A 116,642-nucleotide genomic window follows, 5' to 3' on the forward strand; every position below is an offset into this window, starting at 1 on the left:
CTGATTTCCTTCAGAATGGAGAGGTTAGATGAAGGGCGGTATATAAATTTAATAATGATGATGATGATGATGATCCTGGGAAGCTTTAATGCTGTTCCCCGGGGCTTTTCATCAAGCTGGATGGTGAACAAAACCAAAATTATAAAGGGGAGGGAGAGAAAAAAATATTTGGCAGGTGGTGAAGCCAACACCCTCAAAGTTCCCGGTGTTCCCAACCAAGCAGCCGAGCTGATTCTCTGTAGCAGCAACGAAGCATCTCATTCCGGCTCCCCGAGGTGTCGTCGAGATGAGCTTTTGCGGGGTAAAGCCCGGCACATTTTCGGCATATCCCGCGGGGACCCCCCCGCCATGACCACAGCAGTCTGCTTTCTTAAAACAACAGCAAGGTCACCCCCCGCCTCGAAACAGCCGCTCCCCCCAACAAAGCACCTGCTCCCGAGCCAGAGCCAAGACCGAGCAAAGCAGCAGCCCGCCGCCTCAGGGGCGCCACTGGGGGGGGGTCTTCCGCCGCGCGCCCCGCCCGCTCTGCCTCAGGTTCCCTTCCTGGCTCCCGGCAGCTCCAGCTCGGCGCGCGCGGGGCGGGGCCGCCCCTCTCTCTCCCCTCCCGCTCCCATTCATTTGCTCAGCCCCGAGAGGAGCCAGACGCTGCCGCCGCCGCCGCCTCTCTGGTGTCCCGCACGGACGGCGGCGCTGCAGGTGAGTTGCCGCGCTCCGCCGCCCCCGAGGGGGAGACACCAAGCCGGGCTGCGGGAGCGGAGGAAAAAGAAGGAGCCGCCGGCGCCGCCCCGTCCCGTTCCTGGGCGCGTGGCTGCCCCGCTCCGGGCGCCCCTGCGCGGCAATGGGGCTGAGCCGAAAAGCCCATGAAGCGCCCTGGCCGCCTCGCGGGGAGCAGGAGCCCGCCGGTCCTCCGCCGCCCCCTCCGCCCCCTCGGCGCCCGCTCCCGGTTCCCGGGCTGCTGCCTGAGGCGCTCGCCGTCCAACCTGTCTTGTTCATTTCCTTGCAGGCGGGGGGGGGGCAGGAAGACCCCGCCGTCTCCGCCGTTTGTGTCGGGACTTTCCGCGGGCGCCCTGCCCCTCCGGTCTTCTTGGCCGAACATCCACCTGTTGCGGCGGAGCCCGGGCGCCCCGGGAGGCTGGCCGGGCCGGTAATGGGGCTGGCCGGAGACACCGCTTCCATCCTGCGGACAAAAGGGCTGCCGCCCCCGGCCGAGGCCCCCCCCCCGCGAAACCGGGAGCCGCTCTCTGGGGCTGGAGGTCTTCGCAGGCCCTTCATCTCCCCTCCATTGGCGCCTCAGCCCCCAGCCCTGCTTGCGCGGCTCCTGCGTCTGTGGGCGCGCTCACGCGGATGGGGCTGCCGCTCCCGGGTTGCAAACGGTGCCCGTAAGGCCGCATGAGAGACGCCCGTGGGACCCACTTGCTGCATTCTTCCCCGCCATGTGATTAAGCCTCGCACTACTTTGCGGAGCTGGTTTGGAGCGCTGACTAGATCACTGGTGCAAATGGAAGGGCATGGAAAACAGTTTCCTAGTTCACACTGGCTGCCAGGACTTAGTTGATGTAATAACTTATGACACCACAGTGACATCACAGTCGTGTCCATAGCAGCCACAGGTGGGGTGAAACAGGATTGGGAGTAATCCAGCAATCCTAACTCTGGCTGGGGAGCCCCTGCATCTGAAGCCCTGCTGCTCCTGCGGGTGAGGGGGGCAGGTGTGGGGTGGTTTGTTTTTGCTGCCCTCGCTGTAGGTTTGTGCAGCTGAGAGAGCAGAGGACCAGGGCCTTTGGGGACCCGCAGGACTTTGAATCCAAAGTCAAGACTTTGAATCGGGCGCAGCAGTGGCCAAGCCCTCCTGGCAGGAGGGGGCTGGTGGAGGGTCAGCTGTCTTGTCTTCATCACCTCGGGCAGCACAGATCTGGAGGTGAGGATTGCACTATAAGCCTAAGTTTTGAACCATATTAGTTTAGTTTGATGTATAGACCTGTGTTTTAACCTATAGGAGAGCTTGTTGTTTAGGGCTGTATTCTGCTGTTCGCTTCTAGCATGATTTAGGACATTGCTTCCCCAGGTGGGCTGTACTGCTCCCTGTGGGGCAGTGGGATTACTTAGGGGGCGCTGAGAAGCAGGGGGCACTGAAGGTGATCAGAACTATTAGACTTTGGAAAGTTGACAAAACTGGATCCGACTTTGAAAATTTAGTCTCAGTGGCTAAAATTGATCAGTTTTGCTGAATTAAGTAAACAAAATAGTTTTATTTGGGTTTTGAGTGAAGGTGAAATTAATGGTTACTATTTTGAATTTTATTGTGTTAATGTCTTCCTTAATGGGTCATGCAAACTGCTATTTTGAATAATGCTTTTTATAAGGTAGGGTAGTGGACCCTGGGGATGAGTTTATGGAACCAAAGTGGCAGTGATCTGTAAAAGATTTTAGGAGATATGAGATGGGGAAAGCTTTTTATCATATATTTTATTTCAGATGTACTGAAGCATTCTAGACATGGAATGGAAATCTGATACAGACCATGCTGGAATAGACTATATTATGGGATGTCCCTTAGCGTAGGGACAACAGTGGCCAAGGCCTTCTGGCAGGTATTCATGCGGAGGCTGGGTAGCATTTTGTAGTCTAAAAGAAAGCAGAACAATACATTTGGCACCAGTTTGGCTGCAGGAGTTGTCAGAAGAAGGCATACAAGGTGCCACCCAACCGTCTTAGGGACTCCACTCCGAATTTGTGTAAGCTTTACTCCTTAGCCCTGTCTTCTCCTGAAGATGTCCCACAAGGCACGTATATATTGCCCCATATACCCATATTTCAGCATAGTTGACACAAACTAGTATATTTATTTAGCTGGAGTATTGTGTATGCACATGTGCCCCCCCCCCCTTCTTGATGAGACAAAACTTGTTGCTCAGTGAGCCATAGGTCTTTGTCTAGCAAACTTTCCATCCAGTCCTGGCTTTCACCCCTCAGCTCTCCAGGGAAAGGGCATTTGTCTTCCCAGAGATGCAAGATCTTGCTGGAAATGGGCGCCACTTCTCCACTGGCTGCAGGGCGAGGGAGGCACCTGCAGGGGCTCTGCATCTTGTGCCGCCCGAGGCAGCTGCTTCACCCCACCTCATGGACAGGCTGGCTGGGCCTATGATCCCAGGAGAAACTCATGCAGTTCTGAGAAGCTTTCCTAGTTAACTATTAGAGAATCAGGGAGAACATGTGGTTGGCATCAAATAAACCTTTCTTTATGTGTTGGTAGAGGTTGTCTTGTTGAAAGGAGAATGTTTACAGAAAGAATTTCCAGGCATAGCACTGACTTGTGAAGAATCTGAGAATGCTGAACAAATGCAACTATAGAGCATTGAGCTTCCTGTCTTGTTTGGGATAAAATCTGGGAAATATATATTCTTAACTGAATTTATTAAAAGGGGAAGGGGAGGGGAAGGTCGAAGGAAGTGCTGTCTTATTGTTTTCGGTCTTTTTGTTTGTGCGTAGATTATGAAGTACAACTACTGCCCTGAATTCCAGAAATAGCATCACGTATTTACTACAGATTGTTAAAATACGAAAACCTTAAATCGCTCATTTAACTTTTAGTCACTTTATAGCAAACCTTAAATCACTTGAAACAACTGAGTGCTGTGTTTCTGCCTAAACGTTCTCTGAGATAAAAGATGGCTATAGTGAGAGTTAAAGTGAGATGTTTAAAAGTGTGTCTTGGGGGAAGGTTTGCTGAAAATGGCTCATATTGCTTTTTTTGTATAATTGTTGGTTAAGAGAGTTAACCATTACTATTTTTCAGTGAAAAGTTTGAACTCATTCCTGTGTTAGCAATCCCAAAATTTGTACCCCAAAATGTAAATGGATAGTGAAAAATACATAATAAGGTGAGCAGAAATAAGGTGGAGTGTAAATATTCACATGTATTGTGAAAAGGTATGCAAATCGATACTTAATTGTTCTACAGCTATTTGTATCACATCTGTCCTGTACTTGTTGCAAAGTGTGTTCTAGGTCTTATAAGCCAACATGGCACCCCCCAGATGTTGCTAGGCTGCAACTCCTGCGTCTCTGATATTGGCTATGTCGGCTGGGGGGTGATGGGAGTTGTGCCCTCCAGGTGCTGTTGGTGGGGGCTGCCCCTCTGTGAGAATGTCTCATATTCTAGTTCCAAGCTTCAAGGGAGTAGTGTCTGCCATTTTGTAGCACAAATGTCATCATGCACTCATAAGTCAGTCACCCCCTTGAACTGGCAGACTTGGGAATACTGAGGTCTGCAGAAGTACAAAGAAAGTGCTTTTTTGGGGCGGGGTGGGGAGAGGTTGGGAAGCAGGAGGTGGGAGCTTGAGTGCCGCAAAGTGAATGGGGCATAGTTCCTTTTGAGAATTTTTTTTTGTAGTAAGCTAATAACGACAGCAACAACAAATGTGAATGTTTGTTCCTTAAGCAGGGTTACTTTTAGATTCCTAGGAGAAGAAGTGTAAGAGCTCAGGAGACATATTTTGAAATGTGTGTTTCCACTTTCTCACTGACTCTGCCTCACTACAGTTCCCCCTTGTGACCTTAGATGTGCACAACCTGAGACCTGAACATCTACTTGTGTTCTCCCTGTGTGGGGTTTATATACTGGTGGCTATGCGCTGTGAGTGGATTTTGAGTTGCATCATACTCTATGTTCTGTTGTTCCAGTGTGGGTGGAATAGTAGGGGATGATGAGGCAGATCTTTTTTTATTTGTTTTCCTCTCACATTATGCTCAATAGGAGGGAAATTGCTTCCACCATCCCAGACCTGATGGGTGTGTCCATGGAATGAAGAAGTTTAGGATTTGGCATAGCCATGCCACACCCCAAACTCATTTCCTCCTCCTGCTGCTGTAATTTTACCAGTGGTGGAGTTTTCTGCTGGTGTTTCAGGTGAGTTTCACTGGTCTTGGTGTCGTTCTGGTGGCATAATGCCATTTCTGCTTGTGGAGTGGGGCTGAATACATGGCAGCTGAAATGTCAAAGGAGTTTGCAAAAGAGTGTGTTAAGTTTTGAACTGTGTGGTTTCTATATGCAAAGCTGCACTTCAGTCTGGGAGATTTCTGCAATGCAAGCTTAGCTACACTGTTCATGGGAGATCATGGGAAATCTGGAGCAGGAGAAGTTTTTATTACAAATTCAAGAAAATACACCCACTCTCAGTTTCAGATTGCCCATTATGTTGGGGAAACATTTCATACTTAGTGCAAGTAATGTTTCTTTTTGTATCATGCAAAAACTGTGAAATGACCTTGATACCCATTCCACATTCTGACATTTCAGGTCAGTTCATGAAAATACCCCCCTAAATACCAATGTTCTTATCTGTATGAATAAAACTTACTTTTTGTCTTCAGAAAAACCTTCATAATTTTGATTACTTTTACCCACACATTTCACAGCTTGGCATGGCAGCATTAATCCTATAACACTGCCTTTTCCATCACATTAATAAAGAACAATATTTGCGTATTTACACACTTGTGAGTTTAGATTCCGGTCTGAACTGATAAGGCTGAACATGTTGCATTAGCACCAAAGGGGTCTTTTTTGATTCAGCAGCTGTGGATATATTTGTCCAGGTGTGACAGAATTCTTTAGGAGTTGGACGTACTCAGCGAAGCAATTAAAAGGTGGGCGGGCGGGTGTGAAATCAAGGATAAAGAGCTCTCATACCTAATTGAGATGATCAACCAAATACTGGTGTGTTCTTTCCTTTCACCCTTAATGGAAGGTCAGCTTCAAAGATGTGGGCACTGAGAAAATGTTAAGAGTGTGGAATCTACTAATTTAAAACTTTTCAGCAGTCGGGAAATGGTAATCAAATACAACAAAGCATTGTCACTGTGAAGTCCATAATAGTTTCTGTGACGGGGGTGGGGTATCATAAGCTATAATGGCAGGAATGAATCTTGCTTTGCTTTCCAATTATATCTGTTCCTAATTCTCAGGTTGGCACATCCCTGGAGGACATGCCGCCACCCTGATTCAGATAGAATTGGAAACCACACTTTGTGGAGGTATCCCGACAGGGGCAGTGTATCCTGTTTCACCACTTGAGGGGAAGCAGAAAATGCTGCCTTGCCCTGCCGTCCCCCCACCTGCTCCTACTGCAGCCTACTCTGCCCCTGCTGTGCACCACTGGCAGAGAAGCACCACCACCACTGGAGCCCATCTGGGGTGAGATCTTACCTCAGATAGACACGATCCTGCCCAAAATTGGCTCCAATGCTCTACTGATGGTGGAGGTGTTGGGGCAGGTGGGACACCCACAGGTATGCAGCCTCACCTTGCTTAATGTATCCAGAACACTGTTCCATTTGTGCTGGATTACTTGTGGTTTTTGCATTCTGAGGATGTGGACAAGCTGCTTGCAGGATTAGAGCTGACCACCTGTTGGCTTGACCCTTGCCCGCCTGGGCTTCTTAGAACTAGCTGAAGGGGATTGACTGGGTCGGTCATTGCCTAGGGGGAGATACCACCTGCCTTAAAGGAGGTAAAGGTGTGCCCCTTCCTTAAGAGGACTTCCCTGGCCCCAGAATAATATTCTCCAGTGACAAATATCCTGTGGCAATATGCTTGAAAGAGTTCAGGAAGCCCAACTTCAGGCATGTTCGAAACAAGCTGACTATCTGCACCCATTTCAGTCTGGTTGCAGGCCCCACCATGAGGCTGAAACTGCCTTGGTTGATGACATTTGTTGGGAAGGAGGTGAGGAGTGTGTGACCCTGTTCATTACCCTTGTCCTCTCTGCTGCTTTTGTTATTGTCAGTGGTATTTTTCTAGAGTGGCTCTGGGAAGTGGGAGTTGTAAAATAGATGCCTCTTCTGCACACACAGCCTTTAGGAATAAGGAATTACAGAAGGTGTTGGGGGCAGTCAGGCTCTCAGAGCCACTAAGGAAAGATTCACTGTTCTGTTAAGCCCTGAGGTTTAAGAATGCCCTGCAGGAGCTTCTGGAGAAAATTAATTTTCCTACCATGAATTTCTGTTCTGAATCTCCTACCAGGGTGTTCCACCCACCTCTTCTTCTTAAGCCACCAGGACATAAGTTGCTGCTAATAATCAAATTTATTCTGCCAGCACCACACGTCAGGGAAACAGATAGGAATGCCTGCAGTTAATTATCTTCTTTTGCCTCATTACTTAATGTTTCTTAATTAATTGTTAATGTCATGGGTAGGCAAACTAAGGCCCGGGGGCCGGATCTGGCCCGATTGCCTTCTAAATCTGGCCTGCAGATGGTCCGGGAATCAGTGTGTTTTTACATGAGTAGAATGTGTGCTTTTATTTAAAATGCATCTCTGGGTTATTTGTGGGGCATAGGAATTTGAGCTTGTGCATTAAGCAGCCATTTCTTCTTTTGAGTGTTCCCAAAATCAGATTCCTGCTCATGAATGTGAATTCACTGGTTTGTACCTAGTGTCAGTATAGTAACTTGTATTAAAATGCGCTTGATCATTACTTGCATTCAAGACTGCTTGCCAGCGGAGGCCAGGTAACTCCTGGCGAGAAAGAGTCAAGGGTTAAAATGTCCCTGCCTTCCAGAGGTGTGTAGTCTCATTGCCAAGGCCCTTAAGGCACACTGGACCCAAGCTGAGGCGTTTCTCCGATAACAAAATCCGATTTTGTTTGTTCGTATTCCCAAGGAGGGAGCATTTCATCTGAAGAATGTCCTGACATCATCACAGCAAGGGTTGGGTCACCTGTTGTGGCAAAGGAATTGGAAGTCAGAATACAGTTATGTCTTAAATGAAAACCAGCTACAGCTTGGGTCATCTTACATAGCAGTTTTGGTTCCCTTAAAACAGTGCTGCTTTCGAGGTACGTGAAATAAACGTGGAGATCGCCTATCCCAGAGGTAGGCAACCTAAGGCCCGGGGGCCCAATCACCTTCTCAATCCGGCCCACGGACGGTCCAGGAATCAGCGTGTTTTTACATGAGTAGAATGTGTCCTTTTATTTAAAATGCATCTCTAGGTTATTTGTGGGGTATCGGAATCTGTTCATTCCATCCCCCAATATAGTCCGGCCCACCACATGGTCTGAGGGATGGTGGACCGGTTCATGGCTGGAAAAGGTTGCTGACCTCTGCCCTAAACCATGTGAGGCAGGGTACCTGACGGGCTGCTTGCTCCTGACCAGTTAATTTAATATCTTCCTTTTGTGCTCTCACATTTGGAGATAGCACCTTCTTTTGGGAACCCCCCCCCCCATATTTGTTCAGCTGGTGCCAACTGTTTTGTTCCCTGGAACATTAATTGGCTGTTGTTGTGATTGACTAGTTAAACCCTGATGCTGTTTTAATCTGCTGCTTTTGTTGCACCTCTCAGTATTTGACTATTGTGTAGCATATTGCTTTTAAGTAATGTTTTGTAAGCCACCTTAAAGAACTGTGGCTGAAAGACGGAGTCACATAAATAACATAAACTGCAAAATACACCCCACTCCTAAATCTCAGCCCTTGTGTTTGTTGTTTGAAACACCACAGCTTTGAAGCAGCAGAAGAGATGGAAAATAAGTTTCTTCTGAAAATGTGATCAGATGACAGAAAAAGTGAGCTTTGAGTAGAATTGTTCTAAATTTTTTGTTCTGAGCTGCTTAAACTGTCCTATCCAGAATATTGTCATAGTAGCTGCAAGAGTTAAAGGCATACACCTTCATTCTTCTAATATTATGACCCATTTTAGCCTCGTAGCCACTGTTCCCTACAGAACAAAGAAGAATTGTTTAGGGCCTTTGTTAGAAATACTCAGCCCTTGCTGGAGTTGTCAAAGTTTTCTTTTGGTAATGAATGACCCTGAATTGCTTGCTGTAATTAAATCTGTATGTAGCCTAGTGGGGAAAACTGGCTGAAATGCTCATTTGTTGCAGCCACAGTCTTTTCACATAGATGTTATGTTGGTAGAAAGAGGCACCTAAAACCCCTTTTTGCCGGGGGTGGGGGGGAGGTTTTTTTTGACTGATAAACACTTTCTGCTGACTTTGCACAAATGTTTAAAGTACCCAAAATGGATGTTGTGGGAGGCCAGACCAGTCCAGTACCCAAGAGGGTGGGGGGCAGATAAAGGACGTTGGAGGGCGAATTTCAGGCAGTGATGCATCTTACTCCCAACTGCATAGGATTTGCAGCTTTACAGGATCTTTTTAATTTTTCCTTACGTTGATGCCAGCCAACATAAGAAAGTTAAAGTTAAAAGCGTTTCGCATCTATTAACAACACCATCATCACCATCAATGTACAGGGTTGTTTTATGACATCATAATAAACAAGGTCTCTTCTCCCAAGAAGCTAGGTGTGACGCTGGCAGACTGATATGTTGGTCTGCCAGCCAAATGTCAGGTCTGCTGCCAAATTTCTATAAAGCAGAAATGGAAAAGAGGAGTTATGTTAAAGGGGTAGGAGGAAAGTTCTAAAACTCCTCTTGCCTGTTCCACTTGCAGCAGGGGTTCTTCTCATCTCGAAGCCTTATTGAGGGAAAAACAATTTAAACAAATTTGGAGAGGGAAGCAGAAGTAGATAGTGGGTTCAGTGTATCTAGTCTAATGCACAATAAAGGCTGGAAGGCCATCTGTCATTGATCCTTTAGTTGAGATTCCTGCATTGCAGGGGGTTGGAGTAGATGACCCCCCAGGGTCCCTTCCAATTCTGCACTTATATGATTCAGGAAAATCACAACTTGCCTCTTCAAGAGTAACTTAACAGCCAGCCTGATTCTGACATGCATATTTATTTAATTTATTTATTTTGCTGTTGTTTTTCCTGTGAAGCGTCTCGAGGCAATTTCACAATACAGTGGTACCTCGGGTTAAGTACTTAATTCGTTCCAGAGGTCTGTTCTGAACCTGAAACTGTTCTTAACCTGAAGCACCACTTTAGCTAATGGGGCCTTTTGCTGCTGCGCCGCCGGAGCCCGATTTCTGTTCTCATCCTGAAGCAAAGTTCTTAACCTGAAGCACTATTTCTGGGTTAACGGAGTCTGTAACCTGAAGCGTCTGTAACCTGAAGCGTATGTTACCCGAGGTACCACTGTATAGTAAAAACATGTATAAAATAACAGCTATATAAAAGCAGTTAAAGAAAATATATGAAAACAATTTCAGATCCAGTACTGATACTGACTTGCAAATCTCCCTGGCTAGTCTGGCCATGAAGGAGAGTTCTGGACAACAATGGGTGGCTGCGAGTCCATAGTCCAGGGCAGCCTCCGATGAAGCACTTCTTTGTGTCCTGTGAAAAACAAAGTTGTTTTAAAGCAGTCACAAATAGTAGTAGAGATCCTGCTGCAACATGCTCTTTTCTTTTTTTAAAGGGAACATTTATTGATAGATACTATGTAAATGTAAATGTGACAAGGCGATTAAAAACAATGCGCAAATTGCTGGAAAAAACTGCATTTCTCTGGATCGCATCAAAGTTAAACACACCGATTATCTCAGCGCAAATGTTATTTGGCATTCACTTCTGATTACAAGAGCCTTCTGAAGAAATGACAAGACAATTACAGGGCTTGAGTTATTTTTCAGCGTCAGCAGAAAAGCAAAGGTGTTATAACATGAAGCCTGCCCTTTGGGCACAGCTAGCACAGAAGTAGGTGTGTCTTGTAAACTCTGTTTTAGCAGTGTATTTTAAAGGAAATCACAATCTGACATTAAGGCAAAATAGCATACGTTTCAAAACCTCATTTTCTTTGCTAGAGGTACTGGCTCTGATCCATCTCTAATTATAGACGATCCCTATAGCTCAATAACCATATAACCCTATTAACTTGGAAATAAGCTCTGTGGCATTCAATGAAACTCCATCCAGTGGAGGTGTGCATAGGATTATAGCTTTAGTTTGCCCTCCTCAGCAGAGACACACATTACTAGTCACATCAAAGGAGCACGCAGCCAGCTCGTAGCCTTGATTAGCATGTTCATGCAAATACAGCTCCCATTAGCCACATGAGGAATTATTGCTGGATCATGGTGATTGTATTTTTAAACAGAGAGAGCTAGTATTTTTAGGATGCCAGCCTCAAATTATTCCTGGCATTATTTGGTACTATAACCAAATCACTGTTATTACTTGTTTGCATATGGTCGCACTGTTGGCACTCTGTGATCAACTGTCACTATGGTACTTCTCCCTGGAGACCAGGGATGGAGAACCTGTCTTCCTCCAGATGTTGCCAGACTCCCCTCCCCTCAGCCCCAGCCAGCATGGCCAGCAGTCAGAGAAGATGGGAGTTGGAGTGCAGTGACACCTGGAGGGCCACAGGTTCTCCATCTCTGTTCTCCACTGTGGGGCAAATGGTATAATATGCTTGTTTAGCTGCATGTAATGTTAACTCAGTGACTGCTTCTTCACTCTAAAGAGGCAATTTGTATGGTAAAGCTGGAAGGAAGGAAGAGCACTTAGAACTACAGATCTAAATATAAATAAAGATCTAAAAGTGTTTGAGATACATGCTCTTTTGAGGTGGAGGAGAAATGGTGGGAAAGTTACAAATTGCCACCTCCCAAAGTTGCTTTAGAACTGAGAAGTGACTAATCTGTTAATGTTCAACACAAACCAGAGTTTTGCTTGCACCTTCTTCTTTCCAAAGACATGTGCTACCCATGTGAGGTAGGATATATTGTCTTTGGCAGAAGATTTTAGAATGGCAGGTCTGCAGCTTTATTACGATAGGCAGTGAGCGTTAGCCTCCTTTTTAGAGTCACTTTCACTTTGGCAAAACAGCCATGTGTTTTTATTCCGTCTGAATACACAATACAGTGGTACCTTGGTTCTCAAATGCCTTGGTACTCAAACAACTTGGAATCCAAACACTGCAAACCTGGAAGTAAGTGTTCCAGTTTGCAAACTTTTTTTGGAAGCCGAATGTGCTCCGTTTTTAGTGTTACACTGAGGTTTGTCTGTTCTTGCTATTTATTTTGCATTTTTGTTTTGCGGCTTTTTTTGTGACTCTGTGGAACCCAGTTTAGCTACTGATTGATTGATCGATGGTGTGACTGCAGGACATTGTTTATTGCTTTCATTTTATGGATCAATGGTTTCGTTAGCTAGTAAAATTCATGTTAAATTGCTGTTTTAGGGGTTGCTTTGAAAAGTCCAGAATGGATTAATCCATTTTGCATTACTTTCTATGGGAAAGTGCACCTTGGTTTTGGAACGCTTTGGTTTTGGAACGGACTTCTGGAACAGATTAAGTTTGAGAACCAAGGTACCACTGTAGCCCAGATGGACTCAGGCTTGAGGAGACTGGGGTTTTGATTAAACCTGGTGAAGTGTAAAACAGCACAGGTGGCTTTTTCCTGGCAGGGTGTTGCAGAGGGATTAATCTATGAAAGTGTTTGCTATGGTTACCAGGTGAGAATAAGTGTTTTGCTTAGAGGAAACACCAAGCCTTCATTACAGAGAACTTTTGACACAACAAGCTATCTTGTGCTAGCCATTTTCCCACCACCCAGCCCTCCCTGCCGGCTTGTAAGAGAAGTCTGGGACCCACAGTTCGTAAATCAAGGCCAAAAGAGCAAGATGCACGGCATCCTTTGAGAAAAAAACTATGAGTTGTTTTGAATCTCTGTGTTGGAAAGTGCCTTCACAGTCAGGGTTTCCAGTGTGTTTATCCAAGGCATACACCCAGAAAAGCACCTGTGCTGTAAGTCACACATTATATGACATGTGAATCAAGGCACGTTCCTTCGGTGCTGATGCCACTCGCTGCTTCCCATTTGCTGTTCCCACGGCTGTGCTGCCTCCCGTGGGTCTCCAGCTTGCATTTCGGAAGGAGGAAACTGACTGGGGTATAGGTGGGTAGCTGAGGCAAACGTAAGTGCACCGGGGGAAAGGTAGTGGGCAGAGAACCGTGGAGCAGGGAGGGCTCTAAATTCAGTGCTTGGCACCCAGGCGGACTGTCTTTCTCCCAAGCAAACAGAAAGGGAAGGGATAGTATCAGAAAAACCAGTATTGCTGACAAAAGAGAAAGATCAGCATTGTTGACATGTGAATCCCATACACTGCCACCGTGGCGTAATTCACCGCATAATCATCACACACGCCTTTTTTGGAAAGAAAAATCGTCATTAAAAATGTGACAATTATGCGGTGAATTATGGTACATCCTACAACATTGGCCATTGGCCAAATAGGCAGGCAAGCTGTGATCCGCTTCCTAGGCCTAGGTGAAGCTGAAAAGGGTTCACCCAGGCCCAGGGAAAACCCCTTGCCTCCAGCACAACTGCTGGATCCAGGAGAGGCATTGTCACCATCCCATAACAGTGCCCAATCTGGCTGTAAGCATCATTACACAACAGATGAAACATGTACAAATGGTTTTTCAATTTTTGTTCTCTTCTTTCTTTATGCTTCCACCACCATTTTTATTCAGTCCCCCCCAATTGCACCTGAGGTTACTACGCCCCCCTGGATGACCCCCCCAGGAATGGGAAACACTGATCTAGTGTAAGCTGTGTGCAAGCTCAGGATTTCTTCACTTAGAATTATTTATCCCCTTATGTAATGATTATGCGCATTTCAGGACAAAGTTAGTTAATTTGTAAATGCTCATAGCGTGAAGTACTTAGGAGTTAGCCATGACGTCAACAAGTCTATAGTCCTATCTTTATACATAAAAATGGAAGGCTGTCTTCTTCTAGCCCCCATTTCAGGATTAGTAGCGCCCCGTCACAGTACTGCATTTGTATGAACCTGGGCTGGGAAGGGCACCAGAAGTGAAGAGAAGTTGCAGAATAGTAGTGGGCATGGTATAGGAGTGAGAAGGGAAGGGGCACTTATAGGGAAGAAAGCTGCCTTGAGTTCCATCAGCGGAAAAGGCAAGGTATAAAGAAATATATAACAACAATAAGTGGTGGCATGAGAATGAGGTTGAAGATGAAAGCAGGGGCCTGAAAGGGTCTGAAGAATTGGAGGGGGTTGTTGGCATCCGTCTGTCTCGAGAGACAATGGAGTCTGCCTCCAGGGGTGAAGTCAAACTGCTGTATTAGCAGCAGTGAAGTGACTTCCCAGGATGCAAGCCTGGGCAGTGTGTATGGAGGTCTTGAGTTGCCCAGATGACAAGACACCCCCCCCCGCTTGGCCTCACTGCTGTGGCCCAAAGGAAAGCAGAGCAATACAGTGGTACCTCGGGATCTGAACGGGATCCGTTCTGGAGCACCGTTCACATCCTGAATAGAACGTAAGACGCGACGGCGCGTCTTCACATGCGCTGGTTGCGTTTTGCCACTTCTGTGCATGTGCGTGATGTCATTTTGAGCGTCTGCGCATGTGCGAGCGCCGGAACCCAGAAGTAATGCACTCCATTACTTGCAGTTGCCGCAGAGCGCAACCCGAAAGCGCTCAACCTGAAGCACATTCAACCCGAGATATGACTGTACAGTACATTTGGCACCAGCTTGGCTGCAGGAGTTGCTGCAAGGCACCATCAAACCATCTTAGAGACTCTACATTTTTGTAGTGTTTACTCCTTAGCCTTTTCTTTCCCCAGAGATGTCCTGCAAGGCAATGGAAATTTAGGATCTGAGTTTTCCTTTTCCTAGATTGGCTACTTCCCCAGGTTGATGAGCCCCATCTGCCCGTTGGAAGGGGCGTGGCTTCATAATCGGGCAGAAGGTGAAAATGGTACACATTAGTTGAAATGTGTGGGAAGAGATTACCCTGGGTATTTTCTGTGTGTAGGAGGCTGCACAAAAAAATGGGGGAGGAGGCACAGACTTGGGGGTTGAAGGTGAAAACAAGGGTGCAAAGTGGGGCTGCAGATAGTGGCAGAGCTTCCTGCCCTGGCACCCGGGGGGGGGGGCGAAGAGCAGGCGGGGGCATGGCTGGTGCGTGTCCCAGGTGCGTGGTGCACTGCCTGCAGGGGCGTGGTTCCCAGCGTGGGTGGGGGCAGCTGCGATGGCACCCCACCAGGATCATGCTGCTGGGGGCAGTGCACTCCCCCCGCACCCCTCTTCCTCCGCTAGTGGCGGCAGAACAGAGAATTGGCTCTAGAAATGGGGTATGAAGGTGGAACGCGAACTTAGTACAGTGGTACCTCAGGTTACATACGCTTCAGGTTACATTCGCTTCAGGTTACAGACTCCGCTAACCCAGAAATAGTACCTTGGGTTAAGAACTTTGCTTCAGGATGAGAACAGAAAGTGTGCTCTGGCGGCGTGGCGGCAGCAGGAGGCCCCATTAGCTAAAGTGGTGCTTCAGGTTAAAAACAGTTTCAGGTTAAGAATGGACCTCTGGAACAAATTAAGTACGTAACCAGAGGTACCACTGTAGTTCCTTGGGGTAGGAATGAGAAACTAGGGGTTAATATGAGGTGAATGGCAGGGGGGTTGGAAGGTGGAGAGCGCAGGGGTGCAGCCGTGTGCGTGTGCGCGTGTGTGCGCGCACACCTACTTTCTAGTCTACCCCAATGCAGAAAACCACACTAAATCAACACCATAACAAAAATTTTCAAAATTCAGAAATTTCAAAGCCCACCAATACATTTGAATTTAAACAATTGTAAAGCGATTTCCAGTCACAGCAGTAAACAATAAAACATGTGCATGACCACAAGGTGGTTGCTTTAGGTGGTGCTGAAAAAATGTGCTTAGCTGGTTAGAGCAGCCGTAACATGTGAGAGTTGTTTGCAGGTGGGATGCATTCCTGGTGGAAGCTGGCACTGGGGTAAGGAGGCTTGAAGCATGGAGCAAACGGCTTGCAGAAACCTTCCCTGCAGCTTCTGCATGGCAGCCTTAACATAAGATATGTTCCTTACTATAGCGGAGCAAAGACTGCTTCTGCAGAGGAGAGGCCAACCGAGGAGTGGAGCATGTCCATGCTTGCTGGGCCAGGGTGTCATGGAAAGAACAGTGGTATCGGATGTCCCAGGGAAGGAAAGATTTGGAAGCGACTACAGGAAATGTTTTAGTTTGTCAAATGTTCTTGTTGGCTGCAGCTGGGAAGAAAATTAAGAAATAATCTCTGCCCATTTCCTAAAGGCATTAACATAAGAATGCAAGCTATCTCCAAAATATATTCCCATCTTATTTTATTTTTAAATAGTACACTAGAATACCTTTGTAGGATAACTCTGTGGGCACAGTTTCTCATGCCTAGATTTAAATACCATGCATCTATTAAATTCTGCAAGATTATTCTGAAATTTTTTACATTATGAGAGTGTGCTGAAAGCTTTAAAAGTTTGAAAATTCTGATCTCACACAATGCCCGTTTCTGATTATTAACTATAAAAACCAAACATATATAATTTTTTTTGGGGGGGGACTGTAAAGAGCTGAATGAAAAAGGGGAAAGAAATAACATAGTTGTTGGAGAAAGTTAGTTCCATGTGGATTTACTAGAATTTTTTAGTAAAATTATCCTGTACTAAATTATGTACTGTCATGGATGCTTTGGCTGAGTTTCCTGCATTGCAGGGGGTTGGACTAGATGACCTTTGGGTTTCCTACCAACTCTACAGTTCTATGATATTATGAAATTCTTGGAGATTTGATTTGACATTTTATTTGACTGACACTTAGGAAACAAAACTATGTATGTAAGTATAGATTCTTTTTCCCAATAAACAGAATCAATTACATTAATACAAACTTTATGAAAAAATGATTATATTATATTTCTACCAAATCACTGGTTGTGGGTAACTTATCTGTAGATGTTTTCTAATTGTATGTCTCTTAATGTTAGCATAAGATACTTCCCTGTATTAGGGGGCCTTAGGTATTTTGTGTGTCCATGAAAGACAGAATCCAAGACAGTCCAAGCTTTTTCAGAGGCCTCAGTTGCGTTTCCAGCTATTTCATGTTGGTGGACACAGATGACCACAGGAAGCCTTAAGAGATTAGAATTATTTCTTCTTCAGTACAGGCTACCAGAGACATTCAGGAGAGAAGCTGGCAATATAAAACGTGACAAACAATGCTTTGAACTGGTACCAGGATCTTGGGACAGGTAACTAGAGGGCAGGTGCGGTTCTAGATAGCAATATGTCTTTTATTCCTCCAGATGTTCAGGACAAAGCTTGAGCAGGAAGCTTATTGAGGCGCAGAGCCAATAATGGAGGTATATAGCTGCAGCTATTCTTTGGACCAGACGGTTAACTGAGCCCTGCTTTTAGGCTGTAACTTCCTTCCTCTGATCTGCTAGCTTGGCAGGTTTAGGAACTGACTCACAGGACACCTGTGTCTTAATGCTTCCTAGCCATGAAGTGCAGTATGAAGAGACATGGCCTGCCAAAAGAATAGACTTTAGGATTGAGGCAAATAATTGACAGAGGACCCTGCAGAAATAAAACCTTTCTAACTAATGGATCTGGCATGTTGTGCAATAATTTTTTAAGATGAGAAATTTCTATAAGGATATTTATAATGCTTAGATATTCCTTCAAGCTGGTAGTACTAGCCGTGGTTTATCTGAGGGTTTTCCTTATAGCATCCATTTGAAATCATCAATCTTTATTACGGTCCAGAGACCCAACAAATCATTACAAAACAATACACAATTCATACAGCCTACCTCCAAGTTAAACAAGCATTTTGTTTAGAATATAGGGCTCATTTGATCTTGCAACCACCGATAAAAACTTTGCCACTGCTAATGTTCTAACATTTGTCCAGTCTTCCATTTGAAATAGTCCCATGATATAAAAACAACATCCATGCAGTTAAGTTTCAGAAAAAAAAGAAGTTTTGCATTGCAGTTGTAAAGGTACAGGTTTGTGTGTGTTTCCTTACTGCCTTTCTTACTTCTGAAACAAAAACATACCTTAGATCAAGAGGTAAAGCTGCATGGTGATTTTTTTAAAAAAATTGCAACTAAAAGGAAACAGTTTCTCCAATTCTCTGTGACTTACACTTCAGTTTTTAAAATCAACACGCAAATGACAAGACAGAGGTCCATTTCAGATGGTGCAGCAAACCATAGTTTCTGGTCCATGAATAAGCCAGCACAATCTCTTCCATTATGCAAAGCGGGGAGGCCTGAGGTTCCTGCCAGCTTGTTTGTGTAATAATTGAGAAATGTTTTAGATGAAAGTTTAATGCTTTAAATTGCATACGTGTCCATTACATGTTGAGAATGCCATTAATTTATTTTTAGGGATACGTGAAGATTGTTCTTTTTTTATTTTTCCTGCTTTTCCATCCGATGCTTTCATATTCCCCATTTTTAAACACTTGGCTATGGCACACAAAAAATTGTGTGTCCAGCAGTTAATATAATCAAGCAGGCAGAAAACACCCCTATGGACCTGACTGGCAAACCACTGTGGTGTTAGTATACTTAATCAAAGTCTCTTATCTGTCATCCAGTTGCTGCTATAGAATAATGAATTAAGTGATTTTACACACAGTCTATTGCATGGGTATGCAGACTAAGGCCCGGGGGCCAGATCTGGCCCAATCACCCAGTGGCGTAGTGTGGGTTGTCAGCTCCCGGGGCAAGGCAAGTAATTTGCGCCCCCTAACCCGTGGATTTGCACCCCCTAACCCGTGGATTTGTGCCCCCTAACCCTAACCCCCAGATGTTGCACCCGGTGCGGCCGGCCCCCCCTGCACCCCCCACGCTACGCCACTGCAATCACCTTCTAAATCCGGCCCGCGGAATCAGCGTGTTTTTACATGAGTAGAATGTGTGCTTTTATTTAAAATGCATCTCTGGGTTATTTGTGGGGCATAGGAATTCGTTCATTTCCCCCCAAAAAATATAGTCTGGCCCCCCACAAGGTCTGACAGACAGTAGACCGGCCCCAGCTGAGAAAGTTTGTGGACTATTGTCACATTATCTCAGGTGTATAATTTAATTTTTTTCAAGTTATCTTGAGCTTTAGGATATGCTTCTAGGTTGGGTTGAGGAAGCACTGTAGTTCTGGTTCTTCCTGGGGAATCATCCCAAGAGAGTGGTGCTGGGGAACTGTTGCTCTGTTGGACTGTGGGGTACCTCAGGGACCAGTTTTGTTCTCCATGCTCTTTTAATGCCTCCATGAAACTGCTAGGAAGAAGTCACCCAGAGGTTTGGGCTGTGGTGTCATCAATATGGCATAGGCGTTCTGCTCTTTCCATCTTCTGATCCAAGGGGGCTGTAGAAGTCCCTAAATCCATACAAGATGGGAGTACTATTGGGTGCAGCGTGGGGGGCAATCACCCGCTTCAGAAGGAGATTTGCAACTAGCCTTAGATAGGGTTGCACTCTCCATGGAAAACCCAAGTGTGTAGTTGGAGTGTTTTCCTGGACTTTGCACTTACTTGGGAAGCTCAGGTGGTGGCAGTGACCAGGAGTGCAACTCACCAGCTTCAGCTCTGTCTGGAGAGGTCAACATTGATTCCAGTAATCCATGTTCATGTCATGTCCTGGCTTGACTACTGCAAAGAGCTCTCTGTAGGGCTGCCTTTAAGGACTGTTTGGAAACACCTACTGGTTTAGAATGCACCCACCCCCTTAATGGGGGCTGGGCGGTTTAATCATGTGACATCATTACTGCAAAAAAAAAAAAAAGGTAAAGGACCCCTGACAGTTAAGTCCAGTCGCAGACGACTCTGGGGTTGCGGTGCTCATCTCACTTTACAGGCCAAGGGAGCCGGCGTTTGTCCACAGTTTTTCCGGGTCATGTGGCCAGCATCACTAAGCTGCTTCTGGTGCAGTGGAACACCAAAACCAGAGCAGCGCACGGAAACGCCGTTTACCTTCCCGCCGGAGTGGTACCTATTTATCTACTTGCACTTTTGGGCATGCTTTCGAACTGCTAGGTTGGCAGGAGCTGGGCCTGAGCAACAGGAGCTCACCCCGTCGAGGGGATTCAAACTGCTGACCTTCTGATTGGCAAGCCCAAGAGGCTCAGTGGTTTAGACGACAGTGCCATCCGCGTCCCCCATCATTATTGTACCAGGAGGTTTTCTTATTGTTGGAACTGAATTTTTATATCCTATTGCATGAGCTAGGGATGTGGATGGTGCTGTGGGTTAAACCACAGAGCCCTGCGCTTGCCGATCGGAAGGTTGGTGGTTTGAATCCCCATGACGGGGTGAGCTCCCGTTGCTCAGTCCCTGCTCCTGCCAACCTAGCAATTCAAAAGCACGTCAAAGTGCAAGTAGATAAATAGGTACTGCTCCGGTGGGAAAGTAAATGGCATTTCCGTGTGCTGCTCTAGTTCGCCAGAAGCGGCTTAGTCCTGCTGGCCACATGACCCGGAAGCTGTATGCCGGCTCCCTTGGCCAATAAAGCGAGATGAGCACCGCAACCCAGAGTCGGCCCCGACTGGACCGAATGGTCAGAGGTCCCTTTACCTTTACCTTTATTACATGAGCTGACTTGAGTAAGTTTTACTTGTAAGATGACCTATAATTTTTTTTAATAATAAATAAGTGTGCAACAGGGCGTTCATTTTCAGTCCTGCAGCTATTCTACATTGAGGAATGGATTTCAACGTTTTAAGGCACTCCATTTGCATTAACCCGGACATTGTCACTATTCATGATTGTTGTGGTAAATAAGCAAGCTCTTCTGTAAAGATCAGTTGTCAACAGAGGAGTGATTACTCGGTTATCTTTATGTTCAGTTTTCTGTATTTCTGGCCACTGAGCTTTTCCCTGCCCCTTTTCACTCATATGTGTCTCTACAATAGTTTTAAGCCCCGGCATTATACTTTTTTGGGTAAATATTTTGAGATCTGCTTAGTCTATCTGCTCTGGGTTTCTGCAATCCCATTAAAATAATTAGTAAAAAGAAGAACCAAAAGAATAAGTGGTTGCAAATTAAAATCTTTTTGTGTGTCTCTTTTCAGTTTTCCTAAGTTGTTCAGTGGAAATTCATAATGGGATAAAAGATCAAAGGATGCTAATCAAGCCCTTTATCGCACCGCCAAATGGCCTTTAATGTGGGAACAATCCAGTGTGTCTCTTGGGGCAAGGATAGCTTGCATTTCTATATAGATGAACACATTGTTTGTGGATTTGGTTCCAGCTTTCTGTTCTCTTGGGTGCTGCTGGGAAGCAAATCCCCCCCCATCCCAGTGCACTGAGAATTTTTTAAACACTGGTATACTTCGTTCCGATGTTCTCTTGTACATGGCATCCCTTGTCAAAAGAGTGAGGAAACCACAATAAATAATAGTTAAAACAGATAACAAATGGTTTTTCTTGTTTTTAAAAAAGTGAACACTGGCAGCAAGAGTATTACAATGAAGATGCAGGTGGCTGCTTTTCAAAAAGTCGGTGTCTGGACCCAGCCCTCAGGCTATGTTATAGCAAAGTTAATGAGGAGTTGTTGGAGCCTCCCCAACTGTAACTAAAAGTAAACACGAGGCAGGTGAGCTTATTGTACTTGCTTTTGCTTTGTGCCTGAGGGGAGAGTGATCAAAGGGAAATGAAAGGGCTCAGAACCGTGCAGGTTAGTGCATTGCTTTAAGGCCCCATCTGGTGGAATTGCAGGCTAGCAAAGCCCTGTAAAATGAGTAGCTGTACTGTTGGAGCCTAATATTCATGGCCCCTTGTGCCTCTTAACCTGAGAGGAGTGGGGGGGTGAGGCCACTGAGAACTCTCTCATGCTGCCTCTGCCTCAGACAGTGTTCAGCAGCCTTTGGCCCACAGGCCTAATTGGACCACCCCATTTGTCCTGCCAGGCCACTTTGGCGAAGTTCTGCTAACATGCGCTACTCCTGACATCATACCTGCTTGTAAAGAGCTGTGTGCAGTGCTGCAACAAAGTGCTGCACAATCTGCAGGGTTTAATTTCAAAACGCACAAGTGAAAACAGGTCACTGCATGCCATTGTAACTTACGACAATTTGACGGGTGCACAGACAGGTGAGCCTCTCTGGGGGGAGCATTCCATAAACCGGGAACCGCTGCAGAAAAGGCCTGTTCTCATGTTGCCTTCAGGTTAAGAACTTTGCTTCAGGATGAGAACAGAAATCGTGCTCCGGCGGCGTGGCGGCAGCAGGAGGCCCCATTAGCTAAAGTGGTGCTTCAGATTAAGAATAGTTTCAGGTTAAGAACGGACCTCCGGAACGAATTAAGTACTTAACCTGAGGTACCACTGTACTTGTGGGATCGTCTTACACCATCTACTACTTTGATCTGCACAACTGCCACTGTTACTAGTGCAACATAATACTTGCTCTGCATGTGTAAGAAATAAATCTTTTACTGTGGCGGCATCTACGCCTTGGAACTCATTGCCTGTTGAAATCAAGGAGGCACCTTCGCTGTACTCTTTCCAAGTTCCTGCTTAAAACAGTTTTGTTTCGGGCAGTCTTCAATCTTTTTCTAATGTCCCATTGTTTTAATCACCTACTGACTATTTTAAAATACCTGTTTTTAGTTGTTTTTAATTTTAATGTTTTATAAACTGCTTAGTGGTTTTATTACAATCAAGCGGTATATGAATTTTGTTAACTAAATAAATTGTTGTGCTGGTATTCTAAGCACAATTTACAGTGGTTGAAATGTTTTCTAGAATCCACTTTTCCCCCATCACAGTTTCTGAGCAAGCATGCAAGGTTAAAAAAAAAAGAGGATAGTGGTTTTGCGTCCCACATGGATAGAACTCTTCGGATTCAGAAGTTTTTCTTAGTCGTTGCCTTCTCTTTTAATAAAATGTCTACTGTTTATAGCCTTTTCAAATTAATAATTAGATATGGTGAATGCTTTTCATTTCTGTAGGAGAATAGTTAAAACTTGTGAACAATTTGAGCTGAGTCCATTATAAGTTATTATTGCTTACTTTTTAGATTAACGTTTCCAGTTTTTGCTTTTGAAACGCCAGAGAAAAGTTGCAGTAGGGGTCCATATCACAACAATAGCACATAATGCAAAACATGTGTTTCCATTCAGTGTCCAGATTTTGTCCTTTGTAAACAAAATGGCCAGGAGACGAAGCTGTCTATACCTAGGGCATGTTCTAAGCCCATGCTAAGTGACCTGTGAACTGAAGGTTAGCTTTGTGCCTGCCACCGTTAATGACAGAGGGAGACATATTCACGGTCTAAATTCTTGGTGCGGGATTACTGGGACATCAAGCTTTTGATGTTACGCTTAGAGCAAGAATTTTATATTTCATTGTCTGTGAATGTTAGATGGTGACAAACTGGTTTATACTCAGAATTGTTCTACCAGGAACAAAAATACATTAGAATTCTTCCCCACTTTCATCCATGTAAACATGAAGGCTGCAATGTTTTGTACAAAATTTGGAAGTTAAGTAGAAACTTCTTGGATTTTAATTCCTAGCAGTAACAAGGTAAAATAGTGATTGGTTTGCAGAAGTATGTTTTGAAACCACACAGTGTGCTTTAGTTTTTATTCATTGCCACCCAAATTAATTGATGGTTTCTCTGTCAAAGACATATTTCTGCAGCTTGAGAAGTGTCTCAACATATTTCCTCACAATTGAGAGCTCCAAAACATAAGTGTGGTTTAAAAGCATTAAGACTTCAGGAAATGTCACTATTACTTGTTTGTTCATTTGTGCATTCTTCTACCACTCCCTTAATTCCTGACCACTGGTCATACTGGTGGGGATGATGGAAGTTGTAGCCGAAAACATATAAAAGGCACTAGCTCTGGAGAACAGAAAATTAATTTGGTCCAGTGTGACAGCTCTTCAGGTATTTGAGGATGGGCAATCTTCTCCAGATTACTTTTATTGTTGTTAGCTGCTCTGAGCCCGGCTTTGGCTGGGGCGGGCGGGATATAAATTTATTATTATTATTATTATTATTATTATTATTATTATTATTATTATTAAACATACCCTGTTCCTTCAACATTCCTCTGTATTTGAGCATCTGATTTTTCCTACCTAAATGCAGAACTTGTACATTTATCACCATTGAAATTATTTTTGTTAGTTTGGGGCCAGTTCTCCATCTTATCAAAATAATTGTAGGTCTTGTTTCTGCCTGGTAAGAAAGAAATGCCCCATTTAGTTGGTATCATCTGCAAATCTGATGACCATCCTTTCCACTCCTTCTAAGCTATATACAAATGAACAAGCCCAGGCCCAGCAGGGAACCCTGTGGCTCTCCACTTGTCACTTGACAAGGAGGTGCTGATGAACGCTTTTTACGTAAGTATTATCCATCTACCAGCTAAAAATCCACCAACAGTAACATCATCTAGCCCACATTTTACCAGTTTCCCACCCAAAATATCATGAGGTAGCTATTATTTTGTTTTGTATGGAGTAGCATTCATTTTTGTGAGTCTGACTTGCAGTATAGATGGTTCAGCTGAAACTGCATCAGATTTATTACCCCCCTGAGGGCTAGGCGTCTCTTAGAAAGTCACCGTCAACGAAAAAGGTGGAATATAAATATAATAACCAGTGCTGTTTAGCTAGAAAAAGAGGTGCCAGAACTCACCCTGAACTCACCCTCCCTTGTTCTCTTATAATGGCAATGGCGGCCACCTGAAAGGTGTCAGACCCAGTTCTGCTGAGTTCTGGCTGGAAAAAAAGCCCTGGTGGTAGCAGTAGTAGTAGTAGTAATAATAATAAAATAATAATAATAATAATAATAATAATAATAATAATAATAATAATAATAGAAGAAGAAGAAGAAGAAAGTTTGTCAGATCTGTACTGAGCTGTAAAAGGTCTAATGGTTCTTATGTACTAGAGATAGTTCTGAGGTTCTGATCACTGTTCCTCATAAAATAGTTTGTGCCATTTTACTATTTGAGAAGATTTGAGGAATGCTCTTAAAATGTTGCCTATGTTCTTCAGTTTCAGTTCTTCAGGTTATTGCGCTTCCTTCCCCAGAGTGGGAAACATTTTGGGAACTTTGTGTATCAGGCGTTGAGCGCTAATGAAGAAAGGTGGGATATAAATGTAACAAAACCTGTCAGATAATAATGAATAAATAACCTGATACTCTTGAATAAGGCGTATTAAGTTGCAAAATCCATTGTGAGATTTAAGATACGTTGGGTTTTTTTTACTGTCCTTAATTGTGCCAAGGTATGCGTTTCTAAAATATATAAATTCTATTTGTAGCAGGTGAGGAAGAGCCTTTGGAAATGTCATAATGAGGGATGAGGACAGTTCAGCTTCAGGATCCTGATTGCTAAATTGGGTGGGCACTCTTATTTCACCCGTGAAAGGTTGGCAGGAGGCAGGCGACCACGTTTTGCAGTCTTGATTACTTTGCCAGTGACCACAGGCAAAGACACGATCTGTTCTAATGGTGTGTAGTGGAGTTACATGATAACATCTACTGTTGCCAGTTTTGTGATAACATTTAACTTTTTGTGACATAAAGAAATGGTTGCAAAGGGGTATGGAGGAAGAAAAGAAATAAGGACCCTCCCCAAATTTCTACTTTTTGTTTAGTTTATTTATTTATTTACTTGATTTGGGTGGAGGGTATCTTCCTCCTCCCCCTCTGGCTACGGTTTGCCTAATGCCACCTCATGCAGAGGCAACATTTGGATTGGGGATTTCGGATTTGAGATCCAATTTCTTAGTAATTGTGCTCTTTCAGATTTCATCAGGACTTGTTGAACTGACTTGGACGCAAGTGGAGATGCACTTCTGTGATCATAAATTTTGTGTTTTTGGCTGTAACTGGACTGAGCTATTACAGTGGTACCTAGCATTAAGAACTTAATTCGTTCTGGAGGTCCGTTCTTAGCCTGAAACTGTTCTTAACCTGAAGCACCACTTTAGTTAATGGGGCCTCCCGCTGCCGCTGCGCCGCCGGAGCAAGATTTCTGTTCTCATTCTGAAGCAAAGTTCTTAACCTGAAGCACTATTTCTGGGTTAGCGGAGTCTGTACCCTGAAGTGTATGTAACTCGAAGTACCACTGTATTTATAGTTTTACCCTGAAATAATCTTCATGGTGGGAAAAACTGAAAGTGCTACCCACTACATATTTAGAAGGAAAATAAGTTCCATTTGTATTTTGAGATGGAACTCTTATTAACAGTATAATCTGACTTCCTTATAGTCCCTTCTCTGGATGATTTTTATTTATTTTGTTTATTTCTTACAAGATTCTTGAAGTGACTTAGCAACAATGAAATACATGCTAATACAGTGCCCACAAAAACAACCCTTTTCAATGTGTTTGTGGGAGGGGGTGGGGAGAGGTCTGTTGTTGTTGTTTTATATATTGTATTTTTTATGTTGTTAACTGCCCTGAGATCTATGGCTGAAGGGCAATACAGTATACAAAATAAAGAAATAAAACTAGCAAGCAAGCAGAACTTTGAATGTGCTTTTTTTTTTTTAATCTTGATGATTTGGGCAAGTCAGTGTACATGGCAAATCAAATTGTTACGTTGTATGTTGTGCTAGACCACTAAATATCGTGGGAATCTCCTCTCCCCATAGGGGGGGGGGAGTTTTGCAACTTTCAGCTTCTAGCTGGGTTTGGATCCGATGTTTTGCCTGTAAAGTGAGAAGTGGAGGTGATCCCCCAGCTCCGAGCTGCTTTGTTCTCGCCTCGGACGTCCCTCTCGCTCCCCCCTCGGATCGAGGAAGTTACATCAGTCTGCATACTAAAGCAATGGGAGAGCAGTCCAGGCTGCTTGGAAGTGAACTCTCCAGTCTGTTCTCACGGTCTCGATGTGTGCAACTGGCAGCGCAGGAAGCTCCCTGAGAACATTTAGGGAGTATGTAAAATTCACATGCAAAAGAGGGTGGCAGGAATCTGGCAGACACGTCAAGTGAAATTATTAGAAGGGCATGGGCTTGAGTTACAGTCTTCATTGTCTTGACACAGTTGATTTTATGGACTACTTTTTTGTATTGAAATCCAAAGAGAGGGGGTGTCATTATGAATCACCAGGCTGCAGCTCCAAAGACAAGAAGTGATAATTATCTGAGCATAAAGGTATGTCAAATGCAATGGAAAAAACCCCAAACTCACAAGATTACAGAAATCCGTTTTTGTATTTTTTTAAAAAAATGATCCGTATCCAAGAATAGTTTTATTAGTAATTATTTGTAAATTAAATTAAAATGTTTCATGGGGGCATTTTTAGCAACATTTACAGTTTGTATGTTGTGTTCAAATAAAACAAATCTACTTTGCTAAATAAAGAGGGCTCATATTTTGGTAATAAGTTAGTGCCCTCTCTAAATTAGAGAAAACCTGTTGAAATTTCAGAAACTTTTTCTGGTTTCTTGCCTGCAAACATGATGGTTGCTGAATAGGATTCTTCCTTTTGTTTTTGGGCAAAATAATCTGCTTATTTCTTTTTGTGTAAGGCATGGAATTTGTTCTTTTGAAAATGCAGGCAGCAGCTTTAATGTTAGAATGTTGCTTGCAATAGGAATCAGTTCACTGAGACAATCCTACAAGGAGGTGGACAGCAAAATCACAGAAATTGCCTTTGTAATCTTCTACAAGTTGTTAAGAAGATCTTGGTCTTGTATTTTATTCCACTTTTTCGAAATATTTGAAATGAGAGATTTTTCTTTGGGTGCCTTTTGTTCTTTGTTCTTGTATTGATTGCTTTCAAGTTACAGCTGATGACAACATTTTGAACACTTTTAGATTAAGATATCTGTGATATTAATGCATCAGATATTTTAAAACAGGACAAGATGTGAAATAGAGAAGATTTTGTTTTAGGAAGCACACATGTATTTTTAAATAACTATGTGCTAGGATTCCGACTTTAAAAGATTTAGCACTGCAACACAAACTGCAGTGCCTGCTGTCTGATGCAGCGAATTGTGTGTTCTGTGTTTTTGTGGCTGAACTGCCCCTCTGTGGACGTTGTCATGTTGGGCATAGAATTCAGCCTACTGGGAGCCCAGGCTTTCATGGCTATTGCCCAAGGCTGCTTAGATTAATTCTGAAAGTGGGGGTGGGGAGGGAATGCATTGATGTAGGTAGGAAAACAGTTGTGTGTGTGTGTGTGTGTGTGTGTTTTTTTTGCAGTTTCTGTAGGTCTTGATCTGGTAATCTGACTCCTCCAGTAGCCATATCTGTTTGTCACCATCCTTCCTCTTGTTGGCCATGGTGGATCATTTAAGAAATTGATATGAAGTCATAAGTAACAGCACCTCTGGGCATTCACAGAGTGGCTTTTCCTACTCTCTGCACATCACAGCAGTGATTTGTCATCTGCTCTGGCTTCCATTCCTTTTCTGGATTCCGATTCAGTGTTGTTATTAACCTTTAACACTCTAGGGCTTGCCCAAGACCTCAATATTTCCACTGGAGGTGCTTCTCTGGGTTCCCCCCTCCCTGCACGATGAAATGAGACTGTGAGGGAGAAGACCTTCATGATGGGGGTGCCTTGGCTATAATTTTATTTATTTATTTATTTATTTATTTATGCATACCCCGCCCATCTGGGGGGTTTCCCCAGCCACTCTGGGCAGCTTCCAACAAAACACTAAAATTCAGTAACCTATTAAACATTAAAAGTATCCCTAAAGAGGGCTTCCTTAGATGTCTTCTAAAAGTTTGGTAGTTATTTTTCTCTTTTGACATCTGGTGGGAGGGTGTTCCACAGGGCAGGTGCCACTACCGAGAAGGCCCTCTGCCTGGTTCCCTGTAACTTGGCTTCTCGCAGCGAGGGAACCGCCAGAAGGCCCTCGGCACTGGACCTGAGTGTCTGGGCAGAACGTGGAATGCTTGCCTCAGAAAGGATCTCCTGGTGCTGACAGTGGAATAAAGAGGCAATTCTTCTTTATTTTACCTTTAGTAAAATCCCCTAAAGCAATGCCTCTTATTCTCGCTGGCATTTTAATAATTAAGGTTTAGTCCTTTGAGCTGTCTTTGATGGGGAGCATGCCTGGACTGTTTTGTGGGCCTGTCTCTATTTTAGATGTGCCAGACCGTGTGCCGTGCTCCTACTGCAGCCTTTTTTTAACTGGTGCCCTGTGCCCACAGCATTTCTACAAAGTTCTGAGTGTGCCCATTAGCTGAGAGAGGTTGGCTGATGGCTACAGCAATCACTTCACACTAATCTGCACTGCCATGTCTTGCCACATTGCAGATTGCAGATCAGAAATAGAAGCAAAAGTGCATGGCATACAGCTGATGTGTAGCATCCCCTCCGGGTTTGGCTGCCAGTCTGCAACTTTGCAGTGCTGACAATTCCTACTTAAAGCGTGGCTTGCTAGATATTGTTCCTCATCCCAAGTACAGGAACTCATCTTACACTGCATTCACTTATACAGTCACAGGGTACATCTAATAAAAGAGGCATTGTCTGTCTGTAAGGCTCACTCACATTTCTTTGAAGGTAATAATTCCCTTGCAAGTGACTGAATAAAGAAATTGGAGTTCACAGTTGGGGTATTGGTCAGCTCCACGCCTGCATAACTTCAACCATGCTGCAACCTAAGGCAAACTTGTGTTCTCCTTTGAACAGTGCTGGAAGTGCATTTAGTATTATCAATATAGAGTCAGCAAATTCTTGTGCTCTCAGAGTTCTTTGCTGCTGTAAACCATTTCAATGAAACAGTATTTTGAGACCTCCTTTAAAAGCATGCCTTCAACCAAATCATTATTTGCTCACCTTCCAGAGATCAATAATACCCCTACAGGGGCTCATTGTCTATACAAAAACAGCTGGCTGTTTAGCCTTTATTTTGTTTTTGAAGTATTTTCCTTTAAAGTGAAATTCATCAGTCAAAAGAAGTTGCAAGTAAGGTGTGCTGGGACTAAAATGACTTAAAATCCCTTAAAGCCTTCAGGGCTGGGAGTAAATCTGTTTCTATTGTAGGTCATGCTTTGGGGGCAATACAAGACAAGAATGTTCATTTCTGTATTTATGTGATAACCTACCAGTAGTCCTCTTATTAACAGGTGTTGAGCTATAAAGCTGGTGCCAATGGTACCTTTACTTTTACATAGGTGAGCATCCTACATCCGTCTCCTTTGAAGGTCAAAGTTGCCTTTGCAAACAATGCTGGCTGTACCTTTAGTATCCAACACTAGCTGTTGGGGAAGAGGTTAAAAAGAGGAAAATTAACCACAAGCCCCCAAATTTGGGATCCTCTCCAAACCTGTGCCCAACTGTTGCAGTTGTTTTGCAGTGAAAACCCCATGTTTTGCAGCACCGCAGTTAATGGGGCCGTTAAAAAGTCGTGCTGTGAAATTTTAAATAGCATCTTATGTTTTGTGTTTTGTGTTGTAGTGGTTAGAGTGTTGTTTTGGATGTGTGAGTTCCGATACCCTTAAAGCTAAGAGAAAGAGTTGCTTCAGAACTGCGGCTACATAAGTATTTGCAGTGGTAAACACATGAAAGGGAAGACTAAGGCATCTGAGGCATAAAAATACTCACAAATGACAACACTTCTGAAATTTCTCATTTTAGAACACCTCCCCAACTTAACAGTGAACTTTAGTTATTTCAGCTGGAGGATTTATATCAGGAGGATGTGACTGTACAAGTTGCAGGATGAGAGGTAGGCCCTCACCCCACTGCTTTGTGGGAGGGGTGTGCATTTTAGTGATTAAGTGGCATGTCCTCTCAGATGTCTCAACAGCTGTTAGGATCAAGTGCTAACGATCAGGGAAGTCCTTGATGGCACAGGTGAGACAGGTAGAAGCACGTTCTGCAGTCTTGCCCACTCAGCCTTACCTTTAAGCTGATAGGATTCCTAATGGTCATGAAAGAAATGTTAAGACTGTCCAGGCATTTCCTTTAAAACCAGAAACTTGTCTTATGGTATCCCTCTCTTTTATTACCTCTTAGCAGCTTGACACTTCTATAATACTTCTCTAGCAAGGTCTTTGTTTGCATGTCCATGAATTGTATTTCAGCATTTCTGTTGCAGCTGCATCAGATCACACACGGCTGAAAGTGCAAAAGCTCTGCCTTTGCCAAACTTGCTCCTTCATATAGCTCTCCCCCCCCCCGTTTGCGCCATACCAAATGGACAGCCCGCTTCTCATCACTATTTTTAAACTAATCCCCTCCCACCTTATTGTTGCTACTCTTGACTTTTTTATTCTTTTGTAAAGGTATTCCAGGTAAATTTGGACAACTTTTCACTAATCAGTAACACTTTCAAAAGCGTTCCAGTTTTCACCACTAAATCCCTAATCGTGAAGAATCTTTTACAGAATAAAATGCTTCAATGGGGACAGGGGAGCACAGGTAAAAAGAAAATATTGGAATGTCTCTGCTGCTTTCAGGAATTCTCATCTTGTCCCTCCTACAACAGCCCAGAAAACCTTTTACTTGTTTGGATAGCTGCTGCCGTAGTCCCTGGGCACTGAGCTCAGTCTCCTGAGGACTGTTTGCTATTTTGCTACTGCTGCTGCTTCTGTCGCTGCTGCTGCTGTTATTATTTATTAAATGAATCTGTAGCCTAACACCACAATTAAAATGTGGCATATAGCCCTGCAAAGGCCAGTTTTTAAAAATACTTTAATCAACACTGACAACAAACCTCCAATTTAAACAGAAGGTAAAATATAAACTAAACCCCCATTCAGAATACAGTGATACCTTGGGTTAAGAACTTAATTCGTTCTGGAGGTCCGTTCTTAACCTGAAACTATTCTTAACCTAAAGCACCACTTTCGCTAATGGGGCCTCCTGCTGCCGCCGTGCCGCTGGAGCCCGATTTCTGTTCTCATCCTGAAGCAAGTTCTTAACCTGAGGTACTATTTCTGGGTTAGCGGAGTCTGTAACCTGAAGCGTCTGTAACCCAAGGTACCACTGTATAAAAATGCCCTGAGAAAGATACTCTGAGAAAGGTACTCTAAATTGCTAATAATAGTTGCTACTGCAGCTTTAAACTGTTAAAAATACTAAAAGCCTGGTGGGAAATAGAGGTGTATAAATTTTTGCAAAGTGTGGAGAAGGTGAATACAGTGGTACCTCGGGTTAAGAACTTAATTCATTCTGGAGGTCCGTTTTTAACCTGAAACTGTTCTTAACCTGAAGCACCACTTTAGCTAATGGGGCCTCCCGCTGCCGCCGCGTAATTTGTGTTCTCATCCTGAAGCAAAGTTCTTAACCAGAGGTACTATTTTTGGGTTAGCAGAGTCTAACCTGAAGCGTCTGTAACCCAAGGTACCACTGTAGTAAAAAGCTGTTCTCCCTCTCCCATAACACAAGAACTCCAGTGGGCATCCAGTGAAGCTGAACGTTGGAAGACAAAAGGAAGAACTTCTTCACACAGTGCATAGTTTATATATGGAGTTCACTCCCGCAAGAGGTAGTGATGGATGTCTTTAAAAAAGGATTAGACCAATTAATGGCGATGAAGGCTACCCATAGCTGCTAGCCATGATGGCTGTGCTCTCCCCCAGAAGCAGTGTGCCTCTGAATACCAAGTGGGGAGAGCGTTGCCTGTGGGCTTTGCGTGGGCATCTGGTGGGCCACCGTGGGAATGAGGTGCTCGATGGGCCCTTGGCCTGATCCTGCAGACTTTTCTCATGTTCTTACATATGATGTAACACATCAAGTGGTTAGCGAAGTTGACCTCTAGGATGTGAGCTAAAACAGGCAGTTCCTGACTGGAAACAAAATTCTTTTGGCGTTCACCTAAGTAAATAATTTGAAATTCCCGTTGTAGGGCAAAATCTGTTCAGGGATGTGCACTGCTGTTATGCTTGGGGAGCTTGTTCAGTTTCCGTGCACACTTTCGAAAACTGCTGTCTTTCCCTTGGAGAAAAACTGTTCAAACTTGCATGGGGATTTCCAAAGAGGATGTGGGCTTTATCTCTGGAGAGCAAAATGATTTTGCAGAAGCCAAAAGCTTCTGTTTGTTTAGACTTATCTAAACTATAAAGAACCTTGTGGATAATAAAGGAATTTTTAATTTAAAAGCCTGTGAGCTTTTTTTGTTACTTTGGGGGATCCTTCTGGAAACCATAAGCTTACCTCCAGAAAGTTAATAAATAGACAACCACAAGCATAACAGCATTAAGAAGCTTCTGTGTTTATTTCCTGAGCCATTCCTTGTGCTGTTTGCAAGACCCTGGGTGAGATTCGGTGTTGTGTCAGTGGGTGTGACGGGAGCTCCTGGCCCCCGCAGCTTTCCATGCTTTCCAGCATGCAGAGTCCCCCCCCCCAAAGCTCCAGAACAGATTTGGGGCTGCAGTGCAGGCTGCAGAGAGGAGGGGAGGAAGGAGAAGTCTCTGCAAGTGAAAGTCTGTTGCAATGCCGCTGAAATAGGGTTAGGAAGTGTATAAGGGAAACTGGTCACAATTTTTCATTATGTGCAACAGTGAGAAAATTTTGATAAGGTTGTGACACCGTGGTGCATATAAGTTAGAAAGTCTAAATGATTTAAATAGAAATGTGAAATCAGGAACTTTTCATAGAATAGAATCATAGAATCATAGAGTTGGAAGAGACCACAAGGGCCATCGAGTCCAACCCCCTGCCAAGCAGGAAACACCACCAGAGCACTCCTGACATATGGTTGTCAAGCCTCTGCTTAAAGACCTCCAAAGAAGGAGACTCCACCACACTCCTTGGCAGCAAATTCCACTGTCGAACAGCTCTTACTGTCAGGAAGTTCTTCCTAATGTTTAGGTGGAATCTTCTTTCTTGTAGTTTGGATCCATTGCTCCATGTCCGCTTCTCTGGAGCAGCAGAAAACAACCTTTCTCCCTCCTCTATGTGACATCCTTTTATATATTTGAACATGGCTATCATATCACCCCTTAACCTCCTCTTCTCCAGGCTAAACATGCCCAGCTCCCTTAGCCGTTCCTCAGAAGGCATCGTTTCCAGGCCTTTGACCATTTTGGTTGCCCTCCTCTGGACACGTTCCAGTTTGTCAGTGTCCTTCTTGAACTGTGGTGCCCAGAACTGGACACAGTACTCCAGGTGAGGTCTGACCATTTTCCATTTTTTATTTTGAAAATATGTCTAAACTGCTGTGCTGCCCTCACTATTTTCAGTGTTTTGACTTGGTCAGATGTGCTGGTTTGTTTGTGAGTAGGGGAAAGTGGGTGATCTTTATCTCTCTGCTACCAACACTGCTCCATTGTCAGAAATAGTTTATAGGGGAAGTGAGTAATCTAAAGGTCATGAAAGTTCTCTGTGCTCATGTCTAGGCTACAAGGCTTGATTATGGGATGGGGAGGACCTGTTTCCCCCCCTATACGTAAAGGAGAGCTGTGTGCAGTCAGAAGGTGAAGAATGTGAGTTACTTCCCTGGAAAGTGTATCCTGGTACCATCACCACTGCAATATAATTGTACTAAGAGAAGCTTTAGTGATACTGGAGTCCAACAGAAGGGAACTGAGTGCTAAACCCCTTATCTGAAGCCCCAAACAAGATCAAGTGCAAGGATTCAGCCAGAATATTTATAAATTGACTCAGCAAGTGCTCCATTTCCCCCTGTACAGAGTAATCTGTGACTGAGTCAGAATGAGACAGCAAGTAACCTTTTCACCTTCTGATTTTATAAATTGGCTAGAAATCCAAACTTACAACTTTTATGAGATAGTTGTTAACAAGTCTGGACTGGACAGTGTCATTGTATGAGTAGACAAGAGAGGGCTATTCCTTTGGAGAGAGCCAGGCCTTTGCAAAAATCCTTATGGTGATCTTCTGTAGGATTGTTTTAATTTGCCTAACCATGCTGTCCCAGCAAGGAAACTACCCAAAAAACCTCGCCATTCCGGAAAGAAGATACAGCAGCAGGTTAGGAGAGCAATGGGAGGAACCTCACCATTTCCTCCAGGAACCATACCCTAGTTTTCATAGCCTTCACCACAAAGACCGCTACCACATGAGAAATCCGTGGATCAGCGTCCACCAGTAAAAACTTTACTTGGTCCTCAGGGTTGGCTATTGATTTGGGAATAGTTTGTAACATCGCATCCCTGAAGGCCGAATAGATGGGACAATACAACATGTAATGTGTGAGATCCTCTTTGGTTCTCATATGACAAGGACATATACGCTGCTCTACTGGGATTTTTGCATATCTGCCTGACAAATAGGCCGTAGGAATGGTTTGAAAACGGGCCATGGTGAAAGCTCTCCGAAGGGTGGGGTTGGTGATATTCACCAAATAATTGGCGCAGGTTTTGACTGATTTCAGTCGGGGAAACCAGTGGGAGGACCCTGGGTTCTGTATTTTTGTGATATCTAACAGAGCGTCTCTCTCCAGGATCCATTCCCGAACTTTGTCCGGGCTCCACAGTTTGAGAATATTAAACTCCGGTAGGGTGTATCTAACCAGGATCTCAGATAGGTTTTGACGCCAAGTGGTGTTCTTTTGAAGAGATACAAAGGCTTGTTTGGCCAATAAGGTGTTTGTGCCTGCATGAGAATAATGTTCTGTAACTTTTTCTAAGGTTCTCTTGCCAGTTGATATGGATTTCAAAACATTATAACTCAAGTTTCTGTTCTTTGCAAATGAGGCGTTGGAATATACAGTACTTTAGATCAGGTGTAGCCCATGTGATGAACTCTGGATATTGGTGGCTGTGACTCCCGTCACCTCCAGTTGGCCATTGGACATGTTGGGACTGATGGGCGTTGAGAGTCCACAAAGTCTGAGCCTGTGTTAGATCACCAGCTTGGATGTGGAGTGGAGTGAAAAGCTCTCTTCCAGTAGTTCCATTCCTATCTATCAAGTGCCTTGGTATTTATACTGTGGTGCTCTCACAGGATCTGCTCTGTCCAAAAAGATGTTTAAACATCCTAATGAAGTTGTTGGGAGAAGGTATCTAGAGATCTGGAGTATGATATCTTTGCTGCACAGATGACACCCCCATCAGTAGTATCCTGACCTAGAAAAGGAATGATGGGACCCCAGTTTTCCATGATTTAATAACATACAGGCTTGATTACTGTAAAGTGTGATATATGGGGTTGGTGTGCCTTTCAAAATTGTTGTTAGTTTTTTAAAAGAAATGTTAACTTATAGAGAATATAGTAGTCAAGCTGTTGACTCATTTTAAATCTATGCTGAAAGAGCTTGATTGGCTTTCTGTTTGTTTCCGTGCACAACTCAAAGTGCTGCTTCTGACCTTTCATCCCCTAAATGGGGGTGAGGAACCTATGGCCCTCAAGGTATTGTTGTATTATATAATGCACATCACCCCTGACCATTGGCTGTGTTTGCTTGCTGTGACTAATGGGAGTTCTCATCCAACAACACTGGGTGGGTCACAGACTCCCCACCCCTCCCCAAATGGTCTAGGGCCAGGTCCCTGAAGAACTGCCTACTTCAATGTAACCCCACCCAGCTGCTGAATCATCAGAGGGGATCTTTAGGTGCCTTTCCCTGCAGAGCTTATGTACCCTAAGTTACTGCCAGAGAGAGGACCTTCTCTGTAGTGGTTCCCCAGTTATAGAATTCCATTCCAAAGGAGATCCACCAAAGGATATTGTTCCATTTAGGTACTGGTTTCATTGTTTCCCTTTAGGTACTAGTTTTGCATTTGGAAAATCCAGCAGATTCCAGATTCTGTGCCCATAACCCCAGACTGTGCCAGTGACTCCATAGGCTCTCTGACTGCTATGACATCCACCATTCCCAGATTCTGCTTGGTTTTGTCATGATTTTGCTTGCATTTGATGTATCTGGGGTGAGGGACAGGTAGCACAGTTCAAATCAAAAGCTGGCAGCCCTACTCAAAAGAAAATGAAGCTTAACATGTTCTCTCCAGCTAGTTAGTAGGCTGACTATCTTTTTGGAAAGGGATGCACATTCTGGCTTTTCATCTTCTCTTGCTTCCGCTCAAAAATCTGTCTAACCTTAATGAGGCTTCTTCTTCTGCCCTTCCCACATAGCCTTTTAGTCAAGACTCACAGAATGGTCATCCATCACTACTTGTTTTTGTGTCCAAAGAACTTTGCTAGTTTTTCTCTCTACCTGTCCCAACCTTTAGAGAAGGATTTAGGTCCAGGCCCTCTGCAGCACTAGTGCAATAACGAATGTTCTCAGCACAATCCTGATGATTGTGAAGTATTTCCCACTTATTCCTTTACAGGCCGGTGGAACGGGGAATACCAAAGGAAACTGTGGGGCAACAGACATCGTGGTGGAGTCAGCATCTTGCATGCTGGCAGCTGGTGCCTCAGAAAGGTGTTCCGCATGGCATGGGTGGAGGACCAGATGCACTGTGAGAAACATGATAAATGACCCTTGCTGCACAATAAAATTAATAAATCCTGCTGCCATTCACTGGTTCTGTGAGGAAATATTACATTAATTATAGATAAAATTATTTGGAATGCAAGTTACTTTATTGAGCTGTTTCAATTCAAAATAAAAAGGAACAGCTTTTGAGTAGGTGAGGCACATCATTTTTCTTACAGTGCTAGTGCTGGTCCCAATTCAATGGGCAATAGTCTGTCCCATGTTAATCCATGGGACCTTCAGAGGTAGAAGAGTTCCCTTTTTTTAAAAAAAAAGACATAAAGGGAGAAATGTCAGCTCCTATGTTGAGAAGAGGAAGACTGTGCTTCCAAAAAATTAAAATGTTACCAACAAGAACAGCTGAATAAGGTGTGCAAACCAGCAAGGCATAATTGTGTGGTCTTACTGGTGTGTTGTACCACTTGCTTGTTACAGGCACTGCTGCATTTGAGTTTAGGATATTGGTAAAAAACAACAACACACAGTTTAAATCAGGGGAGAGATTGTGTGTCACTTCTGATGATATGGATGACATTTATTAACTTGAGTCCTGCTTTTTCTTTGAAAGCTTATACATTAGTCACCCATCCAAACGGATCTGCGTGTCCAGCATCAGCCGTGTTACAGCACTGGGTGCTCATCTGCCATCTAATGGGATCAATCAATACATGCTTATAATTATCCCTGATGGACTCTCCCATGTTCAGAGATGGTGTATCACATAACACTGTTGCCACAAGCACACTGAAATTCAATTACCCCAGCAACGAAATACTGCATTTGGAGTACCTGAGGGAAATTCAGGTTCCCTTTGTCAGTTATTCTCTTCGATAACTTCACCAGATATTTGGATCTCACTTTGCAATAACTTAGGAACAATTTCAGGTTCATGCAATAAAATGGCAGTCTGGAAAAGTCCCTGACCTGTGCATTTGACTTTTGCTGACCTTGGTCCTTTTATTTCCCTGCTGCCTTTGTTTCATAGCTGCAAACCCTTAAAAGATTGTAAGGGGTACTGCAGGCCTTGCAAGCAATGAAATTTACAGTCACAAGTTCCCCCAAAAGCTTTATGTGAAACCAAGATTATTCTATATGAGAAATGCTTGCTCCAGCAAAGCGCTCAACGGCTTGGGTAAGGTGTCGGAAGAGAGAAACAGAAAGAGAACTTGCCCAGGCAGGCACATTCTTAATCCCCCAAAAGAAGCAAGTGACCGCAACAGGACGCTGGGTGTTGGGATGAAATCAGGCCAAATCTTTATTAGCTGGAGGATTTGGGGCAGGATCAGTTTGTCATTCCACTCTCCCCATACTGGTGGAATGGGATTCAATGAGGCTGCACCGCAGTAAACCCATTCTGAGGGAACTGCCCAGTCCTGACCCCTGTTGTGGTACAAGCCAAGCTGGCAAGGTCTCACTGGGAGACTGGGGAGAGGATTCCAGCCAGGCAGAGACCCAGCCCGAGCTTGGGGCATGCCAGGGCCAATCCTCCCCTCAAGCCCCTTATGGGAGATCCCCCCCCCTTCACCTACCCAATACCATTTCTGCCAAAGTCCCAGTTGACTGTGCTGTCCTCAGACTGCCTGAGCCTGCAATAATTAAAATATCTGTGTTGGAAGAGTTAATGTTGAAGAAGGAGATACTCCTACAAGGTCCACACGATTCATTTTTGAATCATTACACAGCTTAGGTAATTCACTACCCCAAGTTGGGCATTGGGGGGGGGTGGTAGTTACCATTAACTTTGATGATGTTGTAAAATGATAGCTGTAACAGTTTGATGGAATCTCCCATGTTCAGAGATGGTGTATCTCTGTGTGAGACTTCCACACCCATAAGTGGCTTAATTGGTGAAACAAAACAGCATATCTCTCATAGCGACAACTGCATTAGAAACTGCTCTGTGCTGTAGATAGCCCTGGCTCAAAATCTGTTGAAATCAGATGTTTTCCTGTTGATTCTATAACTGCTTGCTGAATCCCCTTCTCTCTGTTTGGTGGGTACTCAGTGCTGGACTCAATGGACCTTTCAGGTGATCCAGCAAGGAAATGTTGAGAAACTTTTTTAAAAAAACTTTTCTCTCTCTCTGGGGCTCTCTGAAACTGGTTAATTTTAGACTTGTACCATTGGCCTGCCTTCAGAAGGGAGGACACTAAGAAGGGCTTAGTTAATCACAAATAAATCACTGGGATACCGGCCAGCGGTGAGCTCTCCGTCTCTGGAATGCTTTGGTACCAGGAAGTTTCTATCACCAAAACAATGTATTCTGGGGAAAGGTGGGAAGAAGAGCCTGCGCAGCTGCAGTTCTAAAATCTTAGGCCCCTCTTTTATGTGGAGCAGAAAAGTAAAGCCTGGGAGGCGGCCAAGCTTTTCGGTTATTTCCGTTTAACCCCAGTATGTTTTTGTTCTGTCTTCTTTCCCACCTAATCTGAAATGTGCATAGTTTATATCAATGAAAAACAAAGTTAGCAAGCAATGTTTTAAGCACTACATATCTAAGCAATTGTGCCAAATCATTTGGTTAATCATTAAAAAGGCTATGTTGTGGTTCACACATTCGTGTATGTCATTTGATTTACTCAGTATTTGATTACTGTCTGCCAAACTCCCGCCATTTGAAAAGCTACACTTGTCAGTTTGCCAAGCAATCCAGATATTTCATCTTTGAGGGATCATTTGCACACAGTGTTCAAAACTCCCATTGTTCTAGGCGCATTTTGCGACATGGAATTTCATCAGTGCGAGCAGTTTCTGAGCTCTGGGTGCAGTACTGCACCTAAGATTACAGATTAAAACTGCAAGAGTGGAAGGAAAGGCCTCACCACCTCCAGCTACTCTCTGAAGACTGGATGAGAGACCCTCCTAAGAATATTGTGACCATGTGAAAAATGAACATAACACTTTAACTGTAGTTCATTCATTTTCAGCTTTGCATACTTGTTATAAAAAACTGTTGTGTCCATAATCTAGGTTTAAGGGGTGCCATTTAGCTCCTAGCTTTCATATCTCAGTTTCTAAGATTGTTTTGCATAGGCTTTGTGTGAAGGCTCAGCGCTGTAGTCATCAAGTGATATACATGCACGTTCTCCACCTGTTCCTCTTTCTTCCAGTGTTTCTTCCCAGGCCCCACTGGTCTCCCATTAGGTTGAATTTTAGATTGCAAGCTCCTTAGGGCAGGGACTTAACCTCTTGTTCATTATGCTATGCATAAATTGATGAGACCTGATTATCTATTCTTGCTTGAAGCAGCCCTTTGCTTGCAACATTGAAACTGGAAACTTTTCCTTAGGATTTTGTTTGGTTTTATATATTTACTTAAATTGTATGCCACCCTATACCCATAGATCTCAGGGCAGTTCACAACATAAACTCACAAAATAAAAAAACAGAAAACACATAATAAAAATAGAAAACAAAGACAACCCAATAACCTCCCCTTCCACAACACATTTTAAACATTGACATTGGATGTCAAGCAACCAAAGACCTGGTTAAAAGGGAATGTTTTTGCCCGGTGCCTAAAGGTGTATAATGAAGACGCCAGCCAAACCTCCCTGGGGAGAGCATCCCACAAACGGGGAGCCACTGCAGAAAAGGCCCCGTTCTCATGTTGCCACCCTCTGGGCCTCTCGAGGAGGAGGCACATGAAGAAGGGCCTCAGAAGATGATCTCAGGGTCCAGGTAGGTTCATATGGAAAGAGGTGGTCCTTGAGGTACTGCAGAAGTTATACCCTGCCTTTTCCCATGACAAGGGACTCAAGGCAACTAGCAGATAAAAATAAAAACAGCTAAAAGCATTGGGGGGGATCAATAATAAAAAAGCATTGATAGAGTTAAAACCACACACATACACTATTAGAAACATGTTGGAGAGCAAACTTCTCTTGTGCAAAGTGCCCTGACCGTGTGTTTGTGTGTGTGTGTGTGTGTGTGTGTGTGTGTGTGTAAGAATGGGAGCATGTGATGGTGTGCTGGGCTCCTGCTTTCCTTCAGCACCAGCACAAGCCAGAGATTGGGGGGGGGGGGCTCAGCAGAGGCTAGGAGCCTCCTGAGAGGGAGGAGAAAGACTGAGACTGAGGGGCTACAAGGTTTTATTGGGGTTTCCTTGCTTGGAAGTTGCTGTCTGGTGCAGGGCCTTCCCTCACCCCCACCCCCAATAGCCTCATCCCCCACCACTCTCCTCTCCTTTTTCTGAGCCTGGCAAAGCTTATTGCATAGTACGCAAGAAGAATGGACCTAGGATGGGAGGAAATGCATTCTTGGCTGGTAGCAGGGACTATCCACCAGTGTCCTCCTTTAGATCTTAATTATATAAATCAGTCACTGTGCAGGATGGCTGTTTGGCCATTCGATGGGTCTTCTCACCCTCCTAAAGGCTTTTTTTGGGGGGGTCTATATGTTGAATTATTTTTTTTCCTGGAGGGGAGTTTCAGGGTGGGGTGAAGTGTGCAGGCAGGAGACGGAGATCCGGTCTCTGTTCTACCAAATGGACCTCAAGGGCAGCAACAAGCAGCACTGAGTGAGAGGTGATGAATTTATGAACAGGGATGGGGCAGGTCTGACAGATCTTTAATAGTAACAGTCATAGAAGTGAGGAGGGGTGGTGGCAGTGGCAAGATCTTGCACAGAGCACTTATTGCAACCTTCCAGCCCTGCCTATAGAATCAGATGAAGCTGGTGGGAGTGTTTATTAGTCATGTTTCTTCTCTGCCAATATCAAGCTACATGGAAAGAGTGTTATTGGAGGCTATATTGCTTAAACATAAAGGTTTCATTTATGAAGTGCAAGTTAAAGCTCACTGGCACTGAAAAGATATCCAGAGATAAGGATGGGGGCGGGGGGGATTCGAATCAGTTTGCATTTATAGCTGAATTTATCAAATTCACACTTTCTGAAACAATATGAGAATCAAAACACAGCCATCATTCAAAATTCACACATCTTAATTTTTAAGCGTAGTTCTCCATTCAAACAGCATTTACAAAACTGCATATATTAAAGGAAAATTTGCTTTAAAATGAATATAGCAGTAAAAATATACAGAAATGCATTATATTAGGAGAAGGTCCTTGCAAAAATGCATACACTAGTCAAAATTGTGTTTATTGGGAGAAATTAGCACTAAAAAATTGATAAATATTTTTGGGCGGAGAAATGCCCAAATTGCTGCAGAAATGTGGGGAACTGAATTTAAGATTCAAAAAATGTGAAACAGAGAGAACCAAAATTGCGAGATCTTTCCACCTCTATCCAGAAATGTTTAAAATATTCTGGCACTTTCTGCCTCAGGTTTCCCTGCGGTCTCTTTAGATTTGTATTCCTATGATTTGGAACAGAGTTTTCCTATACAACGATGTGGCAGGAAAGGAATGTGCCCTTATAGTTAACGTTTACACAGTTGGGGTTTCCATGGTTACTAAGAGGATGTGACACATTATGAGACAAACTCCGGAAGCAGGATGGTGGCGGTTTGGGTGGCTCCTTGGTGTGCGAGAAGCTTTATGGCTCCCCTTTGCTTGCGCTGGTTCTGGCCTACGGATCCTCCCTCCTCCTCTCCCTCCCATTTACGTTAGCAAGGGTTGGGAACTAAAGTGTCACTGCAGTGTTTGCTGATGTTGGCGGGTTTTGTCTCTCAAAAGAAACCCAACACCAGCCTATGTACACACAAGTGCTCTTCCTGCCAGGGAGGGGCTAATTGCCATGCCAACCCCTGTGCAAATATATCATGGTGATAACAGAGTCAAAAGCAGTTCGGTCATTGCAAGATCCTGAGAGGATGCTCTGTTTGTTTCCTGAGCCTTGCCCTCAGCACTCTAGACCTGCATGGTTCAGGCAGCGGTCTTGGAATCCAGGATTGTCTATTGCGACTGATACCTTCTGTCTTCAGAGTTACACACAGGGAGGTCTTTCATGTCACCTGCCGCATGATCCTTTTTAAGTAGGAGGGACTGGAAATGGGACTGTGTGGGAAGCAGGTGCTGTTGCAGTTACTCCCCTGGGGCTTTGCAGCTGTGGCACACACAAGGAAATCAAAAGCATTAATATGCAGTATATCAGATGTTTCACAACTTTTGGAAATATTCTCATATGTGAAAGCTATGGGACAAAAGTTATTGTTACAACTCGATAGAATTTTCTCCATGAGGTCTGGCGGGTGGCAACACAAGAGCAAGCCTTTTCTGTGGTGGCTCCCCATTTGTGGAATGCTCTCCCCAAGGAGACTCTCCTGGCACCTTCACTACATTAACCTTCAGACGCCAGGTGAAAAGGTTCCCCTATAACCAGGCCTTGGGCTGATTAAAGAACCTCTGTGTTTGTTGAAGGGGGCTGTTGGGTTGTTGTTGTTCTAACTATGATATGTATTTTGTGTTTGCTTTTTGCATTTTTATGCTGCAAACCATCCTGTGATCTTCGGATGAAGGGTGGTGTATAAATGTAATACATTAATAACAATAAATAATAATTTTGAGAAAGTAATCTACTCAAAGAGGTCCTAGACTGGCAGGCCTCTCAGTAAATGGGGGATGGAATTCAAAGGGAATTGTTCATCTGTGTGGGAGTCTTCCTATTTCCAGGGTTTGCATGCTTTCGTTTTGTCCTCTCTCTTCCAAAGGACACGGCACCTTGGATCGGTAGTGGTGGATAAACTTGTTGTTTGGGTACATTTATCAATTATTTTCTCTTTGAAGAAACCCTGGAAAGTGTCTGGGGAACCCCAAGGTTTGCTATGACACAGTTTGAAAACCAGGGTAGTTAATATTGTTTTTCTGTGTAGAATCTACACTTTTCCCTATTGCCTAACACTGTGATTTTTATTTATTTATTTCAGAACTCTGAATCCCTCGATATTTATATCCAGAATACACTTTCCTCTCTCTATCCACCTTTTGAGGCCACAGCTGCTACTGTTCTGTGGCAGCTTTTCAGCATTGTTGAAAAGTTTTATCACGGAGATGGTCTCAGATGTCTAATTGATTTTCTTGTTCCTGCCAAGAGAGTCTTACAGTGTATCCAACGGGAAACCTGTGTAAGTATATTTGTATCTACTCTGGCAAAACAGAGACTCTTTGTTCATTATCCAAGCATGAGGAGGGCGGAATAAGATGCTGTTTAATCTTTTAACTGCTAGGCAAACGAAACCCTAGATAACCATGGGAAAGTTCATTCTAGTAAGACACTGGAAAGCGAAGCATCAAGTTTTGTATTTGTTTGGAATATAATTCCATGAATTTGTGCTGTAGTACATTTCAGGAGAATGGTAGGAGGGTTTTTTATATTTCACTACAGAATTTATATTGTTGGGCCAATAAATGATAAGAGGGTAAGAAAAATGATTTATGATTGTAATTTGTGTGTGTGCTTTCTTTTCATGGGCATCAGAATTTGAGTAAATCATTGCAAGTCTAGCATGAACTTGGTTAGGCGGCTTTAAATGGCCAGTATTGATAGCTTTATGTTCCATGAATTTGTCTAATCATCTTTTAGTGGCCATCACTGCCTCTCGTGGGAGCAAATTCAGTAAGTTTAACAATGCACTGTTTGAATGTTATTTCTCTTCTCTGTCCTGAATCTTCAAACATTCATCTGCATCAAATGTCCTAGTATTATAAGAGAAGGAGAAAAACCTTTCTCTATTCATTTTCCCCCATACCAGGCTTAATTTTTTATGCTCTATCATGTCTCCTCTTACTTGCTTTGTGACCAGAACCATATACAGTCATACCTCGGGATAAATACGCTTCAGGTTGAGCGCGTTCGGGTTGCACTCCGCAGCGACCCGGAAGTAACGGAGTGTGTTACTTCTGGGTTTCTCTGCTCGCGCATGCGCAGATGGTCCCGTTCGCATCCTGAGGTATCACTGTACAGTTTTCCAAGTGCAATCACACCATAGATTTGTTTATTATGATACTGTCAGTTTTGTTTTCATTCTGTTTCCTGATAGATTTTCTCCCAGTGTGCCTCACTTTACAGCAGCTTACACTGACTTGCATTTGATTTCCTGATTCTCACTCACCCAGTTTTGAGAGATTCTTTTGGAGCTCTTTGCAATCACCTTCTGTTTTAACCATCCTCAACAGTTTCATATCATCAGAAAACTTGGCTCTACTATTCCTTGATAGGGTGGACCTCTGTTTGGGAGAACGGTCCATTTATTATTACTTTTTGCTTCCTGATTCTCTTTTTTTTTTTTGAAAGTAATATTTATTAAAGTTTAAAAAGTTACAAAAAGAAAAAGTAAAAACACCATATTAAACAAAAACAAAACAGCACATCACAATAAGGAAAAAGAAGAAAAAGAAAAAGAAAAAAAAGAACAGAAAAATAGAAACAATTAAAAAACACATCAAACCTTCCCATAACTTATCTTTCATTTGCTTGTTTCCTTGACCTCCTCACACCTCCCTTTTTTGTATTCTAGTTCGGTTAACTATTTCAGCAAATCCTTTCCATCTTTTCCAATTTTTGTCCTGTAATTTATCTTAATATAATGCAACTTTACTTTCCCTCCTTTCACCAATTAACAGTCTGTTTTTTTCCTAAGCCTTTATAACATTTCTGCTAAAACCACATAACTTCATTCCAACATCCTTCTAACATTCATTAATTTTACAATGTTTTTGTAGATAGTCTTTAAATTTCTTCCAATCTTCCTCCACCGACTCTTCTCCCTGGTCTTGGATTCTGCCGGTCATTTCCACCAGTTCCATGTAGTCCATCACCTTCATCTGCCATTCTTCCCGGGTGGGTAGATCTTGTGTCTTCCAGTACTTTGCAATAAGTATTCTTGCTGCTGTTGTAGCATACATAAAGAAAGTTCTGTCCTTCTTTGGCACCAATTGGCCGACGATGCCCAGGAGAAAGGCCTCTGGTTTCTTCAGAAAGGTATATTTAAATACCTTTTTCATTTCATTATAGATCATCTCCCAGAAAGCCTTAATCCTTGGGCATGTCCACCAAAGGTGAAAGAATGTACCTTCAGTCTCTTTGCATTTCCAACATTTATTATTGGGCAAATGATAATTTTTTGCGAGCTTGACTGGTGTCATGTACCACCTGTAGATCATTTTTATTATATTTTCTCTTAAGGCATTACATGCCGTGAACTTCACTTTTTGCTTCCTGATTCTCAACCAGTTACTGATCCACAAGAGGACCTCTCACCTTATTCCATGATTGCAAAGGTTACTCAGGAGTCCTTTGTGAGTTGCTTTGTAAAAAGCTTTTTGAAAGTCTCTAAAGTGCACAGTGTCTTACTTTTTACAGATAATCATGCTTTTTGCTGATCTTCTGGTGCAGTAATTTGCCTAGTTCCCCCCGACCCTCATTTGTGTCAAATAAGCATAACTGTGCATAGCCTGCACTAGACATATTAAAATTATCTGTCATGAAAATCTGAATTCTCCACTTAGTACTGCATGCTTTGCTTTTCCTGTGCTTCCACAGAACTGAAGTGTGTACATAGTACTGGGTATTTGAGGACTGTGCTTGATATTTGACACCATAGGTTTAGTTGGAAGTGTCTTTAATACCTTGGTTTGTTAGAGAACAATCAAAACTATCTAATCATTTCACCATGCATGTTTCACATCTGTCCAAGCTTCGGGCAGTAGTAACTCAAAATTGCTAATAGATAATTAAGAAATTTTGGTTCAGAAGCTGAGCAACTTTTATTCTTATTAGTATGATAAAGAGTATAGAAAACAAAACTCTGTTCAAACAATCAAACATTTTTAGTTACATATTTTTAATGTGAAATACGACTTGAGTACTTGAATCTTTCCCTGTTCATAGGCACACACAGCCTAATTATTACCGTTTCAAGTTTATTCTCCATCCATTGAAGTCAGTTAATTCTTCAGCTGGCTTCTTTGTGAGCAGGACCACTTTCTTGGCTGGGAGTGAAGCGGAAGGAGAGAGTGGCTGCCCACCTTGTGAATGCAACTTTCTCAGGAATGCAATTATTCAGGAAATCACTTGAAGATTTACAGCCCCCAGACTGCAACTCAGTAGGGAGGCAAAAGAATTTATAGCCCAGTGTTTGTGCAAAGTACTGAGGCTCAACAGGAGTCAGAGCAAGGGATTTAGTGACTGTTTAATTGTAGCCGCATAAAGGACAGTTCTGTTTCCACAATGAACTGTGTACGATTATTCATTGCCCTGATGACAGAGGTTTCAGCCCTCAAATGCCGCTCTTCTTCTGCTTTGCCTCAGCAAGTATTTCTTTCCCCCTCTTTTGCTGGCAACTTTCAGTTTCCTGACTGGGAAACCGTACCTATCATGGTCTCTGCTGATACAGTAGAAATAGCATATTTTCCCAGCTGAGTTAATTGCTGGTTTGGGGGCAAGGAGGAGAGATTGATGTTTTAGTCTCATAATAATCTGGAAACAGATGGAGATGCAAGAGTAACCTCTTTTTATTTATTTTATCACCACAGTGAATTTTGCTGCTCATAATAATGTTCTTTATAGTATACCAGGCTCTGCTAGGCATTATCAGAAGTTGGATTTATGCTGATTTGAATGTTACGCAAAGTAGTAACATGAAAAGGATGTGGATCCCAGTGCCGTACATGTTCTCTCCAAATCAATCCCAACTGGAGCGTGAATATGTAGATTCACTGCCACTTCTGAAGCCCAGCTGGCTGCACTTGCTGTCACAGCAGTGGGGCCCAAACTGGGCCCTTCTGTAGGAGCTGGAGCAACTTCCAGCAGACCATGGCTGGCACACTTCCACCTCCAGCACCATTTGGGGACCCTTCCACAGGTTACGGACTCCATTGTGGTGGAACCTTCCCTCTGCCAGTAGAGGCTGAAGGCCAACAAACTGGGATATCCACTCAGTCTCCACCCTCTCTAGCAACACACATTGGGGCTTAGGATTGCAGCCTGTGTCAGTTCTCTCAGGGTGCAATTTAAAGCATGCTTCCTTGGCGAAAATACTGTTGAACTCTGTGGCACTTATTTGCAGATATAAACAATTCCTTTTCTGACTGTTTATTTAATTTCTCACAGCACTTAAGTATCCTTACTTACTGGAAAGTGCTTACGGATGCTGTACTTGCATAGACTCTCATATTAAGGCTGCACAGATCTAAGGGTTCATTCATACTTGCACTTGTCCCATGCCTAGAAAGTGTGAATCTGAGCTGTTTTCTGTTTGTCCCACACTTGCTTGGCATAGGTCCAAGCGGTTTTGCCCTAGCCCCACTGCTTTCTCCTGGAAATGCTATTCTTTAGTGATAAATTGGAACAAACATCAATCCAGAGAAAACCCAATTGACATTTGCTCCGATTCAGCAGTAAATATTGGGTTTTCCTGGAAGAAAGCGGTGGAGCAAGGGTCTGGATGAGCAAGTCTGGATGAGCCCTAAGTGTTATCAGACGTAATGACGAATATATGAAACTGTCTTACATTGGCCTTTTAAAATACTTTAAAAAATAAATTATGGATGCTGTGGATTGAATCTTGGAGCTTCTGCATACAAAGCAAATGCCATGCCACTACATTTTCAGTTGTAATATGTGCTTTATTTTGAAGGGTTTATTTTCATTTTAGTACATCATAGCTATGTAAAACTTACTAGGATGCAATGGCTATTTACTTTTGAGACCTGTTGAGTGGTATTGATAGGCAAGCCTTAGTTGAAAGGACGAATTGACCCTTAAGGAAAGTTGAATATGTGCAAAAGACAACCCACAGTATTAGTAGTTTATATACGTTTTGCAGGCACTGGGTGCATGTGAAGTTGTAGCTGGAGTTTTGGATATTGGATATTATAAACCAGTTAGCTTAATGTCTGGCCCAGGCAATCTGGTGGAATGTATTGTTAAGGATAAAATAACCAAACATATAGAAGAACAAGCCTTGCTGAACACAACCAGCATGGCTTCTGTAAGGGCAAGCCTGTCTCACAAACCTATTAGAGTTATTTGAGGGTGTCAGCAACCACATAGATAGAGGTGATCTGGTTGGCATAGTGTATTTGAGCTTTCAACAAGCTTTCAATAAGACTTAGAAGGAAGATCGCCGCCGCCCCCCGCAGTGCTTTTTAACTTATTCATAAATGATCTGGAGTTAGGAGTGAGCTGATCAAGTTTGCTGATGATACTGAATTGTTCCGGATCATTAAAACAAAAATGTGTTTGGGAAGAGCTCTGAAAGCATCTCTCTAAACTGGTTGAATGGGTGGTAAAACGGCAAATGCAGTTCAATGCAAACAAATGTAAAGTGATGCATGTTGGGGCCAAAAAATCTTAATTTCACATATATTCATGGGGTCTGAACTGGCTGGTGGGGTAGTAGTGGCTAGCTCAAGGATGATGTTGAAGGTGTGTGGCAGCCATGAAATAGGCAAATTCAATGCTAGGGATAAATAGGAAAGGAATTGAGGATAAAATTGCTAATATCATAATGACGTTATACAAATCTATGGTGTGGCCACATTTGAAATATTGTGTATAGTCCTGGTCAACTCACTTTTTATAGGATATTGTAAAGTTATAAAAAGTTCAGGAAACGGCAACCAAAATCATCAAGGAGATGGAGCTGCAGTGTTTGGGACTTTTTAGTTCAGAGAAAAGGCAAGTAAGAGGCGACATGACATAAGTGTATAAAATTATGCATGACATAGAGAAAGTAGACAGAGAAAAGTTTTTCTCCCTCTCTCATAACACTAGAACAAAGCTGAGTGTTGGAAGATTCAGGACAGATAAAAAAAGGGCTTCTTCATGCAACACACCGGCAGCCTTGGAATTCGCTCTGGCAGGAGCAGGTGATGGCCACCAACTTAAATGGCTTTAAAAGAGAATTAGACAGATTAACGGACAATAAGGCTATCAATGGCTATAAGCCAGGATGACTATGCTTTGACTTTGCTTTGGTCAGAGGCAGTATTCATGCTTCTGAATACCAGTTGCTGGAAACTACATGGAGAGGAGGCTGTTCTTGTGTTTGGATCCTGTTTGTGGGCTTCCCACAGGCATCTGGTTGTGAGAATAGGAAGCTGGACTAGATGGACCATTAGGCTGCCCAGCAGGCTTTTCTTACATACTTGTGTTTCATTTGCTTGAGTGGCCAGTGTTGTGGCCTTATTTCATGGATCTCTATGGAAGTATCAGAGGGGCTTGAGTGGTTCTTGATTTTCCAGCCAGTCTGGGAGGGTGGGTGGCACCCTGGTGAGGTAGAAGAACTTGCACCCTGCTTATCTCAGCCTGTGGGAGATGCCATCCCAAAGTAAGGAATGCCTTTCATGAGACAAATGGAAACAGAAAATCATGGTAAGAAAACTTCTGTTTCTCTGTTAAGTTTCAGTGAACTGCAAAGTGCTGCTACGGTCGCATTCTGAACACACTTCTACATGTAATTTGTGTTTGTTATATGAATTGCATGTTATAAGAATTATGTGTTTGATATGTAATGCAAGATTCCTGCATGCAATGGGTTAGACTTTCTGACCCTCAGGGTCTCTGTAATTCTGACAGTTCTGTGATTCTATGATTCTGTGAATTTTCCAGAGGAGCAGCAATGTTAGGCTGTTTGGGCTGAAGATAAGAAAGAGTTTTGTGGCACCTAAAAGATTAATTATTTATGACGGCATATGCTTTTGTGAGCTAGACTCTTGTCCACATACCCTTACGCCATAAACTTGTCAGTGCTTAATATGTCAAAATATTTGTTGTTTCATCTGAATTAATGAATGAATACTTGAACACTGCAATGTAACATTTAGATTGCCAGCTGGTCTAATAAATACCCTTTTAGTGTGGGAATGCTTGCCTAATTTCTCTACTTTTCTAAGCTTTTTCATATCTTTTTCAAAGTTATAATTTCTTGCAAAGCAAAACATTTAAATTGAGCTTTAACTTATAATCAAGTGTTTTTTAACTCCCTGCCATTTTTTATTTGAATCCTAAGTGAACATCAGTCGAATAATACTCAGTACAGAGGTCTCTAAAGAAACTTTCAAGTGTTGGTTTTCTAGATGTTGATTCTTTTCTTGTTAGTAAAAAAAAAGCCTAACTGCAGTTGAATGTACTTGAGAAACACCTGTAAAGTGAGTTATCCTACTGATTAATGACATAGTTCAGTTGTTACACCAACAAGCACCCTGGTATTTAAACAAAGTAAATTGGTATAGCATTTTGATTAGCACAGTAAAAGAGAAATCCCAGAATAGAAGATAATTAGTAGTTGGTAGATGCAACACACCAGCCCAGACCTGAAAGAGGAAGAGAGGTATTGAAGCGTACCTGTTGTCTGTTTCAATAAACACATTCCTTTCGGAATGAATCAGAAAACTAATATATTTGGCTTTTGGACAGCTGCAAAGGCTATTACCTCAGGGTATGATTTTGACCCTACAGTGGATGTGTTCAGAGCCGAAAGCATTACATCAGCAAGCATCAAATACCAGAAGCTTCACAATAGCAATGTTTGAATGAAATCATACAAAGAATCTCCTGTTTCATAGGGCCTTGATTGTGGGACTACAAGATTGTTTTGCTGAAAAGTGCTCATGAATGTAGGATGATTTGCCTCCTGGAAGCTCAGGGAGGACCAAAGAACATGTGTGCAGGCAGGGGTGGCGGGTATATGGTGTGCAAGGGGCTCCAGCCTCCAATATTTAGGGACAGGGGGCTATGCCCCCCAATATTGAGGGGGGCAGCCACCCCCTGCCCCCACCGCGTGCTCTCCATGTGCCCCAGCCTCCACCCAGGAGCCCACCTCTATGATTTCATGAGGTTCCTGGGGAAAGTGAAGGGAAGTCAACACTTACTCCACTAAAGCCCAAGGATACCATATTCATATTCTGGCACAGTGAATTAACTCTGCATTCTCTCCTTATGAAAGCCCCCTGACTCTCCTCACACCCTTATCTTCTTCAACTTAGGAGAAATCCTACTTCACATTGGTGTTTCAGAGTCCTGGCAGAGAGCTGTATATAGTTAATAGTAGTCAACACTGTGTTAGATCCTGAATTCATACCCAACCTCAACAAATGAGCAGCAGCCCTGGATTTATTTTTGGTGCTGAAATCTGGGATAGATGTTTAAAGAAATCCTCATCTACTACTTGTACCATGAAACATCCATTTCCACCTTACTTGTTTAGCCCAACCTCTCTCAGTGGTCTCTCAGTTACAGTTCATAGCAGTATTATAAGGAAGGGTGCAGTCGTATGTGACTGGCATTGCATTTATACAAAAATGCCTTCCAAATCCTTGCTCACTTATGTGAAACTTAGGTTGGGACCTGATTATTTTTCTTTTGCTACTAATTTCAAAGTTAAGGGAATGGGGCCTAATCCTTTAATTCTTACAGCATTCAGTGAAGCTTTAAAGCTTTAGGGCTCCCCCACCCCTGCCTTACCCTGGCATTATTAACCAGACAAAAGGCTTTAATGGAGTTGAGCCTCTTCAGATCCAAAGGGTGAATCTTGCTGGTCAAAGGAAATCCCCTTGTCAGAGCCCATGAGTAAAGAAATGACTGCTCAGTGAATGGAAACCTGAGACAGAAATATGCCACCCCTGGCAAAGAGACAGGATGCCTCCGTCAGATACCTTGCTCTCCCAATATTGTTCATTTGAAAAGAAACAATGGAATCTTTATGTTCTCCGAACTTAGCAGCTCTCCCTCAAGAGGAAAGGGTCACGGAGAGTGTTTCCTAATGCTTCTTTAGAGCCTCAGTTACTAAGATGCATCCCTTTGTTAACTCTGGGAAATCACAAGTCTACTTTACACAGTACATTTTTAGGTGTACACTTGTGAACAAGATCCAGACAAATGTGGAAACATTTATCATACAGAGATTGAGGACTGGCTGAAACTCTCTGTAGACTAGTTGTTGTTGTTGTTATCCTGTCCATCTGGCTGGGTTTCCCTAGTCACTCTGGGTGGCTTACAGCCTATAGATGGCCCTTGGGGTCCCTTCCAAACCTACAATTTTAGGATTCTATGGCTTTATGCTCACTAGCAAATGCAGGTTCTCTACCACGAAATGGGTAAAATGGCCCTTCTGCATTTCTTTAGTCCCAGGGCAGTTTCAATCAAGAGTATTGACTAGCATAAACCAGAGTGGTTCTCGTTCTATAACATTTTTCCAGTTATTTTTGCATTACTTCTTTGAATGAGAATGTTTTTCCTACCTGGATAGTTGATATATCTGTTAAAGCCATCCCAACAATTCCGAAATATTAACATTGCTTTATTTCAGTTTTATAAATACTGTATATGGAGGGGGGGGAGCAAGCTACCATAATATGAGCATTATCATGTTTGAACATGATCTGGGTAAGGGAAGCTTGTCACTTCCTGTGAAAATTCTAGCAATTTGCTGGTAATGAATTACCATTCTCATGGTTTGGCAGCTTGATAACAAAATCAGTCATTCAAAAATGAGAAGGGTCTCCTTTCCTAGCCCTGCAGTATATTTGAAAAAATTGATATAACATCTCTAGGAATGAGTTCAGCAACTGGTCACAGTAGTCAGAGGAATATATCGAGGACTAGTTTTGTGATCTATGTTAATTATTTGTACTCATAAGACAGTATTGAGTCTGAAACTTTTGTTGGTTCTAAAATAGAACATAACTTTTTTATTACCCATTGTTGTCTTGTTTTACTATGAGTCAACTGCTGCATTAATTTACCACATTTTTCTGTTGTACTAAAAGGTGGTTAAATCTGCACAAATGTTAATAGCATAATATGAGGCAAATATATTTCACTTAGTTTGCTTTCTCTCTTTTTACAGAGCAATTATACCGGCCTTATTTTTTACCATGAAGGATGGCCATTGTGCATCCATGAGAAGATCATAGTGCAACTGGCGTCTCTCCACAAAGCCCGCTTAAAACCAGGAGATTTTTACTTCCAGATTGTGCCGGTGAGAAAGCAGTCAGTCAACCTAGTGTTAAAATGTCTCTCCAGACATGGGCAAGGAATGGAAGAGCTTGTTGTACCTGAAACCATGTACGGATATATTTTCACAATAGAGTTTTTGGAAAATGTAAACGGTAAACTGAATGGCTGTCCTTTGCAGAGCTGCTTGCTGACTACAGGCCCAGCCATATATAGGACACCTTGGAAAAATATTGTGAACCCTATATTTGTCCCTACAGCTGAAACAATTCTGCAGACATATTCCAAAAGCTCTCTGCTTGAAAAATTGATCAGCAGCAGTCCTGATGCTAAAGCTATGACACAGACAATGGAAAGCAGCAGCTCACATGAGAGTTCGACCTCTAATGATACCTGTTCTACCGTGATAGAGGTACCGCTTGCAGGCAACTGTGGAAACCAAGGTGATGATGATTCTGATTTATGTCATGGCCCTGGGAGCAAGGCTGAAATACAAACCCCAGCAGCCCAAACTGAGCATGGAACTGTTGATGAAGCAAATCCAAGAGCGCTTTCAGTTGCAGACCAAGCCATCAAGGAACCAAAAATGACATCTGAATTGACACCTGATTTGTTTAAAGATTCAGCAACTCCTCCACTAGTGAAAAGGAATGGCCCCAAAAGCATATCCTTCAGCACGGACCTGAGCAGCCCATGTCAAAGAGGGCGGGATTCTCTGTATTTTGAAACAAAGCGATTGTTTAGAAAGTCTTATATAGAAGCTTTGCAAAACCCAATGAGTCTTGGTTCCAGCTCTGAGGAATCCATTGCAGAAGACGAACCATCAGAGCATGTCATGGGACAGGTGGAGAATGAGTGCAGGGTCACTGAAAAAACATGTGAAAACAATGTTTGGCAAGAAAGCTGTTGGTCTGAAAGAATTTCGAAACAGGAGGAAACAAGACAGACAGTTAGATTTGGGAATCGTGCCCAGGCCTCTGAAAAATGGACTGTATCTCATGAAACAGCATGTAGCAGGTCAGGTTCAAGAAGATCACGGTCTTTAGACAGGACGCATAAGAGCTCACAGAGTGAAGATTATAAATCCAGGGTGCCCTCAGATGGAGTGTTCAGTGAAAATCCCCCCAAAATCATAAATGGACATTCTCTAAGGTCTGAGAGACTGGAGTCACATATTCATGAATTCATTGCTACAAAAAGCAAAGAGGATGAAGGTAAAACAGATGCAAAGTAGATACCTCACTTATTCTTATTTAGCCAGCCTGTTTAAACCATGCTAACCGGTGTGCCTTTAGTTATTTTATTTTATTTTAGTTTGGAAGCATAGGTGCTATTTATGTTTATTTGTGGGGTGGCGGGGGTTTTTGTTTTCTGCTGATATCCTGCTATATTCTGAGAGTTCAAAGATAAGTTTGTGGCTTTAAATGATGTAAATAGATCTATAACATTAAGCATACCAGCAGCAGAACAAACAGAGCTAGGAAATGGAATGGCAGTGGGATAAATGGAGCTAGACAACAGAAGAACAGCAGCTACAGAGCTATCTATCCTGTGTTAGCAATTCTGATAACTCAAGATTTAAAGTCACCATTGGCACAGTCTAAAGTGTTGGAAAATCAGTGGGATTTTACTTGCACTGAACCAGTGCATGTGATTTAGGACCACTTACCACATGACATTATGCACAGGATTAAGGAAAAACAAAGTGTACACCACTGCATGTGAAAATCACAGCCCCCCCCATATCTGGGTACATTTGTATTGATAAATGCTATGTATGAGGCATGTATGACTGTCTGGACCAAAGAGCTATCATCAGTCAGAATTTATTTTGTTTCTTTTCTGGATATTAATGAGCTAAAAAGGTTTCTGGTCTTCATCTGCCTTCTCTAGATCCTCTTTTCCCCTCTTCATCCCCTCTTCTTATCCACTCACTGCTCTTTGTAGCCACTCTATGTGGGTGTTAGGTCACATTATTTTCCATAGCGGAAAACCACACTCCCTTGAGGGTATCCATTTGGTCCAGTAGCTGTGGGGAGCCACAGCGGTCCTGGAGAAACCCATATTACAAAGAAGTTTTCTTATAAAGTGTTTTATGTGATGCTAGATAAATCTGACTTCATTAGACAGAAGAGTATATTGGCCATATGTATATGTAAATGTATATATACTTGTACACACACACACACACACACACACACACACACACACACACACTGTATTTAACAGTCTTCACCTCCATGCTGCATTCCCGCACAAAAGCCTCTTCTGTGTTTGCATAATTCCAGCATGTATGCAGCAATTTATACACATTTAGAATTGTCAGGTGTTTACAATATACATGAGGAAATAACTCTGTTTCCTATTGCTTTGTAGGAAGTAGGAAAATAACATTCATGTTAGAAGCTTCCCTGAAACTATTTTTAACCAGTTGGGTGTTCAGAAAAGTCCAGATTCCCAAGCTTCAAATTTAGGCAGATCTGTTTGTTTAATGTAGGGGAATAATGCTTTTGCAATATTATCTTCCCTTTTCAGATGAGGCAAGGATGTCAGAGCCACAATTTAATTAGTTCCATAGTATCTCAAAATAATCACTAAATGCAAAGTCCCCCAATCCTCAGTTCCTGGCTTTGGCGAGTTAATGTTTTTCCCCTCCCTCTCCCTTTTTTAGAGGATTTTGCTTTGGGTTAGGTCAGAACCAACTTCAGAAGTTGTTGGCTGCTCTAAAAGCAAATATTTCTTGTGCCAAGAGCAATATCATATAATTTTTTAGCATAGCATTTTGCAAATGCTAAATCTTTAGAATATAACATACTATTTTATCTACTGACATTTAGCAACTGCACTATAACAAGTGGCTGTCAAGTTGTGTGAAGGTATTATATGGTTTTCAGTTTCTCCTAGATTTCAGCAGAAATCTCTTAAGAAATTAAGAGATTTTTTTTAAATAGTAATCATGAAAAACCAACCATATAGCATTTTGGTCATTTAATACACTTATTCTTGTATTGGCCTATTCAGAAGCCATTTAAATGAATGGATGGAGATTTAAGAAGATTTAGGTTGCAATCCTATGCATATTTATATTGAACTCAAATATAAATCACAAGCAAAAATACATGTGATAGGCTGTTAGTCCCACTGACTTCCGTCAGATAGAACTGATTTAAGATGCAATCCTATGCAGACTTCCATGAGAAGTCAATATACAGGCATGTATAGGATTGCACTTAGATAACTACTTTTCTCTGCAAAGTTCTTGCTTCTCAGTCAGTATCCAAGTGGAACTGTGCAGTCAGAAGGGCTGACTGCGTATTATGATCAGAGGCTAAGGCACAAAAGCTGTGGGTTGTTTTTTTAACGTATCTCGTGTCCTGCAAGAAATTAGACTCCACTTAAATTTCATCACCGTGTAACTCTTTACAAAATCACTTTTCAAAAGTGAAAATTGGCTTCTCCTTCCAAAGGAAAGAGAGAAAGATCTTGCTGGAGAGGGTGCAACGCTGTGGGGTCCCTGATCCACGTGTGGTGGGACTGTTTCCAGAAACATCCTTTCTGGCAAAATATGTCCCCTGAAATTTCTGTTACAGTCATTCATAATTTGATTGTGAATCCTAAATTGGCCCTTTTTGACACTTGAGAGCAATTGTAAGCCTAAGGTTTCATTTCGAACTCTCGTCTCTATCTCTACCTGGAGATAGTCTCCTCCTTTGGAGGTCTTTAAGCAGAGGCTTGACAACCATATGTCAGGAGTGCTCTGATGGTGTTTCCTGCTTGGCAGGGGGTTGGACTCGATGGCCCTTGTGGTCTCTTCCAACTCTATGATTCTATGATTCTATAGCTGCCAGGTAGGAAACAGGGGAAAATTTTACTTTGCTTTCCAGGTATGCTTCTGTTTGGGAACTAGCACTTTCCATCACAGGAGTGTTGTAAATGGACAGGCAAAGAGGAACAAATCTTTAGACACGTGGTCTTTGTTTATTGTTCTCATGACCAAGTCAGCACAGCTATTACAACCCCCTATGTCACTTGTGTGTGGTCTAATTAACCAGTGAAACTATTATGCATGTACCTTAATTTTACTTGATGCACTTGACAATCCAATAATATGTACTCCATGTGTTTTTTGGCTTTATGCTATGTTTATGGTGTTACACTTGAAAACCAATAAAACACATTTTTATTTTTTAAAAAGAGAGGGTGGAGACTCTAAGCTGTCTTCTTTCACATCACTAGTATTTTCTCCAGACCTCGGAGACTCCAGAATTGATTTTCGGGATTACGAGTCTACTGTAAATTCACCACCTCTGCTGCCTTGCCCTGAGAATGAGCTGCTGTCTGCAAACACTGGGGACCCCAGGCGCTTGTTATCACACCAGTTGCTTGAAGTTAATCAAGAATTACTGCAGTCTGGAGTCATTTCTCTGTGTGGTATGTACTACATAGTAGTGAAAAGTTAATGGTGTTAAGCATGTCTGAACTTTACGAAGATCTCTTATGGCATGTCCGGGGGGGGGGGGGGCTTCCCGTGATCTGTCTCAGCAAAGTTGGGCTAACTGGGTAAGGGGAATGGGCAGGAGACAAGGGAAGTCCTGCAAAAAGTACTCCAGAAATGATGTGCTCCGTGTAACAAAAACATTGAAATTGAAAAATGTAGGCCTTTTTGTCTTCAACCAGGCAGCAGGATCCTTCTTTCAGAGAGTGAATGCCATCATATAATAACGAGCTTATCTTCTCACTATCTGAAGGAAGAACCCAGGCAACTGCTGCCTGTTTCTAAAATGTAAACCTTTTGGTTTTCAGTTTGGGAATATTTGTTGTTGCAGCATAACAACTGATGTCTCTGTTACTCAGGAGAAAGCAATGCTGTTCCTTTATGCGTTTCCTAGGGCAAAGGGACACATGTGGGAGGAGGGAGGGAAGGAGATGTCGTCCCCCCCAAGTAAAGGGATGAAGGTTCCCCACAAAGGAATCTGTTACGCTCTGTTCCCTCTCAGCTTTTGAAAGGAGCCACTTCTAATCATGCAGGCAAAGTGATTTGGTTTGTGGGAAAGAAGACACTCAAGAGGTGTAGGACATTATTACAGAGGATTCATTTATATATATAATTTTTTCATAGGAAACAGGGATCGTGGTGGAAGAGCAGTTGTGCAGGTCTGCATGAGTAATAGTGCTTGGTTAAGTGAACCTTTGAGAGTCCATGAGCTCACACAACTTCTAGTGTATTTCCACAGTATTCCCAGGTAAGAAGCAGCAGCAACTGTTCATGTTTTTGGTGTAACATTCATGCCAGTAGTGCAGAGGAGTTAAGACTCAATTTTCATCAAGGCCCTAGAATAATAGCTTGCTTGAAACAGAAGAACTACTAAAAACCACTGCTTATATAGGGTGTAACAGTAGCTAGATACAGCAGAGGGCTCCTGTTCCTATGCTGTGGGTGAGAGGGGCTTCAGCAAGGATTTGAGGCTGCCCCAGCTGAAATTCATTTTTCTTCGCAGTTGTTGGAGGTACAAGAGTGTGGCCAGCCTGGTGTGAATGTTTCACACTGTGGTTATTTCATTTATTATTATTCTTTATTTCTTGTACCCCACCCATGTGACTCGGTTGCCCCAACCACTCTGAATGAGAACAATTAGGGAACATTGCAAGGATCAGTGTGGATCTCCATGTGCTGCCTCTCAGCTAGTTTTGGCACATGTACAAATGCTTACAGGTGCACCAGTTCTTTTGGGGTGAATTAGATGGTGTCCCTTGAAGTTCTGTTGTATGTAACAGGTCTTGGCACCCAGCTCTCTTGATGCTCAAGCATCTATATAAGAACATAAGAATAGCCCTGCTGGTTCAGACCAATGGCCCATCTAGTCTGGCGTTCTCTTCTCATAGTGGCCAACTAGATGCCTATGGGAAGAACGTGAGCACAAGAGCAATCTTCTCCCACCCGCCCCACAGTTTCCAGCAACGTGTTTTCAGAAGCATTGCTGCCCCCCAACTGTGGAGGTAGAGCATAGCCATCATGGCTAGTAGCCATTGGCAGCCCTCTCCTTCTCCATGAATTTGTCTAATCCTCTCTTAAAGTCATCCAAGTTGGTGGCTGCCGCTGTTGCATAGTTTGACTATGTTCTGCTGCGTGAAGAAGTCATTTCTTTTCTCTGTCCTGAATCTCCCAGCATCCGGCTTTGTTGGATATCCACGAGTTGTAGTGTTATGAGAAGGAGAAGAACTTTTCTCTATCCGCTTTATCCATGCTATGCATAGTTTTATAAACTTCAGTCCTATCACCTCTTGCTCACCTTATCTCTAAACTAAAAAGTCCCCAATGCTACAACTTTTCTTCATAAGGCACTTACTCCTTCCCCCTTAATCATTTGGGTGGCCTTTTCTGAACCTTTTCCAACTCTACAATATCATTTTTTTAGACAAGGTGACCAGAATTGTACACAGTATTCCAAGTTCAGTTGCATCATAGATTTCAGCATTATGATGCCAGCAGTTTTATTTTCAGTTCCTTTCCTAATAATTCCTAGCACGGAATTTGCCTTTTTCATGGCTGCTGCATGGTGTAAATTGCTATTTAATCTTCCTCTGTGCTCATTATGGCCACGTATTTCATTTTCATTTTACAGTGGTACCTCGGGTTAAGAACTTAATTCATTCTGGAGGTCCATTCTTAACCTGAAACTGTTCTTAACCTGAGGTACCACTTTAGCTAGTGGGGCCTCTCACTGCCGCCACATGATTTCTGTTCTCATCTTGAAGCAAAGTTCTTAACCCGAGGTACTATTTCTGGGTTAGCGGAGTCTGTAACCTGAAGCGTCTGTAACCTGAAGCGTCTGTAACCTGAGGTACCACTGTACTTCTAAACATTTTGTAAATGTGGTTTAAACAACTTCCTCTTATTTCTTTCAGAAAGGATGCCCGTTCTTTGGGGCTACTTATTTTAGTGGATGCCCGCAAAAGTCAGAATGTAGCTGTCCTCTTCAAAGCTTTTACAGCATTACAGGTATGTATGTATTTAGCATCACAAACTAAAAGAAGGATATTATTCTAATTATTATGTATCCATCTGGTCCAGGGACAATGAACAGTATTTATTCTTTTGAAGCCAGGGCATTTTCAGTAGGCCTTTTCTGTTGATAATCCAAAATCTACTAGCATTAAGCTTCAGGGTATTCAGTTTATGCTACTTATAGTGATGGGGGTAAGAATGTTTGATTTATACCTATTTGCTAGTGTTTATTCTCATTCTTTGGCCTGGAACTATAAAAGGCTAGCACTATGGATTCTTGTTTAGCGATCACTCGTAGCTGAGTAAGATTGTCTTTCATAAACACGGTTTTAACAATGAGTCCATAAGTGACGGTGGAGGCTAATTCTGGAGCCACACGTCCTTCATCCTGAAAGCATTGCATGTGACATGTTTTCCAACATTTGTAGCCCCTACTGAATGTCATGGGGTTTCAACAGCATTCTTCGGCTAACATACTTACAGGTTTTGGAGAAATATGTTCTGGGGAAAGCGTCTAGTAGTAGGTAATCAGGTACTTTGTGGTCTCCAAGTCATTATGTAGGTGGGGAAGCTAATTATTGTTCAGTTCACAGCAATATAATTATCTCACTAAGCTGACTTTAGTATTTTCTATACACCTACAATATGACAGGCATATTTCCATGTGGAAAAGCAAGTCATCACAAGAAGTTGAATTAAATTCTGAAAGCAAGGCAGTTTGTCTTGGCACAGTGTATTAGCAAACTCTGGCCTCGGCTGAAAGTAGTTGAATAATGCTGTTATTTATTATAATCCCTTTCTTTGTAAGGATCTGGCATTTTCCATATATTAACTCCACTTTTGATTTTTTTTTTTAAAAATTAATTCATAGTGCATCAAAGTTTGTATCTACAATAATGTAAAGGGCATTTCCTAAAAAAAAGTTTGTTCTGTACATTTTTTTATGAAGTGAGGGTTTAGCTGATGTCTTTATGTTACTATCTGCTCCCTTGCTTGAAGAAAAAATGTGTTTTGGAAACAATTCAATTTTATAATGTTCATCATTTTAGTTACACAAATTAAATGCAGTTTGGCTCTCTGCGGATTCTGGTGAACTTGAAGAAGGTGGGGTGTGTAACATTGACCATACTATATTTGATTATAATGATGTGGGTGAGGACAGCAACATTTCCTAAAAGTTACAGTGGCATCCAGCATTCCTTTTTGAGTTAAAACTTTGAACACTGCCCAGCCAAAGTTAAGTACTTTAATGACAGGTGTTGTCGCTCTTAGCTGCACTCCCTCTGGCTCCATCCCTGAGCCACCAGCTACCACCAGGCTCTCTGCTTTAAGATTCACCACCATATCTGAGTCTCAGGAGACCTGCCAGCCATATTTACCTTCTGCAAGTGAGGCAAAGGAGGTGTCAATCCAGTTGTTTATGCCAGTTTCAGGTTTTGGGGGCCCTTGGACATCTCCCTAGGTGCACACTCCTCCTCCGCCTCGCTGTTACCCAGTCCCACACCACTTCCAGAGAGAGAGAGAGGACAAGATGTGCAGATGTTACTGCTACTTCTCCTTGCTTTCTCAGAAGGAGCAGGTGACAACATCAAAAAGAGTACTCTGCTTACTGTAACTACGTCTGCTAAAGAGTCTTTTGTGTGAAACACATTTATATTAAGATCAACGGAGCTTCTGGAGTACAGTGGTACCTCTGGTTATGAACTTAATTCGTTCCAGAGGTCCGTTATTAACACGAAACTGTTCTTAACATGAGGCGCGCTTTTGCTAATGGAGCCTCCCACTACCAGCGCGTTGGCAGTACGCAACTTTCGCTCGCATCCTGGGGCAAAGGTTGCAACCCAGGGGCATCTCCTTCCGGGTTAGCGGAGCACGTTACCCAAAGCATGTGTAAGGAGGACGGTACGTAACCCGAGGTTCCACTGTGCTGGAATTATCTGCTGTCTTTCCAGTCTGAATCCTCCTCAGTGATTGCTGCTGCTGTTGGTTTTTGCTGTTGGTTTTTCTTAATTCTTATTTCAAATAAGGTGTGCATATTGTATTTCATCAAATTCATTTTGTTTTTAGAATGCCGTTCCTCATTCCATTCATAATGTTCTGATCTTGACTGATAAGGAATCTGCTTTTAAGCCTGACAAAGAAGTTGCATTTCAGGTATATATATATATATTTAAACAGAATTTTAAATATGGAAAGCTCATGTGAATTATGCAACAGTTATCCTGCAGTAAGCGCATCTGCTATGTTGCTCTCAGGAAGCCAGACAGCATAGGTAACTAGCTTCACAACAACAAAACCTTCTGAGGTCAAAGGAGACTGAGTAAGGACTGGCTAATGTCAAGCTAAATGTGTGACCCTCTGTGTGTCTTTTTTCTCCTTGAGGGATAGTGTCCCTTCAAAGCAGGGGTGAGAGCCCTAGGACCCAGGGGCCAGATGTGGTCCTCCAGACCCACCTGTCTAGCCCTTGATCTTCTCCCTGGGCCACCCCCCTCACTGACCCTCCTCTTCAGTGTTCTGGCCTGGTTGGAATGTGTCCTTGAGCTCTGTCATTGCCTCTTGCCTGTCTGGATGGAAGACAGAGCTGTGTGTGAGTGACATCGACACAAGGCTACTTTAGAAAGCTCAAATGGGCATTAGTTTCTTTGCCTATTTTTGCTTCTGGCTTTGCCCACAAATGGCACATGTCCCTCAGATGGTTGCCCAGAGGAGGCTGGGAAAGGTTCTCTGCCCCTCCTTTGCAGAGAAGAGAGTCAGATTGCTATGCTGCTGCTATGTCAGGCTATATGGTGAGTATCTTCCCTCATTCACCAAGCACTTCATTCAGTGAATTCTCCCTGAAGGGGTGGGTACACTGATGTCATTACTTTTCCACTTTATGCCAGTACTCAGATAATGCAAATTCCCCTTCCCGAAGAATTTGGTGAAAGGGAAATCCCATATATGAAGAAAGCTGCCAGGCTACTTTTTGACCAGCTGCAATTCTTCGAGATTATGTGAAAGGTGCATTGCTAGGCATCCAGCAAACTTTCTGGGACTTGGTTTTCTTTTGTTTGACACAATGCAAATCTCATTCAAAAGTTTGGTGTCTACAAATTGTATATAGGTGTTAACTTTGTTTGACAGTGTGAAGTTCTCACATCGCTCAAGGCTTTGCATAGATTCATTGACTGTAGCCAACTGACAGCAGAGTTTGATGGAACATTCCCTTATAGTCATAATGACTGGATATGCTTTCGAAGGGTGAGTAAAGGTTTGGAACTCTTTTTAACGGTGCTTTCTGAAACAATTTTTGATTGCCTTGGTTAACATTTAGTTTGTCATAAAAGTTAGTTGTTAATAATATTTACCGGAATCAAGAATGATCCAGGTAAACATTCTTAGGTCAATTCAGGGATCATCTCAGATTGTGGCTGAGAAGTCTTACCTAGGATTTGGCATGTTGTTTGGAAATGACAAACCACAATTACAGCCATTTCTCCATTTCCAGAGGCTGTTTGCACAATAGAGATGAAAAACAAAAGCAGACTGCTCTAAATCATGGTTTGTTTATAGTATTTTGGTAGTTCAAACTATGACTTGCATTGTGAATTACGCGTGCTGCAAGCCATGGCTTGCTGTGATGTCTGAATTAAGCCAGTGAATCTTCCTTTAAAAAAAAAAGGATCTAGAAAAAAGAATGTGCAGATTGAGTGGGCTGTCACGACCACCCCAGTGGGGGAAAACCCTTATCAGATCAGCTATAATTTTTTCACCACAGTGCCTTAGGGATTTGCAAAGGTGTTGAACTCTATAAATGTAATTCATATTGAGACAAGATTTATGGTGGTATGACCCATGTCTTCAAATACTGATTGTACCACACAGCTTTAAAGTGGGGTGGAGGGTGATTTGCAGTGGACACATTATGCTGAAACTCTCCCCCAACAACATTTCTTCTGACCCAGATGTGTCCCAGGTCTTGAGACATCTGGCTGGGTTTCCCCAAGCCCGCTGCCCCTCTGCTTTAATGCCCCAGTATGCTAGGTAACCAATTTAAACTCCTATAAGATCCTCTCATAGTCAAGTAAGCAGCCTTTCTGAGCATCTGGATCCTGGTTATTAGAAAAATGTGGACAGGACAAATGTTTAATTCAGGTCACTAGCTATGACCTGAATTAAAAACAACCAACCTGTTTATGACTTGTTGTTTGTGTGTCCTAAGAAACACATGGTGCAAGCTAAGGAGGCGATACTAACTCTCAACATTGGTGGACATTATTGCTGAACCAGTTTGGAAAGAGAGTACACTGAAATTTAATGAAATCTATAGCTTATTATTTCCATGGACTATTAATAATATACCTCATGTTGCAGTTTTGTGCATGTGGACACATCCTATCACAAGCACAGCTTCATCAGTATTATCGAATAACTGTAAAAATGCTATTTTCTGTTTCGTTTTAACCATTTATTGTACTTGTACTTCCAGAAACTTGAGCCATTTATTACAAACTGCAAAGAGGCCCTTGTTTTTTTGCAATACTCTTTATGTTCACTCAGCAATATCCAGACGCCAAGTACTGCACAAGTGAGTATTGGTCTTGTTCAGTGTTTTTAAATGTAGCACGAGCTGTACTTAACTGAGTTTGAAACACTGCTTGCTGGGAGAAGTAAACAGAGCTATTGATAGGAGTCTCCTGGTTGGAACCTTGCCTCTCCCACAAGTTCACTCTCTTTCCCTCTTTCTCCGTCCTTCAACCCCGAATAAGAGGATCACAATATTTGCATTGCTGTTTGCTGCATCCATCAGGTCATAGAAATGCATGGCTGGACCATGTTGAGGAGGGCCCAGGGCAAGAGGCCGTCTGGGGCTCTCTGCAGGGTGTCTCCGGATGACTCTCAGGCAGCCCCTGCCCCATGAGCTTACTGGGTGGCAGGGAGAGGCTTCTGAAGAATTGTCCAGTCTGGTGCTTTTCCACCAGTGTCAGCACAAAAAACTATAATGTTGGTCTGGGTGGTATCCAGTCTGGCTGGTCGCCAATGCTGGGTCTGAGTTCTTCAATAAGAGAACACTGCATTTTCAGGTATATTCGCTGCAGAATTACTTGCAAAGCAAACAGGCTTTCATTATTTTTTTTTAAGGAGGTGGATGACTTAATGAATAAACATAAGACGATGATGAAACTTGTTCTGGAAGATAAACTGTTGGTCACCTTAAGACTTGAGGGTGGAACGGTCCTGGCAAGGCTTAGAAAGGAAGAGTTCTGTAACACAGAAGATTATAGGTAGGTACTTCATATGCCAATATTACTGCATTATGCATTGTTAAGCACTCTGTCATTATGGTGCCAGTTGGAAAATAATGCTTTAAAAAAGTCTGGATGTTGGAAAAAATGAAAATGTCACCATAGGTGTTGCAAAGGAACCAAGGATCACGTTGTGTTTTAGAAAGAGACAGGAGAAAATGCCGTCCAAGGTGACGGTTAAATACTGTATAGTGTTTTGCCAGCACCAAGGGCAAAGCCCACATATCCTATAGGCATGCAAAATTCAGCTTTTGATGCATTCATTTCAGAGTGCAGGCTCTCTGCCACTGCTAATAACCTAAACTACTCTGTGAAGCTCAAAAACAGCTTGTTCTGTAATCTGAATTGGGTAATTCGAAGTTGGAGGGAACATTCCAAAACTCCATTCTGTAAGTGAAACTCGCTACACATTTCTCTGAACCGCAGCCTTTAATTTAAAAAATTTACCAATGATACATAATGTAATGGGGCAGAGATTATTATGTAGGATTATTGCCTCTGTCCTTTTTGGCCAGCAGAACCTGACGTTTGTCACTGCTGTTTGAAACAGTTCAGGTAAGCACTTTTAATTTCTAGTAGCTTCAGTAGTTATTTGCTATTTAGTTAACCAACGCTTGGTTTCCTCCTCTCTCCAACAGAGATGCCATGGAGACTATTACGAAGCTGTATAATCGAGTAGATGAGGAAGTTCATAGGCTGGTTCTGTTGTCTAATAAATGTCTGCAACAACTAGAGAATCTCTTGGCAATGAGAAAATTTGAAGAAGGCTGTGAACAGGTCAGTAAAGTTGCTTTTCAGCTTTAAAAACAACAGCTTGGAGATCCAATCACAGAGACCACGCCATATCTCTCGGTAACATTTACTTAAATAGGTTTGCTATGAGACATAGTCTACAGACTATGGTTTGTTGTTAGTGAAACAAACCACAATTCCTGATTCAAAAGTAATGCCGAGTCAGGGATTACAGTGGGATTACAGTGAATTTCACCTTTGTACAGTAGGTGAATTTCTCCCACGCTTTCACATTCCTCTCTGTTCTCCATCCAAACAAGCCAGAGGCATCATCAAAGCTTGAGGACACATCCCTGCCAGGCAGAAACACACAAGGAGGGTGCAGAACAGGACCAGTAAGGGTGTGGCTGAGGAGTGGGGTAGTTGCCTGGGGAGAGTCCCAACAGCCATATACAGAGACCTGGAGGGACACATTTGGCCCCTGGACCTGAGGTTCCCCATCCATGGTTTACTGTGACATGTAAACAAAACATCCCCCCCCCCCCCGGTTAAAGAAATTTTTGTTACATTTCAAATGCCTGAGATCAAATTGATAGGCTTCTGCTGGGTGTGTTCAAATATGTGCCTAGTCAAAAAGGAATTTCTTTCCCATGCTCTCCAGAATGGTAGCTCTATCGATTCATTGTAGTAAAATGAGTATCGCTTTATATTTAGGAGCACAGGAAGCTGATTTATGCCAATTCACACTATTGGTCCCTCTAGCAAACTATTATCTATACTAGGCACCCCCAACCTGCAGCCCTCCAGATGTTTTGGCCTACAACTCCCATGATCCCTAGCTAACAGGGCCAGTGGTCAGGGATGATAGGAATTGTAGTCCAAAACATCTGGAGGGTCGAAGGTTGGGGATGCCTGATCTACACTAACAAGTGGCTCTCCAGGATTCCAGACTGGGCGCATTGCTCGCCCCACCTGGAGAAGCCAGGGATTGACGCTGGGACCTTCTGCAAGAAAAGAGATGTTCTGCTAGTGGGCTGCAGCCCTTCCCCATCAAACCCAGTAGAGCTCACCTTATTGGGAATTAATTAATCCAGAATTGCTCACCACCAGCAGGCAATATGCCCCCTCCTACTGAAAGATTACCCCTGTGTGAATGTGGCCCTCCACAGACCAAAAAAGGCCACACTTCCCTTTGTGGTGATGTCACATCAAGTCTTCGCCTTAAAAGTTATTGGGTGGGGAGGGAGCTGTCTCATGCTTTCAGTAACATGCATGATTTGGCCCTCAGGAGAACTTTCTCAGTGGTCCCTTTATACCACTGGCCATGCATGTTGAAACATGTTGAAGGAAAAGAAGTGCAGGAGCCTGGTGTGTGTGTGTGCATGCACACACACACATGCACACACACACATCCACATGCATATAAATTAAAGTGGTTTCGGGCCACGGTTGCAACTAAACAGCATCATACATTCTAAAACATTAGAGCAGTTTGCTTTAAAATAAGTTTTTTTAAAACCCACATTATTTTGATGAAGATGCACATTTTTGCTAAAGGTGTGCTAAATGAACTGTTTGTTACTTCTAGATATAAAGCCTTGTATTCTTTACAGATAAAAGTCTGGTTTGAAAATGAGAGAGAACAATATATTGGGCCTTTGGATCAAGAACATCTTTCAGTTGAAAATGTGAAAAGGAAACAGGAACAGTTCCTGGTTTTCAGTGAAAAGGCAATGGTAAGTGCTTTGCTTTGCTTTCTTAAACTTTATGCATGTATCTTAAAACATGTGACAACCAGGCCCATAACCATGATGGGGCTTTTGGCTATTTGCTGCAGCCATTGACACTCTGGAAAACTTGATATGATGGCATACCAACAATACCAAGGGTGTGTGATTCACAATCACCATGGTTTGCGCATTGGCTAACAAATACCTTTTGAAACCCCAAATCCTTCTTACCTTGTGTAATAGAAAGTGTTTGGTCAAGAAGAAAGAAAATTTACAGCTTGGTGTTTTAGTTCGTGGAGTGTCATATCCAATAGAATGGAATGGGTGTTCACCCTCTTGCGAGACACTAGGCAGGAGCAAAGACTTGTGGGAAGTAGGCTGAACTCCCTCAGTTTTTCCTGTCTAGACGCAGCCAGTACGTTCCTTCTAGCTCTCCTAACTAAGTTTTTTACTAGTTTCTGAACCCTCTTTTTTTCTTTAGATTTCCCTTATTGTCATTTTAGTTTTACAGTTCTTTGTCTATGCGTTGTGGTTTTTTCCACACACACACAAAAAACCCCTTTCCGTTGTTCTTTATGTTTGGTTTTTCCACTTATTTGCCATCCTTCTTTTATTCCTTAGTTGTTTATATTGACTTTTTTTCCAGAACCAGTGCCCTTGCTGCAGTGCTAAAGGCCGTTCCTGCTTTCAGGTGGCCCTTTGTCGGCACACTCTTTTTCTTTCCTTCAGCAGCTGCCGCCATTTTTCTGGGATCACAACAGAGTGAGCGTTCCTAATATGTCCCTGCCTGACTGCTTCTATTTGCCTTTGAAATTGAGCCCTGACTGACTGCCTCCTGGTTAGCTTTGGTGGTGACAGAGTGCCTGCCCCTTGTCCTCATCTTCCTGGTCAGCAGCTGTGACAAGGAGAGTGTGTGTAGCTTCTTCTCCCCCCCCCCCCAGTGTGGCAAATGGAGTGTGTGGCTTTTGCTTGCCTTTTCTCCTGGTTCACAGAGTGGCAATCAGAGACCTTTGAGACCTTTGGGATATTAGAGTCTCTTCCCCGAACCCCTTCAACTCCATGGAAAAGGAGGCTGAGGCTGAGTTTCCTTTTCCTTCCACTCCATCCTCTTTGCTAGAAGTTGACGACAATTAGAGTGATGGTTCTGTTCAAGACGAATCCTTTTCTATAAGACTGTTCCAAGAGGCTAGTGCCCCCATCCTGAAATGTAAGATAATGCACACAATAGAATTATCAGATTGGACCAGCTGTCCTCAGCTGAGGCGGCCTTTGGTCGTATGGTGCTCCAACAGGTATTATAATCAGTGTATTGCAGAGATGGGACCCGCCTGAATTGGTGACTCCGCTGTGGTGTGTCCCATTCCATTGGATACAACGTCCCACAAACTAAAAAGAACAATTGGTCTTACCTGAAGTGTAGTTATGGGAGTGGGGCGTCATATCCAATGGACCCCACCCTATGGTGCTCTACTATACACTGTTGGGTGGGAGTATGGCGTACCTTGAGTGCTAGTTCCTTGTGTTGTGTTTCCTTGCCTTTCAGATACTTAGCAATTTAGAGATTTTATTATAGAAATTTCCAAAGCCAAGGAAGTGGGAAGTAGGCAGGTATTTTTTTTCTCTTTAGGGACTCCGTTGGTACTTTCTGTTTGGCAAATCCAGAAAACTGAGGGGGTCCAGCCTACTTCCCACAAGTCTTTGCTCCTGTCTAGTGTCTTGCAACAGGGCACCCATTCCATTCTGTTGGATATGACGCCCCACTCCCAAAAGTACATTTCAGGTAAGACCAGTTGTTCTTTTTATGTTACAGCAATATTCCCAGAAAGGGCTACAGCTCATAAAGGAGAATTCTTCATTAAAATCTGAAGAAGAATTTCAGGCTTTCAGTAGGTATCTGAGTAACATCACAATTCAAACCGAGAAGAGGAGATGTGAACTGGAGAAGCTGCTTAAGCTATATGAATTTTATGAAAAAGTAAGAATATTTCTATTTTCTTTTTATTTCATATTACACCACTCTACATGTTATGTTCAGTAGTAGATCACAGAAGTGTCTGCATGCTCTTTGCTCTTCCACAGTATGACTTTGCACTGCAGGGGGTGGACTAGATGACCCTTGGCTCCCTTCCAGCTCTATGACTTTCCATGAAAACAGCTTTGCTTACAGATCTCTCTTCATATTTCAGAGCTCACAGTCTGCCATGCTGCAGAATATGGTGGGTGGATTTGGATAGATACGTACAGCAGAGAGAGCCATTTTCTTCACTCTTGAGAGACTGGGTACAGTTTCTGCAGTCTAGAACCTTGGGGGCTGGACCACAACCCCAGTAATGACGCAACTGCCCAGCCTCAACACCTTATTTTGGGCACAGTTTGTTGTGGGAAAGCTGCATATAAGTAAAACCAGCCAATCAATCCATGTCCTCCACTTAACTATTCTTTTTTCTTTCTCTCCTTTTCCACTAATCATCCAGGCATCCAAGTGGATGGTTCACTGTAATGAGTTTCTTGAAAAGCTTTCAGTGGAAGCCAAGTATTCTCAGCCAGCAGTTCAGTCTTTGCAAAGCTACCACCAAGAAGCTACAAAGTTTTCTGCTGAGAACTTTCAGAAAGTCAGTGAGGTGATTATTGCTCTGGGTAACAAGGAGGAACTAAAACAATGGAATATTTTATGGCTCAAATGCCAGCAGACCAGGCACCACTTAGAAGAGGTCTTTTCAGAAGCAATTAAAGGTACCAGGGAAGAAGGGTCCAGCAGTACTCTGAGAGAGATTGGCCAGAGGGACGGCCATAACCTGGGCAGCAAATCTCCAACACAACAAAGCCAATCTTCCCGCTTTTGTTCTAGCACTCTCAATAACATCCATGACAGTAAGTCACTCGGTCCGTTTCAAGGTAGCAGCCCATCTGAGGGTGTGCCTTCTTTTTTACATCAGGAAGATGCTGCTCAAAACACTGATCCATTTTCTTCTTCTGTTAAACCTTCGGTTTCACAAACTCTTACTCCACTCTTGGGTAGGTTTCAAAGGACTAGCCGTGTTTCGGAGGATTTGGACAACATTTCTACCTGCTGCTCAGAACCGATCCAGACACCCAGCACCCGCCACAGGAGACATCCGCTGAAGAAGATTATGAAGAAGACACAGAGCTTTGAGTTGACCCGACACGAGAGTAACCACAGTGAACTGCACCATCATGGGTATACTGGAGTTTACATAAGAGGACTGGAGGTGGCCAGCAATGTGGCTGCAGAAAAGAGAAACACACAGCGTTCCAGTATCAAAAGTCCTTTGGTTTGTAGAAATCGCAGTTTATCATCTCCTTCAAGAATCCACCACGCAGAAGATGAAGAAGAGAAAAAAAGAGGGGGAAGGTGAGAAATGACAACAAGGGAATCCATTCGGGTGAACAAACAGCCTGAAAAGTGCTGTAAATATTTTAACATATTCTCAGTAGAATTGTTAGCTGATTACATTTTTGAGTCAATTAGCTTTCCTTTAATCACTGAAAGTGATTAAAGGTAAATGTTTTAGCCAGGTCAAGTTCTGAGGATCTTCAATGGAGGTGAAATTCATTTCTGAGCGACAGACAAAAATCTTGTTTGTAACATTGTACTCTTCACTGAGCAACACATTGCAGGATTCTTCTGTCATCATTATTTTTATTGAATTTCCTAAGATATATGACCAGGTGTGGTTCCATAGACACTTCAAGGCAGCTTTCAACAATCAATTTTGAATCTGAGCTCAAGGCATTAAATATGTGGTCTATTTTGTTCTTGGAGTAAAATTAAAGATACCAACAAGTTCAGAAGATTACAGTGCCCATTTCTCTTCTCAGCAGCACTGAATTATTGACCTAAATCTGCCTGTTATAGGTAAATAATTCAGTGCTGCTGAGAGAAAGAGAAAACATCAAGCCATCTCTTACGGGCCTGGGCTTCGTTTGCCCATGGAAATGTACCACCTGCTATAGGCAGAGGGGCAGGTGAATGGGGATAATTACATGGCAGAGAAGCTTTAGCAATGTGATTCTTACTGTGGTGTTTTAGCCTGCACAATGAAATCTGAGAGCTGTTTAACATTTCCTCCTAAGCCTCTGATGGTTTTGGTGGTTATAAATATGGGGTGTATACCGTATTTACTTGAATCTAATGTGCACCTTTTTTGGCCAAATTACATTGCGAAATTAAGGTGCACATTAGATTCGTTGGCTCATTGACATTTGCAAGCCAATGCTTTTCTTGGTTTCAAGGTTCTGAACATGGAGGTGCGCATTAGATTCGATGGAGCATTAAACTTGAGTAAATACGGTATAAATATTTGATGTATATACTTGAAGCATAGACTCTCCTAAATTGTGAGTGCTGTTGGTTCCTGATTATGTATCAGCCGATGATCATACCATAAAACACATGCCAGCCAAATGTTCACAAGTTGACTAGAAGGATTGATTAGACACTGAGTTACCATTTTCAGTGCTTTGCCTCCTCAAGAACAAAAGGATAAGGGGCCTGCATTTAAAATACTTTATGCTGTAACATCCATACCAATAAGACGGAAAATTGTAGTGCCTCAGATACCCTAGTTCAGTTATCAGACGTAGTCACAATATATTACTTTTTATACTGACCTATTTTTCCTGCATTTAAAATATTGTTCCACATAAAAGCTCTCAGAGCTTCCTTCTAATATATGTTTCTGGAACTGGATCTTTACCAAATTTGCACACATAGGTGTCCAAATAAACTGGCTACCTTCAGGGGAAAACCCTTCTAAAGCAGAATTAGTGTTGTGGAGAGGCCTTCCACATACCATCATATTTGAGGGGATATATATATATATATATATAATATCTAAAAGAGAGGCCTCCCACACACCATCATATTTGAGGGGATATATATATATATAATATCTAAAAGAGAGGCCTCCCACACACCATCAGATTGATAATGGCAGGACCTTCATTTGACATTGGCCTCTTTCACGGAGGTGAAGCTGGACTGTTTTGCTTTTCATGGCAGGGCACGTACAGTTCACCATTTATTTTACTAGGTTCCCTTGTCACTCTGGCAGAAGGGGAGTTCTGTATGTCTTGCAGCATTGCCCATGCTAAGAGACCTCCCCTACTTCATCATTCCACATTGAAGTGGAATGCCCTCTTACTGTTGGGGTGCAGAGTGTTCCAGACTGAGGTTGGACAGTGCTTTGCTGGATCCGTCTTTTAACCCCAGAAAAGTTGATGCGATGTATTTAGAGAGAAGCCTCATATCCTCAGTCAAGAGCCTCTTTTAAGGTCTCTTTCCAAGAGGGAGGATAAACTCTCCAGAAGGGATGCAAAACTCCTCACTCATCTGGCTGCTGAAATTTCTTCTCTTGAGCCACCTATGCCCAAAAGGATTGACAGTGCATGGGGTAAAAGAACCTAATTCATTCAGAAGGCAGGCACCTGGCTCTGGTAAAGGACCACTGAAAAGACAGGAGACTCCCACGCTACTGATAAGGATCTGCCACAGATGCCAAACGCTGACACAGACCAATGTGACATGGCTCTAGAAGGGTTTTCCACCAAGTAGCCTATGTGGTTGGTTACCCTGATGTATGATTTTGGGCCACTCTTGAAGAACAACAGCAGTTACAGGTAAGCAATCGTGTTTTCCAAAACATTTCTTTTCATGACCTACAGATGCACAGCCTCCCATACTAGCACTCATTATGTTAATCTGCTTCCCATAGTAAATAAAACAAATAAGCACATTCTCTTTGCTTCTTTCTTCCTTTTTCAAACCTTTCCCCCATTGTGGACCTCTTCAGTTTTACAGGACCAGACTTCTCTTTTCTTGGCACAGACTGTTATCCAGCATTTTCAACGTGTTCTGAGTTATGGGAAGTGTGCTGTCTGAGTCACATATTCTTCTTACTCAGGTACCCCCAAATTGGTCACATGTACCTGTATTGCTCATGTATGTGGAACATTATTAGGTTAGACAGAGCCTTCAAGTTTCAGGATATCCTTTGCAACCATGAGGACCAGACATTCACTTTTCAAGTTGAAGCTGGTTCTCGTTCTTACTGCATGTCTCCAGGTTAATCATGGAATTGGAGGAGCCTTGTAGGCTCTGTGCGAGAAATCTGAAGCTAGAGAATCCCCAAGATGTGAACAACAATCCTGTCCTTTAAGACCTCCAGGAAGAGCCCAGCACACCTTCAGGAAATTGGTTCCATTGCTGAACTAATCTAGTATGATAGTAGACTTTTTCTCACTGGAGGTCTTCATGCAGAAGCTGGGAAGCTATCCATCAATTCAGTTCAGAGTGGGTAGGGTCTTCTCACAAGGTTAGTTGATTCACAGCTGGCTCCCTGATCTCTTCTGCAGAGGGCAATGATAGGAAATCCCCTTTCCTAGATTCCCAGGTCTTCTTCCTGTTGGAGCATGCAGCTTATGAATTTTGATGGTGGGCAACACACATCATTGACAGTGCCGGCGGCGGGGGGGGGGGGGGTAACATTTGAAACAAAGTGGTTTTGGCTGATTCAGTTAAATGCCATGCTTTATTTTCATAAAGTTTACCAAGTAGGGGTTGCATAATATCAAATGAAAAGTATTGTATAAGAAATGGTTTGGGTCCAATCAATGTGAAAAATCAGCATTGCTGAGTGCTAAATTTTATATTTCCACTATAAATCCAGTATAAACAGTAAACGATTCAGTATAGCATGAGATAATAGTACAATAATATAGCTTAGAGCATTTCTGTTGCAGAGGTCCTGATTGCTGCCATATCTGCACTTCTCACTGCAATTCAGTTTGCTTGTCTTGCGGATACATGGTGGAACACATCTCTGGTGCACACATGAACACTTGCAAAGGTCCAAAACAGTCACAGGAGAACATGGCAAAGTGCACATAACAGGCTCAAATTTGTTGCTAACACTTCTATCCAAGATCTGAAGCTGATGTGAGTTTGGGATGTTGTCAAATGTCTTGATGACATTGACTTGCTTGTATTTTAGCTCTCAGGATTACACGTACTGTGTCAGTGGAAGGCTCTAACTTGGACATTTTCTGAAAAGCTATCACATTACCTCACCAGTGATACTTTTTTCCCCATTTGTGGTACATACAGATACGCTGGCAGACAGGTTTCTGTAGTGCATGCATCCCTTCTGATGCAGATACTGAACTTCCCAGATTTGACTAAGCTTCTAAATCCTTGGAATAAGGTCATAATTTATAAGCTGGTTTGCAGAACTTAAAAGGAACCTCAGAGATCATCTAGTCAACTCTCTGCTTATGCAGGAAATCCACTTCTGCATTGTCCCAGGTAGGTGAATACCCAGGATCTGCTTCAAAGCCTCCAATGAAGAGGACTAGATGACCATTGTGGTCCCTTCCAACTCTACAGCTCATGCTTTTTAGTCTGAATAACTTTTTCCTTTCATTTGAATCCATCAGTTCAAATCCCACCCTCTGGAGCACTAGAAAATAAATTGGTCCATCCTCTATGTGCTAATCCTTCAAATATCTGGATACGGCTCTCATATTGCCACTTAATCATCACTTATCCTCAACGTTCCTCATAGACTAGGTCTCCATGCTCCTCACCATCTTTTCACCCTCAATAGTTGCCCTTTCCAGATTAGAAAGGATCCAAATAAACAGCTTAATTCAAGAAAGTGTGGAAAGAAGTTTTTACTACCTGCTCTGTGACCTTACTCAGAAAAGAAAATTTGGAGGCTGCCTAATATCTAGGAAGCTGGGATCCAGTTGCAATTTCTTAAACAAAGGTCTTGCCACTGCTTCATTTAAAGGTTCAAAGACACAGCTGTCCGTCAAGGAAGCATTTACAATCTCCTCCACCCAATTGGCCTGTCTCCCTCTGTCACTTTTTAGGATAGACACAGGTCCAACTAGCAAGTGGTTGGTATTGCTCCTCCAAGCAACTCATCCACATCCTCAGGCAAACAAGAAGAAACTCCTCCATCAAAATTGGGCAGTTGCCAACTTGGACCTCCTTTTAATACAATCACAGGGAATGCAAGCATTTCTATCAGCAAAGTGTTTTGCAAACTTATTACAGCACACTGACAGTCTCTGCAAATTGCCACTATTTACATGCTTTTTGACATTTAAGGAACTCCAAGACTTCCCTTTCCAGAAGCCGTGTTGATTCTTCAGCATGAGTTCTGCACGCCTAGCTGTCTTTAACAATCCTTTTCCATTAGCACCACATTTTCCAATACCCTTTTGGAAAGGTGAGTCATTGCTGCCTTGCCAATACTCTTGTCCAGGTCAGCATCCGTGGAGAGGTTGCTGGTTATGGTGAAGCCCAAGTAGACAAAATTACCAAGACTGGCAATATCAGCCCCATTTTGTAGGAATCCCTTGCAGACCCCAACCACTTAGAGACAGTGAGGTCATGTAGCCACAGCAGTGGCGAGAGGAGGAATGACCACTGGGAGGAGCACAGAGAGAAGAAACATCATGGTACACTTGCAGCAGCACAACCGGACACCTTCCTCTGCCCCAGCTGCAGCAAAACATGTGTCTCCTGTTTCGGTTTCTACAACCACAGCAGGCGCTTTAACTCTCCAACAGTTTGACTTTACCCTCAAAGGCACAATTCTCCAGTGTCTCCTCAGACACCAACCAATTCTTTCTCCCACTTTATGCAGAGCAGACATTAAACTAAACTGCCTGTAATATCCTAGTTCCTTCTGCAATCTTACAGACAAGTTACACATTTTGTTAGAAGACTAGCAAATTCAGATTTGAGTTATTTAAGAACTCTCAGACCTCATGATTTGTTCATTTTTAATTTGCCTGTAAGTGCTAGAACTTCATCTCTTGTCATCAGTATTTGCCTCAGTTTTTCAGACTCCCTTAAAATGTCGTTTCAGGTAAAAGTACCTGCCCTACATTTTCCATGCTGAAGACCAGATACAAAGAATGCATTGTTTTAATTAAATCTTGTCTTCTAGCATACATTTAATTTACTTGACATCCAACTACCTTCCTAGCTGGTTTTCTGCTTCTGGTGTGTGTGTGTGTATGTGTGTGTGTGTGTGTGTGTGTGTGTGTGTGTGTGTTAATCTTGCTGGCAATAATTTTTCTGACAAAGCACTTCTCGAATTCTTTCCATCTCTTACATTTCTTTTGCCAAAGTTTCTTTTTGTTCTTATTTGGGCAAGACTTCCATTTTGAGATGCTGAATTGTAGATTTTCAGATTAACTTCTTTCATTTGTGACCAGAACTGGAGCCTCAGAATGTGTTCTTAGATTAATCAGAATCAGGAGTGACAATGAAACTCTTGTGGCAGGCTTCCCTTCACCTACGAATGAATTTTAAATAGACAATGTAGGATAAGATAACTCTGCTGGGGTTGCCAGACTCAGCGATCTCGTGAACGATACTGCTGCCATCCAGTTGTCTAGTAAACAAGCCAAATTTGTTAATTAGGTATAAGTAGAAATATTGTGCAATTTGGAGTAAATTTGCCAGCAACTGAAGGAAATAATATCCCTTTTGACATTGTGTTTCTGCCCTGGCCATTATTCATAAATAATGTGCTCAGTAATACTCAGTTTTCATCTTGATTGGACCAAAAACAAGTTCTTACAATCATAGACTTTGCATTAAAGGTGCCTTTCATTTGATACCATTCAATCCAAGTTTGGTTTAATAAAATAAGGAATGTCATTTAAATGAATAATGGTGCACCATTCTGCTTTTTACAAAGTATTTAGCATATGTATATTCTGCCTTTCAATGCATAGTCTTCACAAGAAAGCATACAACTAAATGAGATCAGCTGAGATCTATTTGAAACTTTAAAATAATTATGTGACATGTTAGAAAACATAAGAATCCAGAACTGTAGGAATGCACCAAGTGGACTCAACCACATGAAAAAAATGTTAAAGTCAGACTGGAAGAAATGAGCCTTCAATGCACATTTGAAGGTCTGCACTGCACTGAAGTAGCTTTTTGTAGCTTCATAGTTCTGTAGGAAGGGAGTTCTGCAGCCATGGGGCCACCAGCTAGAAGGCTCTGTCCCTTGACTCTGTGCCATTGACGCCATCGGGGCTTCCATCTTTAGTGTCAAATTCAGGAGTGCTCTCACCCAACCTGTGACCTTCATCCTTCTGGGGAGTGCAGTCCATCTAGGTTCAGCAATACATCTCCACCCAGACTGGCCAGTTTCCCAGCACTTCCTTTTTATTTGGATTAAGGCTAGGCTTGTTCACCCCCAAACCACCCCCCAAAACTGTTTACATTTCCATAAATTAGGTCTGGCTCCAGATATTCCCAGCCCCAAATTCAGAGGTGATGCACCTAAAGTTCTAAGTTCCTCTCTGAACCCTCCCGCTGCAGCCTTTCCTCAATCCTTGGCCGGCATGTGGCTGGAAAACAGACCTGGAAATAGGGGCTGGGGAGGGTAGCGTAGGCAAGAAGTGTTAGGCAGGGGGTTTCAGCATCCCCCCCACTGCTACTTCTGTCCTCCAAATCACACTCTCCTTGGTACCTAGGTTAAGAAGACTACAATTCAAACTATTTTATCTACTGGTCTACAGAGACTATTCCACAGCATTTCCCCATTCTGACAAATTTATTTATAGGTACTGATTCTTGATTCGGTGCTCCAGTGTTCTCAACTTTGGGTCTCCAGTTGTTTTCAGACTACAGTTCCCATCATTCTTGACCACTGGTCTTGCTAGCTAGGGATAATGGGAGTTGTAGTCCAAAACCATCTGGAGACTCAAGGTTGGGAAACACTGCTCTAGATGTATGAGATTCAACCCTTCCTGTTTTGGTTAATGACCTAAAATATTTCTTCTATTGTTAAGGTTGTTTATTATTATCAACAGGAGACATATTTAAAAGAAACTAAAATGACTACTACAGTGGCAGATACACGTCTAAGACTTGAGTGCAACAAATCTAACTAAATATTGTCCTAGGCTGATCTGTCGCATGAAGCAGGTACAGCACCCTGGTCCAATGTGTGGGCAAAGGTGCCACATAGCATATGTTTAACTGAAGAGATGGATTAGATGATGCTCTAAAGGGTTTTGAGCCACTTATACTGGCATTGTCCAGTTTTAAACTGTGTGCCAGGCACCCTAGTGTGACTTGAGAGAAAACCATTGGTTTACTGTGAGAAATAAATTAGTGGAGACTCTAAACTGTCTTTCTCATTCCTCTGTGGTTGAATTATCTGTATCCACTCAGTACAGAGATGTGCCAGAATTACCTTTTCCAAGAAAGCATCTGACGAAGTGTGTATTACACAAGAAAGCCATTGCCTTGAAAGCTTATATTTAGTTGATCTTTAAGGTGCCACTGGAAGTATTAAAAAAGATTTTTTCATCTTGTTATTTATTATGACTTTTCCAAGAAAAATAGCTTGGTATTGTTGTGATCAGGGACCAAAATCAGAAGTTTGGCATTCCTGCAGAAATGGTTGGACTACTGTATAATTATTATTTATGCAAAATCTATTGGCCAAGATCCAAATAGCTCTGCAACAACTACATTCACAATTACATCTTAAGGAGTAGAACATCAATGTTTAACCAATTAATCAGGGTAAATCTCATTAAATAGGACATTTGATAGACTAAACAGGTACCCTGATTAATATATATTTAAAATAAGTAGTGTTATGAATTTGTGGGGTGTGAGACACCCTAAATTCATGGTCCAATAAAGGTTAGAATTAATTAAGGTTGGGGGAGTTTAAACTGCCAAGCACTGAGTGTGGCTGTTAGGGGAACAAAGCCTGAGAATGGCGGAGTTGTTATGCAAACAAAGGAGCAGGGAGATGGGCGATCAACAAAGCAGTTGCTCTCTGCTGGACAGCAGAGGGATGTGAGCCCCTCCGTCTGGAGTTCATTAGCAGGAGACAAAAGGCCAGAATTCTTAGGATGGCTGTGGACAGTGATGTGCTAGCAAAACTGTGGCAGAGAGGATGGCAGATTTTTGTTTTGTATCCAAGGCTGCTGCACCTACGTATGGGAGAAGCAAGGGACCAGCTTGGAGCATAACACTCTGAACCCCTCCAGCATAGGCTCAGGTTGTGTATATGTGTAAATAAACCATATATCATTAAGACACCACTGTCTCTGCTGTGCCTCATTTCCAAAGGAAACAAACCCTGGGTAAGAACCTGGAGTCCCTGGACTAGCACATGGCTGCAGATAGCAGGCGCTGCCTTAAAGGGGGCCTTCCTCCCTTTCAGATCGCACAGGAGGGAAGGTGTTTTTTAGGATGTTTCTGTGCTGTTGGTGCATGTATATATCATATAAGCCCAAAGAAAGTTTGCTTGCTGTCTCAAAACTACTGCTTTTTGCTAAATGCAAATGTATACAGATTCACTTAATTTATAAACATTCAGCTAAATTCATAAATAGCTAAAATTGCTTTAATTGGCTGAGAGTCAGATAAGGAGGATTTTGGGCTTTAGTGACAGCCCTTGACAGCCCCCCCCCCCGCCAATACATGTATACCATATGTCACACAGCAAACAGGGGAGTTTCAAATGCAGTGTGCAGCATGGCAGTGGGGTCTGCTATCCAGGGAAAGAGAAGTCAGTAATCCCACTGCCAGTAGTTCTTTAAATCCTTTTCCTCACGGCTTGCCTTTCAATCGTTCAGTCTCAGGCCTGTTTTCCCAGTAGGAACTCCCTGTGTGCTGAATATTGTATTGTTTGGGGAAATTCATGAGAAAGCAGCTGTACATCATCTCTGGAATGTTCTTCTGTTTTACAGTAGAATGCAAACACAGAAAAGGTCATAATAGTTTTGCAGATGTAATAGGAAACGTTTCTGTATTGTGTAGGGGGAGCCTGTTTCAAATAACAAAATTAATTTGTCTTCCTGGCTAGTTACTGTTCTTCTACAGCATCTGATGTGGCTAAGCCCCTCTGTGTCAGAGTGTGCGTGGGTTTTTTATCAGTGGGAAGGGTGGAGTGGGAAACTCTGGCTGCAAATAAGAGCCTGAAACCTGCAGGAACTAAGATTGGCTGCTGTAACTACAAATGCTGGTAGAGGTTTGCCAAAATTAGTACACCGCAATAACCGTTTAGCAGCCAATGAGGCAACCCTGATTTTTGCATGGATGATTTCTCAAGTGAGAAATGTACAATATTACTCCTGGGAATCATTCCCACTTACAGGCCCAGAGATGGAGAAGTGTCTTCAGTTCAGAACGAGTAAGGTGCAAAAGGAAATCCATGAATCAGGAGTTCCCCGGAAGGCAGTACATAGGTCTGCTTTATGTCATCACATGTATGCATTTTGTCCTCAATATATTTCCATGTCTTTATAGGTATGACTGGTTCACCAAAACCATCCTGTGATGCTAAATTCTTAAGTTACTGCTAATTAATCATTGTTGTCTGTGTTCCATGCAATTCTTCTGTTTCTTTCAACAGTAAGGTGAACCACATAATGGATGAGATGATCAGAACAGAAAGGGAGTATGTCAGATCTTTAGGCTATATCATCAACAGCTATTTTCCAGAAATGGAAAGGATTGACTTACCTCAGGATTTGCGAGGGAAGCGGAATATCATATTTGGAAATTTGGAAAAGCTGTATGACTTCCATTGTCTGTATTTCCTGAAAGAACTGGAACACTGCACAGACTTCCCCCTGCGGGTTAGCCACTCTTTTCTCAGACATGTAAGTCTCATTTTCCATTAGTGTGTTATTGTCCTCAGATATCTTCTTGTATTGACTAAAAATTGTATTACTAGGAAATACCACTTTTCCCTCATAAAGTTATCTAATTCTGTAATTCCTCTCTCTCTCTCTGCACACCATGTTTGTACAGGGTTCTGTACTGCATTTCCCCCACAGAGATAGCTCCATATAGTTCTTTCCAGTTAAAGGTACTTTGGCCTTCTTCAGAGGCGGATTTAGGGGAGGGGAACCGGTTCGGTCACACTGGGCACGGAGCCTCAGCACACCACCAGGGGCACCGCAACTGTTACTTAGAATGGAGCGTGAGAGGCAGAGGGAGGCTGGATTATGGCATGGAGCAGAGTGCTGCTGAAAGTTGAGACCCCAAGAAACACCACTGCCCTCTTGTTCCATTGCACTAAATTGCCTGTGTGGCATCTGTCAGCACATGGACAGTTTGTCGTGTTTCCTACTCATGTGAGACAAGAAGCAACGGCCTCTAGAACAAGGCTGACAGTCCAGCTGATCCCTATCCCATTTTTCCCGCCCAAATACACATACATATCATATGATCCCAGCTGCCTGTTCTGTCCCAGGATAAGCGGCTGGGATAAGCCCCCCCCCCTTTGTCATTATAGTCAAGAAAGGAGCAGCTCCTGACCTGAAAGATCACAGGGTCTGACATTTTATGGCCTACACAAATCAGTAAATGACCCTGGTCCAATTGGCTGGTAGATAAATTCCCCATCCCTGCCAAAAATTGCTTTTAAATGGGATTTCTGATTTGTGTCACTGGAGGAAAAGGGACAGAGTGCACTTGTAATGATTTGAATAATGATGTTCTGCTTCTGCCACTAAATACCTGTTTGTATTTCACTTGGAGAATTACTGTACAATCCAATACATGTCTATTAAGAGGGAAGCCTCAATGAGTTTGGCAAAGGTAACTGTGTATAGGATAGCAGCCTTAAAGGTCTTTAATGCAACTTCCCCTACATTTATTTATATTGCCTGTCTCTTCCATCACTTGTTTAAAAAGTTTTAAATAGCTGTTCCCTGATCTTGTGTCACAGAACATTACAAACACTATAATTCTGTGATTCGGTTTCATCCCATACGAGTCCCTGTACATTATAGTAGCCCCTGATTTGCCCAAACTGCTAGTTTTCAAATTATGTATGTATGTAAGCTGGCAGGCAAGAATCTTTTTCTTGATTTCCACTTTTGCAAGTTCCTACTTGCATGCATGGAAAACACTCTGAGGGCATTATGTTAGAGAGAGAAGCAGGGAGCAAAATTTAATTACAACTTTTTGGCTGTCCAGTCATTCTGAAGTAAAGCAGTACTATGGGACAACTAATATCTTCTGTTTAAATCAATGGGACTTTAAGTCCTTAATTTTGACTGGATGGGGTCCAGGATTTGCCAATCTGAATCCCCTCTAAAGGTTTGCCTTGGTATGGTAAACCCCCCCCCCCCCAATATTTTAAGGGGTTTGTGTTCTCAGTCACTACTTTGATGCTCTCACCTGGCAGCACAGATGCAATTTTCTTTACGGTCTTAAGTCTTAGACTCTAAAATGAAATTACTTTATAGAAGTTGAAATAACCTTTATTTAATTTAATTAATCAAAAATCTCCAGTAAGCACTTAAAAATGAATATTGAGTCTGAAGGAAATCTCTATCTGGTTTTACCTACCTGGTTTAAAGAAGGATAACAGGGACCAAGCGCTGAGATTCCTGAGGTGCAGGGCCTGGACTAGATGACCATGAGGTTCCCTTCCAGAACTACAGTTCTATGATTCTATGGACTACAGTTATTCAGTCTCATGCTCTATTTAGTGTGTGCAGCAACAGCCTTACATAACTGCTCACTACTCAGCATGTTTAACCACTGCTGGGTTTTCTGTATGTGTTGCCATGAAATAAAGTGGAAAATTCCATTCAATGCATTTCTGGAAGCTAAGTTACTCTTTGCCATTATGATGTCATCAAATGCCTCTGATGCGCACAATGTGGCTGTTAGCTTGTCAGAACTGTTGATCACGTTGGCAACAGTGATTTCCACTTTCTGCTCAGCATGTTCAGGCAGCATTCTTAATAATGATGGTAATGATAATAATACCACGGTGAGACTGAGCAACCTGCTCCGTCCCCGTTTGCAGATTGAGATTGTCTATAGAAGGGAGCTTCTTTTATCTGTGGAGGCTCTCTGCATAGTTTGCTGCCCTGGTTTCCCTGGTCTCGCAGGAGTCCCACACATATCAAAGGCTCCCAGCTTTGGACAGATGGCTTCCAACTCATGGAGGACAACAAAACCCCTTCATGTTCCTGTTTAAATAATCCCTGAACAGGGCTTTTGTGAATGGACCAAGGGGCCACCAAGGAGCTTTCTAGTTGAGTGGGGCTACGTACTGAGGTCTCCCTCATCACATTTCCTACTATACCATACTGGCAAACAGTCAATTTCTTTTGCAAAAATTCTGGCATCCTTAACATCTTGCTAGTTTTTATGATCCCTGTTTTTATTTATTTTTATTTCATTAGACTAATAAAATGATGCCATCATTCTTGAGAAATACCCATTATTTCCCCCCACTCCTACATAGCTCATACGTTTTGCTATTATTTTTTGATGAATGAGCTACATAGCTCATAGGTTTTGTTAATTTTTGTTTCAGTCACTCACTGTAGGAAGGCATTTTACTTAGCTTTCAATAATTTGCATAAAACATTCTCACTGATGCTGTCAAGTATACTACCAGTCAGAGGATAATCAGTCTGTGTTGAACATAAACATAAGAAACCTGTATCAGGAGTCACAGAATAGTGGTGGCCCCCAGTTGATCGAACACTCTCCTCGGGGGGGGGGGGGGGAGGCACGGCTGGTGCCACCTCTCTCTGTTTTTAGACACCAGGTAAAAACATTCTTATTCACCCAGGACATTGGAGCTCATTTTTCTGCTTAATTTTTTAGTAGGGTGGGGTGGAGTTAGATCTGGGTTTTATATATAGTATCCTTGTGTATTTTAGATTGTCTTATTCTTGATTTTTCTGCTTTTCAATATTTTTGTAAGTTGCTTTGAGTTTTACTTTTTGGAAGCAAGTGACTAATAAATATTAGTGACTAATAACAAAGTGACTAGTAAAAGAAACAAATGATGATAAAATGTCTTTGATGTGTATCATCATTAATTAACCAATTAAATGCCAAGTCCATTTTTCATTATTTCAGGAAGAACAGTTTGGAATGTATGCATTGTACAGCAAGAACAAGCCGCAGTCAGACGCTTTGCTTATAAGCCATGGAAATACCTTCTTTAAAGTAACTATCGCTTAATGTTTACTACATCTATGATTGTGTCTGAGTAGAATTTGTTGACCTTTGTGGTATTTTATCACCTAATGGTTATGTGTCCTCCTACTAATCCTACAGAATAAGCAGCAGGAATTGGGTGATAAAATGAACCTGGCTTCTTACTTGCTGAAACCCATCCAGAGAATGAGCAAGTATGCACTGCTTTTGAAGGATCTGATCAAGGAGTGTTCGGCAGCCCAGGAACAGGAGCTCAGCGCCCTCCGGGCTGCTGAAGAAATGGTCAAGTTTCAGCTTCGCCATGGAAATGATTTACTTGCCATGGATGCCATCAGAGGATGCGATGTGAGTCCAGCCACATTCCCACCCCTGAAATCCCTGTTGTGCAGTTCAGGAAACCTTAAATTTTGTAGCTTTAGTTGCCTGGTGCTGGCTGCATTATGAGGCAGGAAGTCCCCTGTTCAAATCACACCTCCAACCACTTAGGCCAGCCACTCTCAGCTCAGCATCTGCATATAATACTTGTCTACATTTACAAGATGGTTGTAAGAACACAAGAAGAGCCTGCTGGATCAGACCAGAGGCCCATCTGGTCCAGCATCCTGTTCTTACAGTGACCAACCAGATGCCAATGGGAAGCGCACAATCAAGACCTGAGTGCCACAGCCCTCTCCCCCTTTGCGATTGGCAGAAACTGCTATTCACAAGCCTCCTGCCTCTGACTGTGGAGGCAGAGCAGAGCCATTGTGGAGAGCAGCCATTCGTAGCCTTATCCTCCATAAATTTGTCTGCTACTCTTCAAATGCCATCGACATTGATAGCCATCGCTGCTTCTTGTGGGAGCAAATTTAATAGTTTTGACTGTGTGAATTTTTCCCCCTTTTCTCCGTCCTGAAGCTTCCAACATTCAGCTTTACTGGAAGTCCCCAGATTCTGTTATAAATAAGAAAGGAAGAAAAACCTTTCCCCTTTCTACTTTGTCCACAGCTGGGGTCAGCAGCTGGAAGTCCCCAGGCTAGAGCCCTGACTGCTGCTGATAACTATAACCCATATAGTTATTAGCTAAAAAGAAGGGGGGGGGGATGGCTACAGAACTTACTAACAGGTTGCTTTACAGCTTTAGAACTGTCTTACCGTCCCTCAGGATCATCTTGGAGGGCCTCCCACCCCCAAAACACCAGGAGCAGAAGAAGGTGTGTAAGATTACTGCCACCATGTATATGAAGGACCTTTGATTCTAGCTGGAAGGTGCTAAATATTATTTTTTAATTCATGTTAGGAGAACCCTAGCCCAAAGCGGCCCTCAGGCCTAAGGAAGTTGAACCAACCTCCTATCTGAAATCCCGTCTCCTGTGTTGTCTCTTCTTCTCTGATCAGGTCAATCTGAAAGAACAAGGACAGCTGAGGTGTCAAGATGAGTTTATTGTGTGCTGTGGGCGAAAGAAGTACTTGAGGCATGTTTTCCTTTTCGAAGACCTCATCTTGTTCAGTAAAACAAAAAAGATTGATGGGGGATATGACATTTACATGTACAAACAATCATTTAAGGTAACTGCATCCTTGTTGGGTGTGCTTTTCCTGCCTTGGGTGTGGTTTGATGGCATGTGATGCAGCTAAGCAGGTCTGGGTCCGGTCATTGCTTGAATGGGGTACCACCTTGAACCCCTCCAGGGAAAGGGGGAATATCAATGCAACAAACCACCTCTCATAGTGTTTTGTACTTGCTAGTGTGGGGAAGGGGCTAAATAGAAACAAACAAGGAAGTGATCTGGTATGTGCATTATTTAAGGCAGTCTCTAGCAGTCCAGTTAGTAAAATCCATTCAATACATTTTCACAAGCATGGCTGGTAGTTGCAGATATTGAGAATGGGCCACTCATGGATATAGTGTTGGGTATAGTGTTGCCATATATCCAGAATCTCCTGGACACAGCTGGAATACTGGAGTCAGAAGCAGTGTCCAGGCGAAAATCGCTAAAAATCCGGACATATGGCAACCCATGTCCGCAGTGGGCAGTGTCGTTTTTGGTGATTTCCCCTAAAATAGCTCAAAACCTTTACTTTTGCGATTTTGCCAAAAAGTTCAAAAACTCTGGGCAAACCTTTGGCAAATAAAAAATGGCAACCCTATATATTGGGCCAGTCAGAACTTCTCAGCCTGCCCTAGCTTGCAAATGAAATCATATACATATGCCCTGAGACCCTTGAGAAAGAGTGGGACAAAAACATAATCATTGAATTAATGTGCTCATTACTTGCAACTTTAATCCAGGTTTTGAGAACCATGCTTCTGTGACTGAAAATCCACACTGATACAGTTTTCTAGCCACTATGCCCTCATCCATATACACTTCTTCATTTGGCAGGACTAATAAATTTTCATGCTCTTAAAAAGTGTTCCTCATGTTTCTTTCTCACAGTTATTTATTTATTTATATTTATATTTTATTTTTAATTTTAGACAGCTGAGATTGGAATGACAGAGAATGTTGGAGATAGTGGCCTCAGATTTGAAATCTGGTTTCGAAGGAGAAGAAAATCTCAGGACACTTACATCCTTCAAGCAAATTCAGTAGAAACTAAGATTGGATGGACAAATCTCATAGGAAAGATTCTTTGGAGACAAGCCTTGAGAAACCGAGGTGTGCCTGCCAAAATAGTCTGCCCTTTGCCTATAGCTGCCCTTTATGCCTGAAACTCTTTCCTAGAACAACCAGTGTGATGCCCCCGCAAATCCCTTCAAAGCCATCCTTCAAAAGTCAACTCTTGTCTGACCCCTGTGTCATAACCCTTCAGTCCCCACCCCAAACCCAAATGAAGTGTTGGTACATTTAATTTCATTTGTGCATTAAAACCTCAGGGGTTGGGGATGTGGAGCTATATTTTTCCTTAGGTTACTCTGCAAGTCACTATGTACACTCTCTGAATACATAGCAAAAGCAGCATTACGCAAGAGGTGAGCAGGTGGGAGAAATTGTCGGCCTTCCTCCTTCAGAACTACCCCATCACCACCCATGTGCATATGTTTCCCGTCTTTGTTGGATCTCTGCCTCAGATCCAGTAAGGTTATGTAATGGCATTTCATATCTAAACTATTTTAATATACATTATGGTATTGGTCTACTAGAGCAAGCATGGGGACCTAGGAATGGTCAGGTGACAATGGCATTTGTGGTTTTCTTGTGGCAGAATTTGAAGCACTCTTGGCACACAATCTTACATTTTCTGTTAAAAAAGCAAAAAAAAAAGTCTCTGTCATATATTATTTTGTACAAAGAGCTCAACAGTTTTCACACATGGAACAGTGTAACATTTACATCCTTCCCCTTTAATTTGCATTGTTTGTATTATTAGAGTCGTTTTCCTTCGCACTCGTTTTGGGTTTTCTTAGTATAAAATACTTTCAAACATGTATAAGGAATTATTTCCTAACTGTTTCTCTCATGTTTTTGGATGGTTGCTTTTAGAACTCCGAATGCAAGAAATGGTGTCAATGGGCATAGGAAACAAACCATTCATGGACATCAAGCCCAGTGACGCAGCTATAAGTGATCGAGCAATAGACTATATAATGAAACGAGCAGGTACAGTTTGATGCTTTCCCTCACTTCTTTGGCAACTCTTTTAAATTTCTTGTCCACTTCTTACAAAAATTATTTTATTGGATCCCCACCCCCATGGAAAAAATGTACAGCTAGTTTTGCAAGTTCTGTTCCTCAATAGCAACATCACCTTGCCGCAAGGCAAATGAATTTTGAAATTGAGGGGACCCTCAGATTTTTGAAAAGCAAAATTCCCACTAAGACACTCCCAAGCCTTTAGGCTCTTCAACCAGAGTCAGAGCAGAAAAAAGATCGCTTTCTGTGAATATTCTTCCTCCTCTCTTCTCAGGTAGACCATCAGCTTGCCTTGGTCTCACATAACAAGCCTTTAAATTCTCAAGTGATAATTCACTACTTAGGGTGTTTTCAAATGGAAAAGATGGTGACTCTATAAATAAATGTGCCATGAAACTGCCCTTCAGAATTGGCTTCGTCCCAGCCTCATGTGCATCCATGATCCAGGAGACATCTTGCGGCACACAATTTGAGAAGATGTGTAGCACGTTAACATTCTCCACAGTAGACCAATTCCATGGTGATTTTGGTCCTGTAAAAACACAGAAGGAAGAAGTATTTTCAAACATTCCAAATGCAGCCTCTCTGTGGAGTGAGAGAGGCTTAGCTAGGCTGTGCCAATTCTGGGATCCTTGGAAACACTCTGAAATATAAATATGCTTTATATCAAGCCAGGCCATTGGTCCATCTAGCCTAGTGATTGTAGACGCTTATTGGCAGTGCTCCAGGGTATCAGGGTAGGTCCTTAGAGTTATAGAAGAGTCTTTCAACAGGACATGCCAGGGATTGAACTTGGATATTTTGCACTTGAAGGAATTGCTCTACCCCACCACCACCACCTCCCTGAGCTATGGCTCTTCTCTACAACTTTTCTAGATGTAACTTTTTACTGTATATACTTGGCTCTTTATGGGTCTTGAGAGATATATTTTTCTTTGTTTTGCCAGAGTCAAGGAGCCGTGCCTCAATAGCTGTTTCTTCATTTGACCACTCTACGCCGTTTAAGAGGCCCCACTCCACCATCTCCAACAGCAGCACATCTTCCTCGAGCAGCCAGTCCTCATCTTCCATCCTGGGCTCGCTAAATCTGCACATATATTCCGCCCCGTCTCACCCAGGCTTGGTGGGACCTCCTTTTTACCACTGGTCGTACGATGTCAGAGCCTGCATTGAGGAAGATGAGCTGGAACAGGACATTGGGAGCCAGCCCTCAATGAGTGAGTGCATTGCAATACCAGAATTAGGGAAGGCCAATCATTTATTTATATTTCATTAAAGTTATATACTGCTTGATTGTAGGAAAAAACCCTCAAAGCACTTTACAAAAAAAGATGAAACAAAAAATTATCACTAAAAAATACAACCATGATTTAAATATACAAAAAAAAGTTAAAATCCTGGTAGAATATATTAAAACAAATTAAAATTTATACAAACTTTCTAGATACCTGCATAGAATTAGACTTGTCTAAATAAGAATGTCTTCAGCAGGTGCTAAAAAGCATTCAGTCAAGGTGCCTTGGAATCTGGCTGGTCTCCTTGCAGTTTCCTGCTTTGACCAAAGCAAAGTGATGGTGTCCAGGCTCAGTTCCTGCCTGGCGTTCCTCAGGTCAACAGTTCAAGACTCGCACAGACTTGCATCCTGACAATGCCGACATATATTTCATTAGTCAAATGTTTGTGTACAGGCTAAAAGTACCTTGTATGGTGTGCAGCTGCCACAGTTTACAAAGACCCATAATCTTGAAAACATCACAGATTGTAAGTTTACTTACTTTCAGTTGTGCTGGTGGAATTCCTGTTGAACAATAGGCTGGCAGCAGCCTCTAATGTCAATGGTCTCTTCCTTCCTACTTCCTGTAGTTACAGAGAGTTCAGAGTCATCCCAGTGCACGTCCGGTGAAAGCTCAAGTGGTTTCAGCTGTTCTGCCCAGGCTGGATTCTCCCCACTTCTCGCAGAGACATTTCTCGATGAAGGCACTTCAAGCCCTGGTTCCAAGCCTGCATCACAATGCACATCTCCTGCCCTCTCAGAGAAGAACCTCAGATCAAAGCCCAGCAGTCAGTATGTCCCTGCTGTGAGTGTTTTCCTTCATTAAGTGTAAATACATAAAAATGAGAGTGAGGATGTTTTACCAGCATCACTCAGTTGCCACTTATGGCATTAAGGGTAGGAAATATTCCTTACCTTTCCAACTTCATTGGTGCTGGAGGGCTCACCAGGTTAAATGCCAACATCAGCTGTAGAAATCCCACACTATGGCTCAATCAAGACATCACATCCACTTTCTCACCATGGTTTGAACTTCCAAACATATAATAAGCAAACCAGCACTTAGAGCAGTTTGTCCAATTTAGTTTTCCATCTGCTGAGTGCTCCTTTTTCTGTACTTCAGGGATTGCTGAACTAGACGCAGGGATGTCCAACCAGTAGATTGTGATCTACCAGTAGATCCCTGGCTGATCCAAATAGATTGTGGGATCCTTATCGTGTACGAAAACAATCCCCCTCTCTCTCCATCCTCAAAAAATTGCTTTTGGGAGATTCTCTTGCAGCATTATGTCCAGATATTGAATGGCTGTACTGTATAGCACACATGCCCCATATAGCGTAATAGTAATGTATTGGTGTTTATGTTTTGTTATGAAAATCATAACCCATGGGGAAGAGGGCACAATCCACATGAAATTATACTGCTTTTGCGACCCACCTTAGATCAGGCTGTGACCTGGTACATCGTGGCCCACCAGTTGAAGACCAGAGCCCTAGAGTGCTGACATTGTGTGCACTTGGAAACTGAGACATAGCAGATGGCAGATTGCATTGTGCTGGTGGTCCACAGCAGAGCCATTCCATCATGCATGCGTCTTCCGAAGTCATTCCCACTACGTTCAGTGAGACTTTCCCCTTGGAAATAGCCCATAGGCCTTCAGCCTCAGTGCCCCTGTCTCACTCATCCACACAGCGGAGTTAGTGATGGGCGATGTCATTAACCAGGCCTCTTCTGCAGAGAAGAAACAGCGTGACAAAGGCCTTGGCTATATAGGATTAGATTTTCAAAGAATTCTACATTTTAACAGATGGTACATTAGTCATACTGAGCGCCGCCCCGACCCTTGTGCTCATGCATGGAGAGCAGGGGGTGAAGTCTTTGCAGACATAAATGGGTCTTAGGGCCAAGCAGACATGCTACTGGCATCCAAATCCATGTGTGCAATTCTACACCACAAACAGGTTCAGTTGGGCCTATTGTTTAGACAATTAGGATTAAAAAGATTTTACAAAGTGTTAATTTTGTAAATTAATTTTGTAATATTGCAGATTATTCCAAATTAATTTCATCTGAGCAATCGTATACAATTTTTGCAGCCAAACTTTTAGAAACAAATATTTGTTCTTTTCACTGCTTCTGAATAATAATAAAAAATCAAACTTTTGTCATTCTCCAGGATGATTTGGTGCAGAATCCATAATACGGATTTCTAAAACTTGAACCTCGCAGAACCTGCAGCTCTGAGTCCAGGTTGCATTATTCTGAAGGGGAAAAAATGTATCCTTGTTTGTATTAGGAAGTTTGGTTTTGATTCCCCTCCTTTACTTTTGACCTCTTTTTTTGTATATAGCTGGTGAGATTTAGTTGTTACTATATTTTTCGAAATCCTGTAAATGCAGAAAGTATTTTGTGTAAAAAATGTACAAATTGTGGCTGGATTTGTTTGTAAATATTAATTTTATTGTTCTGCATTATTAATTGCTCATTTTCATGGCAGACTCTTAAAAACTTTTAGTAGCATACAGCCCAGGTTTAAAAGCAAGTGTGGTTAGAATATTGAAATATTTCTGATAGTAAGAATAGAAATAAGTTTCTGTAGCTCTTTACGGTAGAGATTCTCAGACATTTTCAGAGCAAATTCCAGGCTGAGAAAATAACTTTAACAAGTCCAATAGCACAAGTTTTCTAACTGTCCAAACACCTTCAGCCTAGTTGGATATTAAGCTGCAGGCAACCACAAACACATTTTGACAAAGATCAGCACTTGTGCTTTGAAAACACAGAAACACGGGAAATACAAATTTAATTTTCACAGTTTATATCGGGTGCAGAAAACAGCTATGCTTGGTGCAGAATTTTGAAGTTTTCTAACACAAAAGTGCATAGAACTGGATGAAGATAAGTAAAAAAAATTGTATGTGAGTAACAGAGTCACTGTGAAAGCACCCTCACAATATTCAGTATATACAAACTTACTTTGTCCCCTCTGGGGCCAACTTCACCCTGAGGGTAGAAGGCTTCTGCAAGTTTGCAGCAATAGCTAGCTGTGAAAGGTGCCAATTGACCCATGTGTTTAAAGTTAAAATATCCCTTTCTCAACCCCTGAAGCAGTTTTGGACTATGCCGAGAATGTTTCCATCTTTCAATAAGGTGAATGAATAAATAGATAAAAATTCACACGGCACTTAGCAAACACGCACACATATATTGTTACACACCTCCCTAATCTCCAAGTGGTGCAAGATTCCAGGGGTCAAGGCGCTTACCCAGGGTTTGTATTTCCTTTGGAAATGAGGCACAGTGGAGACTGTGGTGTCTTTAGGATATTGGGTTTCATTGACACATATATTCAGCCTGAGCCCAGGATGAAGGGGTTCCATTTAACAGACTGACCCCCCCCCTTGATCACACCACAGCCAACTGAAAACCTAAAACTTCCTCCTAAAAAAACCACTGGCATTGTCTTCCAACGAACAAACTCAGGGCGGGACTCCACCCACCTCTTGTCTTGCTGATGGCCCAGCTCCCTGTCGTCTTTGTTCTCTGTTAACGGCCCATCTCTCAAGTGATCTCCTCAACAGGGGAAGCTGAGTCCAGCTTTTAAGTGACTTCCAGTATAACTCTTCAAACATTGAGTGATTTCTAACACACACTAAAACTAGGAAGCATGGGTGCCTTGATCACACAAACTCTGACACCCGAACTCATCACACTGCTCGCTCCACTTGCCAATCCCCACCCGTCTTGCACTCCTCTCCCCACCCCTGGCCATCCCCTCCCTTTGCACTTGACCATACCGCTCACCCACTCTGCCTCCCACTCCTCGCTCACTCAGCTGCCCAGCTCAACCCAAACACCTGCTCCCTTCCCTCACAGCTAATCTAATGTTTAACAGAAGGATGGGCACTTTAGAAAGCACTTTGCCAGACCAATATCTGAAGTGCTTCCCACCTTTCTTTAAACATTGCCCCAGTCACATTTAATGGAGGAATATCTTAGGCAGTGGGGTGCCAAACCCACTCTCTAAAGCCCCCCCCCCAAACAAATGTCACTGGAGTTTCTTCCTTGGCAGCTCACCTGGGTTGCCTGCTATCTGCCTGCCTGCCTGCTATTCTGTTGTCACACTGCAGTTGGCATGGCTGCCTGGTTGCCAGGCAAATTGCATCATGATGACAAATTTTCTTACAGAACTATAGTATAGAGCAGGGGTTCCCAATTAGGGGCCCAGGGACCTGTGAGGGTCTGCGGAACGCAATCAGGGGGTCCATGGCACCATCCCTTGCCTCCCCCCAAATATTTTGTCATTTTTGCATGGTAATATCACAAATTTTATGGTCTGTTTTAGCACTATGCAACTTTTCAATATATTGTCCAAAATCATTTTTGAAATCACACCATGAGATACACAGCATTATATCACTCCTTGCGTGAGGATAACACTGCTGATCTGAGCTGCCTTCCCTCACGCTAACGGAGACCAGGGCAGCTGATCGCCCTCACTTCAAGGCCCTGTGGCACTACGTTCCCCTGGCACGGAGGTGGAGCAGCTTTTCTCAGTCAGCAGGAAAGCAACAACAGCCACTGTGGACGTGCATCTTTGCTGGCTGCCCCACTGATGAAGGCTTGATGTACACCCCTCAGACCCCCTCAAGCCATGCAGTGGAGGTGACTTTGCTTCTCCCTCCCCCCCCCCCACATCCGATCTCTGTGACTGGTCCTTTCCTCATCCCCATACCTGATCTCCAACTTCAGACATTGTTATAAATCGGGATATTACGATGTTTAGCTGCTGATGTATCATGATGTTGAAAACAAGATATCACTCAGCCCTAGTCTTTTTTTTAGCATACCTAAAATCCTTTGCTTATTGGGGCTACCCCACATGTTGTTCAAAAATTGCTTTGCAGAGGCAACTACCATAGAGTAATCAAAATTTTCAAAAGCAGGGGGTCTGTGGCTTGGCTTTTTAAAAATGGGGGTCCTCAGTAATTAGCTAATTGGGAACCACTGGTTTAGAGAGAAAGGTGAGCGGAAGAGCAAGACTAATGGCTGACCCAGCGTATGATCCAAAAGAAATGTACATCTCACAACTTACAAACCCAGGAAGAATCTCCAGTGACTTCGCTTTATATATTTCGTGTGTCTTCACTCTTTCATTTGAGGTGGTCTTCCTGCACTGACCAAGTTACTTGCCCCGCTATATGCAGGGAGCAGAATTTCAGAGCTGAGCCTCCCATGGCTTGTTCATTTAAAATATATATATATAAGTTTTCATCTATACACTCATACCATTTTCCATTCACCCATGGCTTGACCACATTGCTCTGGCCTTCAGGAGTGTGGTCATCTGTTTCCCTGCCCCATCAGAGGGCACACAAACTGTGTTGAAGGACTTGAACCTCTCCTAGAGAGTGTCTGCCCCCCTTAGACCCCTTTAGGGAACACCCACATACTTTGAGAACAGAATTTATGTCAAACTAAATAAAAAAGTATAAGTATTGTTCATATGCTCTTCAAGTAGTTTTATTTTTGTTAGTCAAACATTGCCATGTATGATATATTTTAAAAGATGGAAGAATAAATAAAACATTTGTATTATCCTTTACTGATTTAGTACATGCTCCTTTTTTCTTTTCTTTTTTAAACAACATTTCTGTGTCACTAATTCATAAAATTTGTACCTTGTGTAGAAGGATGTTTTTTAAATAGGCAAATTCAAGGAGGCTCTGTCCCTGATATCTCAGTGGCACCTCTGGGTAGGGTTCCCATACGTCTGGAATTTCCCGGACATAGCTGGAATTTGGCCGTTGGAAACTGGGTGGAAATTGCTGAATTGTCCAGGAAAATCGGGAAATATGGCAGCCCATGTTGGTAGTGTAAGTTTTGGTGAATTTCCTTTAAAATAGCTTGAAACACACCCCCCCCTTTTGGGGATCTTGCAAGGAAAGCTCAACAACTTTGGGCAGAAGTTTAAAAAAGATCAACAAAAAAACTTGTGTCTGGCAACTCTACCTCTGGGGACCTTCAGTATAATAACTGCTGAGATTGACCTGGGGGGAGGGGTGTTCCCTTCATTCCTTACTTGCGGGTTTCTCTGGAGCCGCTGGCTGGCTTCCTGTCAAGGAATGCCAGATTTTTCATAATTTACTCAATCAATAATAGGGAGTCTCAAGAATCATTCTTCAAATATCAAGGGTCTTGGAAACCAGGTAGAATAGAATATCATTTATTACGGCCATAGGCCCATACAGGTAAAAACAACACATAAATAACAGCTTGTGCCGTAAGGAGAAAAAAAAAGCAATCGCTAAAACACTACTATAACAATAAAATACTATAAAATGGAAAGGCATACTACGCCTTAATTAGCTTGTAGAGCTCCTTGGCGTCGCTTTTGGGAAAGGACAGCAACTAGGAACCTAGCCACCTTCAGGGTCGTGTGGGTATCCTTGTCCTGCAAGATTTGGGCAAGGTGGAATTTTGGTGGGGTACCCTCTAGTTTCTGTATGATTGATCCCAACAAATTTGCCCGTAGCACATTAAACAAGGGGCAAGTGAACATAATGTGCTGGAGCGACTCCGGCGCCACCTTATCACATTCGCACACGGCGGGGGCTTGGCCCTTTGAGAACCTATGTCTCAGGACATTGGAGGGAAAAACGTTAAACCTCGCTTTGGTGAAGGCCAGTCTATGTGCAGCAGTCGAAAGGGAGGAGAGGAAACCAGGTATATAGGAGAAGGGTTTTACATAGGATAAAGCAAGCATGCCCATATTTTATATCTTTATGCACCATACAAATAAGAATGAAAAATTGTTGAAACTGTAAACAGCCAGTGGTACATCTAAGTCATGAGGAGTAGCTATTACCGCAGGAAAGCTATCCAATATTTCTTTTCTTTTTTAAATTCTAAACAATTCAGAAGAAAGTTTGTTTTTATTACAGGCACATTGGAAAAGAAGATAATCATTTTAGGATCACTACAGTCCTAATATTGGGTGTTGGCAATTGGGCAAAGGGGACACACATATACACCGAATATAATCCTAAGATTTCATTTTTTGGTAATAGTAACTTTCCAGCTTTTGCAGAACCCGCAATACAAGGAATAATGTGCAGGTCCTCTCTCCACTTTTATATTGTCACTGGAACCTTGTGAATCACAAACCAGCCCTGCAGTCTCTCCTAGAATGCCCATTATGGGCCACCCTTTATTTGAATAGCACTACAGACAGAGGGACCTGCATATAGAAGCAAAGCCATTTAAAGGCGCATGAGCACCACTGGAAGCCTCCGTAAGTTGTCAACAGATTCAGGAAGTGCTGCATTGTGCTTCCAATCTGATAGTTGCCCTGAAAACAAGCTGATCCATTACAAGCTTTGAAAACTTGATTTTGGAATCCTCCCATATATCTAAAGTAGGGGTGGGGATGGCCAGATCTTTTCATCCCCCCAAGGGCTGCCCTGCCGACCTGGTGTCATCATGATAAGTGACAACTTTCAGCACCAATCACATTCTTAAGGCTTAGTGTCAGGCACCTACAATATGTTATTGGCTGGGATGTCCAGGGAGCCATATGTAATGAAAAAAGATCTGGGAAAAGATGTGGGCTTCCACGAGTACAGATAACAAGAATGTACATGTTGGAAATGTAAAGAAAAGGAAGGGACCTTTTACCATATGCGGTGGAAATGCATAGAAATTTTAAAATTCTGGGAAATGATGTATAAAGAATTGAAGAAAATGTTCAAAATGACATTTGTAAAAAAACCAGAAGCATTTTTGTTAGGGATTGTAGAACAAGACCTACCAAGGAAAATAAAGAACTTATTTATGTATTCTGCAACAGCGGCAAGAGTCTTGATAGCACAAGGATGGAAGAATGAGGAAACCCCGACAAAAGAACAGTGGCAAGAGAAATTGATGAACTATGCAGAACTGGCAAAACTGACCTACAAATTGCGAGATAAGGACAACTATGACTTTAAAGAAGAATGGGAACGTTTTACAAATTATTTAAAAAGACAACAAAATTAACTGGACTCCTTGGCAGGTTTTGAATAAACATACACAAATTTATTGAGGGTTAATATAGTAGATATTAATATAGTAGATATTTAGGGACGCGGGTGGCGCTGTGGGTAAAACCTCAGCGCCTAGGACTTGCCGATCGCATGGTCGGTGGTTCGAATCCCCGCGGCGGGGTGCGCTCCCGTTGCTCGGTCCCAGCGCCTGCCAACCTAGCAGTTCGAAAGCACTCTTAAGTGCAAGTAGATAAATAGGGACCGCTTACCAGCGGGAAGGTAAACGGCGTTCCGTGTGCTGCGCTGGCTCGCCAGAGCAGCTTTGTCACGCTGGCCATGTGACCCGGAAGTGTCTGCGGACAGCGCTGGCTCCCGGCCTCTAGAGTGAGATGAGCGCACAACCCTAGAGTCTGTCAAGACTGGCCCATATGGGCAGGGGTACCTTTACCTTTACCTAATATAGTAGATAGATAATAAAAGGATATATACAATTTTACAGTATGCAGAGGATAATGTGAGTTGAGAAATCAGAGAGAGGAGCTGAGGGAAGTCTCAGGCGGAGGGAGGGAGTGATTTTGGGGGAGGGGAAAGGGGGAAAATAATGAAGATGATCTGTTTTGATAATTTGTTATGTTGAAATTGTTAATAATAAATATATATATATGAGAATGATGTGGGCTTCTACGTTGTCAAGAGAAAATGCATTAAATTTTACAGATGGTTCTTATCAACATCAAGGTCACACTATATTTGTTAAAATAATTCACCTTCTGGATTGGATGCAGGAGCAGAGGGTCATATTCCCACATATGGTGGGAGTCATAGGAGCCAACTCCTGGGGGCCAAGGGGTCTTCAGCACCCCAATAAAATATTTGAGGGGACTGCCTCCCCCTAAAGTTGATGGGGATTGCCATTTGAATGGTGTGCGTGCAACACATGTGATTGACTATGTGGGGCAAGGTTTACCTGCCCCCCTCCCGATATTTTATTCAAGTTGGCACCCCTGGTGGGAGTGTACAATAGTGAATTATTTTGGGGAGCTAACACAAGTGTCACTAGATCCTCTGCTGAGGTGGCTAAGCATTTTTGATGATCAGAATACAGGCATTTTATTTATATAAATATCTGTTTGTCTTCTTAGGGCCAAGCTACACACAAACACACAGACCCACTCCAGATTGGACCTTCAGGATGGGATTTAGGGACCTTTAATCCTTTGCCCCCACCCCTGCAGTACAGTCCCAATCTGGATGAGGCCATCTGTATGCAATTTGTATTGCAAAAAAAGCCACCCACAGCTTCAGAAACAATACTTACATAATAGTTAGGCTGACAAAGGAGGGCCAGTTATCATTATGGATCTGTCTTTGTTATGTTTAATATAGTATTGTGTAATAATTGTGTTTATATATTAATGTTAATTGTTGTAACCCACCCTGGGACCTTATAGTGAAGGACAGGTAATGAAAACAACAACAACAACAACAACAACAGCAAACAACTTTTGCCAACCTTTCCAACTAGGTTGGTGAAGGCTGGACTGCACAGAGGAAACTGATACGTAACTTTCCAGTATCACAACCTCTATTATCTGGACTCAGACAAGAGACACTTGAGCATTTCCATCAAAACTTCAATGCCCAGTGTACCCAAGAGGTTCATTCAGCACCCTATTGTGCAAGCTTATAGCAGACCTATAAGCATCACCTTACACAGGAAACCTATTGACCAATACACATACTGCCATATTTCCAGCTTCCACCCAGAACACACCACAAAATTGTTCACAGCTGCGATTTGTTCAGACTCATCAAAGAAAAAAATTACAACCCAGGATTTTTAATCAGGCATCTCTCAGACTACCATACTCACCCTACAAAATGAAAACAAACAAACAGATCAACAAGGTGAATTATGTACCACAGGGCAGACCTAGAAAACAAACAAACATCAGTTGTTACCACTTATCATTTGCAACTGAACACACTAGATCATATCAATGAACTTCAGACTACATTCTGTTCTGTGGTCCATGACGTATGACAATACTCTTTTGTTTTTAGTGCCACAGACTAACACAGCTATGCCTTTGTCAATTAATAAAAGTTGGACAATTAAAAAGAGGTGTCAAATAAGTGTCTGATACCAAAATAGTAACCAGGTCAGCAGATGACTGCTCCTCTTACCTTCCAAATACATGTCACGTACGCCCCTCAGCAGCAGCTGCAGCTAAAAATAGAGAATGACAAGCAAGAGAGAACCTCTGTTAGAACAGATCCAGTATAACAGAAGGAATCAAAAGGCAGCAATGCACTCTCTACGGTTCCTGAGTGCTGGGGCTTTGGTATCCAACACAGAGCTGATAAAAGGAAATCTTGGCAGTGTTGCACACAACCTTTTCCCTCTTCTTTTTAAGGCAAGTTACTTACAGGAACAAGGGGAAGTTCTTCACGATTTGGTGGCAAACTGGCCACTGAAGGAACTTAACATTGGAAAACTGTTGGGGAAGACAATAGACCACCAGGAAGACATCAGTAGCAGAGCCTGCTCCGTGTGCTTGACCAGCTGCCTAACTGGCCTCAGAGACTATGTGCTGAATTGTTCATCTCCATATGCAAAGAGACTAAAAGTGGTGGACTTAACAGGCCTAAAGGATGTTGAAGTTCAGCTCTGCAACTGTAGGAAAACAATGGGACGCTGGGCCAGGACAGAGCTGCTGTCGAAGATCTGCTACGATCTGCTTGTTGAAATGCAAAGGCTGAAGTTCAATCCAGATGTGTTTGAGATTTCAGTTGACGTTCTTACTGATGTCTTTGTTACTGAAAGAAGTTATGAGCTGCTTGTCCAGGCCTTGCTTATGAGGTGCCATTGCCCACTAAAAATTCGCTGTGCATCCTTCCGAGTGGACAACCTAGCCCTGCGGAAGCTCTTCTACATCATAAAGCTTACAGATCCCTCTTTGCTGCTCAAATTCGAAATAGTCCACAATGTTCGGCTGGAAATGGAACATTTGCACATGCTCTTTAATAACGTCCACTTTCCTCAGCTGACGTCGCTCACACTCCCAGCTAGGACGTTCAATGTACGAAGGTTCACCCCAGAGGATGAGGCCATTCTTGTAGGAATTGGAGAAAAGTTAAGCCAGATGACTCAACTGACTGAGCTGAGCCTAGCATTTTCCACACTCACGGGAAGGATACGTAAACTACTCAGGTAATGTGCTCCAGATCTTGCTGGTGACACAATTGAGACAATATTTATGACTAATATGTAACGTATTAAAAAGGGAAAGCATATGAAGCTTTCTTTTATTGTCATGCTGATGCTTATCTGATTTAGCATTGTCTACTCTGTCTAGCAGTAAGTCCCAAAAGAAGGACTTTTTACAGTTCTGCTTACCTGTATCCCATCTAACTGGAGATTCAGGAATTGAACCTGAGATCATCTGGAGTCCTCCGTGATGTATTTTTTGCTGCAAAAGAAATATTTGCAAATGTGGGTGCCAGTGCCATTCTTGGTGGTTTTAGGCTCTAACATTATTTTTAAATTTGTTTAAAAGATTTTTAACCAACCTTTCAGGGCACACTGCCCTCACATTTTCTGGAAACAAATTGCTCTGAGCAGAGAGGCATGCCCTGGAGCAACAATAATCAGTGGTGGCGAGGGAAGTGGCACAAGGACTAGACCCCATTCTACTCAACCCTTGCTGTTGGAAAGTTATTTCAATTGTTTGGGGAGCACCCAATGCAGCCACGCACCCCTGGGAGTTGAACAATGTTATATCTTAGTGTGGTGCGAGCCAAGCACCAGGGATCCCATTAGGCAACTGGGGGTGGGGAGAACTGGCACCAGGCTGGGGCCCTTCTAAGCTAGGGGCGTGGCTTGTGCATTGCCTTCCCCACCACCTACTGCTGCTGAATGCCATTTTGCTCAAAGTAGTGATACAATTACAGACACCTAATGGAGAACAAGGGGCGGGTGGCGCTGTGGTCTAAACCACAGAGCCTAGGACTTGCCTATCAGAAGGTCGGCGGTTCGAATCCCTGCGATGGGGTGAGCTCCAGTTGCTCGGTCCCTGCTCCTGCCAACCTAGCAGTTCGAAAGCACGTCAAAGTGCAAGTAGATAAATGGATACCGCTCCGGCGGGAAGGTAAATGACATTTCCGTGTGCTGCTCTGGTTCGCCAGAAGCAGCTTAGTCATGCTGGCCACATGACTCAGAAAAACTGTCTCTGGACAAATGTCGGCTCCCTCGGCAAGTAAAGCAGATGAGCGCCGCAACTCCAGAGTCGTTCACGACCGGGGTCCTTTACCTTTTTCTTTTTTTTAATGGAGAATGACGCTGGAAATCAGGGAATGATAAGAACCTCCCAATCCAGAGCCAACTTTGGTTGAGAGTAAAATTCCTTTCCAGCCCTGACAACCAGTGACCAAGAGTCCAGAGAAGCACTATTACTGCAGGAGAAAAGGGAAGGAAATTGGTGACCGCGGCTGATGGGCAATGGAGGCTTTTAAGTTTCCAGGTGGACAGCCCACCTGAGCCCTGCATCCTCCTGTGGGATCTTGTAAGAGACCACCAGATAGGCGGAAATCGTCTCTTCGGCCACCCAGAGTTGTGCATATGTCTCCTGCCACTAAAATGTACTGTGTGTCATTTACAAAATACTTTGGATACGCAAAACACATAGTCTTTACTTATTCTCAATATCAGGGTCCCCCAAAGGCATTTGGGTACCTGACCTGAGCCACGATTCATAGAAGGAGGTCTCCCACCCCACCCCCAGCAGCTTGGTTCTGGTTTACTGCCCCCCCCCCACTGGTTTATCTTGTTGTTTGAAGGAGATATTTTGATTTGATCCTATCGTTTTAATCTGTTGACTAAACAATTAAGGGTGGCTTAGGTATAGCATAGCCTAGCTCAGTGTCAAAGGCTTGGAGATATCTTTCAACCCAGTAAGTCCATAATTTTGTAACCATGCTCAACCGTGGCTATAATCCTTCCTCTTATTTTTCTGTGAACAAGTCCCACTGAAACCAACAATATGTTATTCATCCATCATGATGCACTTGCACCCATCGTTCATAAACCAATTAAGTACCCAATGCAACTGAATTATGTAATTGTTTACTTTGTTTTAATATTTAACTTTCCAGCCCACTGAAAACCCCGCTGAAAGTGCTGGATGTTTCCAACTGCTCTTTAAACCACGTGGACATGGCCTATTTAGCCAACAGCCTTCATTCCGGCTCCCTGGAAGTCCTTGATATCAGCGGCCATGACGTGGCTGACCTTTACCCATCCACCTTCTTCAAACTTCTGAACCGTTCCTCCTACACCCTGAAGAGTCTCGTCCTCGAGGAATGCAACATTCAGGACACTCACATAAACATGCTGATTTTGGGGTTGGTCCCCTGTCGGAAACTAGAGGAGCTGAAATTTCTTGGAAATCCTCTATCTTCTCGAGCACTTAAATGCCTTTTCAACATTTTCATTGATTTTCCAAGACTCAGATACATTGAATTCCCAGTCCCAAGAGACTGTTATGCAAATGACATCAGTTACCCAATTGGTGAAGCTGATCTTTCGAAATTTGATCACCAAAAATATGAGAGTATAGCCGAGGAACTTAACATGATTTTACTGCAGGCGAAGAGAGAGGACATAAAGGCCTCCACGCCCATCTTTGGGGGATATGACGCAGCAATACAGGAAACGGGCAATGAGCTTGGAGCCACTTTGCTGAAGTCTTTCAGGGATGCCCTAGAAAGCTTCAACAAGGCTCTTCAGGAGATGAACTGAAGTCTGAAGAAACCTGCTGAACCAAACAGTGCTACTCAAATCCATTAATCAAATAAAAGCATTCGTTTATTGGAATAATTTAGAAAACACATTTAGGGTATATTCTGCTACCATGGTAGTCTCCTGAGCAAGCCTAGTGAAAGAAAGGAGGATGTGCAACATGGGCGTAGCCAGGATTTATGGGGGGGGGGAGGCTGGGGGGGAGGCTTTATGTTGAGGGAGGACAGAACCTCCTTTGGTTAAGTGTTTTTATTGATTTACTTACGGGGTGGGCAATTGCTATACGCATGATGTACAACCCACTAACCTTCCACACACCACCACCTGTTTCATCTGTAAGGAATGACTACAAGCCGCCATACAAAGCAGCAAGTTGTTCTCTTCCTCAGTGGGTGTGCTTTGTACATGAAGGGTTGCAGCCCATTATATGGAGCGACAACTTTGAACCTTATTAAATACAGAGTGTTCTTCATTGGTGAGGCAGGTGAACTTTATACATGCTCTTGCCATTTGTTTCTGATGCTTAAGAACATGAGAGGAGCCTGCTAGATCACACCAATGGCCCCTCTCATTCAGCACCCTGTTCTCATAGTGGCTGAGAAACCTGCAAGCTGGATCTGAGCACAAGAACAGCCTTCTCCTTTCCAGTGGTTTCCATCAACTGGCATTCAGAAGCATTGCTGCCTTTAGCTGGTGTGGCAGAGCAGAGCTCTCATGGCTTGTAGCCTTCAATAGATCGCCTTGTCCACCACAAATGCTTATAGTTCCTGTTCATGTCTTCTCCATGAGAGGAGGTCGTGGTTTGTGAGGAGGAGTTGGTGGTGCTAATAGCTAAACCGTTTAGGCTGCATCTCCCTTTGGGTAGAATATTGTCTGCACATTTTCTTCCCAGTGAGCCCATTGGCCACAACCTCCATGTATTCATACCTCTAGAAAAGAAGCACACCAGAGGACCTGGAGACTTAACTGTAAAAGCCTCCTGTCACTGGCTCACTTTGTGGTGTTGGGTACATTACTCTGGTCTGGTATCCTTTCAATCCTTTGATAATGGGTAGCCAACTAGCCAAGGCTAACAGCAGAAATGAAACAATTCTCTAGGAGCATTTTAGAGGCTGGCAAATGCATTATTTCATAAGCTATCAGGAATTACCAAGAATTATGCATCCGATGAAGTGAATTTTAGCTCCAAAAAATCTGAGGTGTTTTTAAAAAAATAGTACTTGAAAAAATGAAAATATTGTAATTTTTAATTTTGCTTTATCTTTGCCATTTCCCCCTTTAAAATGGCTAATGCTATGCATTTTTACAGGTGTGTGACTGGCAGATATTCAGCTGGTCAGATTTCCCTTAGCATGGTTGTGCAGTGATGGCTCCATCCCACTACCCATGTCTGAATTGCTGCCATGTCTAGGTCAGGATTGCACTGCAAGCTGATAAACAGGGATAAAAGTAAAAATACAAGCAAGCTAGCACAAATACATGTTTTGTAAAACAGAAGAGGGCAGACTGTTCTAATATAATAATATATAAAGTGAAAGAAAAATCACATTAATCTGAATGATATGGATAATACAAGAAGAAAACACAGAACACTCTGTCTAAACTTAGAAGCATCTGTGTGTCAGCTTTACTCATGGAAAGGTCAGTCTGGTCACACTTGTGGTATTTGACCTATTTTCCAGCCTGTATCCCTTAGGTAACACAGAGAACCTTCCAGAATATTTTAATTGTTTGTTTTTAAAAAAGGATTCAAAAGTTTAGTTCATCGGCAATAATAAGAGTATTAAAAGGTTGCTTAACTTGCTAGATGACAGAGCTGTGCAGATATAGGAGCAGAATAAATTCAAACTTCTACCCACCCACAATCACATCCAGTAGCAGGTTGCTGCTGCCAGCACAATTTGGGTGCTGTCAATCAAAATGCAGCCCAGGTAGGAGTCAAGAAACCTGCTTTTGTAGTCCCAGGCAACAAACACGGGAGATTTCTCTTCTGGACCCAAAGCTGGGTCTGCCAATAGGTAGACTGAGGCGGCTGCCAGGTGATAGAAACCCCTAAGGCAGCAGCTCCCGGGTGCCCTGCTTGCCCCACAGCCAGCACTGAAGCAGTGCCAGTATCAGCTGCAATTATGTTAAAAATCCCACAAGATCTTGCAGAGCATACAAGATCTCGCCCAAAATTGGCGCCACTTCTATGCCAGCAGTGGAGGCAGCAGGGCAGGCAGAGCAGCAGGTATAGCGGTGGTGGCAGAAGCGGCAGGCCAAAGCGGCACTTTGCCTCATTTTGCCTCAAGTGGCGAAATAGGATGAGCTGCCCCTGAATTGGCCACTGTAAATAACAGGTCACAAGTTGCCCAGGCCTACAGTAGATGCCACAACAGACTATATCTTGACTATATCTGCTTGGGGAGGAAAAAGGAATCTCTAGGACTGGAAGGAAGGAAGGAAGTAGCAGTGGTGAATTTATAGGTATGTGCAGAATTGGACCCTCACTGAGAGACTCCTGAGTTATTGGTATACATTATTAACTGAGAGGATACTTTTGAAACGTGGCATCAAACAATGAATTGCCACTGCTGAATTTCTAGCATTTCAGTTTATTGTGTTGTTTCCACTCTTCTCCTCCTTGACTGAAGTCAGCAGCAGTTGCTCCATTTAGGGTAGCGGTTGATAACCCCGCACCTGTGAAGGTCTTCATAGGAAAAAAATATATGCGTTATTTATTTACTTTATTGATTTCATAAAATTTTTATAGCATTTGATTGTAAAATAACACCCCCCCAATCTCTCAGAGTGGTTTACAAAAATGTGCTAATAAATAACCACAACAAGTGGAGCAATGCTTGCTTTTTAACTACTTAAATGTTGAACTTATCGCAGCATGAGCAGCTGAACAAAATTGCTATAAATCTTAAATGACATTTGCCCCCCTGCATCTGAAATACTACACCTGGTCTTGTATTATTGGAGTACTGCCAGCCCTAAGATCAGCTGATGAAAGACCAGAGGCATAACTCATTTACAAGTACAGCTCATGAAGCTTTACTTCTTTGCATGGTTTACGGTTGGCACTGGAGGAGAGCAGGGCTCTTATGCCTTTAATATATATATATATATATATATATATATATATATATATATATATAATTTTTTAAAAAAATTATTAGTATTTTCCACACAACAACACAAAAACAATAAAAAACAATACACAAAACACAAAAACCAACATTAAAAAAACCACCAAATCCATATCTTACAAGTGAATAATATAAGCACTAAAAAGAAAAACAAACATTGACTTCCACCAATCCCACAGCACCTCCTTTATCTCTCATTGTATCCTCCTGTTTTCCTTATCACCTCTATCCTAGCATCTAGATATAAATCCCTCTTTCTTATCCTTTCACTTCACAAGGTTATTCCAGACTCAGCCAGATTTCTGTCCTCAAACCTTGGCTTTTAAGGTATTCATTTAGACACTCCTATTCCTTGGATTCTTGCCGCAGACGTCGTGTATAAGAAAAAATTAGTTTTCCCTTTCGGAATATCATCATTTAAAATTCCTAAAAGGGATGCCTCTGGCCTTTTACTGTATGATATTCTTAGTATTTTCTTTATTTCTTCACGGATCATGCTCCAAAGTGCTCTTATGCCTTTAACAGCTGGGTAGCAGACAGATATTAAACAGGGTATGCCTTTTCTAGTATGGAACTACAATTATGGAGAAAGATTAACATGTTGATATTCTGTCTGCCAGACATCTTAATATCGTTGAATGACCCTGATTTGTTTTTGGGTACTCCAACCACACCTGCAAAAGATGGTATAAATTTGCATATGACAAAAATGTCTCCATTTCTGAGTGCAGCAGGGGACCCAATCCACATACAGTATACTAGACCAAAAAATTCAGTTGATACCCCTGGCCAGTAGCCTGGGGTGATGGGAGTTGTAGTTCAGCATCATCTGGAGGATCACAGGTTCCTTATCTAGCAGGGGGTTGGACTAGATGATCCTCAGAATCCCTTCCAATTCTGCAATTCTAGGATTCTATGGACCTCTGCAATGCAGGAATCACAACTGACAGATAGCCTCCAACTTCTGCTTTAAAACCGTTCACGGAAAGAGAGTCTACCACCTTCCAATGGAGTCCATTCCATTTTGAGAAGTGTGTGTTTCTATTGTTTATAAAGTTTAATAGACTGTTTTTGTGCTGTATGTTTTATGGGCAATGGTTTCTATAATGGTATATAGTCTGAATTATAGGAAGCAATTACTGATTCTGCTTAGTAAATAAAGCACTATTGCCACCAGAGCTATATGTGGAAGCAATTATCTTGCATAAAGCATTGCTCCAGAACTTAATTCAGCTAACCATGGTTGTCCTGTTTTCATGCCTGCCAAGTAGTCTGGATTTTGAAAACTCTAGACTGCACAGCAAAAACGTAGGCATCAGTCAAGTAGTCCTGAACCACATGTCATGTCCCTTTTCAGTAAGTTACTGAAAGACTTTAGCATCCAGCACAGATTCTAAATGCTTCAGAGGATTCTGCTTGCCAGTTTATCCATCATATCATCCCCCAAGTGATTCATGAACATAAAAATAGGAGCACCAAAATACTTAAGCAGTGGTAATCCGAACTGAACTCACATAACAAAACAGAGATCAAAAAATTAAGCAAGTTGAGCCTTTAATCAAGAAAGCATTTGGATTATCCATTGTGATAAAATACATTTTTTGCAATGCGGACTCCTTTGCTAAGTAGCCCTGATACGCTACAAGTCAACATTCTTAACTGTGATGTAGAAGAGAGAAATGTTGCCAAGAAGGAAAGTTTCTCTATGCTTTGGGAGGATCTGACTATGGAAGTAAGGCGGCAAGAGAGGTATAAGCCCATCATTATTGTACTTTTTAAGCATTATCTTACTTTATGGATATAACATTTTTTGATATACAGTGGGTTTGATGTGGTTTTTTCCTAGGGTTTATCAGTATATTTCAACTTTTTTGTACTAAAATCAAACTGAGTAGCAACTAGGGAGGGTGAGGAAGGGAAAGGGTGTGGTGCAGGACCTTAATGCATGGCATTAAACATTCAGTGATAATTTAACATTATGATTTTATAGTTAAGAATTTAGAGATGGTTTAATCTTTCTAGTGATGATAAACCTGGCAGAATTTGTGTTGCTTCTCTTAGCAATTGATTCAGTTTTTTCCAAAGATCTGAAGGAAGAAACTAATGAGTCATCCAGGAATGAAGCTGTTTGTGAAGCATCATTTACTTTTTTCCTGGGGAGAAGCAGGAGAAATGACTTTTCCCCAGAAAACAGTCTTAAATGATTTTTTAAAATGAAAACAAATTAATGCATTTGACTACAGCTCCTGCTTAATTAGCCAGTGTTAAGAGCCAGGTAACTCTAAACAAGCAGCCAAGGAAATAGGTGGTCACACTTTCACTGACTTTCAATGTTTAGTAATTTTTGCAAAGTTGGAATCAAAATTAGCAAATAGAGTTCTCCTGTGTCAGATCAGATAGGTGAGACAGGAAGCAGCTATTTGTGCAATGTACTACAATAACAAAAATTATGCAGTTAATAGACAATGACTGGGGCCATGTTTCAGAGAAGACCTTCTTAAATGAAAGCATCTTTAGTAGCCATGTAAACATCAAGATGCTGGGCACCTGCCAAATTTTGCAATTGATTCCAGAGTATTGGAGCTGCAACATCAAATGTCCAGTTTCTGGTACAAGCTAAGAGCAGCCCTGAAGCATGTGGTACTCTCAGCAGTGCCCCATCAAAGAAGTGCAGTTGCTGACCAGGGATATAGCTAACCTGGTTCCATGTTCTTGGGGTTTAAAATGCTGAAAATAAGCAAAACCTTGAATTGTTCTTGTAGTATATTGGCAGCTCTCTCAGCAGAGACATTATGCAGGGCTAATGTGTCAACAACCTAGCCGCTGCATTTTGCGCCAGCTGCAGCTTCTGCAGCTTCCAGACTAAGCCCAAGGGAAGCCCCAGATAGAGCACATTGCAATAATCCAGTCCTGTGGTCTCCAGTGCCAGGAAAACAGGGGCCACCTAATCTTAGCTCCGGAGCAGCTGTAGCTGTTTTACCTGCTGGTGATGCTCAAGGGCACTCCTAAGCCACTGAGGCCACATGTGCCTCATGACAAAATAAAAATAAAAATGGATCCAGGACTCGAGCACCCCAGACTGAGTACCAGTTCCTTCAGAGGGAATGCACCTCCATCCAGAACAGGTAACTCACCCAGAGGGCCTTCATCTTGATAGGGTTTAAATCAGGGGTCAGCAACCTTTTTCAGCTGTGGGCTGGTCCACCATCCCTCAGACCATGTGGTGGGCTGGACTATATTTTTTTTGGGGGGGGGATGAATGCATTCCTATGCCCCACAAATAACCCAGAGATGCATTTTAAATAAAAGGACACATTCTACTCATGTAAAAACACGCTGATTCCCAGACTGTCTGCGGGCCGGATTGAGAAGGCGATTGGGCCGCATCCGGCCCCTGGGCCTTTGGTTGCCTACCCCTTGTTTAAATGCAGTATATTGGCCGTCATCCAGCCACTACTGCACCCAGAAACTGCTCTAGAGCCTGCATCAGCATAATTAATGACACTTTGCTCCAAAGTCCCTTGTGACAGCTCCCAAGAGCTTCCCATAGGTGTTAAATAGCACTGGGGACAAAATAGTGCCCTGTGCCACCCTGTAACACAGATGCCAGGGGACTGAAGAACTGACCTTGCATGTAGGATTGGAACTACCAAAAAATGGTGCCCCCACAAAGCTGGTCCAGGGGGATGCCATGGTCAACTGTATCCAAAGGCACGGAGTGACTGTGCCAGGTTGACTCCCCTTGTCCCTCTCCTGATAAAAGGTCATCCATCAGGGTAACCAAGGCTGATTCAGTCCCAGAACCCAGACTGAAATGGGTTTCATAGAAGAATGCCTGCAACTGCTCTATATCATGGTCTTCTCTATTATTTTCCCTCTGCTCTGAGCAATGGGCACCCCCACATCATGTAACAGCATTTTAAAAAAATTGATTGCTTCTATGGGTTCCTGCTGTGAAGCCATGATGCCAAGGGCCTTAAAAAATTTTCAATTAAAAGATGTTGTTGTTTTGTTGTTATGTAATTTTTTTAAAGTACAAACTGCTCCCAGGGGTCCCCTGCTGTGTATGATACCAAAAGGTTTTTTGGGTCCTCCTAATCCTGCCAAGTTTCTTTATTTAGATGACAGCAAGAACAGCAGCAGCAGCAGCAGCATATATTTATTTGTTGACTGCATCCAAGGCTCCCCCCCCCCTCAATTTTGTCCATTTTGAATACAACTACTACTACTACTACTACTAATAATAATAATAATAATAATAATATGTTAAAACATTATTTAACTGACTGCTCCCATAGGTACCCCATTTGTGATACTTTGATATCAAAAGATCAAAAGATACTTTGAAATCAAAAGATTTGTCTATCCCAAATCTGTCAACTCTCATGGGCCCAGTATTCTGATCCTGTGATGCGGAGCAGTTTTTGTGACCTCTCAACACACACACCCATTATATGTGTGGGGCCTCTCTCTCTCTCTCTCTCTCTCTCTCTCTATGTGTGTGTGTATAATCTGTCTACACATACATGCATACAATTATTGATTACACTCACTTTAACATGTGGACATGTGGACCTTGGAGGGTCAATGCAGCCCTTAGCCCCAAAATGTTAGCCTCCACCCCCGTCCTGTACCATTTACATTTTCCTCACAAGTTGTAACTGCTGTGCCATTTTTATTCTTTAACTGGAAGACTGCAACCCACCATTAGGTTACAAGCTTGCCAAAGGTGAGTTGTACTAGTAACATCATTGCCGTCTTTCAGAGAAAATGTAACAGGAAAGGAAAAAGGAAAGGATAGCCTAAGAAAGTGAAGGTTAAAACAATGTATAAGATAATTTTAAAGGGCTCCATGTGTTTCTGATCCAGGGAATGTTGACAGCCACTAACCTGCACTGTGAAAATGTATTCTTGTTTAGTCTGGAATTACATTCTCCACAGGACAACGTTGCTGGAATGGAATAGCTTCCGCCATGAGACGTATGAAAAACAACACCAGGACACCATTCTTGTGCAGAGATCTCCCAGCTTGAAGATACAGATGGGCAGACTGGGAGAAAAGATGAAAGTGTACCGCCTTCCATACAAGAATGTGCTTCCTGTACCTTTGTTTAAACCAAGCAAATTACCAAGCAAACATAATTATGCATCTGAAGGATGTCAAGCCAGAAATGGCTCTGCTTTTGAAAAAGAGGCAATCAGACAAATGGCAAAAGGTCCTCAGTCCACCAAACCAGGTTTCCAGATTTCCAGCCTTCTACCCCAACAAAATATCTGGTGCCCATCAATGCATTAATTGCTTTTGTAGCATCCTAGCTGGGGTTTTCAAATTACTTTCTAGCTTGTAGCTTTAAAAACATTGCATAGTGCTAGGACTGCCACACTCAAGCTCAGTGTTAGAACCCAGTTACCTTTAAGAGTTCCTTCCACACGGGTCCTGATCTAGCACTGAACTAGTCATGAGTGACCCAATGAGAATGTGGATCAAAACTGAATCCAAACAATTCAATGGGGACTGTATGAACATCATGATACAGATTTGTTCCATGTGTTGAAGGCTGTGCTCATGTTTGCCCCTCCTTTGCTAGATCAGACAAATAAGCATTAGAAATAGTGTTATGCATAGATCCTGAAATAAAATGGGGATCCAAATGTTAGGGCTAGGAGGAAGTTTGCATCTCGTGACTAAAGTGGTTCACATGGCAATCCAGCTCTGTGCTTTGCCAACATTCTAAACTGGCTGATGCATTTGAGGAAAAGGTTTGGCTGGTGCTCTGCACCTGCTGGTTCCTTCAACACTCTTCACATCTCTGGGTGCTTTTGGAAAGTGGCGTGCCTATCGGAGAAAACACAGCACTGTGTGCATTATCCCCGAAGGGTTTCCTACCAAAAGAAATACAGAACTGATCGTTATCCAAGCTGAAAGAGCACTGAAATATGAACAGAAAGCATAGTGGGATGATGATATTATCAATGCAGCATGGGATGATGGCTTAGAAACAGAAAGATTCTGTGATATACAAAAAATTAGGCAGTGGAGCCTAGGGTATTTACAAGAAAATGAGATGCAAAGGATAAAGCAGTCCTAAGGAGATGCCCCAGTATAGAGGCCAAACATAGACTAAGGGTGCAGCTGATGAAAGGGGACTGTTACAAGAGATCCATTACAGTGGCCAACAGTATAAATAACAGCAGATTTGCAACTTCTCTAGTTTACACTAGGGATTGTCTGGCATCTGGGTTGTCAAATAAACCAAGCAAAAAAATGATTCCTCAGTCATTAGATATATTTAGCATTTTTAGATGATTGTTATTTTATTTTGTTCCCTTCTATTGACTTTAAGAAAGCCGACTTCATAAAACTTAGGGAAGTGCTGGGTGAGATCCCATGGACAGTAATACTAAAAGGAAAGGGAGTTCATGATGGCTGGGAGTTTGTTAAGAGGGAGATAGTAAAAGCACAACTTCAGGCAATACCAATGAGACGGAAACATGGAAGGTGCCTAAAGAAGCCAGGGTGGCTATCTAAAGAACTTTTAACTGAGTTAAGATTAAAAAAGGATGTGTACAAAAAATGGAAAAGGGGGGAAACCACCAAAGAGGAATTCAAACAAATAGCCAGCACGTGTAGACACAAAGTCAGAAAAGCTAAAGCACAGAATGAACTCAGGCTTGCTAGAGAGGTTAAAAGCAACAAAAAAGGCTTTTATGGGTATGTTCGTAGCAAAAGGAAGAACAAAGAAACAGTGGGGTCACTCAGAGGAGAAGATGGTGAAATGCAAACAGGGGACACAGAAAGGGCTGAACTCCTCAATGCCTTCTTTGCCTCAGTCTTCTCCGATAAAGAAAACAATGCCCGACCTGAAGAATTTGGAGCAAATGATTCAGCAGAGGAAACACAGCCCAGAATAACTAAGGAGATAGTACAAGAATACTTGGCTAGTCTAGATGTATTCAAGTCTCCAGGGCCAGATGAACTGCATCCAAGAGTATTAAAAGAACTGGCAGATGTGATCTCAGAACCACTGGCAGTCATCTTTGAGAATTCCTGGAGAACAGGTGAAGTCCCGGCAGACTGGAGGAGGGCAAATGTTGTCCCTATTTTCAAAAAGGAGAAAAGAGAGGACCCAAATAATTACAGCCCAGTCAGTCTGACATCAATACCAGGGAAGATTCTGGAGCAGATCATTAAGCAAACAGTCTGTGAGCACCTAGAAAGGAATGCTGTGATCACCAATAGTCAGCATGGATTTCTGAAAAATAAGTCGTGTCAGACTAACCTGATCTCGTTTTTTGACAGAATTACAAGCCTGGTAGATGAAGGGAACGCAGTGGATATAGCCTACCTTGATTTCAGCAAGGCATTTGACAAGGTGCCCCATGATATTCTTGTAAAGAAGCTGGTAAAATGCGGTCTTGACTATGCTACCACTCAGTGGATTTGTAACTGGCTGACTGACCGAACCCAGAGGGTGCTCATCAATGGTTCCTCTTCATCCTGGAGAAGAGTGACTAGTGGGGTGCCACAGGGTTCTCTCTTGGGCCCGGTCTTATTCAACATCTTTATCAACGACTTGGATGATGGACTCAAGGGCATCCTGATCAAATTTGCAGATGACACCAAACTGGGAGGGGTGGCTAACACCCCAGAGGACAGGATCACACTTCAAAACGACCTTGACAGATTAGAGAACTGGGCCAAAACAAACAAGATGAATTTTAACAGGGAGAAATGTAAAGTATTGCACTTGGGCAAAAAAAAATGAGAGGCACAAATACAAGATGGGTGACACCTGGCTTGAGAGCAGTACATGTGAAAAGGATCTAGGAGTCTTGGTTGACCACAAACTTGACATGAGCCAACAGTGTGACGTGGCAGCTAAAAAAGCCAATGCAATTCTGGGCTGCATCAATAGGAGTATAGCATCTACATCAAGGGAAGTAATAGTGCCACTGTATTCTGCTCTGGTCAGACCTCACCTGGAGTACTGTGTCCAGTTCTGGGCACCACAGTTCAAGAAGGACACTGACAAACTGGAATGTGTCCAGAGGAGGGCAACCAAAATGGTCAAAGGCCTGGAAACAATGCCTTATGAGGAACGGCTAAGGGAGCTGGGCATGTTTAGCCTGGAGAAGAGGAGGTTAAGGGGTGATATGATAGCCATGTTCAAATATATAAAAGGATGTCACATAGAGGAGGGAGAAAGGTTGTTTTCTGCTGCTCCAGAGAAGCGGACACGGAGCAATGGATCCAAACTACAAGAAAGAAGATTCCACCTAAACATTAGGAAGAACTTCCTGACAGTAAGAGCTGCTCGACAGTGGAATTTGCTGCCAAGGAGTGTGGTGGAGTCTCCTTCTTTGGAGGTCTTTAAGCAGAGGCTTGACAACCATATGTCAGGAGTGCTCTGATGGTGTTTCCTGCTTGGCAGGGGGTTGGACTCGATGGCCCTTGTGGTCTCTTCCAACTCTATGATTCTATGATTCTATATGCTTTACAACCACCAGGGTTAGAGTACAACAAAAAATTGTGAGTTTTTGCAACAATGGATGGCAGGTCTGAAGCGTAATGTGAGCCAGCATGCAGATGCAAGCAGCAACCCTCTACAGATTTCCATGATTAAGCCACATGGAACTCAATAGCACCTTTAAATATATTTATTTAACAGGAGTTATATACCACTTACTCGTCAAAGTGCTGAAGTGTTTTAGCTAAAAATATAATTTGCTCCCAAATAAATCCCATTTTATTTTGTTTTGTTTTGTTCCAAATAAATCCCATTTTATTTTATCTGAATAATGCATGGCTGTGAATAACTTTAACCATGATAAATGGCTATTTGAAAGCATTTTTTATTTGAAGGTAGATGTTAAAAATGAGGGAGGGAGGGATGGCCTGTGGGTAAGGAACCTCAGCCACTGTCTCATGAGGTAAAAGCTGAAAGACCAGGGATCAAACAAGCTCTTTAACATTGCAGAGAAATCTATATGAGGGCAACTGGAGAATTGTGTATATCTGAACTGGGAATTGCTGTTTTTACTGATGGAGCTGGATGAATGAGGATGTTTTGAGGCTGAAACTGTGTTATATTTGAATGAACTGGCAAATACTGAAGATACAGTCTGCAGTGAAG

The 116,642-nt window shown here is 42.7% G+C and overlaps 2 protein-coding genes across 11 annotated transcripts; both read left to right on the forward strand.

Moving 5' to 3' along the window:
• Nucleotides 1-1,340: 1,340 nt before the first annotated feature.
• On the forward strand, nucleotides 1,341-96,155 carry PLEKHG4B (pleckstrin homology and RhoGEF domain containing G4B). Of its 9 annotated transcripts, none has more exons than XM_083582351.1 (24): nucleotides 1,341-1,918; nucleotides 4,757-4,909; nucleotides 43,874-44,071; nucleotides 53,798-55,118; nucleotides 58,141-58,335; nucleotides 59,024-59,147; nucleotides 60,811-60,904; nucleotides 62,978-63,064; nucleotides 64,034-64,150; nucleotides 65,379-65,477; nucleotides 66,032-66,174; nucleotides 66,834-66,972; nucleotides 68,541-68,663; nucleotides 70,468-70,632; nucleotides 71,132-72,030; nucleotides 82,094-82,343; nucleotides 85,579-85,668; nucleotides 85,780-86,004; nucleotides 87,037-87,207; nucleotides 88,121-88,301; nucleotides 89,127-89,243; nucleotides 90,224-90,493; nucleotides 91,140-91,354; nucleotides 92,727-96,155. In XM_083582351.1, the coding sequence occupies exons 4-24, from the start codon at nucleotides 53,987-53,989 to the stop codon at nucleotides 92,748-92,750; spliced, it is 4,860 nt and encodes a 1,619-aa protein (XP_083438477.1). In that variant the 5' UTR covers nucleotides 1,341-1,918; nucleotides 4,757-4,909; nucleotides 43,874-44,071; nucleotides 53,798-53,986; the 3' UTR covers nucleotides 92,751-96,155. The 9 variants fall into 9 exon arrangements, with proteins under 9 accessions (XP_083438477.1, XP_083438475.1, XP_083438474.1 ...); XM_083582349.1 differs by lacking the exon at nucleotides 4,757-4,909 and adding an exon at nucleotides 16,886-16,969; XM_083582348.1 differs by lacking the exon at nucleotides 4,757-4,909.
• A 4,576-nt stretch (nucleotides 96,156-100,731) lies between these two features.
• LRRC14B (leucine rich repeat containing 14B) lies at nucleotides 100,732-113,404 on the forward strand. 2 transcript variants are annotated; one of them, XM_083583116.1, is made up of 2 exons: nucleotides 100,732-101,788; nucleotides 112,450-113,404. In XM_083583116.1, exons 1-2 carry the CDS (start codon nucleotides 100,818-100,820, stop codon nucleotides 112,802-112,804), a joined length of 1,326 nt encoding a protein of 441 aa, XP_083439242.1. In that variant the 5' UTR covers nucleotides 100,732-100,817; the 3' UTR covers nucleotides 112,805-113,404. The 2 variants fall into 2 exon arrangements, with proteins under 2 accessions (XP_083439242.1, XP_083439241.1); XM_083583115.1 differs by lacking the exon at nucleotides 112,450-113,404 and adding an exon at nucleotides 103,729-108,686 and having other exon boundaries at nucleotides 100,752-101,788.
• Nucleotides 113,405-116,642: the final 3,238 nt, after the last annotated feature.

The sequence above is a fragment of the Podarcis filfolensis genome, assembly GCF_964270895.1.
Source record: "Podarcis filfolensis genome assembly, chromosome: 13".
Lineage (NCBI taxonomy): Eukaryota > Metazoa > Chordata > Lepidosauria > Squamata > Lacertidae > Podarcis > Podarcis filfolensis.

Excerpts from the sequence above, each read along its gene's own strand:
- PLEKHG4B (XM_083582345.1), top strand. The coding sequence starts at position 26,791 with ATGAATCACCAGGCTGCAGCTCCAAAGACAAGAAGTGATAATTATCTG. Across the intron at positions 44,072-53,797 it reads GTATCCAACGGGAAACCTGT|AGCAATTATACCGGCCTTAT; the intron begins GTAAGTATATTT and ends CTCTTTTTACAG. Across the intron at positions 58,336-59,023 it reads TGGAGTCATTTCTCTGTGTG|GAAACAGGGATCGTGGTGGA; the intron begins GTATGTACTACA and ends ATTTTTTCATAG.
- LRRC14B (XM_083583115.1), top strand. The coding sequence starts at position 100,818 with ATGACAAGCAAGAGAGAACCTCTGTTAGAACAGATCCAGTATAACAGA. Across the intron at positions 101,789-103,728 it reads AGGATACGTAAACTACTCAG|CCCACTGAAAACCCCGCTGA; the intron begins GTAATGTGCTCC and ends TTAACTTTCCAG.